Source organism: Bos javanicus, chromosome 7, assembly GCF_032452875.1.
Source record: "Bos javanicus breed banteng chromosome 7, ARS-OSU_banteng_1.0, whole genome shotgun sequence".
NCBI lineage: Eukaryota > Metazoa > Chordata > Mammalia > Artiodactyla > Bovidae > Bos > Bos javanicus.
This window is the reverse complement of record NC_083874.1, coordinates 43,610,594-43,746,860: the sequence shown is the minus strand read 5'-3', so window position 1 is coordinate 43,746,860 and position 136,267 is coordinate 43,610,594. Positions and strand designations below refer to the sequence as shown.

The following is a 136,267-nucleotide window of genomic DNA, read 5'->3' as shown; positions in this document are numbered from 1 at the left end:
TTCTCCCTCAACTGTTTCACTCATCCAGTGTCTGTAACGAGGACAATCTGAGGATGATCTAAACATCCACTAGTTGGGCAAAGCATGAACATCAGTTACACTAAGAAGGTGTGAAAACAAGAGAAAGTTGAAGGTCTGGGGTAGATCCTGAGCCCGCACGTGGAAGAACATGAATCTGGTGTCCAGGCAGGCCAGGGGTGGGGTGGGGGGGAGGCAGGAAATAGAGTTCTTTTGAGAATGTTTTTTCTTAGTGAGTAACAAAACCACACAGTTCAGGAAGCTTAGAAAAACACACAATAGACACCTCTCTCCTGTCAACGCCACTCCCCAGCCCAGAGGGAACTGGCATCCCTCATCTGCTAGTTCACTTCCAGAGAGTTTATAGAAACATGTGTAGGGGATTCCCTGGGATCCAGGGCTTAGGACTCTGTGCTCTCACTGCCAGGACCCAGGTTCAATCCCCTGTTGAGGAACTAAGATTACACAAGTCACACAGCAAAAAAAAGATAAAGTGTGTGTGTGTGTGTGTGTGTGCATGTGCATGTGCACAGGTATACAACCTGCTGGACATGCACACACACACACACACGTGGACAGGCCTCGCCCCTTTGTGAAGCCAGGAGGGACGTCCTCGCGTACAAATGCACACTGCTCTGCACTTTGAGGGAGTGTAAACACAGCTGGGGGTCTGGGAAGATGACAGACCTGGAGATAAGGGGGATGGGACGAGGGTATAAGGTGTTCCCCCAGGGCCACCCAGCCAGGAGCTCAAGGGGCCAGAGCCAGGGAGATGCGGATGCAGCCTGCAAAGGCCAGGGGCAGGTCTGGGAGCTCTGATGAAGGTTCAAGAGTTACCATGTGGCCCAGAAATTCCACAGCCAGGCATCCACCAGAGAGAACTGAGAACACGTGTCCACACGGACAGGTGTACACAATGCACAGAAGAACCACCAGCAACAGCAGAAGGGCAGAGAACCCAAGAGTCCACCCACAACAAATGACACACACACTGCGTCCCACCAACTCAGCCACCAAAAGGGGCAAAACCCTGACACTCGCTACCGTGTGGACGGACCCTGCCAATACACTTGCTCAGTGAGAGGAGCAGACACAGAAGGACACAGAGGGTGTGAGTCCACTGATGGGAAACGTCCAGAACAGGCCGATCCACAGACACAGGGAGTGGGTTCCTGGTTGTTAGGGTATGAGCAAGGGACTGCTCACGGGGATGGGGCTTCACTTTGGGGTGGTGGAATGTTCTGAAACTGGAGAGAGTGATGAACCTACACCCTTGTAAACACACAGAACCACTGAGTCATGCACCTAAGCAGCTGCCTTTCTGGGCTGGGAAGGCACCTCAAGGAAGCCCCAACCGTGGAAAGGACTGGCGGTGGGGGCCCCAGTCACAGAGGGTGCACACTCCACCCCACCTGGAGTCCAATGTGGACCAACCACAAAGGCCAACTGTTAACAAGCCGCAGGGACCCCAAGGGGAAGGCCTGACATGGTAGCGCTGTGGGTGAGGGCACTGTGCCCACCACATCCGGTGGAGGCAAGGGCGTCAGACGGGTGGGGAGGCAGCTCGGGGTGGACACTCTACCCCAGATCCACAAACTGCGAAGAAGCCCCATGTGAACAGGTCACAAGCAGGCGGGACAGACAGGTCTGAGCCTGTGTGGTCACTGTTGCTTCCTAGTGTGAAGCAGCACTGTGGTCTTTTACACATAAGACGTCTCACAGGTTTTAAAAGGCCTTCTGAATGGACTGACAGGGAAGCGTTCACCCAGCGGATGGTGGAAGTCTGGGGCCAGCAGGGAGGGATGAATACCCAGGGCCCAGGACTGGCCAGGTGTCCCTGTAGCTCCACAGCAACCGTGGACCCCCATGCTGTCCACTACCCCCTGAAGGGGACTTTCGGGACTGTGGCCACCTGGACTGGAGCAGGTGGCTCTCTAGAAGGCCAGCCCTGCCAACCTGTGGGTTACATGAATTCGGACCCCTGGGACTTAAGATGAAAAGTTTGTTTCAAATCACTGAACATTTAATAATTCACTATAGCAGCAGCAGACACCTCATGTGTTAACGAGTGCTAAGTCACTTCAGTCGTGTCTGACTCTTTGTGACCCTATGGACTGTAGCCGCCAGGCTCCTCCGTCCATGGGATTCTCCAGGCAAGGATACTGGAGTGGGTTTCCATGCCTTCCTCCAGGGGATCTTCCCAACCCGGGGTTGGAACCCACCTCTTTAATGTCTCCGGCATGGGGCAGACGGGTTCTTTACCACTAGCACCATCTGGGAAGCAATGGAAAATGCCTCTCCCAGATCGTGGGGCATGGCCCTTCCAGCTGCTCTCTGACCCCGGGGACACACAGCTGGACATGCCTGCCAGGTTCTCCTGGGGGCTGGGTGACTGGCACGAGAACCACTGTGAACGGGCTGCCAACCCGGCACCTCCCAGGATAGGGGGTTTACAAGAGCGATGAGCAGACTTCACCCTCGTCCAGCCATTGGCATTTTGGTGTCCTGGCCACAGTGTTCAGCCTGAGCTCACATCTGTCCTGCACATGACACATGTCCCCATGGCTGACCCCACAAGCTTACCACGCGCCCCATCCCGAGAACCCGACGGCCTGGATGATGGTCAAGATGAACTGGGCTCCGAAGATGAAGAAAAACGCCATGAAGTTGAAGGAGCTGTCGGATCTGGAGGGAAGCCAATGGCTTTGTTACCAATGCTGGAGGAGAGGGCGGGGCCGAGGAAGGGCCCAGGCCAACTGGGCAGGATAGCCCTGCCCCACCACACCTCCAGTTCCCACCCCCAGGAGGAGGACAACCCTGACACGCTCCTCACCGGAAGGGGATTTAGGAGGCCCCACTACACCGAAGGACCTGCCGGTACCCTAAGGTCAATCTGATAGGTTCCTGGTGGGTTTGCGATGCCCTGCTGCCCTGGACAAAAGAGGCTGCAAGGGGCTCACATAGGGAGGTCAAGCAAGGGGAGACCTGGGATGGAGGAGGGCCGGGGACCTCGCGGCACAGGGCTGCTCCCGGGTTGCCCCCGAAGCTTTCGGGGGGTCCCCATTCTTACACACAGTTGCTGGAATCAGCTTGGGACCTGAAGCCACAGTGCCCCTTTCGCTTCAGCACAAGTGGACAGGTTTCTGGTTCTTGTCTCCAAAGGGCCCCAGGGGCCCCACCTGACTCCCACTGAGGGTCTGGGATTAGGGGCCACATGGAACAGACATAGCACACGCCTGAGTGCCGAGGGCAGGTTTGCGGTGAAAGCCACAGAGCAAGATTCACAGTAGCCAGAAGGGGGCAGCAACACCAACGCCATCCACAGATGACGGAGAAACACCACTTGGTTCCTGCACACATGGGAGCATCAGATACCCAAAGGGATGAAGCCCAGACACTCGCTACCATGTGGGTAGGGCCTGAGAACATGATGCTCAGTGAGAGAAGCAGACACAGAAGGACACGCAGAGTGATCCCACTGATGGGAAACGTCCAGAACAGGCAGATTCACAGACACAGAGAGTGGGTTCCTGGTTGTCAGAGGCTGAGGGGTTAGGATGGTGCTAATGGGGATGGGGTTTCTTGGTGGTTTGTTCTGGAGCTAGACATGCTGGCTGTCCAGTCTTGTATAAACACTAGAAACATCGAGCTGTTAAGCAGGTGAGCTGAGTGGTATGTACAGTATGTCAACAAAGTCATTAACAAAACAGGGAGAGATGGATGTGGCTTGTGGACCCCAGTACACAGTGTCATCCAAATACGAGAGGCAGGCTCACACCCGGGCCAGGTGGCAGCTGCAGATCAGGGTACACCCCTCTCAGGACTTGGCCTGGAGGGGGGCGTGCACAGTGAGGTCACCTGCTGTTGTTTCTGAGCCAAATGTCAACCCCAGACCCTCCCCAAGGGCCCCTGGAGGGTGGGAGCCACCCCAACTCACCGGAAGGCCTTGTAGGCAGGCCGGAACCAGCACACATAGCCGCAGGGCGAGAAGAGGAGCAGCCAGAGCAGAGCCAGGCCAAAGTTAGCACCTGAGCCACCCGCGATCCACCAGGCCAGGCAGGCAACGAGGTTGACGCCCAGGGTGGCACAGTAGACTAGGGGAAGGAAGGAGAAAGAGGGCGCTGAATGGGACACCCCCTACTGCTGGGGTGTGGCTCCCATGAGCACAGAGACCTTGGGGCCAGAGAAGGGCCTGGGGGGCCCAGCTCTGTGCAGCTGCCCACCTGCTCCATCCACTCCGGACAGGAGCTCATCAGTGTGTGTACTCAGTTATGTCTGACTCTTTGCAACTCTATGGACTATAGTCCACCAGGCTCCTCTGTCCATGGGATTCTCTAGGCAAGAATACTGGAGTGGGTTGACATGCCCTCCTCCAGGGGCTCTTCCCAGCCCAGGACTGAACCCACATCTCCTGTGGCTTCCGCACTGGCAGGCAGGTTCTTTACCACTGAGCCATGAGAGAAGTTTGTCGGTAAGCTTTATTACTAAACCCTCAGGCTCCCACCCACCAAGCTCAAGACAAGTCCTGGGCCGGGCCTGTCCCGGGCCTGGGTCTCTGGGTGGTGCACCCCTCCCCCTGACTCACACAGCCACAGGCGGTAGATCCTCTTCACCAGGACCTGGTGCTCAATAGGGATTTCGTCAGAGAAGTTCTGGTAGAAGCAGGGCTTCAGAGGAATGAACTTGGGCAACGGGGGGAAGTTGTTCTCCTTTCCTGCAGGGACAGGGGTGCGGAAAAACTCACATTGCAGTCAGCTTGTAGTGGCCCTAGGGCTGTGCCCATCTGCTCCTGGGACCTGTGGATACATCACCTCATGGGGCAGAAGGGACTTTGCCAGAGGGATTAAGCTAAGGCCCCTGAGACGGGATGATCCTGGACTCTCTGGGGAACCCAGTGCCATCACAGGGTCCTTATGAAAGGGAAGGGGTTGGGTCAGAGGCAGAGAGACGGGAGATGCTGAGCCATTGGCTGTGAGGATGGAGGGAGGGGCCGCGAGTCAGGGATGCAGCACCTCTAGAAGCTGGAAAAGGGGGGAGCCGGTGCTCCCTGAGAGCCTCCAGAGGGACCAGCCCTTCCCACACCTGGATTTAGCCCTGTGGTACCCATGTGGGACTCCAGACCTCAGGACTGTCAGAGAACAAATTCTATTTACTTACTTATTTATGAACTTAGTTTCTGACCGCGCCACACAGCATGCAGGATCTTAGTTCCTCCACCTGGGATTGAACTCACACCCTCAGCACTGAAAGCAGGTAGTCCTAACCACTGGCCCTCCAGGGAAGTCCCAGGACAAATTTCTTTCAAGTATCTGAGTCTGTGGCAATTTCTTACGACAGTCACAGGGATACGTGAAGATTCAACAGCAGGGTCCACACATATCCACACTGTTGACTTCAGGGCAGGTTGTGGCACTTGGGACGTGGGAACCCCCTGGGGTTGCCATTACAAAGGACCACAGGCTGGGTGGCCTGATTGGACAGAGGTCTGTCCTGGCTCCGTTCTAGAGGCTGGACAATCAGATCCAGTGTCACAGGGCCACATTCCCCCCCGATGCTCTGGGCGCCCCAGGGTTATGAACCCGTCCCTCCAGCTCTGCCCCATCCTCCCTGCTTCCCTGTGTCTGTGCCCCTGTCTCCTCCATCTTAGGATGTCAGTCCCACTGTTATCTCAGGGCCACCCTGCTCCAACATGACTTCATCTCACAGCCACACCTGCCATTAGGTCCTCTTCCTGGAGTCTGGACTCCATGGGGTTTTTGTTTTTGTTTTCTTGGCCTCACTGCGAGGCTTGTAAGATCTTAGTTCTCTGACCAGGGAAGAACCCAGGCCCCCAGCAGTGGAAGCTCAGAGTCTTAACCACTGGACCACCAGGGAAGTCCTGGGACTTCCTGTTTTCCAACATGGAACACTTCCGTCTTACATGTGGGGCCCAGGGGCCGAGCTCATCTCTGTATGGTCCCTTTAGCACCTGTGCCACCTTGGTGGGCAGTGGACAGACTTCATAGCACAGTAACAAAGTGCTGCCCAGAGCTGCCCCTTGGGCTCCATGTCCGGGCAACTACACAGGTGCCCCCTGGGCTCTGCTGGCTGGGCCAGATGCTCACTGTGCGGACTTGTCACCCTGTTGTCCAATCCAGTGGCCAGAGCAGCCCCGACTCCCATCCCAGGAGGAGAGCGAGGCTGTGCCCCTCCTGGGGTCACAGTGTGCTCAGCCGCCCGGGGAACTTTCCAGATGGCCAAAGAAGCCAGGATCCCCCACTGCGGGGCGCGGGTGGGACTCACCTGACATTTCCGCTGCGAAGACAGGGTGGGAGTGGAAGCCTGCAGCCACCTGGAGGGGAGACAGGCACAGTCAGGGGGTCTCTACAGCTGCAGGGCGACCCCAACACCACCTGCGGATCCAGGGGCCACTGCAGTTACTGCCCTAACTACCAGAGCATCCACAGGGGTCTCTGGGCTCTTGGCTCAAGGCCAACCCAGCCCCACATGTGACCCCAGTCACCACCTCGTGTCAGAGCCCTCCACCCCCACCCCGGGCAGCTTGCCACTGATGTGGGGGAGGCATCTGGGTGGAGGGTCCCAGTGACCCACCACTACTGCCCTCCTGCCCGTCCTCCCCCAACTCCCCCACAAAAGTGAACGTGTTAGTCACCCAACCCCCAAACTTTCCCTTTGTCCACGGATGGCTCTGCACACTTCCTATGGCCACAAAGTCTCCGAGTCACCAAAAACTGAGTCCACACTCATTGCAGTGTGACCTCAGGCAAGTTACACAACCTCTCTGGTCCATGGCTTTTGCCCCTATGAGCTTTGCAAGGCCAAGGACCCCACTGCAACCCAATTGAAATGCCTGGGGACAGGCCAGGCACCCAGCGACCCTGCCCAGGAGCCCGTGCAATGGAGCAGCCCCTCCGAGGAGGCACCACAGAGGTGCCAGTTGCACAAGGACCTAGGAGGCAGACATTACCTTCTCCAGGAAGCGGGGCAGGCAACGTGGCCACACCTGGTACCCAACCAGCACAGCTGAGCTTGAACAGCCCCCAGCACTGGGCACTGGAGCAGGTGCAGAGCCCCTTGGAGGGGGTCCAAGGGAAGGATCCAATGACTGAGAGTCTCCGGGTCCACCCCCGGCCCCCAGCTCAGAGAGGGCCTCCCCTGGGACCTGGAGCCTGGCCCAGCCCAGCCCTCCTGTCGCAGGCCCCACCGGCCATCCACCACTCTGGCTCCAGCAGACCCTCTACCTGCCCAGCCCCCATAGGCAAGGAGTAGCCCTGGGATGGGGGCTCAAGGCATGGATGTCTCAGGGGCCTGCAGCACACACATTTGCTGCTTAGAGTCCTGCACACATGGGTTCCAGGGCTAACCACTCCAGGGCAGGCAGACCCCCACCGGCCCCTCCAGGGACCCTCTGGGCACCTGGGAAGGATGGGAGACTGATACACTCAGCAATATCCAGGCTGATGGGCCCTCTCCTTAGGCTCTAGCCATAGCCATCCAGACTCTGGGGCCCCTCCCTGACTATACTCCACTCAGCAGCTCACCTCCCCACGAAAATCCAGGTATCAGAGAAAATGGCCACCCTGACCCAGGGACTCTCGGTCACCAGGGCCTCATGCCTTTGTTAACAGACACCAACCTGGTTTAAGTTGTTTATTTTCACGTCAAAGCTGTTCCCTGACACCTGAGAAAAGGGGACACAACGCTGGTGACCCCAGGGGCCCACCTGGGTCTGAAGGTGCCCAGCTACTCAGTCAGCTGGACCCCCACTCCGCCCAACTTTGAGGAAGACCGTGTCCAGAAAGGGACGCCCCCCATGTGCCAGCAGAAATAGCATGAGTGTCCATGAGTTGAGACCGGGCAAAAGCCCCTGGCGATGTGAGGAATGCTAAGGAGGGTCCAGGCCAGCACCTATGCCTTGGCGTCCAGCCCGTCGGGGTCCAGTTGGCGGCACTGGGCCTCCAGGATGCCGCGGAAGGCCTGGAAGCGGTGGTTGAGGTCAGGCCGGGCATGCAGGCGGAAGCGGGTACCGAGTGCACCGTCAGGCGAGGGCGCCCCATAAAAGACACGCCGCACCCGAGAGTGGACCAGGGCCATGGCGCACATGGCGCAGGGCTCGCGGGTGATGTACAGGTCATAGCCGGTGCACACGTAGGGCAGCCCGTCCTCGTCTTCGTCCAGCTTGCGCACAGAGCCGGCGCGGACAGCCGGCGCGAAGGAGCAGGCAGGGTGGGGCGCCAGGTTGTAGGCACCGCAGCCCTGGCCTCGAGCTACCAGGTCAATGCACACCATGGCAGCGTGCAGCAGGGGGCTGGCGGCGCTGCTGCAGTCGTGGCCCGTGGCCAGCACGCGGCCTGAGGCTGGATCCACCACCACCGCACCCACAGCCCTCAAGCCCTTCGAGGCTGCCTGCTGCGCGGCCCACACGGCCCGCTCCATGTGGGCCTGCATTGCAGCCCGCTCCTGTGCCGAGAAGAGGCATCCAGCCAGGGCTCGGGTCACCTGCCTATCCTCGTGAAAAGTCGTGGGCCAGTGAGTGCGTGCCTCCTCGAACTGGCTCCTGGTCAGGGGCGGCCGCACAGGCACAGGCACCAGGAAGGGCTGCCCCAGGCCACGGGTGTCCACATCCGGCCTCGGGAGGAGCTCGGCCAGCGATCTCGAGTCCCGGGCTGGCCCCGCCAGGCACAGCAGCATTTCCAGCGAGTGTGGGCGGCCGGGGTCAGGGCTGGGCCGCACCCTCTTGAGGTGAGGCTGCGCAGGCAGCGGATGGACTGCTGACACCTCCTTGAGGAGGCGTGAGGTCTGGCTCTTGTCCAGGACGGGTGCAGCATAGGCCAGCACCAGCTCCACAGCCCCAGACTGCTGCTCTGACAGAATCGGGAGGGCTTGCCATGGCGGTTCTTGCTCGGGACTCCCGGCCTTTGCATCTCTGCGCAGCTCCATGACGCTCGGGGCGGGGTCCGTCCTCAGTGGGGCTCTGACTGTGGGAGACAGAGACCGGAGCAGGGCATCATCCTGGGCCGTGGAGGGGCCTGGCGAGCTGGAGGGGTCGTCCCAGGAGTGTGCCACATCTGCAGGCTCGTCCCACCGAGCAAAAGGCACCAGCTGTCGTGCTCTCACTCACATCTTACTAACGCCGTGTTTGCACAGAGTTTAAACCGCCCTTGTCTGGGTGTCTTTTCTGTCCCCCCTTTTTTTTTACCGAGAAATGCCATGAGCAAAAATGCACACTGGATCCCAGAGACTTAATACAAAAGAGAAAACTAACTGTATCGTTAAGTCTCTTTCTGTATTCCACGGACACAGACCAACTCACTACACCACTTTATTCAAAGGCCTTGAGATCCTTGGCTCTTCTTATCCTTGGGGGCCCTGGACCCAGTTCCCCATGGATGCTGAGGGATGGCTGTGTTGACTACATGGCTGAAGTGGGGATACTCTACATGTCTCAGGTTAAATAAACGTATGATTAAGGTTAAGTTCAACCGTTTCTTTGTAGTTTCCCAAAACGTGGCTTCTACACACTTCATGTCATGTACACGTCTCGCATTATATTCCTACTGGTTAGGGCTGCCCTGGATGAGAGCAGAAATGGGCCACAGATGACCTTCACGTGGCTCCAGGGGAGCTCTGTGCCATGGCTGCAGAGCCCGATGCCCTGGCGGTATCTGGGATTGGACCAACCCCTCCCACCTCTTTCCCATGGACGAGGTGTGCTGAGACCGTGTAACAGCCTGCCCCTTACTGCTTCAATGCAGCCTACTCATCACTCCTCAGCCCATGGGCCCTGCAGAGGGCACGGGAGGTCCTCACCAACCACTCCAGCAAACACACAGTGTGGCTGGGGGCCCCTGGGGTACCCAGGACGCCAGGGCCAGGTCAGGCCCTGAGGAGGGTCCTGGGCGTGCTGGCTGTAAATCCACTCCCAGCACACACCGTGCCCAAGGCAAAATGGCCCCCACAGCCTGCTCTAGGCCACAAAAGGCCCCACTGTCTCCTGGGCAAGACAGACACAGTCCTGTTTGTCCCTCCAAGACTGCAACCTCTGTCTGACCGAAACAAAACAAGTGACAGAGACAGGAGGCTGGCCTCGGACTGCTGCTGGTGGGGCTGCCATCCTCCAGGGAGGAAATAAAAACCACCAGGAGGCCACCATCTGGCCCAGTGACCCCACTCCCAGGTGCAGGCCCAGGAGAACTGAAACACATGTCCACACAGCCATCCACACGCACGTGTTCACAGCAGCATGACTCCCAACAGCAAAAGGTGGCTGCAGGCCCATATGTTTACTGAAAGATAAACACATAAACACCAGGTGGTCCCCCCGCACACAGGAGCGTCCCTCAGCCATGGAGAGGAGAGAAGCCCTGACACTCACTGCCTCGTGAACAGACCCGGAGAACATGATGCTCAGTGAGAGAAGCAGACACAGGACACGCAGGGTGTGATCCCACTGGTGGGAAACGTCCAGAACAGGCCGATCCACAGACACAGAGAGTGGGTTCCTGGTTGTCAGGGGCTGGGAGGTGGGGGGACGGGGGGGTCTGCTCCTGGAGACAGGCTTCCTATTGGAAGACAGAATGTTCTCGAACTAGACAGAGGTAATGGTCATATAATACACTAAATACACTAAAAAACACTAAAAAGTATGCTTTATGTGGGTGATCCCCACACTATGTGAACCGTATCCTAGTAAAGCTGCTGTTCTTTCTGGCGGTGGTGGGGAAATCTGGCAGTCACCAGGGCATGCGTGCTTGCTTAATCCATCAGTCATGTTGGACTTTTTGTGATCCCACAGAATGTAGCCCACCAGACTCCTCTGTCCAGGGGATTTCCCAGACAAGAATACTAGAGTGGGTTGCCATGTCCTTCTCCAGGGGATCTTCCCGACCCAGGGATCAAATGGGCATCTCCTGCACTGGCAGGTGGACTGTATACCCACTGAGCCACCAGGGTCACAGCACACCTCTAACACGGCCCAGACCTCGTGACTGCTGCCAGTGCTGAAACCGCTCCCTGTCTTCACTCCTACAAATGGGCTCCCCAACTCCCCTCATGACCAGGACGGAGGCTGCAGGGCTCGTCCCTTTCCAGAGGTCAAGGGACTTGCCCAGGGCCACGTGCCTGGGAGGGCAGAGCTGCGGCCAGGTGGCCAACAGCTCCCAACTCTGCCTTCTGAGCCCCGTGGTGGGGGAGGGGCTTTACAGATGAGACACAGGTTCCTCCAGGGTGACACACCCAGACTGGGAGCTGAAGCCCACCCAGAAATGGCCCCCACGCCCAGTGATTTGCTTAAATGAACCCCGGGGACCTCAGCATGCTGGGAGGCTTATCTGTTCCTCTTTTCCTCCTCAAAACCACATGTCCACCCTGCCTGTGGGCACCCCCTCATCCACCCCAACTCTGGTCACCCCACTGCCCCACCCTGTCCAAGTGCCCTGCATGCGCACCCCCTCACACACACACACACACACTGCCCCACACCCTCCCTGCTGTGCACTTGGCTGCTCCACCCAGCTCAGGCCCTTCCCTGGGTGTGTCTACCTCCCGCTGTCCACAGCTAGGGCACCTCCTAAAGGTTCCTGTGCTCCAATGGGGTGGAGGCCAGCCCCCTCCACAATTGTTTATATTTATGGTTGGAGCTTCTGTGGCTGGCACCCACTGTCAGGGCCATGTAAGGCTCAATGGTGTGGGGAAGGTCCAGGAGGGTCCAGGAGACCAGGGAGCTGGGACCCCCCAACAGCCAGTCCCCTCACTGGGTGCCGGGGCCTGAAGCCCAGAAGGCATCAAGAACATGGGGCTTATTCAGTGAGCTGAGGCAGCCTCTGCAACCAGAGGTAGGGGCCTTATCTCACCCCTGGGTGTGTCCGGGCCCTGCCCACGTTCTCCTGGCTGAGACCAGACCTTAGGCCCAGGACAAGCTTCCCCCTCAGTAAAATGGGATCCACCACCACCCTGGCTGGGACAGAAAGTGAGAAAATCCATGAGGCTGGGCCCACCCCAGGGCACAGCTCTTCTCAGGAGCCAGTGCCCTGCGAAGGGCAGATTCCAGGAGGGTCCTCAGAGGCAGTGACCCACAGCTGGACCTGGAAAGCAGGTGAAGCAGGGTGGGGAGCCCTGAGCAGAAGGAACACCCAGTGTTGGAGTCTTGGACTCTTGAACAGTTGAGGCGGCAATGGCTTCAAATATGGTATCCAGAACTTGGCCCCGTGGAAGGGGGAAGGTGCATTAATGTCCACATCTGACAAGCTCCCCAACAAAGCAGGGTCCCCAGATAACATGCCGCATACCCCGCTAAGCGTGAACCCACACGAGCAGATGATTTCTGATTTATGTTAATAAATGTGTCTCATGGAACCTTTGCAATACTTTTATACTACTAATACATATATATATGTGCATGTATTTGTTGTTTACACAAAATTCTAATTTAATGGGGCAACCTGCCTGGTTATTTGCAAAACCTAGCCACCCTACCAGCAGGCCTTTGTGCACGAAAAATCGAGAACCATGCGCATGTCGGGTGTGGCAGACCCAAGGCCAGAATTTTAAAAAGCCTTGAAAACTCACACTTCCCTTAAGTATCAGCAAAGATTATCAATTTTTAGGGCTTCCCAAGTGGTTCAGTGGTAAACAATCCGCCTGTCAATGCAGGAGATGCGGGTTTGATCCCTGCGTCGGGAAAATCTCTTGGAGAAGGAAATGGCAACCCATTCAAGTATCCTAGCCTGGGAAATCCCAGGGACAGAGGAACCTGAGGGCCACAATCCATGGGGTCGGAGAGTGGGACACAACTGAGAGACTGAGCGCGCGCACAAACAAGACGTACAAAAGACTGGGGGTTTCGCCCTAAGCGGGCGGAAAGCTTGTAAACGGACAGCACGGAGGTACAAGGGTGACCAAGACGACCAAAGGCCTGAACACAGTGGAAGCAGTTAGGGCACGGGGTCTCCAAAACGGACGGCAGGGGCGAGCGCACGCGCAGAAGGACGACGGGCGCCGAAAGAGGGGTCCCCAAAACCTGGCCGCCCCGCGCGCACGCGCACATGCGCCCCTCCCCGCGTTCGCCCGATGCGCGCGCACGAACCTGGTCCAGTTGGCGCCCCCGCCTTGCTCCCCGCGCCGCTGGCGCCCCTCCGCAGGCGCGCCCCCTGCCCTCGCCCTCCTCGCCTTCCGCGGGAGCCTGGGTCGTAAAAGCCCGAGACCCCGGGACTGTGTGCTTACCTGAGGAGACAGGCGGAAGCGCTGCGCTTCACCAAGTCTTAGCAACCAGCCCGCCTGCTCCGCCTCTGCCACCGCCTGGAGCCTCGGGGCACGACGGGAGCGTAGTTCCAGGGGCGGAGTCGGCGCGAGGCGGAGGCGAGGCCGGGACTACAATCCCCACAAGGCCGCGCGCACCACCGACTCATTCCGCCCCTTTCTTGAGCGCGGCTGCTGTGACCCGCAGGAGAGTGAGGCGAGCTCTAAGTTAAGGGTTCGAGACCCAGCAGGGCGGCAGGAAAAGTTGGACCCTGGGAGTCTTTTGGGAAATCAGCTGAGTGAAGATACTGAGGCACAGGGGTTCAGGCCACGTGCTTCAGTCACTCCCAAAGTGCAGTTTGCTGCTGCCACGTGGCTCCAGAGATCCTGACCCCACAGACCTGGTTAAGGTCGGCTTCCAGTTCTGGTTGGGGCCCCAGCCGACCCCGGCCTTATTTTCTCATCTCTGCAGTAGACGAAGAGGATCTGTTGACACTCCTATGCAAAACTTGCTAATTTTATGAGCAAATCCAGTTATTCATTCTAATTAGAGATTAAAACCAGAGCGTCTCAACAAGGGGCAGTTTGTCCCTCCACTCCCAGGGGTGGTTACGTGGTGGCTACGCCGGGGGTGAGGGTGGGGGGTCCTCGCATCAAACCTAGGATGTCGCTGAACAAGTGAAAGTGGCTCAGTCGTCCAACTCTTTGCGACCCCATGGTCTATACAGTCAGTGGAATTCTCCAGGCCAGAATACTGCAGTGCTGCAGTGGGTAGCTTTTCCCTTCTCCAGGGGATTTTCCTGACCCAGGAATGAAATTGGGGTCTCTTGCATTGCTGGCGGATTCTTTACCAGGTGAGCCACAAGGGAAGCCCAAGAACACTGGAGTGGATAGCCTATCCCTTCTCCAGGAGTTTTTCCGGACCCAGGAATCGAACCGGGGTCTCCTGCATTGCAGGCGGATTCTTTACCAACTGAGCTATCAGTGAGGCCTTACAATGCATGCTGCTGCTGCTAAATTGCTTCAGGTCATGTCCGACGCTGTGCAACCCCATAGATGGCAGCCCACCAGGCTCCCCCGTCCCTGGGATTTTCCAGGCAAGAATACTGGAGTGGGTTGCCATTTCCTTCACCAGGATGCCCCCAAATCAGCCTCCCCAATTGTCCACAATGCAGGCTTTAAAGACCTTGGTTTAACCGCACTGCTAAACAAGGAGAAAAATTTGGATTTGATTAAAAGGATCCTGAAGAGGGGAATTTTAATTCTTTCTATTTTTTTCCCCTGCTCCCCTCCTTCAAAAACCAAAGAATCAAAAAACAAACAAGGAATCCTCTGGCAAGATACGTCCAATGTCTGGAAGCTGGTGGCTGGAGGAGAGAACCCTCCTCCTGTAGTCCCCACCGCAGCCCAGCTCCTCAACCCTACAGGGCCCTGAGAGTCCATCCTCTGTGTTTCTCCTCTTAATTTGCAAAGCATTGCCTGGTGTCCCGCTCTATTTCTACGTGAAACCGCATCGGGGGAAGCCATTCTACTTGAAGCTAGTTACTCTCTCTTTTTCTTTTCTCAGTTAAAACTTAGATTGATGTGTGCTTTTAACTTAAAAACAAACAAACAAACAAAGACATCGTTCCATCCCTGGATGGCCCACTCAAGATAGCCAAAAGTTCCTGTCTAGCTTTTTTTTTTTTTTTGCCACAACATGCAGCTTGTGGGATCTTAGTTCCCCAACCAGGGATTGAACCTGGACCTTTGGCAGTAAAAGCAGGAGTCCTAACCAGTGAACCTAGGGAATTCCCTGCTGATTTTTTTAAATTGCTCTTTAATTAGTATTTCGTTAAAAGCAATGCCTAGAGTTTTGCATCTAAAAAGTGGATGTCTTCAACCTATTTTTCTGCTTGTTTTAAATTTCTCAAAATGCAAAAACACACAAATAGGGATGTAAAATGGCACAGCTGCTATGCAAAACATTGTGACAGCTCTTCAAAAAGTTAAACATGGACTTACCCCAAAATATAGCAATTCCATGTCTGAGTATAGACAGGAAAGAGTGGAAAGCAGGGACTTGAATGGGTACTTGCCCAGTCATGTTCGTAGTAGGATTATCCACAATAGACCAAGGATGGAAACAGCTCAAATGTCCATCATCAGATGAATAGAGGAACGAAATGTGGTCCGTCTAATGGAATATTATTCAGCCACGAAAAGGATGGAGATTCTGACACCTGCTACAACGTGGCTGAACCTTGAGGACATGAGGCTCAGAGAAGCAGACACAGAAGGACACACACTGTCTGATTCCACTCATGGGAAGTCCCTGGAGGAGTCAAATGCACAGAGACAGGAAGTAGATGGTGGGGCCAAGGTCTGGGAGAGGGGATGAGAAGTGCCTGCTAATGGGTATGGGGTTTCCTTTTGGGGTGATAAAGATGTTCCACAATTAGAGACTTCCCTGGTGGTCCAGTGGTTAAGACGCTGCACTTGCAGTGCCAAGGCCAGCAGTTTGATTCCTGGTTGGGGAACTGGAATCACAAATGCTGTGTGGTATGACCAAGAAAGTTTTTAAAAATAAAGATGTTCCACAATTAGATAGAATTGACAGTTATACACATTGTGGATGTACCTTCTCTACCACCAAACTGTACCAAATTGGTGAATTTTTTGTTGTGTGAAATTCTCCTAAAAACAAGAACAACATAAAAGAGAGGAAAAGAAACGGTCCTTGACTTCCTACCTCCTCCTGCCTTCTTTTCCTTGCAGGACAAAGACAGGCAAGATTTCTGCAGTCCTCTCTCCACAGCCTGACAGCTGCTGGCTGGCCCCCACCCACCTATCTGCCTGCAGGGTCCCCCTGTCCACAGTGATTGGTTTGGGGAATGATCTTGTGACTCAAGTTGGACCAATGAGAGTCAGCCTGGAGACTGTCAGAAATATTAATATAAGCAGAGTCACTCATGGTTCCTTAGGGTGAAAGCCTGGAGCTGCCAGGAGTTATCTTTTGCCACCCCACAGTTGATCTTGTCTAGGAGGAAGCCACAACAGAAGAGGGCAGATCCTAGAAAGAGAAGTCCATGCCTTAACAACATTGTTTAAGCATCTTGATCCAGCCATACCTAATCAGTACACCCTTGGTCTTTCCTGTGGATTTGATTTGGGTTTGTGTGCGTTTGTGTGTGAGGCACTTTTTTATTTATTTTTATTAATTCTTATTGGAATATAGTTGCTTTACAATGTTGTGCTAATTTCTACTGTACAGCAAAGTGAATCAACTGTACACATACATATATCCCCTCTTTTTTATATTTCCTTCCCTTTCGGAGAAGGCAATGGCACCCTACTCCAGTACTCTTGCCTGGAAAATCCCATGGATGGATGAGCCTGGGAGGCTGCAGTCCATGGGGTCGCTGAGGGTCGGACATGACTGAACGACTTCACTTTCACTTTTCACTTTCATGCATTGGAGAAGGAAATGGCAACCCACTCCAGTGTTCTTGCCTGGAGAATCCCAGGGATGGGGCATCCTGGTAGGCTGCCATCTATGGGGTCGCACAGAAGTGCAACACGACTGAAGTGACTCAGCAGCAGCAGCAGCATACAATAGATTCTCATTAGTTATGTATTTTATACATAGTATCAATAATGTATATATGTCAATCTCAACCTCCCAATTCATCCCACTCCCCACCTTCCCCCTTGGTATCCATACATTTCCTTTCTTTCTTTCTTTTTTGAGTCATACTTCAGGCTTTTGAAAATCAAGAGTTTCAGCTCCTAGTGTTCCTTTGGTTTTGACATGGTCCTTCATCCAGCACATCCGACAGGTAATGTGACCCTCAAAACACAATGGCAGATTAGTGTCCAGCACTGAAAGGTAGTAAAACCATGGAATCGGTTCCCAAACTGTAAGCTTAACAGCAGCAGATTGCACCCTGGAGTTAGTCAGAAGCCTGGTCAGCTGCCAGTCATTAGCCTTTCTCCTCTGCAGGGCAGGCAGTCGACAAATGTGTCCTGGGGGAAGAGAGGCTTCCCTCCAAGCCACCCTATCTCTGTGGGGCTGGGGCCAAAGTCAACATTTCTTGTGCCAAGTTGTGTGGCTTGTGTGTATCTGGCTCTTCATCCTGTTGACTTTCTGAGGTTGCTATGGGCATCTGTATGGGACCCAGGTGCTTCCCGCCTCTGTGGGGATCTTCCTGGAGATGGGTTGAGGGGGCTGCCTTCAGCTCCCCAGGGAAGGCAGATTAAAGCTGCGAGAGCCTGGAGGGAAAGTTGCCAGCCCCTGCTTCCCAGGGGTTACAGGACACTCAGCAAGTGAATCCTTACCTAGTTACCCAGGTTCTAAGAGGGCTCCGTGACTCTATCACACACACACAAGATCAGCCACCTGTCGTTGTTTAATAACTAAGTCATGTCCAGCTCTTTTCGACCCCCAAGGACTGCAGCACATCAGGTTTCCCTGTCCTTCACTATCTCCCAGAGTCTGCTTAAACTCATGTCCATTGAGTCAGTGATGCCCTACAACCATCTCATTCTTTGTCTCCCCTTTCTCCTCCTGCCCTCAATCTTTCCCAGCATCAGGGTCTTTTCCAATGAGTTGGCTCTTCACATCAGGTGGCCAAAGTATTGCAGCTTCAGCAACAGTCCTTCCAAAGAACATTTAGGGTTGATTTCCCTTAGGATTGATTGGTTTGATCTCCTTGCAGTCCAAGGGACTCTCAAGAGGTTTCTCTGGCACCACAACTCAAAAGCATCAGTTCTTCACCACTTTGTCTCCTTTATGGTCCAACTCTCACAGCCGTACATGACTACCGGAAAAATCATAGCTTTGACGCCAGCCATCTGTCATCTGGCAATTTCCCAAGCCCGGAAAACATTAGTTTCCTTTGCAAACTGAAGTATTGCAAAATTCTGAAATGCAACCCCTTTTCTCACAGCCCTTTAACCCTTAGTTTACACACAATGATAACCTACCTTGTTCTCTAAATTGCCAGGTGTCAGATGCTGAAATTAATGATGATAATTAACAGTGATTAATATTTACTAAGTGCTTGTTTGTTACAAGACACCATTCTAAACACTTTACATCATCTCCTTTAGTCTTTTCAACAACTCTGGAAGACAGCACCGCTTGCAACCCATTTTAAAGATGAGCAAGCTGATGCGATCTTCTAACCACCCATCTCTCTTTCACTGCACCTGTGTCCTTCTGATTATTTTATATTTATCCTTAGGTTTCTGTGTGCACTGCCAGCCCCCCATTACCCCCCCACCCCACTCCCCACCTCCCCCCCCCACCCCCGCCACTAACATCCCGAGGTCTGCTTAGTTTAGCCAAAAACAGGCCCTGGCACAGCTAGGAAGACCACAAACCTTTGTTCCTGAGTTGCAGCCATAGAATGACCTCTTCTCTTGTCAGGGGGACTGGAAATGCACCCCACCAGGCACACATTCCAACTGACCCTCCCCAAATCCCTGGCCACCTGGGAGTGAAGTGTCAAAAAGGAACCCCATCTCCAGGTCTTCCTGTTCTTTCCTGGCCCGTTCTTTATTTTATTGTTTTTCCAGCATTTATATTAGCTGGCGATTTCTTTCTCTTTTTCTTTTTCTTTCATTTGTTTGGCTGCACCAGGTCTTAGTTGCAGCACCCATCATCTTTAGTTACCATATATGGGATCTTAGTTTCCCGGTCAGGGATGGAACATAGACCGCCTGCATTGGAAGCATGGAGTCTTAGCCACTGGACAAATCAGGGAATTCCCTAGCTGATGGTATCTTATTATCCAGAATGTCTGCTCCAAGATGGCTGGAAATTTTGTCTACTGCGGTATCCCCATTGCCCAGAGAGCACATGCATGTGAACAGGGGACGTTTGTCTTGTTGTGTAAGCAAGTCCTTCCCTCACGCATCTTACCCCGCCCCTAGCCTGCACCCCTACTCCGGCCCTCCAGGATCAAGCGGGCACTTTCGCCACCTACCGGCCAAAGGCAGCATGACCCGAATTCTGGGCTCCATCTTCAGGATCTGGGAATGCAGTTATTGGGTCATTTCCCCAAAACTCTCCATGCCCACTGCCCCTGGCGCCTCCCAGCCAGAAAGCAGCAGCATCTGACTCAAGGTTGCTCTCACCAAGGCAGGGGCTGCATGACAGAAGTGGATCTCGGGGCGCGGTCCCCATCACCACCACTACGGGAGATCCTTTAGAAATGCAGACACTTGGGACTTCCCTGGTTGTCCAATGGTTAAGGCTCCGAGCTTCCAACTCAAGGGGACCCCAGTACAATCCCAGGTATCGGAACTAAGGCCTGCCATTTCTCAGCAAAAAAAAATAAAAGGAAGAAATAAAGATTCTTGGGCTCATCCTTGGACCTGCAGAATCAGAAACTTGGGGCGAGGCCAGGCCTTCTGTGTTTCAGTGTTTCAGCGAGCCCCCACGGGGGCAACCCTCCAGGCCCTGAGCAGCAATCCTCAACCACCTTTGCTCCCCAGCATTTGCCACAATTGGAGAGTGCACCTGGCCCGGTGCAGTTGGGGACCAGGGATGCTGCTCACTACCCTGCAGTGCCCAGAAGGGCCCCAATTCAGGACTGTTTGGCCCCAGTAGCAGCAGTGCCCAGGTTAAAAAGCCCCTACTATTTGGGAGGAAAAATGGAATCCGATTCAATTGAGGCCATGCTCACACCACACACCAAGGTAAATGCCAAATGGTCAGACAGCATAAATCAGGGTGGCCCCCAGTGTCTGCTTTTCCTCATCTTCCTCCAAGTTTCATGTGTATTTAGATGTATGCAGCATCCCAAAGTCACTGCAGATGGTGACTGGAGCCATGAAAGTAGAAGACACTTGCTCCTTGGAAGGAAAGCATTGACAAACCTAGATCGCGTATTAAAAAGCAGAGACATCACTTTGCCAACAAAGGTCTGTATAGTCAAAGCTATGGCTTATCCAGTAGTCATGTATGGATGTGAGACTTGGACCAAAGAGAAGGCTGAGCGCCAAAGAATTGATTCTTTGGAATTGTGGTACTGGAGAAGACACTTGAGAGTCCTTTGGACTACAAGGAGATCAAAGCAGTCAATCCTAAAGGAAATCAACCCTGATTATTCACTGGAAGGACTGATTCTGAAACTGAAGCTCCAATACTTTGGCCACCTTATGCAAAGAAGTGACTCATTGGAAAAGACCCTGATGCTAGAAAAGATTGAGGGCATGAGGAGAAGCGGGTGACAGAGGATGAGATGGTTAGATGGCATCACTGACTTAATGGAAACGAATTTGAGCAAACTCTGGGAGATAGTGAAGGACAGGGTAGCCTGGTGTGCTGCAGTCCATGGAATTGCAGAGAGTGGGACACAACTGAGTGACTGAACAACAACAAAAACAATTTGCTAATCCCAAACCCCTCATTTATCCTTCCCCCACACCATGTTCCACTTGATAACCATACGTTTGTTCTCTGCATTAATTTTGACTTTTGTAATGTTTTTTGTTGCTCGACTACATTGTTAACCGTGGTACTTTTTTTTTCTGGCCATGCCACTAGGCATGCAGGATCTTAGTTCCCCAACCAAAAATTGAACCTTGGCCCTTGCATTGAAAGCTTGGAGTCTTAACCACTGGACAACCTCAGGAGCCCTTATTTTGATTTTTAAATATATTGAAATAAAATTGTATTTACCTCTACAATGGAGTTTTTCTGACATGACTCAAGTCCACCTCTGCAGAGAAGGATCCAGGCAAGTGAGCCCAGGGGATTTGCTGTGGTTCTTGGGCCTCCACCTGCTGGGGTCATGACTGCCAGATCTGACCTCCTGGGGCGGACAGGGAGGGGCCCTGGCTCCTTTGGCCCTACAGTTAAAAAACTGAAAAATTACTTAGGTACAATGATTAAGTTTTGTAACATGTGTATTGAGATACAATCTCAAGGCCAATACTTCACTCATTTAAATCGTACAGATCAGTGGTTTTCACAAGCTTTCGCAACCAGCACCACAATCTATTTCAGAGATTTTTATCTCCCAGAAAGGAAACGCCCCCCTCTTCATTAGTAGTCACTCTTTCCTGGACCCTGGACACAGAGCATGGAGTGGACCACAGACTAGGTCCCTGCTCCGGGAGTGCTCATGAGCAGTGGAAGGAGACAAGTAATAACCAAGTCAGATAAAATAAAGATGAGGTTGGGACTTACCTGCTGGCCCAGCATTAAGGGGAACCTGGATTTGATCCCTGGTCAGAGAACTAGATCCCACATTCTGCAACTCAGTATCTGTCATGCCACATCAAAGAGGCCAAGTGCCACAATTAACACTCAAGGCAGCTAAATACGTAAATAAGTTTGGTCATTTCCAAGACTCACAGGAAGTGCTCTACAGAAAACAGAAGGTAGGTGCTGCTGCTACCCAAAGCTCAGCCTCTGTACACCGGTGCCCAGTCAAACCCTGGAGACAGAGCTCCGGGTGGAGTAGAAAGCTGCTCCATCAGTGTCTGACTCTGCAATGCCATGGACTGAAGCCCGCCAGCCTCCTCTACCCATGGGATTCTCCAGGCAAGAATACTGGCGGCGGTTGCCATGCCCTCCTCCAAGGGATCTTCTTGACACAGAGATGGAATCCACATCTCCATCGGCAGGTGGGTTCTTTACCAGTAGCTCCACCTGAGTCAGGAGATCCCCTGAAAAAGGAAACGAATGGCATTCCACTCTAGTATGCCTGGGAAATTCCATGAACAGAGGAGACTGGCGGACTACAGTCCATGGCCACAAAATCGGACATGATTTAGTGACTGAGCACTTGGCTCTGCACGTTGAAACCTGGAAGATTCCCTGGGGTTTGAGTTTGGAGAAAATCGGGGCAGGGGGAGGAGATAAGTCAGGGAGCCAGACAGCTCAGCTACTTTGGACAACCATTTGGCAGTGTGGATCAGATCTATACTCATGGGGCTTCCTCAATGGCTCAGTTGGTAAAGAATCCGCCGGCCAGTGTGGAAGACACAGGTTCAATCCCTGGTCTGGGAAGATTCCACATGCCATGGAGCAACTAAACCCGTCCATCACAACTACTGAGACCACATGCTATGACTACTGAAGCCCACTTGCCCTAGAACCTGGGCTCCACAACCAGAGCAGCCACTACAGTGAGATGCCTGCACACCGCAACTAGAGTAGCTCCCGCTCACTGCAACTAGAGAAAGCCCAAACATTGCAGCACAGCACAGCCAAAAATTAGTTAACTAATTAATTTAATTTAATTAAAGAATACAAGTACTTATATCCAGGAAAAGACTCATAGGAACTGTGTTCATAATAGCTCCAAAGTGGAAACAACCCAAGTGTCCATTTTTGAGAGCTGGGTCAAGAAGTGGTGGTATGTGGGACTTCCCTGGTGGTCCAGCACTTAAGGCTCTTCACACGAAATTCAGGGACCTAGGTTCAATCCCTGGTTAGGGAACCATGATCCTGGATGCTCCAACTAAAAAAGATTCTGCATGCCACAGTGAAGACTCTGAGAGCCACAGTTAAAACCTGGTCAGTCAGAAAAAAAAGAAGTGGTATGTAATAAACAAGGTCCTACTGTATATCACAGAGAACTATATTCAATATCCTATGATAAATCACAATGGAAAAGAATATATATATATATATAAATATATAAAAGAGTATAGGGACTTTCAAGGATGTCCAGTGGTTAAGACCATGTGCTTCTACTGCAGGGGGCACAGGTATGATCCCTGTTGGGAAAACTAAGATTCCACATGCCACACAGTGACCAAAAAGAGAAAAAGGAAAAAAATGTATATGTAGGCATAACTGAATCACTTTGCTGTACAGCAGTAATTAATACAACATTGCAAATCAAGTATATTTCAAACAATCACAATTCTCAGGTCATTGTATCAGAAGAACAAGAATGCTTGTGAATTCTTGTAATCTGTATTTTGACTTAGGCTCATACAGTGCATTGAGAAAGACTTCTTTAGATAATTTGTGAACTTAATACACGTAAATTAGTAAAACTGAATGGTTTTTAACATGTTAAAAAAAAAAGAAACAGTGGTTTGTTTACAAAATGGAATATTATGCAGTAAGGAAAAAGGTACCTGCCTGCTGCATGCAACCTGTTCTGCATCCCAGGGACACAGCATGGAATGGATGAATCTGGCTGGGAGAGAACAAACTGTAGGACTTCACTTAGGGAGAGTACAAAATTGGACCAAACTCATCAGTGGTGATGAAAGTCAACCACTGGTGACCTCTGGCAGGGGAGAAATTGGTACAGGGCAAGAGGGAGCTTCTTGGGAGAGGAGGGCCGAGGATGAGGCTGGCAGTGGGTCACAGTGAGCTTGTATATATTTGTGTGCAATTTTTAAGGACTATTTCTTTCTTTCCTTTTTTTTTTTTTTTTTTGGCCATGCAGTGTGCTGGTTAGTTCTCCAACCAGGGATCAAACCTGTGTCCTCTGCAGTGGAATCTTGGAGTCCTAACCACTGGACATCCAGAGAATTCCCAGTATATCTTTTTTAAAAAAAAAAAACATGATTTCTGGGTGTGTCTGTGCAAGCGTTCCTGGATGAGGCAGTGCTTTGAATTGATGGGCTCCCTAAAGCAGATGGCCTTCAGTGGGCATCAACCCACATGTTGTTGACCTGAATGCAAAGCGAAGGAAAGTGGAATCTGTCCTCTCTGCCGGATGGCTGGCAGGATCACCCATCACTTCCTGTCCTTGGTCTTACAGCATCAGCTACCCTGGGTGTCCAGTTTGCAGACAGCAGGTCAGGATGGAGGGAATTCTCAATATCCATTATCCTGATTATACATCTCTTTCTGGGCAGCAGTGTATCTACATTTATATCCTCATCTATCCTATTGGCTCTGTTTCTCTGGAGAACCCTCATCCCAGCTCCCAGGCTGGTTCTCCTGCACCGTTTTGCTCTGAAACCCAACTACTGAGACCGGGCAGCCAAGCAGTGGGTGCTGGGTCTGGCTGTGTCCAAGGAAAGAGTGGGGCTGGGTTCCAGGCAGGGGTCTTCCTCAGAAAAGTCCCATGCGTGCTCCCCACCCCCCCCAACCACAATCAGCTGGGTAAGCAGCGCTATTTTCAGATGCAACCCCCCCCCCCACTTCCTTCCTTGACTCTCAGAAGCCCACTTCCTGACTAGGTCTCATTCTTCCCCACTTGGGGTGGTGCACAAAAAAACGTGTCCATGAGGGTGTTTCTCCACCAACTCCCAGACCCTGACCATGCGTGGGTCCTTTCCCCAAACCACGATGGGCCACACAACATAGAGATCCCAGCACAGAATGAAAGTGCAGATGCCCTTGGTCAAATGTTAAGAATTTCAAGACACAAGCAAATCCCTCCTGAGCTGGGCACACCAGATGACTGCAGGAGTCTCAGGCCAGGATGCTGGCACTGCCCTAACCACCTGCAGACCTCTCCCTACCTCTTGGTTTCATCAAGTTATATTTAATTGTTGTAAAATACACATACCATAAATTTGCCATCTTAACCATATTTTAAGTGCACAGCTCAATGGTGTTAAGTACATTCATATTGTCCTGCAACCATCCCCGTTATCATCTCCAGAACTTTCTCATCTTCCCAAACTGAAGCTCTGCCCACATGAAAGACTCCCCTCCCCCAGCCTCTGGCCCCACCATCTACTTCCTGCCTCTGTGGATCTGACCCCTCTAGGGACCTCCTGTGAGTGGATTCAGACAGTGTGTGTCCTTCCGTGTCTGGCTTCTCTCACTGAGCGTCACATCCTTAAGGTTCAGCCAAGGTGTAGATGTCAGAGTCTCCTACCGCATTCCACTATGTGGATGGACCACATTTTTTCATCCATCAAGCCACTCATGCAGCTCCTATCTTTGGCTGTTAAAAATCACGCTGGTGTGAACACTCTTCTACAGTATCTGAGTTCTGGCTTTCATTTCTTTCAGGTCTGAACTCGAGAAACTCAAGCATGAATTATTTTTTGGCCGCACTGGATGTCATGTAGGATCTTAGTTTCCCGACCAGGGGTTGAATTCATGTTCACTGCATTGGGCATATAGTTTTTATTTCAGCTTCTCACCAATCCTAACAGTGAAACACTCCCTTGACAGAGCAAAACCAACGCAAACTCAGAAGACACATCAAAGCGTGAAGAAGAGAAAAAAAAAAATCTCCCATAACCTCATCTGCCATCATCCTCCCCGTTCCCAGGGTGGCGTGTTTTTCTCCAAGTGGCACCTGGGGTTGTGTTGTTTCTTGGAGGAAGCAGCGTGAATCTTCTCCTTAGAATCCTCTGCTTCCAGGAAACCTCCCCGAAATCCCCACCTACCAGTGGGAAATGCCCAGGTACTGTTTTAGTCCTGCCCATAGAGGACAATCCTAAAGGGTTGATATCCTTCCAACCCTGAAAAGTCATTGGAAGGACTGATGCTGAAGCTGAAGCTCCAGTACTTTGGCCACCTGATGTGAAGTGAGGACTCCTTGGAAAAGGCCCTGATGCTGGGAAAGATTGAAGGCAGGAGGAGAAGGGGGTGACAGAGGATAAGATAGTTGGATGGCATTATCGGCTCAATGGATATGAGTTTGAGCAAACTTTGGGAGATAGTGAAAGACAGGGGAGACTGGCATGCTACAGTCCATAGGGTTTCAGACATGACTTAGCAACTGAATAACAACACAGCGGAAACAACCTACTTGTCCAGCAGGAGGGGACTGAATACACAGCAGGGGGGCCGGCCCTGGGGTTGCATGATAGGATTGCAAGATGGGCCCAGGGGGAAGAAGTGACCATCTGGGCAGTGTTGCTAAAACCTGCTGTGTGTATCAATAATAATAATAGGGAATAATGACTTTAAAAAAAAAAATAGGGACTTCCTTGGTGGTCCAGTGGTTAGGACTCTACGCTTGCACTGCAGGGGAGGGGTGGGTTTGATTTCTGGTTGAGGAACTAAGATCCTGCATGCTGTGGGAAGCAGCCAAAACATAAAAAAATAGAATAATAAATGGGACAGTCTCTTTACACCTGCTCATAGGTGGACACAGATGCCTGGGTTTCTCAACCCTGAATTAGTTGCAGCTTGGAATAGTGGCTGCCTTGAGAGATGGGGTCATGTTTCCCAGAGAATGAGATTGGGGCAGAGATGTTTTCTGCACAACCGTATTGACCCTTTGAATTTTGAACCATATAAATATTATTTCCCATAAAAATATAAGTCGAAGTAAAGCTATTAAAAGAAAAAAAAGAAAAGACCAGCCACTTTGTAATGGTCTGCATATCTCAGTGTGCTCAGTTGTTCCATCATGTCTGACTCTTTGTCACCTCATGGACTGTAGCCCTCCAGGCTCCTTGGTCCATGGGGATTCTCCACGCAGAAATAGTCTTTTTCATCAAGCGTCAACCATAATCATTTTTTTAAGAAAATCTTTTGGCTGAACCACATAGCATGTAGGATCTTAGTTCCCAGACCTGGATTTGAACCTGTGTCCCCTGCATTGGAAGCATAGAGTCTTAACCACTGGATGACCAGGGAAGTCCCCAAACATAATCTTTTTATTTAATTTCCTCTCTTCACTTTGAGGATATTTTTCTGTTTCATCGGATGATTAACTTTGCTTCTTAAAAGAACTCCCTCTTCTCCCTCCCACCTCCCCTCTCTACTGTAAGCATTTATTGAGAACCAATTGAATGCTGAGCCCCAAACTGGGCACCAGAGTTAAACAGGAGACCAAAAGGAAACCAATGCAGATGCTTTTTGTCTTGGAGTTCAGTGGCTAGACTGAAACTTCTAGAACTTTCCAAGTGACAGACTTGTTCTCCACCTGTGCCTTCCACAATGGGAGCCCCCAGCGCTGCATGGCTCTTGAGTACTTGAAAGGACCCCATTGCAACTGAAGAAGTCCAATTTAAATTGTATTTACTTTTCATCCATTTATTTACATGTAAATAGCAGCTCAGAGCTGATGGCCTCCATATTGGAGAGTGTGTGTGCTGTTGCTTCAGTCATGTCTGACTCCTTGTGACCCTAAAGACTATAGACCACCAGGCTCTTTTGTCCATGGGATTCTCCAGACAAGAATACTGGAGTGGGTTGCCATTTCCTTCTGCAGGGAATCTTTCCAACCCAGGGATTGAACCTGTAGTTCTTATGTCTCCTGCATTGGCAGGTGGATTCTTTACCACTATCGCCACCTGGGAAGCCCCTATTGAATAGCACCTGACTGGAGCTCACTGATCCAGGCAGGATTGATCACAGAGACAGACAGCAGTGAGCACTGGCTTGAAGCAAGGTCTTAGTTCCCTGCCCAGGAACTGAATCTGGGAAGCCTGGATGAAAATCAGAAATCCTGGCCACTACTAGTCCACAAGGGGCCTCAGGCTTAAGGCAGAGTTCCTCCTGGCTGTCTATCCCATTGAAAAATGCATTTCTCAAGGAAGCCAAAATCTGTAGAAACACTACAAAGCCTATTATTAGAGATACAACACAATAAGCTGGAGAGCACACAGAGAAACAATTTGTTTAGTTAAAGGACTTCCCTGTAGTTCAGTGGCTGAGCCTCTGGGCTCCCAATGCAAGGGACCTGGGTGCGATCCCTGGTTAGGGAACTAGATCCCACATGCTGCAACTAAGATTCTGGCACAGCCAAATAAATGAATAAATATTTTTAAAGAGCTTCCAAACATTAAAAAAAAAAAAAAAAAGACTGAAGCAAGGTAGAGATCCCCCTACACCTGGAAAAGGGTGTGAGCATCTTCCCTAATAAGGCAGAGTGCAGTGAAGAGATGATTAAATCATTTATATTCAGTAGTTCTTCAGGGTCTTTGTTTACCTTTGACCAATTACCTGGTTTATTTTTCCACACCTCACCCACCCTAGGACCCTCCCCAACATGTGGACACAATTTTTTTCCAAGATGGATTCCAGCCTAGAGGCCAACAGGGAGGCTTGAGATCACCTATTATGGGGGGGCAGCCCTTCCTCTTTGACACCCAAGGAGCTTTTCCGTACATGTGCAGTGTCTCCCTTGTCCCCAGGATGGGAAACATGTAACCTCTTGATCTTTTCCTCAAACAGGATTGCTTTTAAGACCATTGATTCCTGAGACTTCCCTGGTGGTTCAATGGTTAAGATTCTACACTCCCAATGCAGGGGACCTGGGTTCAATCCCTGGTCCAGGAACTAGATCCAACATGCCACAACTAAGAGATCCCACGTGCTGCAACTAAGACCCGGAGTAACCAAGTAAATAAATAAATATCTAAGAAATTAAAAAAGACAACATTGGACAGCCACATCTAAGATAATGAAATAAGGTTACTCTTTAATTCCATACACAAAAATAAGCTCAAAATAGATTGAAGACCTACATGTGAGACCAGACATTACAAAACTCCTAGAGGAAAACAAGCAGAACACTTTCTGACATAAACCACAGCAACATCTTTTCTGACCCATCTCTCAGAACAATGGAAATAAAAACAAAAATAAACAAATGGGACCTACGTAAACTCAAAAGCTTTTGCACAGCCAAGGAAACAATAAACAAAATGAAAAGACAACCCACAGATTGGGAGAAAATATTTGCAAATGATGTGACCAATAAGGAATTAGTCTCCAAAATTTACAAACAGCTTATGACACTTAACAGCATCAAAACAAACAACCCACTCAAAAAATGGGCAGAGGACCTGAATACACATTTCTCCAAAGAGAATATACAGATGGCCAACAGGCACATGAAAAGATGTTCAACACTGCTAATTATTAGAGAAAGCAAATCAAAACTCCAATGAGATATCACCTTACACTGGTCAGAATGGCTAGCATAGAGGGTATGGCTCCCCTCCCTTCCTCCCAGTCCCACGGTTTTCATTTCAGGATCTCAGGGACAACCTTGGAGCCTCTTGTTCTGAATCACTAGGAAATTCACGCAGAGTCTGTAGGGGGTTCATAAATAAGCCCCCCCCCCAAAAAAAAAAAAAAACAGAATGGCTAGCATAAACCTTGCCTGGAAAATCCCATGAATGGAGGAGCCTGGTAGGCTGCAGTCCATGGGGTCGCTAGGAGTCGGACGCGACTGAGCGACTTCACTTTCACTTTTCACTTTCATGCATTGGAGAAGGAAATGGCAACCCACTCCAGTATTCTTGCCTGGAGAATCCCGGGGACAGAGGAGCCTAGGGGGCTGCCGTCTATGGGGTCGCACAGAGTCGGACACGACTGAAGCGACTTAGCAGCAGCAGCATAAACACACACACACACACAAATACTGGAGAGGATGTGGAGAGAAGGGAGCCCTCCTACACTGTTGGTGGGAATGTAATCTGACAGAGCCACTACAGAGAACAGTGCGGATGTTCCTTAAAAAACTAAAAATAGAGCTATCATATGACCCTGAAATCCCACTCCTAGGCCTATATCTGGACAAAAACATGATCTGAAAGGATACATGTACCCCTATGTTCATTGCAACACTGTTTAAAGTAGCCTGGACATAGGAGCAACCTAAATGTCGGTGGACAGAGGAATGGTAAAGATGTGGTACATATATACAATGGAATATTACTCAACCATTAAAAAGAATGAAATAATGTCATCTGCAGCAACAAAGATGGACTTAGAGAGTGTCATACCAGTGAAGTAAGACAGAGAAGGAGAAACATTGTATGACATCCCTTATATTCGGGATCTCAAAAGCAGTGGTACAAATGAACTCACAAAACAGAAAGAGACTCCCACACTTAGAAAAGGAACTTACGGTTACCTGGTGGAGGTGGGTGCATACGTGCTCAGTCGTGTCTGACTCTTTGTGACCCTATGGACTATAGCCTACCAGGCTCCTTTGTGCGTGGGATTCTCCAGGCAAGGATACTGGAATGGGTTGCCATGCCCTTCTCCAGTGGATCTTCCTGACCCAGGGATTGAACCCACATCTCTTAGGTCTCCTGCATTGGCAGATGCAGGAGAATGGATACATAACTGTATGGCTGAGTCTCTTCATTGTTCACCTGAAACTAACATGACATTGTTAACTGACTATACTCCAATACAACATAAAATTTTAAAGTTTGGGGGAAAAAAAGACAAGAGCATTGATTCCTGTGGTCACATTATTTTCCGGACAGACTGAGGTCTGTGCCAGTGGCAACCAAAAGTTTCCAGAGCCTCCCGCCATCCTCCTGAAAGCCTTCCTCTTGGCTGGGAGTTATCCTCCTCCCATGTATCTATCGACTCTTCAGAAAGCATGGGGGACAGCTGGGGACATAGTGGACAAGAGTCTGGCTCCCTGCCCTGGGGGGAGCTTGGAGCTCGTGGAATATGGGGAGGATAGATGACAAACAACTCGGTAAAATGATGGCAAGTTTTCTATTAGAAAAATAAATAGGGTGTGGTAGGGACTTTGGCTGAGGGAGGTCAGTGAGGGCTTCCTAAGGAGGTGATATTTGTGCATGTGCCTGAGGAGGAGGAGGAGCCAGCCATGTGTCTATCTGGAGGCATTCTAGGCAGGAAACATTGCTTGTGAAAGGCCCTGAGGTAGGGACAAATTTGGATCATAGAAAAAGCAAGATAATTCCAGAAAAAATCTAGTTCTGCTTCATTGACTATGCTATAGCTTTTGACTGTGTGGATCAAAAAAACTGTGGAAAATTCTTAAAGAGATGGGAATAGCAGACCACCTTACCTGCCTCCTGAGAAACTTGTATGCCGGTCATGAAGCAACAGTTAGAATTGGACATGGAACAACAGACTTGTTCCAAATTAGGAAAGGAATACATCAAGGCTGTATACTGTCATCCTGCTTATTTAACTTATTATGCAAAGTACATCATTCGTGATGCTGGGCTGGATGAACCACAGCTGGAATCAAGGGACAGCACCCTAGAGCACACAGCTGAGGGAGGGGGCAGCTAGGTCCTGGGCAGGGGATCAGAGAGAACCAGCTAGAACCCACCTCTGGACAGTGTCCAGTCCTGATCCTGAGTCCTCTCCCAGCGGCTGACCCCAGGGAATGGGGCCTTGCGGAAGGACTCTCCTCTTTTACCTTCATTAAGAGGCCCTTTAGTTCCTCTACACTTTCTGCCATAAGAGCGGTGTCATCTGCATATCTGAGGTTATCGATATTTCTCCTGGCAATCTTGATTCCACCTTGTGCTTCATCCAGTTTTAAGAAAAGACTGACTTAAAACTCAACTTTCAAAAAACTGAGATCATGGCATCTGGTCCCATCGTTTCATGGCAAATAGACAGGGGAAATCATGGAAACCGTGACAGATTTTATTTTCTTGGGCTCCAAAATCACTGGACAGTGACTGCAGCTATGAAATTAAAAGACACTTGTTTCTTGGAAGAAAAGCTATGACAAACCTAGACAGCATATTAAAAAGCAGAGACATTACTTTGCCAAAAAAGTTCTGTATAGTGAAAGCTATGGTTTTTCCAGTAGTCATGTATGGATGTGAGAGCTGGCCGTAAAGAAGGCTGAGCACTGAAGAATTGACACTTTCAAACTGCGGTGTTGGAGACGACTCTTCAGTGTCCCTTGGACTGAAAGAAGATCAAACCAGTCAATCCTAAAGGAAATCAATCCTAGATATTCACTGGAAGGACTGATGCCGAAGCTGAAGCTCCAATACTTTGGTCACCTGATGCAAAGAAGTGACTTATTGGAAAAGACCCTGATTCTGGGAAAGATTGAAGGCAGGAGGAGAAGGGGATGACAGAGGACAGGATGGTTGGATGGCATAACTGACTCGATGGACATGAGTTTGAGCAAGCTCCGGGAGATGGTGAAGGACAGGGAAGACTGGAGTGCTGCAGTCCATGGGGTCGCAAACAGTTGGACACAATGTAGTGACTGAACAACCAGGGACAAACTTCTCAAGGGTGGCTTGGCTGGGGCAGAGAGAGCAAGGGCAAAGAGGTGGGGAAAATGGGCCAGTAGGTGCTGGGCAACACCAAGCAGGTGCTTTGGGAAGGGAAGGTGTTGGGACTGACCTTCAGAGACCTTGGGGAATTCACAGCAGTGCCTTCATCTTTTCTGGGTGCCTTCTGGTGGGTGGGGGAACTCCGCAGGGGTGGGGCAGGCCCCATTTGGGTGGGGACTAAGCCTATCCCCTCCTCCTGGCCACCCCCTCACACACACACAGATGTTCCCCTTGGGGCATTTCAGTCCTGGAGAAGCTGGGCTTTCAGGTGTTGCAGCAGCTCTGGCCCTTTCTAGCCCAGGGGAGGAGGGGAAGATAGGGCTGCGGGGTGGGGGAGTGTGGAGGAAGGCTGTGGACAGGCCTCTTCCTGTTCTGGCACAAGGAAATGGAAGGAGCCTGGCTTAGGTGTGACATTTGGACCTCAGGAGGACAGCTGATGCCGGGAGCCTTGAGGGGACAGCTGAGGCAGGGGCGTGTCCAGGCACCCAGGGACAGCCCCCTGGAGCACACAGCTGAGGGAGGTCAGCTAGGGCCTGGGCAGGGGGTCAGAGGGAACCAGCTGGAAACCACCTCTGGAGAGTGTCCAATCCTGAGCCTGAGTCCTCTCCTGGCAGCTGACCCCAGGGAATGGGGCCTTGGGGAAGGACTGGCCAGGGAGGCCTATCTCTGCAAATGAAGCTGAAAGTTAGATTCTCTGGGGGAGGACGGGGAGCCGGGGCTGCCTGTAGCAGGTGGGGCGGATGTTGAGCTGCGATAGGCTGGCCTGGCCAAGGCCGAGGCTGTCCCACTAACTCACTGTCCCGCTTTGACTAGGCACTGTCAGCCTCCAGTTTTTCTGTCTTCCTCCCAATCACTCCTCAGAAAGGCCTGCCCTGACCGCCCGGGTCACCTTTAGCCACACTGCCACTTTGTTTCCAAGCCTCATTCTTGTCCATCTGCTTTGCCTTCAGCTGTGTCACCAGCCGCTGTCTCCCTGCCCGCAGGGTGAGCTGAATGGGAGAGAGTCGGAAACCCTAATATTTTAATGCTCAATGAAAACGCCTAATGTGTGTGTGTGCTCAGTTGTGTCGGACTCTTTGCCACTGCATGGACTGTAGCGCCAGGCTCCTCCGTCCATGGGATTCTCTAGGCCAGAATACTGCAGCGGGTTGCTATTTCCTCCTCTAGGGGAATCTTCCCGACTCAGGGATCAAACCTACATTGCAGGCGGATTCTTTACCACTGAGCCACCAGGGAACTGGTGATGGGGGTGGGGGTGGTTGGTTGAGGGGCGTGGGGAGGGGGAGCCTAAAGTGATGCAAAAGGACCCATGATGAACAACACATAAAGATTTGAAATAAAGGCTGAATCATCCCAGCCAGGGGCCTGCTGTTACTGCTGCTGCTAAGTCACTTCGGTCGTGGCCGACTCTGTAGGATCCCATAGAGGGCGGCCCACCAGGCTCCCCCGTCCCTGGGATTCTCCAGGCAAGATACTGGAGTGGGGTGCCACTGCCTTCTCCAATGCATGAAGGTGAAAAGTGAAAGTGAAGTCGCTCAGTCCCAAAACTTTGTTTTTTTAGTAGTGCATTAAAATAGTTCTTATGTTGACCACTGAGGTTTTTGTTCTGTGCTAAATCGCTTCAGTCGTGTCCGACTCTGTGCGACCCTATGGACTGCAGCACGCCAGACTCCTCCGTCCATGGGTCCTCCAGGTAAGAATACTGGAGTGGGTTGCCATGCCTTCCTCCAGGGGATCTTTCAGACCCCAGGGATGGAACTCTAGTCTCTTACATCTCCTGCACTGGCAGGCAGGTTCTTCACCACTAGCGCCACCTGGGAAGCCCCACTGAGTTTTTTGGCCCCCTGTAAATTTTGATACCAGAAGAGTTCCTCACTAGAGTCCTAGACCTGGAATAAGAGAAGGATTAAGTGAACGGTCATGAGTCTCCACTCACAGAAACCTTGATTGGAACCGGAAGCTCGGCTCCTGCCCACCCAATCGCCCCGCCCACCATGAAAGTTAACCCCGCCCCCGGACGCGCGCCGCGCCTGCTCCCGGTTCTGGCCCCCGGCCCCTCCGGCTCCCCACGCACACCTGCACGTCATTTCCGGGGCGGCCGCGGGAGTGAGGCTCACTTCCGCCCGCGGGGGAGCGGCGGCGGTGGCGGCGCAGGGGACCGGTCCGGGGCGCCGAGGGATTGACGGGCGGGCGGCCGGGAGCCATGGAGCGCGGCCCCGGGGCCGGGTGGCGCGGGCCGCGGCGGTGAGTGTGAAGCAGGGGCTGGCGTTGCGGCTCTGAGTGCCTCCCGCGGTCTCTGCCTCCCGCGGCCGTTTGGAGAGCCGGGCCGGGCCGCGAGGCTGGGGCAGTCCGGCCGGACGTCCCTGAGACCCCGCACTCCCGGGGCGGCTGCGGTCCCGGGTGGAGGACCACTGATCAGGCGCGGGACAGCGTCTCCGACTCTGGCAGAGCAACGTCCACAGTCCATTCAGTCCTCCGACGTGGGATATGCGCTCACCCTCCCGGGGACGCGGCCCCGCCTTCGAGGAGTGCGCTGTCCGAGCCGCGGACTCTGACCCCCGGCCCCGAACAAATGCCCCAGCCTGACACCCTCGCCCGCCACAGCAGCCGGAGCCGAGCCTTGCTTCCTAAACATCTCCAAGACACCTTTGCCCTTTCGCGGGCGTCCTGCGTCCGGCTTGGACACCTGGGCAGGCTTCCCAGCCTCTGCTCCAGTCCCATCTGCAGGCTGCTACCAGGGCACCATGCACAGCGCCAAACCCATGGGCTTAGACCCCAGACCCCCACTCCTTAGGCTCCCCGTTTCCCCCAGGATGAATTTCCCCCAAATTCTGCAGCAGGATTCACGGGCGGGGCCTGACCCAGCTCTCTCCAGGACCCCTCTGCTCACTATTCCTCCCAGTCTGTCTAGTCCAGGACCCCTAGTTCCTGGAACCCGCTCTCACCTCTGGGGTTTAACTATCCTCTCCCCGCTGTCCTGGTCGCTGTCACCAGGCACTCTGCAGGCGCCTTTCAGACTGACTGGGAGAGGTGCGGTCACAGTTGTCCGTATTTAGGTCGTCTTGGAGAATTGTAACTGCCTGGCTCCTTGTTGATCCTCATGATACCAGGAGCCCACACTGGGCCTGGCAGCGGGGTGCCGGATATGTGCTTGTGGACAGAATCACTGGGCTCTGAGTGCTGGGAGTGCCTGCCCAGTGAATGAGGCATCTAGGTGTGCTCTGCAGTTTGAGGGCCGGCACTCTCATTGATATCTGGCACCCTCATTGATATCCGTGTAAGACTGCGGGAGGTCCCAGGTCTGGGAGGCCTGAGAAGAGACTGTCCCCGCTCTCTTGTCAGGCATGGCAGACTGTAGAGCCCCCCCTTTCCCCCCGGTCCTTTGTCTGTTCATTCAGCCAGTGTTGATTGAGTGAGAACCGGTGGTGATACTGCCCTCATGGAGTTTCTCTTTGGTTGGAGGCGTGGGGTGAAGGCTGAATTTATACATACAAGCTGTGGAGTCAGATCTGGAGCCTAGAGAGCCTGTGGGGAAGGGACTAACCTGTTTGGAAGGGCACTGGGAGATGTGAAAGGTGGATGGGACAGGGAGCCCAGGCCGTGCAATTAGGGGAACTGCTGGGGCTGCAACTCTGAGGCAGGAGAGGACAGTGTGGTTCATCTGGGGAAAGTGGGTTAGTGATGAGCAAGGGAGGCTGGAGAGGTTGGCCACAGCAGACGGTGGTGAGGGATTTGATCTCCATCATAAAAATAGTGGGACCCCTGGAACAGCCCAGTGGCTGGTAGATTTGTGTTGTGAAGAGATCTTTTGGCTGCAGAGGGCAGAATGGCATGGAACAGGGTGGCGGTGGTCAACGGTTGGGGGGAACCAGCAAGGAAGAAGACTGTGTGCCCCAGGTGGTGGTGGGAGGGAGAGAGGCAGTCAGCAAGCCCTGTGATGGGCCGGTCTTGAGGGTACAGGGAGGTGTCAAGGATGGCATCCTGGTTTCTGGCTTGGTCAGCGGGCCCTTGTCCATCTTGGGGTGCCTGTTCATCCTCGGGTCTCCAGGGGCCTCCTACCTGCCCACTGGCTCTCAGCCAGGCCTCCCTCTCAAAACCAGCCTCGCCTTGCTGCCCAAACTCCAGACCTGCCACGCCATCAAAGCACCGATGGAATGTCAACCTGTTGGGGCCTGGACATCTCTGAGAATATGTTGGAGCAGCCTCAGTTTGATTGACACTCTGGGGAGTGTGTCCTGGGCATGGTGGGGTGTTGAGCAGCATCCCTGGGTTCCACCCACTCAATGCCAATAGTAACCCCCGCAAGTCATGACAACCATAGCTGTCTTTCCAGTGGTTGGCCCATGTCCCCAGAGCATAAATTTGCCTTGGTCTGAGAACCAATGTGATAGACTCTCCCTTCTGAACATGCTTGCATGTAACACAAGTCTCCCACCTGGGAGTCTGGGGGCTCCTGGAGGCCGTCTGTGTCCCTGCCTCCCTCTCCCACACCCCTCCATGTGCCCCTGATCCAAGTGACTGTGAGATGTAGCTTTCTGCGGCCCCCGGTCTCAGATCACAGGTCTGAAGCAGGCAGGTGTGTTTCTGGGCCTTGGACTGCACCAACCTGCTCTGCACCCGTGTGGCCCTGGCCCAGTGGTTTTCAAATGCTGTGGCCGGGAAACAGAACAGGCTCAGGTGCTCTGCTGCCAACAGTGAGCTGTGAACGTGTGTCCCTCCCTCGCTCTAGGCTGTAAGGACAACGTAGTAAGTGAGTAGGTTTTTCTCAGACCTCTGTATTTTCTTCCAGCCTCTCTGTTGGCAGCTCCATGCATATTGAGTGTAGCTGCTTTAGCAGCTCAGCTGTAGTCTGCTTGAGATAGCGTTCAGGACATTCTGTGCCTGTCCTGAGCCCTGCCTGTCCCACCTCTTTTCCCCTCATCTCATTTACTCTCTTTGTGACCTGTGTGGTGTCTGTACTGATGGAAGTGTAAACTGAGGCCTGGGGAGTCTACGTGACTTCCCCGAGGCCACAGACCCCTAAGTTGGCGGAGCAGGGGAAGGTGCCCCAGGCTCCTGTGGACCCCAACCCCCACTGCGGCCTGGCCCCAAGCACAGGAGAGAGCCATTGTCCCGGCTCCTTGGGCCTTCCCAGCCTGGAGATGTATCCTGCTTTTGTTCCCAGAGCCTTTGTTTGTTGTATTTCCTCTGCCTGGGCTCCTGTCTCCGGACATCGCAGGCCCTGGGAGCATGCTCTCGGGTCCCTGTGGTCAGCAGTCTGTCCTCCCTTGGCTGAGCTGTGTCACCTGGGGGTGGCAGATGGGAGGGGGTGGAGGAGAGTCTGGGCCAGCTGTGTGGACAGAGGTCTGGGGGTACCAGTCTCCCTGGACCTGGGGCAGGGGCAGTATTGGGGAGAGTTGGGTAGCCAGGGTGCTGATCACCCAGCACGGCCTGCAGGCAGAGGCTGGACTGATGAATGGGGTTAAATGGCAAGAGTCACCTGCAGGCTGAGGAAGTGTGGTAGCAGGCAGGGGGCTGGTTGGGTCCCACCAGGGTCGCTTGGAAGGCTGGTTCCCCAGGGAGGGCAGGCCAGGCCGTGGGGCAGTGGGTGGAGCTGTGGAGATTGGGCGGAGGGGAAGGCCCAGGGCTTGGGACCCGTGGGAGCCCCAGGGGAACCCCACATCATGCTGTCCCCCTACAGGCTTTCCCTCTGTGCCACACGGACACGCGAGGCTGCGAGGCTCCTGAGGGCTCAGCTTGGACCGCGATGGGGCTGTGCCACAGCCTCCTAACGGGGCTCTTATCTGGGGAGGTGGCCGGGGGTCGCCCTGTCCCCTGCCCGCGTCTCCGAGCACCCCCAGCCCTCCCCTACCGGGTGAGGCCCGCCCCGGCACCCGGCACCCGCCATGAACGGCCTGTCAGTGACCGAGCTTTGCTGCCTCTTCTGTTGCCCGCCCTGCCCCGGTCGCATTGCCGCTAAGCTCGCCTTCCTGCCTCCGGAGCCCACCTACTCGCTGGTGCCTGAGCCTGAGCCCGGGCCTGGTGGGGCCGGGGCTGCCCCCTCAGGGAACCTGCGGGCCTTAGCTGGCACCCCTGGGCGCTGGAAACTCCATCTGATGGAGCGCGCTGACTTCCAGTACAGCCAGCGTGAGCTGGACACCATCGAGGTCTTCCTGACCAAGAGCAGCCGGGGCAACCGCATCTCCTGCATGTACGTGCGCTGTGTGCCTGGTGCCAGGTGAGCCGCGCAGACATGACCCCTGTGGTGGAGGGGCCAACTGGGCTGGGGGCCCCAGATATGCTCTGTTCTCAGCCTCTCATTGCGGCCCATGGAGACCACCAGAGGGCCAGAGCCAGCAAAAGCCCATTTGGGTGGGCGGGTGTCCCAGAGATGATTCTTGCCAAGGAGCAGCAGGTGAGATCTGCCCACGGCCACCGAGAAACTGTTTGGGGTCCTTCCACATGCAGCCTCTTGGGGGCCCTCTCTGGGAGCCTCCTGCCTCTGGGTATCAGTGTTCATATGCCCTGGGTCAGTTTCCTGGGCCCTGAGTGCCCAGTGAGGCCTCGGCACCCACTTTCAGGTGGTGGCCCTGAGACTAGCTGGCAACTGGGGCCAGGTCTGACTCCCCGAGCCCCAGCGTGGCACAGAGGTGGGGCCTTCCAGCTGCTTCTGCCTGCAGAGGAGGCCAGGTCCAAAGGGCAGGCTTTTACCTCGGCTGGGCTGGGCTAGGGCCCAGTGGTGCTGGAGGAAGAAGATTCTGGGAGCCTGTCAACCAGGATCCAGACTGGTCAGACTGCCTGGCAGGGCCGTGTGGGACCCTGGGCAGAGATAAGGGCTCTGGTCCTTTCCCATGGAGAGGGAAGAGCCGTCCCGCAGTGAACAGGGGTTGGCCTTCCTCCCTGTGGTCGGAGCCCCCGCAGTCTCATCCTCCAGGAAGGTTCAGAGCAGCAGGGAGATGAACCACCATCCTTAGGCTCTCAGAGTCTCTCCATCAGGAATGATTCCAGGGGGAGGCAGCTGCCACCCAGGGCCATCGATGTGAAGGTCACTGTGGCTTCTCGGGCTCACACTGGGTGGTCCCCTGGCTGATGGGGAGCCTGAGGCTTCACTGTCTATCCTGGCCTAAGTCCCAGTGAGTAGAACCAATTCTCTGCTCCTTTTATAAGGGCACCAGCCCCCTCCTTCCATCACCCTCTTACTTGTGCTTCCCCGCCTCACCAGGTACACAGTTCTCTTCTCGCACGGCAACGCAGTGGACCTGGGCCAGATGAGCAGCTTCTACATCGGCCTAGGCACACGCATCAACTGCAACATCTTCTCCTACGACTACTCTGGTTATGGCGTGAGCTCCGGCAAACCCTCCGAGAAGAACCTCTACGCTGACATTGACGCTGCCTGGCAGGCCCTGCGCACCAGGTGAGCCCTGGCTGCAACGGGGGGGCAAGGGTGCGCGTCTCCTCACAGGTGACTGGACCCTGTGGGAAGAAGCCCAGGTAGGGGGCTGCAGGGTGAAGCCTGACCCGAGTTCTGTCTGCTTGGTGTGCAGGGAGGCTGGATGGGGCCCTCCACCCTCCTTGGAGTGATCTCCTCCTGGGATCCCCAGTCTGAGAGGGGTAGGGACAGGGCCTGGGTTTCTCTCCATGGGAACGGAGGCTCTGCCTGGAGGGAGGAGTTAGGCAGAGGACTCAGACCTCTCCTGGGCCTGGTACGTGGTGTGTGAGGGTGGTGTGAAAAGACTCGGAGATCCCCACACCTAAGGGAGCACTTGAGGGGTGGGGAGGGGCCAGACCCCTTGTTGTGGAGCTTGGCTTCATTCTGGGGAGGGTCTCTGGGCCTAGAGGTGTTGTTAGACAGATTAGTTCCCAACACAGCCCCTGTGGGAGGTCAGCTAGCAGAGGCTGGGGCCTCCCCAGGCACAGTACCCGCCACAGTTGCTGGCTTGATTCAGACAGAGTCCCTGTGGTCTTGTCTACGCCTCTGCCCCTGGAGCTCACCACCCTTGTCGTCCAGGTCCTGGCAACCCCCTTCCACTCCATGGTTGCTCACTGAAGCCTGGTGGCTCAGTCTCAGAGTCAGCACACACAGCCTGTGGCCTGGTGCCCCATGCTGCCCTGGAGGGAGCACCTGACCCCCAGCCTCCTGGAGGTGGTGCCCTCTGCCTGCCCAGGGCGGCCTGACCTCGGCCCTGCCTAGCCAACTGGTGCGACCAGCTCCTTCAGAGCCCATAGCCAGCCTGCCCTGGGGAGGCAGGGCCCTGGTTGCTGTAGTGATGCTCCAGGAGTCCTTGATGCAGGCCCTGGGAACAGGGTCCCCTGGCACCTCTGTGGTACTGGGGACTCATGCTGGGTGGCCTGGTGCAGGTGTTCCACACTCAGCTGCCTCAGCCTGTCCCCGCTGGCTGGGGGTTGCTAGCAGAATCATGCCCTGCCGAAGGGTGAGGGTTCTGAGCTCTGTCATCCGTCCATCTGTCCTGCTGCCAGCATTGACCTCCAGCAACCTTGTTCCTCAGCCCCAACAATTGAGAATCATTAGGAGGGCGGGAGGCATGGGCCCAAGCAGTGGTGCAGGGTGGGGAAGGGCTGGAAAAGCTGTGGAATCCAGCACCTGCTGTGTTTGTCCAGGTGGAGACAGCCAGGTGCAGCTGGGAGTCCTGCCTGGAGTTGGGTGACAGGACCGTGCTGGTGCTCAGCACAGCGGTGCTCCTGGCAAACCAGGGAGCAGACTGGGGTGGAGTGGCCAAGGGGGGTTGGCACAAGGTTGGGTGGCATCCGCAAGGCCTGAGGTTGGGGCCAGAGGGCAAGGACAGGTGCTCATGACCCCTGGGTGCCCAGGGGCCCGAGTGCCCTGGCCACTTGGAAGAGGGGCACCCCCTTTGAGATCACAGCTGAGGGTGTGTGGAGGTAAGGCCATGGAGACCTCCTATACCCAGAGGGTGGTGAGTCCTTGAGTGGTCAGGAGAGCTGCGCTGAGGTGGTGCTCTGGGAGTTGTGTGTGGAGTAGGGGGGAAAGGGGCATAGGACCTGACCACTATGTAGGAAAGGTGCCCAAGGAAGGAGGTAGTGACCACTCACTGCCCTCAGGGGCCACTTCCTGCTCACCGACATTTTACTAAGCACCTGAGGGGCTGCATACTGGCTGAGATAATTGGGCAGGAACTGTCTTCATTCCCCAAGGCCAAGGGAGTGGGTGAGGGTGACGGGAAGACACGCCCCCTTGCAGTGGGACCAGGAAGGGCTGTCAAATTTCGAACTGCAGCGGCAGGAAGGCTCCAAGCAGGTTCTGCATGTGGCCCTGGTCTAGTGTGTGTATGGGTCGGGAGGGCCGGGTGACCAGAAGAAGCCCCAGGGACCTGCCTCCAGGAACCACAGCGCTGGTAGGGCCTACACAGGTGTACTGCCCAGGTGTGACCAAGTACATACTATCGAAACTGAGGGTTTGGGCTGCGGGCAATCAGTTCTCCTCACACCTGGGGATCCTGCCTCCCCTGCTGAGCCAACGCCCTCGGTGCTGGCAGGTTGGGGAGGGTCCCAGGACCCTATCATATTTCCTGGAGCCAGCGCAGAGAATGGTGGACAGGCAGTGGGAGGGGTGTGTGAGTTGCTTCGCTGCTGATCCTGCCCCTACCGCCGCCAGGTACGGCATCAGCCCGGACAGCATTGTCCTGTACGGACAGAGCATCGGCACGGTGCCCACCGTGGACCTGGCCTCGCGCTACGAGTGCGCCGCGGTGGTGCTGCATTCGCCGCTCACCTCGGGCATGCGCGTCGCCTTCCCGGACACCAAGAAGACCTACTGCTTTGACGCGTTCCCCAAGTGAGCGCGGGGCGGGGTGGAGCGGGTCGGGGGCGGGGACTAGGGCGGGGCGGGACCTTGGAGGGGCGGGGCGAGGAGGCCTAACGTGCCCCGCCCCGCAGCATCGAGAAGGTGTCGAAGATCACGTCGCCGGTGCTCATCATCCACGGCACGGAGGACGAGGTGATCGACTTCTCTCATGGGCTGGCGCTCTACGAGCGCTGCCCCAAGGCCGTGGAGCCTCTGTGGGTGGAGGGCGCCGGGCACAACGACATCGAGCTCTACAGCCAGTATCTGGAGCGCCTGCGCCGCTTCATCTCCCAGGAGCTCCCCAGCCAGCGCGCCTAGCCTAGTGGCCGGCCCGAGCCGCGCCAGGACCTCAGCAATAAGGCGGCGCCCGGACCCTGCCCCGGCCCCGGGGGCTGCATGTGAACCCCCGGGCGCCCCACGCCCTAGAGGCAGCCGGCCGGCAGGGGTCGGGACCTGCCCCGGCCCCTGGGCCGTGGACAATGTACAGGTGACGGAGCTATGTGCACCTTTCCTTTTGGAAGCAAAACGAAGGAAAAACGTGAAAACAGAAATTAAAGATTTAAAATTTTAAGGTTCCTTTCCCTTTCTTGGCTTGTGCGTGCTCTCCATGGGGCTCAGCGAGCCCAAGACGGGGGCGGGACCAGGCTTTGTCCCCAACCCTCCAGGGGAGTTCACAACTGCAGATGCCAGGTCAGAGTTCCGGTCCTTGAGGCTGTCGGTTGCCTAGGTGGTGATGGAGGGGCGACAGCATTCGAATCCAGGACCCTGCGTGCTCCGAGGGCACGCCTGGGGAGGGTGGTTGGCTCCCTGTCCACAAGACAACCCTGAGGGTGGAAGTGGCCCCCGCGGGTTTAGGCTGGGACTACTCTGGACCCTCAGCGAGACAGACACCCTTCCGTACCCGTGTGGTAGACCTCGCAGGGTTAGGGTTAGCTCCCCCTGCGCGGAAGACCAAGAAGAGTCTTGCACGCTTGCGTCCAGTGGAGGGCAGTGGTAGGTCCGAGGCTCCGTGCGGCCTCCCCGGGAATGGGGTCACGAGGAGCACTCCTGCAGCACACCTCCGGACCTTGGTCTGAGCTCAATACTCCGCGGGGGATGCCCTTAAAGACAGGGACGGCCTAGGTCTTCCGGGATCCTGGCAGAACGCCCGGCTCATCTCCGCCCCCCGGAGTGCCCCCTGCGACCTCTAAGGGCGGCGCCCTAGAGCGCCGAAGGCTTCAGAGACGGGCGACCTGTTGTCCACGCCGAAGTCGGGCGGCAGCTCCGAGTGCCCGACACCAGACAGTGGCGAGGCCGAGAGCCACCGCTGCTTCCGCCTCGTCCCCTCGGGGTCCTAGGCCCCTTTAAAGAAGGGGGCGGTGTCTCGGCCTGGGGGCGGGGGTGACGCCGAAGGGGGCGGCCGAGCGGAAGCGGAAGTGGGGTGGCGTGCGCTTGGCTGCAGTGGCAGGCGTGGAGGCCACGGCCTGGCCGGTAAGTGGCGGCGCCCTGGCGGCCGGCCCTGCCCTTGCCGCCGTCCCGGCCGTGGGGGCGCGCCCAGCGGGCTGGCCGACGCCGGCGGATGTGTGTCAGCGCTTTCTGTGGCTCTCAACTGGGCGTCGGGCCTGGGTGCTGGGAAAGCCAAGAGTGGCCCCGGGCACGCGAGATCGGCCCGGCGGGAGCCCTGGTCTTGAGGTCCCCGACCGAGGACGCTGCCGAGGCTTGTCCCTCCCGAGTCCCCGGGCCCTCCCGCTGGAAATCTAGGTTCCCATTTAATAATCCAGGATGTCTGGGAGCAAAACTTAGCGTGGGTGTGCACTCCCGGGAGCAGAGAGCCTCCTTTGTACTGGCTGGTCCTGGTGACCGAAGTAGCCGGATCTTTACCGATCCCTCCCAGCACGTCCGATTCTTCGGCCGTCAGCTGCAGTATTCCTTCCGCAAGCCCCTACCCTGATCCTCCTGCCTTGTGCTGCCACTGACCGCCGCTGCTGCCCCTGTCACAGAGCCCGCCGGCTTTTCACCCCATCAGAATACAAGTTCCCCGAGGGCTGGGGCTCCGCGGTGCAGCAAGTCCAAAGCGACGGCTTACGATTGAACAGAAATGTTTTCAGGCAGAGTAAAAACTTTAGAGTATGAGTGTTGGGTGGTAACTCACTGCTCTTCCCACCCCTGACCTCCAGTGTTCCCGTCTACCGCGGCACAGACAAGCAGTTTTTTAGGTGTCAACAGAGAAAGTGCACGTGTAGCCAAAGAGTTTATACAGAAATGTGGTCCTGTTATCATCGTGGCTTGGAGAATGTTCAGTTACCCCTACATAGATTGGATTCAGTCCTTCTAATGGCTGCACTATATTTTATTAGCACTGTAATTTATTATTCCTGTTACTTTTTGGTTGAAATTTGTTTTTTTCCCCCAAGTCTGTAACAGGCATTGCTAGATCCAGTATCCTTATACACTTCTCTTCCTAAGTACGGGTATTCCTGAAAACTGAATTCCTTACTGCAGAAGGGCTTTCCATAGATCTGTAAATGGGCATATGATCTCTTAAAATAGTATTTCATTGTAGCTTCATATTTCCTAGAAATATAATCAAACATCTCAGTGCTTCTGTCAGACTTATATTTTTTATGTTGATCATTCCTATCACTAATATGGTCATTTTGAAACTGGAAACTATTTTAAACAGTAGATATTTAAAAGCCATTTGTATTTCACATTCTTTGTCCATTTTTCTATTGGGTTCTTGGCATTACTGTTTTCTAGGAATAGATTTAAGAAAATTATCCCACTGTGAAGAAAAAGTATTTTTTCCAACTTGTCATTGGGTTTGACTTGGATTGTATGTGGATTTTTTTGTGTTTATTTTATTTTTGCCAGGCATTTAAAATCATTATCAGTCATTAATTTATCAATTATGGCTTCTGCATTTCAAATCATGCTGAGATATCTTCCCTACTCCAAGATTATAAAACATTTTGACCTTTTCTTCTGTAAATAATTTGTTTTTTAAAGTATATGTTTAAATTTTGTATCTAATTCTGGAACCGACTCCTGGGAAGGAGTGAGATAGAAATCCAAACTGCTTTTCCCCAAATCGTTTGTCCCCAATTCTATTTCCCCAGAAAGCCATTCTTTGCCAACTAAAGCCCACCTTTTAGCCTTGACCACAGGAGGGGGTCGGTTTCTAGACCCTGTCATCCCAGCTAGCCTGAACCCTGCTGACTTCTCTACTGGGTGTCCAGAGGCCCCGTCTCCCCTCAGGAAAGTCAAGAGAAAACTGTCTAAGAAGTAGTTGATGGCTTGCACGCCTTTTGTGTAATGCTAGTTCTGTTAGAAAGGGTTCTGAAAACTTAAGGCTTTAGGGACTCCTCTGCACCCCAGTGCTGACTTTGCTTGAGGCAGCAGCTTTTGTCAGGAGCCCCACACCCCTGCTTTTACCACCACCCCCCTCCCCTACATGCCTGCCCAGTGAGCAGAAAGGATAAGCTAAGGCCAGGGGCTCCTCAGGCTGGCCTGGCCTGTGGGCTCTGCCCTTCTGCAGTGGGTGCCTCTGAGGGGCTCAGTTTGTGGCCTCTGGGGAACCATAAAGGGGCCTCAATGGGAGGGATGCCAGTGGTACCTTCCGGGATGCTCCCCTCTTCCTTTCAGTTGGTACAGCCCATGGGCCAGGCCGCCTGGGACAGGGGCCAACTTTCGGTTCTCCATTTTGTGGATTTCCCAGGACACATGTGTTCACAAGTGGCAGCGTTCTCCCCCTGGTCAGCAGGCGCCAGGGCTCCCCAGAACCTCAGGTCCTCCCCTCGACACCTGGCCTGCCACACTTCACCTGACACCTGGCTCCTGAGTCCCAGAAGCAGATTTCTGGCTCTCTGTTAGCTCCTGGGTACGCCCTGACACCCAGAGACCCCAGGGGATACAGCCTGCCCAGGGGCTGTGAGGTTCTCGAGGGTGGGATCTGGGTTGTGCACAGGCCCCTCTCCCTGAGGAGTCCCTACTGGACTTCCTGTGGGCCCTGGAGTCCCAGCCCCCAAGGGCCAACCATCCATCTTCCCCTCCCTTCCTCTGGCAACCCTGCTTCACTGACCACCCATCAGACTGAGCTGGTGGGACCCACCCCTCTGGCTCTCCATGTGAACTGAGGGCCTCAGAGGTTCCAGAAGAGTGGCAGGGAGTTAAGTGTCCTCGGCCCCTGGTGGCTGTGGTTGACAAGCAGGGGCCTCGGGGAGGGTGCCACCTCTCAAGGCCCCCTGCACCCCCATCTCAGGCCTGGGTGTTCCCCAAGGCAGGCACTTGTCTGTTTGGTTCATGGTCAGGGTGCAGGGCCAGTCTGTTAACCATGGAATTCCATGAGGTGGGGGTGCCAGCCTAACGTCGGGTTCCCCCTTTCTTAATTTTTGAAGCTCCTGCTGGGGATCTTCACGTCAACAACCCTGGGGTGCTGGGGTTGCTGTCCCCGCTTTGGGGGAGATGGCTCAGGCCAAGCTGCCCAGAGAAGCAGCCCCAGGGCTCAGACCTAGACTCTCTGCTGCTCTGACGGTCTCGGGACACAGGCATGCCCCGCTGCCAGACACCAGGGCCGGGGACACAGGTCAGAGCTACGTCTGTGTCCACAGCACTTGCTGGCGAGGTGAACGGGCCTGGCTTCGGTCATGGTCACAGCTGGGAGAAGCTGGGCTGGGTGCTCTCCAAAGCCTAGCAGAGTGCCACTCGACCTGCTGTGTTACAGAAGAGGGCTTGTCACCTCCATCAGAAGGTCATGGGGAGGCCAGACCCACGGGTGACCCCCATTACAACTGCACATCTGAAAGGTACTCTGGGAGTAGATGCTTTTCAGGGAGGGTCCTGGGCCATCGAGGAGTAGGGGATAAGGAGCCCTGATCCTGCAGGCCAGATCCTATTCCCTCCCGCCTCCTAGAGAAGGGATATGAGGGCCCTGGGTCTCTCCCTGCAGCTGGGAAAGGGGCCTGGCGCCTTCCGTGGGGGAAGACAGCCACATGCCCACTGCCTGCCTAGGCCTGGCCAGGGGCCCACTGCACCTCCTCTTTTGTGTGACGACCCCTTGGACTGCAGTGAATAATCTGACACGTTAGAAATAAACACGGATGGATTACAGACAAGGCAAAACGGGCGTGAATCTTAAAAACACTCATCAAAGTACAGCAACCTCATCTTCAGGAGGGATGGGAGCTTTGGTCCTTTGAGAGCCACAAGAAGGACCCACACGGAGAGGCTGAAGGTCACACCCACATACACCTGGTGCCAGGCAGGTGGCAGAAATGGGTGCATCTGCCTGTCCAGTGTGCCGCTCTGAGAAGATGGACCCCACCCCTACTCCCCGCCATGTCCCCTTGTGTTTCTTGTTTCTCCTGGCCCCTGCAGAGGTGACCACTGTGGACATGCTGGCAGAGGCCACTGTGCACCAACAGGCTGCCAAGACAGGTGGAAACACGAAGAGTTCACAGCGTGAGGGGGCACGTGACTTCCAGTGAGCTGGAGCTCGTGGCTGACCCTGTCCGTATCCTGGGCCCCCATGGCCACGTGCTCCCTGATGCAGTGACAGACACTCAAGTTCATCTGTCCATTTTCCTTTTCTCCCATTACAACAGTGCAGCCATACACAGATATACTTGTTTCCTTAAGAATATTTCTGGGGGGACTTTCCTGCTGGTCCAGTGATTAGGCATGGGTTTGATACCTGGTTGATGAACTAAGATCCCACATGCTGTGGGGTACAGCCAAAAATCAAAACAAAAACAAAATGGAAGTGATACACGTGGATTATAAAAAAGTTGAACTATAGAGAAAGTACTATTAAAAAGTAAAGGCCAGGGTGGGAGACAGACCCAAGAGGGAGGGGATATGTGTATACATATGGCTGATTCACTTCCTTGTACAGCAGAAACTAACACAACATTGTAAAGCAACTGTACCCTAACTTAAAAAATAGTAAAGACTTCACTGTTTAAAAAAAAACAACTGTGGCCCTTCCAGCATGTCATACAGATACACACAGATACACATCTGTACCGCAGCCTTGATTCTGACCTGGACCTGTCAGGGAGCCCCTGTATGTTGCCTTCTCCTCCGCTTCTGTAACTTCCTGTGTCTGCCACCTGTGCAGCATGGTTCTGTGGGGCCCGCGGTCTGGTGAGAGACCCCTGTGAACCCCTTGGTCCCAGAAGGGAAGCCTGGAGATGGACCCCCGTTTATAGATCAGTAAACTGAGGTCTGGAGAAAGAGAGGACTGAGCACTCTGTGTCTGCCCAGACAGGACAGACGCTCCGCTGCCTCTTAGCTCTGCGTGTGGGCAGCCGCTCCAGGCCACTTCTGGATCCTCTCCCAGCCTTGACTTCTTCATCTATGAAATGGGGCTGACAACTCTTGAAGGGTAGTAGTGAGGACGGAGTGACAGAACTTAAGGTGGAAGTGAGCACACGGTCATCAGGCTCCACGGGTCACTCACATTCTCACATTCCCCTGGGCCCAGGGTGTGAATACAAACACTGCGGGTTGAGAGTGGGCCCCGCTGGGGCTTCCTGCCCGCAGAGTGGCTGGTAGATGAAAACCACAGCTCCAAGACCCTGATTCTCCCTGGGAGTGGATGCACATTTGAGGCTTGTCCAGTGCTGACCACTGCTCTGACATGGTCCACCCCCCGCATTGCCCATGGGGAGAAGGCCCCCCTCCGTTACTGCCCCACTTTCCTCTGGGTGCCCCCTTGAACAGCAGGCTCCAGTGGAGCCAGCTCTGGGATACTCCCCCAGCCCCTCCACGCATCAGGTTTGAGTCCCAGTTGCCTTGCCCTAGACTCTGGGCCCCTGGAGGGCAAGGCCACAGGGGGTGATGTTGCTCTGGGCCTGGTAAACATCACTGGAAGGAACTGACAAAGGGTCCCTGCCTCCTTCTTGCCCTGCTTCTTCCCCGCGTGCTGGAGTGACCCGGGGCCCATGGGGCAGCCTGCAGAGCACTTCCTGCCTTACCTGGACCTGGGAGAGGCTGGGCTCAGGGCCTGGGGACCACCTGTGGGCTGGGGTGCTGAGGCCCTGGAGGGCTGTGGAGATAGGGGAGGGTGAATGCCTGCCCAGGTGGTCCACCTGTTTGAATTTCAAAGGCATGGGAGGCGCAGGCCAGCAGGAATGCTGACCGCCAGTGCCCAGCGGGTGCTTACCTGGACAGTGGTTGTCCTGAGTGGGCTTCTCTGCTAGAGGAAGGGGCTGAGTGTCTCTGCAGCCTTTAGTCAAAGCTCCAGCAGGCCTCTCCCTGCCAGAGAGGGAGGTGCCACCAAGGATGGTCAGGCTTAAACCAGATGGACCCGAGGGACAGCGACAGGCCTGGGGACAAGGGTCTGAGCCAGGCTATATAAGCCACGGTGCGAGGGGGAGGGGGTACTGCAGATGGAGAGGGTGTGAGAATACTGCCCTGGGATGGGGGTCGGGCCCGAGTCCCGGGCTGCTGTCCAAACCCAGACCTGGGTGGGTCACTGAGAAGACTGGAACCCGTGACGGAAGGCCCCCTGGAGGTCGCTTCGGGCACTGCATCGTCCCGTGGCCAGCCTAGGAAGGGGCGGGGGCGTGGCTGCAATGGAGGGGACCACCCCATCGCCCCACTTCCGCCGCCCGCTGCTTTAGACCTGCGGGTTAGGCGGACCCCGGGCGTCTGCTTTCCCGCGTTACCGACGAAGTTAAACAATTTGGCCTGGACGTTCTCGGGGGCGAGGCCCCACTTTCCCTGTTCGCGCCCGAAAGCCAGCGCCAGGGAGCGAAGTTCCCGACCCCCGTATTCTGACAAGGCTGGGCCACTCTTTCTCCCCAAAGCACCCCGAACCCTGCCCGCCCTTTGTGACCCTGGTCGTCCTAACTCCCAAATGGGGCGCAAAAAGAGAAACGAGCGCAAGCTCGCTCGACACAGCCAGGAGAGGAGTTCCTCCCTTCCCAGTCTAGCTGCGGGTCTACGAGAAAGGCGATGGGGTCCCCCATAAGAAAAGGCGAGGAAACGCAAGGGCGCGCGGTCCAGCAGGGCCACAAGTTGGGGAAGAGGAGAGGGGGAAGGGTCGCGCACGTGGCCGGGGGGCGGGGCTGGCCGCTTCCGCACCCCCACCGGGCCACGTGGGGAGCGGACCCCTCCCCCATCCCGACCTGGGGCGCGCCCTGGACCGGGTGGAAGCGTCCGGGGAAGGGGCGGGCCCCCGCCGGCCGCGCGCCTTAGCGCGCGGTGGGCGAGCCCGCGAGGAGGCGGGGCGCGCGCCGAGCAGGGAAGGACTCGCCCTAGGGGGCGGGCCCACCCAAGGAAGGAGGGGCGTGCCGGGATGGGGCGGGACTCGCTCCGGAGGCGGGACCCTACCAGGGACGGGCGGAGTTTCCTGGCGTGAGGAGGGGGTTCTCTGGGGGCGGACCGGAGGGAGCTACTGAGGGAAAGGCGCGCCAGAGGGAGCTGGCTCCTCAGCCTGCTGCCCGGCGTGGGGAAGGCGCGCTCGGGGAGGGAGGAGGGCGTACTGCGGGGCCAGAGTGGGCGCGACAGGGGGCGGTTCCTTCGGCCCGGGCTCCGCCCCCGGAGGCCTCGCGCGGAGGGCAGGGTGGTAGAGGGCGCGCCGGGCGGGGGGCGTGGCAGCGCGCCCCGAGGGGGCGTCCTCCAGGCGGGGCGGGCCGCGGCCGCCCCCGCGGGCTCCGGTGCGTCAGGGCGCGTCAGGCGGGGCGGGGCGGGCAGAGCGCGGGCGGCGGCGGCGGCGGCGCGCGCCGGCCTCCTCCTCCTCCTCCCGCACTCGAGCAGCCGCCACCGGCCGGACGGGCGCCGCTCCTGCCTCCGCTCCGCCCGCTCGGCCGCGCCGCTCGCCCCTGCTTGGCATGTCGGCAGCCGTGGCGTGCGTGGATTACTTCGCCGCCGACGTGCTCATGGCCATCTCCTCGGGTGCCGTGGTGCACCGCGGGCGGCCGGGCCCCGAGGGCGCGGGCCCAGCCACCGGCCTGGATGTGCGCGCGCCGCGCCGCGAGGCCGCCCCGCCTGGACCCCCTGGGCCGCCGCCGCCGGCCCCCGCTGTCCTAGGCCCAGGCCCCGGCGCCGCCGCCGCCGCACCCCACCTGCTGGCCGCCAGCATCCTGGCCGACCTGCGCGGTGGGCCCAGCGCCGCTCCGGGGGGCGCCTCGCCCGCCTCCTCTTCTTCGGCCGCCTCGTCCCCGTCCTCTGGCCGCGCCCCCGGCGCCGCGCCCGCCGCCGCCAAGAGCCACCGCTGCCCCTTCCCGGGCTGCGCTAAGGCGTACTACAAGTCCTCCCACCTCAAGTCGCACCTGCGGACGCACACAGGTGAGCCCGATCGCGAGCCGGACCCGCGCGGGGGCGGTCTCCCGCGCCCCCTCCCCCGCCGGGACCCCGAAACTGCGTGGCGCGTCGGGGGCGGGGAGGGGGGCGCGCCCGGGCAGCCGCCGCGCCGGCCGGGAGGGCGGGGCCTCGGTGGGTGGGGCGCGCGCGGGGGGCGTGGCGGCCACGCGGTCGGGTGGCGAGCGGATGGCGGGCGCGGAGGCCGCCGCAGGAGCTCGCCGGGTGCCGGTTGCTGCGGGATCCGCGGGCGGGATCGGGGCTCCTGGGTAGTCCCCTTCGCCTTCGGCCTGGTTTCTCTTTTGTTTTCCGTTGGTTTCGGATCGGGGCGGTGGGCAACGTGGTCGAAGCCCTCAGTTCTGAGGTTCTCGTCTCCTCCCCTGCCTTGGTTTCCTTATCTGTAGAAAGGCAGCAGGCACCGTGGCGCTGTCTCCGAGGTGGTCGCGAGGATTCACCCCGGAGAGCGGCCGAGCGCCTGGTGCTCGGCGAGGTTGGGGGATGCCCGGCACGTTTTTTCTGTCCTTTGCTGTGTTTTAGTAAGGCGGAAGGCGGGGCTGGGAGTGCGGGTTAGGGTTTGAGCCTCGGGAGGAGGGGGATCCCTGAGGGCGTCATGTTATCCCCCTGTTTCCCAGCGTACTGGATTCCTCCCACCTGCTCCGGGATCCGAGAAGGCTTGGTGGCGGGGGAGGGCTCCGCGATACTGTCACGTCTCACAGCCCAGCCCGGCGGCAGGGGGCTCTGGCCACCCTTTCACTCGGGCACCCCCTCTTTTTCCTCTTGCGGTTCCTTCCAGTTCTCCCTATGAAGTCCCACCTTCAACCCTGAGAATTTTTTCTTGAGCTGGGGGCCAGGGGATGGTGGTCACCAGCCTGAGTTTGACCATTGGAGGTGATCCTTCGGTTGGGAAGGGCAGGGAAGCTGGGTGGGCGTGGGCTTGGACTCGGTGGTTCTGCCACTTTCTAGCACAAGACCTCCTCTTCTGGGTGGGTTTTTTGTCTGTATAAAGGGCTCTCTGACGCCTTCTCCTGAGGGTTCTTACGTGGGTCACGTCAGGGCACATGGACATGGTTCAGTGGACATGCTCCCCTTGTAGGGACACGTGGAGGGCCGAGGTGGGGCTGGCCCTGGAATTGTGGCAGAGACAGGGATGGTGTGACCCCTGAAAACGGCTCAGACCCCCGGTGCCTTGGTTTTTTTCCCGCACTCTGTCCTGCTCTCTAGGTCTGGTGAAGGGTGGGGGGGGCAGGCCACCTCCCATTGTGGCTCCCCAGGGACACTTCCCCAGGGTTTGCTGGGGTTTTAAGGACCTCCGTGAGTCCCTAGGCAGTGTTGACTGCCCCCTACGCCCGTGGAGGAGAAAGGACTCATTGTCCAGTGCCTGTGTGTATGTCAGTGTTGCCATTCCTGGCTTTAAAGAGAAACTGAGACCCAGGAGACCGAGTCGGGGTGTTCCAGTGATGGGTGGGGGAGGGCAGGGAGCCATTCCTCCATTCCTTGCTCCCTTGATAATAACTGTGCTGGGCACTGGGGGGCACCTGGGTACTGAGAGTCAAAGTCCTGCACCCAGGCTCCCTTGGTTCCAGCTTTGGATGCTTTGGGGTACCTTCGTGCTTAATGATGGCTAATGCAGCATCTTTCTGGCACTCAGGACCACCAGACTCTACCTTACCAAAACCCTCTGTATCAAGGCCTTTTGGCTTTTCCAGCCCCCAGGGGTGGGGAAGTCATACCTGTCTTAGGTCTGTATGATAGAGTGGTGTTGCCCACTGCCAGGGGCAAGCCTGGGGACAGATCTGATGAACAGACTTAATTAGATGCTGGCTGTCTGCTGCAGGAGCCATTGTGCCCCAAGGGTCTTTGGGAGGGGGTCCTGTCCCACCCATCACTGCCTGACAGCAGCTCTTTTCTCTGTAGAGAGAACTCCCTTCCTGGTCTGGCCCCATTTTACAGATGAGCAAGCAGGCCCAGCAGGAGCCATCATCGTCTCTGCTCCATTTGGCACAGAGGGTTGGGGTGGGGAGATGTGGAGGGGTGATGGGGTCTTCCTTGGGGCCACACAGCTGCAGGGGAGCAGCTGGGAGCGGGGATGGCTGGCCTCTAGTCCCCTGGGTCTGCCCTGCAGTCACTGGCCTACAATGAGCTCCCCTGCTTCCGCGTGGGGCAGGGAAAGACTTGGAAGCTGCAGGAGATGTTGACGCGGTTGCCATGGATACCGAGATGGAGAGGGAGGGAGGTGGGGCGGGGGCGGAGGCGAGCTGGCAGTCTACTCCTTGCTCTCCCCACCTCCCTCATCTACCACTGTTTTCCTGCCTCAGAGCCCCCAATGCCCAGCACCTCCTGGGGGGCTCAGGCCCCTCCCCACAAGGAGCTCAGATCTGGAGTGGGGGAGACTGTTAGTCTTTGGCACTGCTCACTCTTAGACCGGGTCATTCTCTGTCCGGCATCCTGGCCACTGTAGGGTGTTGAGCAGCCTCCCTGGCCCCCACCTGGGGCACCTTCAGTTGTGACAATAACAGATGTCCTCAGACAGCACACACTGTCCCCTGGGGCTTGCGGGATCTCTCCTGTAGAGACCCCTGTCTGGTTACGCCTGAGAAAGAGTAGCTGAATGTTGATTGTGTGTGAGAGGGGCACTGCGGGGATGACCCGATCCCTGTCCCCCGGGACCCCTGGAACGTTGTAGGGGGCGGTGACAGCAGTGGTGATGGAGAAGCCTTCCTGGAGGAAGCAGCTTCTCTGGCGGATGCTGTGGGTTGATTGCAGCCTGGAAAGGCGTGTCTCAGGAGAAGGGCAGCACCGTGGCTGCAGGGGGTGGAGGCAGGGGCCCTGGGGGGTGGGCTGGGAGGCTAGGCTCTGGTGGAAGGTGGGGAGGGGGCCGAGCAGGTGAGCAGTCTGGTTAATCCCCAGGGCAGGGTGGGGGTGGGTGGGGAAGCAGGCCGGCTTTGCAGAGGAAAATCCGTTTATGAGGACGGGATTAGGGTCCAGGAGAGGGGTTGAGGAGGGGGGCTGTGGTGTGGGAGGCCAAGAGAAGCCCCGTGACACTGGGGACAAGAAGTGGCTAGGGGAACCCCTGTGTGCTGACCCGGGGGCGGGGGTGGGGGTGCACGTGGGGGTATTTTTTGCTGAACAGGCCCCCAGGAGGGGAGGCAGATGGGGAAACTGAGGCAGCAGCGGGCATGGGGGCTATGTATGGAGGCAGATCCCACCTCTACTCCTTGCAGAGCCATGAGTGCCCCTAGGGCCAGGTGGGGCTCAGAAGACTACTGGTTATCTGGGGGGCCAGAGTGTGGCAATGCCGAGGTGGGGTGGGGGGTGTGAGTGCCCAGGACTGCCTCCCCATCTAGCCCCCTTCTCTTGCAGTAGTGCAGTGAGCAGCTGGGGGCTGGGGAAGGGTGCCCCAACATTTTTTGGGGGTGGAGAGGGTGCCCCAACATTGTGGGGGCGATAACCACCCCCCACCCAGGCTCCCTGATAAAGGTGGCCCAGATGGCCCGGGAGTGGGCATATGATACCAGCCTGAGGAGCCGGCCTCCCAGAGAGGGAGGGAGCCACCCTCGCCCAGTCCTATTTCCAGAACAGCAGGGCTTCGGAACACACATGCTCTGGGGCCTGAGAGGGCCGTGACCCCTCAGCCCTAGGCACTGAGAGGGCCACCAGCCCCCACGCTGAAGACGCCAGTCTGGGTGGGGGATGTGGTAAAGCCGGGGCTGCCTGGGTTCCCAGGGAGGGAGGCAGGGTGTGAGGCAGCAGGGGGTCCACCTTTTAACTAAACAGGGCTGGGGTGGGGGGTGGAGTGGCTCCTACCTGGGGGTTGGGGGGTAAACCAGATGATGCACCAGCACACTTGGCAGCTGGTTAGCTGCTGCTGGAGCCAGCCACTCCAGCGTCATTCTGTCTACTCAGGCCCTGTAGACTCTGCACATGTGTATGATGCACCCTCAGGGGGCCAGGCTTGCGCCCTCAGCTTTAGGGTTGGCTGGGGGCAGAGATCACATCCAGGAGAGACTGAGCTCCAGCATAGGAAAGCTGAGAACGGAGACAGTGGAGGGGATACGCTAGGAGAGTGTGCTCTGAAGGGTAGAGCAGACATGCGATGGAGGAAGGGACAGAGGTTCCAGCAGGAATCAGGGGTGTGAGAAGCATCCAGGCTCCAGTAAAGACTTCAGCCTGGACCCTGAGCCCAAGAGCAGAGCACTGAGTGGGCGGCTCCGACACGGGCCGCACCAGTCCAAGCCAGCTAGGGCCTGGAGACAAGGAGGTTTGGAGATATTTTGTTTGAAGGGGGCTCTGATGGGATTTGTTGCCAGGTACCACCTGGGAAGGTGAGAACCTGGGATATCTCTGCCTAATAAGCTTTTGGTGCAACAGGCAGAGCAATTGAAATGGAAAACCTGTAGGAGGAGTGGGGACTGGGAGGGAGGGAGGTGGGCAGTCTTGGGTTGGGGGAAGGGGGCTAACATCTGGCAGGTATTTAAGATCACAGAGTGGATCCTCATGCCTGCTGGTCCTTGTAAAGCCTTCAGGATGGCCAGCACACAGGGGCCCTGGGCCCGGGTCTCCAGACTTCACCATCAATTTTCCATTCTTTTGGCTGCATCTCTGTACTGCCCTTTGGGTTCTTTGTGGCCTGTTCAGCCCCATCTCCTTCGGGAAGCTTCCCTGCTTCCGGCCCCCCACCCTGCCACCTGCTGCAGCCCCAGCTTTCTCCAGCTGTCCTGGGATGCTGCCTTACCTGAGCCCTGCCCCCGGTGCAGTCCACCTGGCAGGTGGGCATTTGTGCAAGGGTTGGCTGTGGGCTGCACCTTCCCCTCCTTAGATTAGAGATGACCTCCGGAGGTCACGGAGAAGGCTAGCTGTCGGACCCTTGGCCTCCAGCCTGGGGAGGTGGGGCACTGGCTTCCCGGCCCCACCCCACGCCCTCTTCAAAGGCGGAGCAGGCTGAGCCAGGCCTGGCGCACGGTCGCCCGGACCTCCTGGCCTTCATTTTCTGGCTGTCCTGAGTTCACCCCAAAGCCCAGCCCAAGTCAGAGGGTCAAGTCCACCGCAGCCCCACCCACCGCATCCTTCTCCAGCGCCCAGGTAGACTCTGGAGACAGGCGGCAGGCCAGGTGCAGCCAGGCTCTGAGCCTCCGAATATTACAACACGCCCACCCCCCACCTCCCTTTCCACCCCCGCCAGTGGACTGAGAGGGTGACAGGACATGGCATCCTGCAGGCATTCGCCTAACGTTGTGGGGGCGGGAAGCCTGCGCTCCGGGACGGCCACCCACGTGTGCACGTGCTCCGCACTCCCGGGCCACCCGGCGTGGGGCGGGGCTGGCAGCCGTCCAGCCGGCGGGGCGACCCCAGGCCCCGGCGGGAGCGGCACCACGTGAGCAGGGCCGGCTGGGCCTGCGGCTGTCCTTGCGGCCGCCGAGATACGTGCGGCAGCTGTGTTCCCGGCGGCTGCGTGCGTTCAGCCCCTACGGGCCCCGGCACCGCTCTTGCAACCTGCGGGTGGTGGTGAAGGAGAGCTGCGGGGCGGAGGGAGGGAGAGAAGGGTGGGAGGCGGGACCAGCCCCGTTGCCCTAAATGGGGAAGTGAGCCAACCCGAGCGGGAGGGCCCTTTCCCCCGCCACCGGCACCACCTGCCCCTCCAGCCCCTCCGCTCCTCCCCGCCTGCGCCTTGCAAGATGGCGACAGGGCCGCATGCCCCACGGAGGGGCGTCCCGCCTCCGCCCCCGCCACTGTCTGTCTGGAAGCCAGCAGCCCCGCCCCTATCGCCCCCTCCCCCAGACTTCGGCGCTCGGAACCTGTCGGTTCCAAGTAGGGTGGGGGGTCCTTTCCCGCGCTGTTTTGAGCCCCGTGATTCCGTTGAGGAGGTCCCCGCCCGGACCCCTTCCCCAGCTGCTGTGGACTTTGCCTTCTGGATTGTTCCAGGGGAGGCGAATGGTGGTGAGGGACAGCCTCGGGGATTTGGGGCCACCTGTGGTCTTGGGGACAGTTGCTCTCCCTCCAGCAGCACGGTTGTGGCCCGTAACTCTCCTCCCCCAGGGAGGTGGCACCAGCACTTCTGGGTTCGCAGCCTCCTGGGGCCTGCCCTCCCCCAGCTGCAAGCATAACCGACAGGTATCCCACAAGAAATCTTCTGGGGGGAGTTTCTACTAGGACCCTTTCGTGCCGTGCTGGGGGTGTCCCGAGTCTGGCCAGGAGGAACGATGTGGGAGGGGAGGTTTTACTGGGCCTCCAGGGCCGCGGGTGATAGTAGGAGCCTCTCTGAAGTCTACTGGTGCCCCTCTGCGGTTCCTCCCTCCTAGCCTTTCTCCCTAGGCAGGCCTTGCTTCCAGAGCGGAGATGTCACTGGGTCACCCTGAGATTCCAGCCCTCCCCCACTCCCTCACGGCTGCGGCTCTGTCCCATGGCCCCTGCCGCTGGTTCCTGGTCATCTCTGCCAGGGATCAGAGAAGAGCCCCTTCAGGTCTCTTCTCTGATCCCTGGCAGAGGACACCCTTCAAGTCTGTCTCCCTCGCCACCTCCTCCCAGTGGGCGTGTGCAGGGTCAGCCTGGGTCACCAAAGTCCCCAGGGCCTGGTGTGGGCCTCCCAGTGTGTAACCTACCCTAACCCCACTGTGGCTTCCCCTCTTTTGTCCCCCAGCTGGCGTCCCCCCTTCCTCTTCTGGGTTCCATTCTATGCCGCGAGGGGAGACCCTGCCCACATATCCGCATCTGTTCTCCCCAACATACCCCGCAAAACCCCACCGCATTGGGCACACAACGTCTGGGGGGTTCCAGGGTCCCAGGTACCCCGCGCTGGGTCCCGGAGCGTGCAAACTCTGGGAAGCTCACCGCCCCTAGGACGGGCGTGGCGGGGGTCCCCCCGAGTCGGCTGGGGACACGCTGACGATACGCGGTTGAGAGGGGATCGGGCGGCACTGTCGTAGGGCGGAGACCCCCATGGGATGGGCGGGTGGGGACAGGCGGGCGGGGATGGCGGCGGCCGCCGGGGCAGGATGGGCGAGGCCGGCCTGGCGGTGGGAGGGGTCTGCGAAGGAAGTTGCCGGTGGCGGCCCGCCCCTCCCCTAGCCTTCTGCTCTGCGGGGGCGGGACAAGTCCTGGGCTGCCTCGGGCTCCGCCCCTTCCCGCGCCCGAACCCAGGGGCAATCCCCGCCGCGCCTTCTGACCCTTTCCACCCTGCTAGCGCGGCGGGGGGTTGGGGGTGTCCTTTCACATGTTTCTCTGCTCGTAGAGGGCCACAAGGGTCAGTGGTGGCGTCAGGCACGGGAAACCGCCCAGGTGATGCCCGGCACCTGCGCCCCTGGTGGTCATTTCCCAGAGGAAGGGGCTTAGCTGGGATCGCCAGCACCTGGGAGCCCTCGGAATGCCCCACAGGAAAGGTAGAAGGGAGTTTCGCGGGGGCGGGGACAGCAGGAACTGTTGCCTTAAGATCGGAGCGGTCACGTGTGTGGCAAGTACATTGGGAGACACATGTCACCGAGGTGACGCCGTCTTAGGGGTAGGGGTAGGCGGACAGGCCTGGGAGAACCAGGTCTCTGTAGGTTTTCCTTTCAACTCGTGGCAGCTGCTCCCAGTCTGTAATTACCATTGTGCTCAGACTCTTTGCGAACCCATGGACTGTAGCCCACCAGGCTCCTCTGTCTATGGGATTCTTCAGGCAGGAATACTGGAGTGGGTTGCCGTGTCCTCCAAGGGGAATCTTCCTGACCCAGGGATCGAACTATCTTCTGCATTGGCAGGCAGATTCTTTCACTGGCGCCACCTGGAAAAGCTAGTAATTACCATTAGACGTAAGAAATAGACTAGGGGATATTCACAGTGTTCGGGAAATGAGTTGGGGTCATTTTCTTCATACATTTACACGTTTTAAATTCACACCCAGAATTCAGCCTCTTGAACGAGTTTTGCGGGGGAAGTGGGGATGAGACAAATGACCAGCACCCTTTGAGATCTGATGGAACGGCCTTTTCTCTCCCCACACACTGACCACTGTCTGTTTTCCACGCAGGTGAGCGCCCCTTCGCTTGCGACTGGCCGGGATGCGACAAGAAGTTCGCACGCTCTGACGAGCTGGCCCGCCACCACCGGACGCACACCGGCGAGAAGCGCTTCCCCTGCCCGCTCTGCTCCAAGCGCTTCACCCGCAGCGACCACCTGACCAAGCACGCGCGTCGCCACCCCGGCTTCCGCCCGGAACTTCTCCGGCGCCAGGGCACCCGCAGCACCTCGCCCAGCGACTCGCTGCCCTGCAGCCTGGCGGGCAGCCCTGCGCCCAGCCCAGTGCCCAGCCCGGCCCCAGTCGGCCTGTAGAGCCCTGTTCCAGCCGCCCTGAGTGCACCCCCGCTGGGCCTGGGCATGGAGCACCAGCAACCCGCCTGCTGTCCTGGGCCCTGGTGGGGCTCGGATTGACTGCCAGACCAGCCCCTTCCAGTGTCCCCCTGAGGGCCCCCCCGAGTTGCCCCTGCCCCCTCGAGAAAACCAGGAGGGGGCCTGAGACTGGACCGGGGTCATCTGGGCCTTGGAGGTTTCTCTCCGGGAGGAGCATGGCCCCGTGTCTGTACATAGCCATGATGTTAACTCTCTTCCCAGCTGTTGAACAGGGACCCTAGGTGGGGGGCCAGAAGGCATCCCTTCTCCCTCACCACCTCCCTGCTTTGGGTGGCATGTGGGCCTTGGGGGGAGGTGCCCCAGGAAAGGCACCCCCTAACCAGCGTTCAGACCTGGCCCCCAGGCCCCTCTCTCCAGGTTGGGATGAAGTGTGCAGAGCCATAGGTGAACTAGGGGTTACCGCGTGGGCTGCCTCTTGTCCCCCCATACCCCGCCCCGGGAGCCCTTCACCCCATCGAAAGCCATTGGAGATGTTCAGGGAAACAGGGTGCGGCCTGGCCGCCCCATTCGGGTACTCAATCTCAGGTGTCCACACTGGCCCACTGCCGAGGGAGGGGCCCCTCAGCTCCCCAGCCGCCGGGGCGGGGTGGGGGTGGGGGAAGTGGTAGGGTCTCTACAAGGGGTCCTGATTTGCTTCTGAGACTTGGGATAGGGAGGGAGAGAAATGGGGGTTCTTCCAAAGAGCAATTAGACTCACTTGGGGGGTGGATATCACGGGATATGAGTAAATGCAGGCTTATTTATTGTTCTCTGTCTGCTGGAGTTGGGGCTGCACTGCCCCTCGCTGGGTGGGTGTGCGATTGTGTGAGTGAGACTGGGAGAAGCTGGTGCCATCGCCGGCCTCCCTCCTGCAGGGGAAGAGTCCCCGACACTGGCCTTGAGCAGTATCATGTGACAATCAGTCCCTCCTATTTGGACCAGAACAGCCTTTGGGCCAAATGGACCCCTTCCCAGCACTGCGGATGGGGGCGAAGAGGCCCTGGGCCCTGGCTCCATCCTGCCCTCCTGGTGGTGGCAGCAGGGTGGCCCCTGGACCCGCGGTTGAGGCCCCACCCACGGGGGCGGGAAGTATAGCTCGATTTTTTTTGGACCGGGTAGAATATTTTTTCAGGCTCCAATCCCTTCCTTGATCTGGGCCCCTGTGGGTGGTCTGTTGTCCTCAGGGGTTGTGGGTGTGGGGGGAGGATCTTCGTGGTCTGAATTTAGGGTAGGGGAGGGATAAATGCCACATCCCCTCCTGGGGTTCTCCCACTGTGGCTGAGGTTGGATTTCATTTTGGAGAGAGACTGAAGACCCCGGCCTTGGAATGGGAAGGGACCCAGGCTCCCTGTCCCTTACCGTGAAAAGGCCTATTGCATAGCCTTTGGCTGCAGATCTGTGGCACCCTCCCAACCTGTTCCAGAAACTTCCTGTCTCCCAGTAGGGGGCTGGGGCGTTTGGACGGCACTAGTGTGGACCCAAACCGGCCCTGGCAGGATCCAGGGGCAGCGCCTAGGGTCCCGGGGAGGGGGCTGCGCCATGGTGAGATGCCTTAGCCCTAGCCCGGGGTGGGGAGGGAAGTGGGGAGGGGTGGGGCGGGCCTAACCTTGTTTCCCTTTGTGTCCATCTGGATGCCCCTCCCCATATTGTCCCAGCGCTGGCCGGTGCTTGTCCACAGGAGGTGGACTGTGGTCTGAGGACCCAGGGAGCTGAGAACTTGCCCCTCCGCCCCTCCCCAGTGTCCGGGGGCCTGAAGGGACCGGTGTTCACCTGGACCTGGTTCCAGCCATTTAACTGTGGCCTCTAGAGGTGGGTGGAGGGGGAGGGCCCCAAGGGACTTTGCTTTCGGGTGACTCCCTCCCCCCTGTCCTGCCTGGCCTCATCCTGGTATTTAATTAAACAAGTCTTTTTTAAACCCGATTCCGGAGACTGTGTGGTTTTTCTCTTCGCCGGTTCAAGGTGGTGGGCCTCCTGGGACTCTGTCCCGCTTGCCAATGTGGGTCCTCAGCCTCCTCTTGCGGGAACTGAGCCAGTGGGCTGGTGAATCCGCGGACCTGCAGGCGGTCTTGGCAACGTCCCTTAGCCCTAAAGCCGGAGGAGGGGGCTGCCCTCTTCAGCTCGCGCTGCAGACCGGAGACACCCACACCTCGGGCATCTGAGCCCCCGGCCCGCCTTCCAGCTTCGTTACCCGGCAACTGAGGCACGGTGACATGGCGTCCGGGGGCGTCTGCTGCCCGCCCCTCTCCGGCGCCGCGGGCGCGGGGATCCCGCACTTCTCTACACTGCTCTACAGGGTTCCTCCCGAGTGTACCCCGCAGCACTCCTGTGTCCAGTCGTCTGGCCGCTCCTGTATTGTATGCCTGCTGTATGCCGGCTCCCAAATGGAAGGGAGAGGAAGGAGCGTTGGGAAATTGGTGAGAGTTCTGATCCCCTTAGGAAAAGTGCACCCCAGATTACAGCCATCTCTAGAGCCCGGAAGGACAGTGGGGCTGTGGTGACACGCAGCGCAGACACTTCCCAAGGGTTTTGCTACTTCCCGCCCTCGAGAAGGTGGCAGCCCCGCCATCTGGTGGTCGCCCACGGCATTGCAATACCGACACCGTTAATTCCCCTCCCCAGGGTCCTGCCCTTGGGGCCGCCAAGGTCGCTCCAATCTAGACACGTGGCCCTCGTCTTACCCTCTGGAACCCCCTCCCTCCTTGCTCTCTTTCTTAATGGAATATGGCCCGAAAGCTCGCAGATGTCCCTCCCCGGACCCCTGTCCCACTCCAGCTCTGGCAGACTTCTCTGCTCCTTTGCGGCAGGGTTCCTGGAATGCTAGGTCCGCAAGCTCAGAGCCCCCTTAAATCTCTCTTGCATGCACTCTCCGTGTCCCGGAATCACCAGGAAGATTTCTGCCTCCTAGACGCTCCATTGGCAGGTGATCTCGGGGACCCCTAGCCCCCCTCCCCAGGTTCAGGTCCCCCTGTGCAAAGACAACCCCTGGTTCATGCCAGCCTCACCCTCAACTTCGGGCCCAGTATGTTCTTACCCCTCCCCCACTGCATATTCATCTTTCCAAGCATGCAAAATCTTTGGGGTCGTCCTTGACTCCCAGCTTTGGCTGACCATCCACATCTAGTACCTCCAGAAATCTCCCTGGAGCTCTACCTTCAAACATATCCAGAGTCCCCCCATTTCTCCCCTCTCTTTTGCCTCCACCTTCCCACATCAATGGCTCACCTGAACCAGTCCAGCCTCCCCCTGCTTGGTGCACCCACAGCCGCCCACAATAGCCACCAGGGGGGCGCCCGTGAGCACCTGAGTCAGGTTTCCTTTCTCTGCGCACAGCCCCCAGGGCTCCCACCTCCCTTGGGTAAAAGTCCAAGTCTTCCCCTAGGCTCTCAAGGCCCTGTATGACCTGCCCGGTTCCCCTCCCTGCTCTCCCCTCCTCCCTCACTCTTTCTGCTCCAACACCGGCCTCCTCACCACGGTCGCTCTGATAAGCTTGATGCAGTCCCCCTGGGCCTTTGCCCATACAATGCCCTCTGCCTGGAATGCCTTTCCACCAGATGTCTGCTCAGTGATCCCATTTCCTTCTTCAGAACTGCTCAAAGCCCACCTTTCCCATAGGACCACATGGACCACTCCCTTTTCCCACCCCCCTACTGTAAAGGAAATCAGTCCTGAATATTCACTGGAAGGACTGATGCTGAAGCTGAAACTCCAATACTTTGGCCACCTGATTCGAAGAACTGACTCATTGGAAAAGACCCTGATGCTGGGAAAGATTGAAGGCAGGAGGAGAAGGGGACGACAGAGGATGAGATGGTTGAATGGCATCATCAACCAGACGGAAATGAGTTTGAGCAAGCTTCGAGAGTTGGTGATGGACAGGGAAGCCTGGCGTGCTGCAGTCCATGGGGTCACAAAGAGCCGAACACAACTGAGAGACTGAACTTCCTACTCCGTTCTACTCCCCCCACCCCATAGCACTTTTCACCTTGTACTTGTGATATCTCACTTACTGATTTCCTGTTGTCTGTCCACATGTAGACACTACCTCCACCAGGGTGAGGATATTTGCTTTGTTCAGGAGCCCACCCCACTGTTGGCAGTGGAGGAGAGACAACGAGAGATCCCGGGGGGTGAGGGGGTCTCAAGCCTCTGTGTCTGCAGGGCCAGGTGCTGAGGTAGGGACAAAAGTGGGCTATAAGTGGGAGGAGACCTAAAAAGACTATCCCCTGCTCAGGGGGATCCTTGGTAATTGCCAGATGGTGGATAGCCTGGAAATTGTAGTTTTTCTTGCAACATTTCCCCCAATTTTTTTTTTCCTGGCTGCACCGTGCAGCCATTTGGGATCTTAGTTCCCTGACCAGGGATCAAACTCATGCCTCTGCATTGAGAGCACAGTCTTAACCACTAGACCGCCAGCGAAGTCCTCTCACAACTTTTTAAACGGGCAACAAACACATTTACACCATTTGAAAAACTAGTACTGAAACAAAACTGGTGCTCACATACCTATATATGCATGTTCACAGTAGCACAATTCACCAAAGGCAAAAACCAGAAACCACTGAAATTTCCATCATCTGGTAACTGGATAAAATACTTTGGGGCATGGCCTTGGTATACAGTAGGTGCTCAAATATTAGGTAGATCGATGAATGAATCGGAAGAGGTCTCCTCTGGTGTACCTGGATATTTAACTGCCGCAAGTGTTCAGGTGGGAGAAATGAAGCACTTACCGCGAGTCAACCCGGGCGGAGTTGAGTTTCACAGCCTGAACTGGGTGGGTAACTCAGGTGCCGTTGAGATGCATATGCAGAACTCCAATAGACCACCAGAGGGCGCCTTAGGAAGACAAGCTAAAAAAACGCAAATTGAATGCAAATAAGCCGTAGAGGGGCAGTGAGGAGCTTTTTTTTTTTTTTGGATCAGGCGCGCCTTGGACAGCCCTGGCGCCGCAGGGGCCTGGGGCTCAAGATGGCGCTGCTGCTGGTAGAGGACCCGGCGGAGGCGCCAGCGAGGCGCTCTGAGGCCTCAGACAGGGCAGCCTGTGTCCTCTATCCCTCCCTTGGGGGCCATCTGTCTCAGACCAGGGACCTGCGATCCGTCTCGGTCCCGCGGGAGCAGGCATTTCTGATCAGGCGCACTTCGGGCAGCCGCTCCCGGGGTCCCTTGCGGCAGCATCCCGGGGGCCTCCGGGGACCTCGGAGCAAGATGGCGGCGGCGGCGGGGTCCGTGAGGCGCGGGCGGCGGCGACCGCGGCGTCAGTGAGGGGGCCCGGGGGCCCGGCGGCTCCGGGCCGGGGCGCCGCCGCGGGACGGACCATGCTACGCTCCACCGGCTTCTTCCGGGCCATCGACTGCCCCTATTGGGCTGGGGCGCCCGGGGGACCCTGCCGGCGGCCCTACTGCCACTTCCGGCACCGCGGGGCCCGGGGCCCGGGCGCGCCCGGCGAAGGTGGAGCGGTGTCCCCCGCAGCAGGTAATGTCTGCCTGCCCGCTCCGAGTTCGGTTCCCCGTCGAGGGTTGGACCCCAACGCCCAGGCTTCCTCGGTTTCCCGTTCCCCGCTCAGCTCTCTCCCTATACACTCGCGAACGACGTCCCTCCAAGCCGGGGTCACCCACCCCAGAGCCCAGTGCCGGTCTCGGGTCCTCTATGCCTGCGTTTTCGCGAGTGTAAAACTTAAACGAGAGGACCTGCCCTCCTAGTGGTGTCGCGAGCGTGAAGCGAGTGGGGGTCGGGAAAAGAGCGCGGCCAGCACTGGTCAACAGGCTCGGGACTCCTGCTGGGGGAACCGTTCCCGCCCCCTCCCCGGCCCGGGGTGTTGGTTGCAGCCGTTGTTTACTTCCGCGCTCGTTCCTCCGCCGCACCTCTGCTCGTGGCCGCCCCTGTTGACAACAGCGGAGTCGAGAGGGTCTTGTTTAGGAGCTCACCGACTGGGTGTCGAGCCCTGTGTGTCATACTAGGGTCAGGGAGGGAGTCAAACCTGATTGATTGCGTGTGTGTGTGTGTTGGGATGGGGGCAGACTTCCGAGAGGACGTTCAGAGGCTGCGCGTCTCTCTGCGTGGTGATTGTCAATGTCACAGAGTTCAGGTGAGAGCTGCCAGGAGGCAGGCACTGTTTCTCTTAGGAGCTGTAGGCTTTGAGCAGAGACATGAAGAACGGGGGTAAAAAGAGGGGCATCACAAGGAAAGGTCCACAGGGAGGATGTGTGTCGTTCCTTTCAGGGGAATTCAGGCTCCGGTTGTAGCCCCTGTTCTCGGGGACTGGCTCCCTCTTTCCATCAGACCCAGATTGCCTTGTTCAGTTATTCTCTCTGCTTAAGACACAGATCTTCATCTCAGAGCTTTTTTACTTGAGAAGCACCCTTGCTAGTATGAAGGCCTGTTTCCCCCACCCCCTAAAAGGAGAAGAAAAGAATTGTCTCAAATTTCCACCCTAAATTTTTCTTGGTCCATTGGCCTTGCATCAGCCGCCCACATGCCATCGTTCAAGGTCAGGCTGCACACCTGGGTGGGACACCGGCCTGGCTCTTGGAAACTTTCCCTCAAGGAAGGAAGATAGCTGTGCCCACAGGTGCCTGAGCTTTAGGCCTGAGTGTGGGACGCTCCTTGGGGGCCACCCTGCCACGGTGCACTTTCTCGCTCCATCTTTTGACGTGCTGGTGCGGTCTGCATGATGTTCTGTAAAGAGCCCCTGATGTCTAGGGGCAGGCCGGCTCCCTCAGACCCTGGGCAGTGATCGTCTGCAGGCCCACAGGTTGACTTCCAGCCGTCTGAGAGCGCTGATTTATCTCTTGTGTGTTCTTCCAAGTTCATTGGTCTCTTGATGTCTTCCTGCATCACAAATGGCCAGTTTCCCAAAGTGTCATTTTTGAGAACCCGTTGGTGATGTGGTCCTGTCTGCTTCGCTTTCCCGCAGGAAAAAGTGCAGCTGCCTACCCCTGACCCCAGTGTGTCTACATTTTCCTTTTGCAGGTGAGAACAAGCAGTCCTCTTCTCCTCTCCTCTCGTGGGGCGGGTGGGGCTCTTCCTGCAGCTCAGCCTCCGTCTTGCTGTGGGACCTCTTTGATGCTGTTTCCTCCTCTTTGACGGGCTCAGGTGTGACTCCCCCCCCCTCCCCCCCCCGCACCTTTCAGCTCCCCCTTGCTCTGGACTTTGACAGGCACACTTCCTGTGGGGCTTGGAGAGGCTGCAGCCACAGGCCAGATTTTGTCTGGGTCCCCCTGTGAGCAGACTGACATGGCCCAAGAGCAGATGCTTGGCCAGGGTGGGCTGGGCAGGGATGCAGATGGTACTGACTGCCTACAGGCAGGATGTAGGGGTTCCAGCACCTCCGGCCTTGGTCTGCCGGCCCCCTGAGGCCCATGTAGGGCCCATCCCATTCTTTCTGGCCCTTAGATCCGCCCTCCTGTGCTCCAGGGTCCCCACCCCCATGCTCTGCTGGGGTTGCCCAGTTACTCCCGTGCACCCTCAGGCATGCTCTTTATTCATAACTCTTAACTGGTGGGAGGGACAATTGTCCCAATTTTACAGACAAGGAGATGGGTCCAGAGAGGGGAAGCTACGCACCTGTGTACGCATGGTTGGTAAGTGCGCCTCTTGGGGTCGGATCAGGGCGGTCAGGCCCTTGCCCCCTCACTTCCTGTTGCTGGGCACCTGGGTGCCCATCACGTGTGGGCTCAGTGCTGTGTCCCAAGGCTTAGAGGCAGCAGTGAGACCTGGGGAAGGGCCTCACCCATTCTGCAGGGCCTGAGCACTGAAATCTCCCAAAGACCGGCCGAAGGAAGCCCTGACTTGTGCTGGAAGGCAGGGTGGCCCCAGCTCGCCTGGGTCTCACATTGGGCCCCTGGGGGACCCTTGTGGTCTGGTGTCCTGAGAGCAAGCCTTGCTTCTTAAGGGATGCTAAGGGCCAGGAGTCAGGTGGGAAGGGAGAGTGTAGCCAGAGAAGTGTGTGCTTCCGAAGGGGCAGTAGCCCTTCACTGCCTTCCCCATGGGCTGGGGGCCAGCGGGATTCACGAGGGCATGACTCCCCACTGCCCTGATGGCCATGCTCAGAGACAGAAGGGAAGTGTTCTTCTGTTTGGTGCTTTCTCTTCCTGAATGAGCAATACACACTTTCCTACCCTTTCTGGGAGAGAAAGCCCAGCAAAGAGCAGTGTCACCTGTGTATCTGAAGGTCTGGCCGGGTACTTGACTACCTCCAGGGCCTCCCTAGCTTACCGCCAGGTGTGGTCTTGGGTCAGGCCTGTCAAGGACCTCTGACTTTGTCGGGAGACGGTGGAGCCATGAATAATGCCAGAAACTGATGGGGGGCTGTAGGGGGGGATATCCTGGGCTCTGTGCAGGATGGAGCAGCCTCCTTGGCCCTACCTCTTTGATGCCAGGAGTCCCCCAGTCTTAATAAGCACAGGTGTCCCCAGACTTCACCCAGTGTTCCCTGGGGGCAGGAGCACCCTGGAGAAGACCCGGGTCATCAGTCTCACCTTCCCACCCATCCTGGGGAGCTGTGTGCACAGGTGCAGCTCAGCCAAGGGAGCTGGGCCACCAGGCTCGGGACCCAGGCTTGCCACCTCCCAGGGGAGGAGCCTGCACTGCCATCCGGTGGGTGGTTCCATTGTTCCATTGTTCTTGACTTCTCTTTGAAGAGGGAGTGGAGGAGAGGTACTGTGGCTTTTCAGAGCAGCACGAATCCCTTTCTTACTGCAGGATGAGGGCAGTCTAAGTTCAGTGGGTGGTGCAGCCCCTGTCTTCAGAGGCAGTGTCCCATCCCAGCTAAGTCATCTCTGTTTAGAGTGCCTCTTTTTGGTCTCGGAGTAATGTTCATTTTAAACATACAGGAGAACACTGGAAAGTCAAAGGAGATGCGTCTTGTATATGGTGATGTCCCCACTCCCGCATCAGCGGGCTTTCTGTGCCTCCTCCCAGCCTGGGACATGGTCTGTCCTTCCTGTACTTGTAACCCTGCCCTTTTGGGGAGCTGGGTCCTTCTGTCAAGGTTGCAGAAACCCCAGCGAGGTGTGAGGCCTGCCCTGTGCCTCTGGTTCCCACACCTGGTGGCCCCTCTTGAAGCACCTGGGGAGCTTTCTAGACTGGCCTTCTTGCCCAGATTCAGGCTTGGGCCATTTGAATAAGGATACAGCTGCCCCCAGAGCTGGGGTTTTTTTTTGGCATTTTTAGGGTTCTCTGCTTAGTGTCAGCAAAGCAGTGTCTTGCCTGGGGTTCACACTGACCTTCCTGGGGACACATCTGTGGTTGTCAGGATGGAGGGGGCTCCTGGCAAAGGGGTGTCCAGGGATGCCGCTCAGCACTTCACAGTGCCCGGGGCAGTTCCCTTTCCCTGCACACATGTGGCCTTGTCCAGCTCCAAGTGTCAGTGCTGCCAAACGAGATGGAGGAGCCTGAACAGTGTCCCAGCCCTGGCCTGTTTCTGTATCTGAGGATGGGCTGAGAGAGCCGGCTTTGGCCTGCTGAGAGAGCACCACCCCGAGAATTGCCACACCAACCCCCCCCACCCCTCCCGCCCCAGCTCCTCCGGGACCCAAGGTGAGAGGCAGAGCAGCCCAAGCGCCAGGGTTGGATCAGTGAGGACAGCACAGCAGCCCGGCGAGCTCAGGGGCTATGCAAGATGCTTGAGTGCACCCCATCCCCAGAGTGTACGGCAGAGGGGAGGCACAAGCCCCATGGCAGGCTTGCAGCCCTGCAGGCGGAGTGGAGCCTCAGGTGAAGGCGTTGGGGCAGTGTCCTCCATGGTGCGAGGAGCCTAGCCTCCCACTGCTCAGTGTCACCGCCTCAGCCTTGGCCACCCCTTCTGCCAGGTGGGGTCTTGAGGTAGGCCTCTCAATAAGCAGTGCGCCTCTCCTGTCTCACCCAGCTGTCCTGCGCAGTATCTTTGCCTTGCCATCCTCCTCTGCCCCGGCTCCTCCCTCAGAATCCCCATGACCAGAACACTGGACTTGAACAGTGGTTGTGCAGGAACTTGGTTTGTTGGTGTCGAAGCCGTGCCCGTGTGGAAGGTTGACTTCTGTCAGTGTGATCTAACTCACAGCAAAAACTGTGCCAGTCGTTTTAGGGTGATGGGTCCATGGCTGAGGCTTTCTGTGAAGGCTGACCCTGCCCCAAGCGATCTGCACAGGTGGCAGGCAGGGTTGGAAGCACAGAAAAGTGTAGGGAGCAGGACGGGTGGCTGACGGACCTGAGCACTCGTGGAGGGTGGTGGTGGGGGGGTGGTGGGGGTGGGGGGGGGGGTGGGGGTGGTGGGGGTGGGGGGGTGGCGGGGGGTGGGGGGGTGGCGGGGAGGGCGGCTTGGCCATCTTAGCTGTGAGCTTGGCACAGATACACAGGCATGGTCCACCCAGCCTCTGAGTCAGCTGTGAAATCTGGAGCTGGCTCTGGCATCCTCTAGGGCTCTTCGGGTCTGTCTGAATTCAGTACTCATCTGTAGATCATCTGGGAGCCTCTGGGAGGGAAGGAGTGTCCAGCAGGACATATCTGGGCCAGAATCCAGGAGAGCGAGCCATTGGCACCTGTGGTTGCAACATGTCGGGCAAGTATCCGCAGCCAAGTGGTTGCTGAGCTGGCTTTTGAGGGATGAATAGGAGTTTGCCTGGTGTCTGGAAGCTGATAGTCCTCTCTCTGCCTTCGAGGCTTCTGCCGCCTGGGCAGCTTCCTGCCGAAGGAGTGGGCCTCATTGCTCTCCTTTGACTGGTTCTTTTGTCCTACTCATCTCTCATGTAGCAGGGATGGTGCCTGTCCCTTCCTGACCCCCTGGCCTGCCCCCTTGGGTTGTGACCATCCCCTGAGGCGAAAGAGTCCCCACTGTTGTCTAACCAGGGCACAAAGTAGGGGGTGGCACTGCCATGTGCATATCGTCTGTTGATGGGGGGCAGAGGCGTAAGGGGAAGGTGGGGTGGTGGAGAGTCCTTTGGACCATAGAGAATCAGGTGGCACTGGGTCTTCTGGTCTGGGGAGGGAAGCCAGGGTTTTGGGGTATGGCACTGCCCCAGTCCCAGCCTCCTCTGTGAGGGAGGCCAAAGCAGGCAGGATGGGCGTGAGGATTAAAGGGGAAGGCCTCAGAGTTAGAGTCGATTGGGTTGGGGCCCGTGCCTCCCAGTGAGGCCTTCCTGCCCACTTGTCTGCTCATTAACTGCACTTGCAGCTGGAGCTGCGGGCCAGTTGTCTTCAGAGTGTTTCCTCAATTGAGGGTGGTAGGGGGGAGCAGAGGACAGGGCTCAGAGGTATTGGGGCAGCTGCCACCCCACACTGTCCTTCCACCCAAAGTGAGCTCTGGGTGATCTGTTCCCTGAGCACTGTGGCCGTGTGTGTTCCTGGCTGGAGATGGGACAGCTGGCCTGGGCTTTGCCATGCTGGATGCCTGGCCACCTGGAGCTGGTGACCAGGGCATGTTGGGACCAGGTCACGGGGAGAGCGGCCTCGGGTGCCAGACCAGGAGGGGGCTGGCACACAAAGACCGGGCACGGGGACAGCCCAGGAGCTGCCAGGGGCCTCCCTAGGGTGTCTCTTCCGTGGTGGCCCTGCTTGCCAGCCCATTTCTTGCCCTGGGTCTGGGGCAGGAACTTCTCCTGAGAGTGTAACCCCGGCAGCCAGGCCTTCCAGGAGGTTTCCCAGTCAGCTTGAGAGTCGACCCCTTGCTGAAAAACAGCCAATTAGTCTTGTTTACCAAAGGCATTCTTCCCTGGTACAAACCCCGAAGGAGCGCCCGTTGGCTTCCAGCCAGATTAACTCCCTGTTAACGGGAAGGTGCTTCTGCGGCGCCGCGGCCCCTCTCCACCTCTTGAGGGTCACCTGTCGCTTGGTTTCTCCAGTTCCTCCTGGTACCCTGAGGGCTGGTCCCTTGAGGCAGGGTGGGGTGGGGGCTAGGTAGCATCACAAATGCCTTCTCCATCTACCTGCCTCCCCCTAGAGGCCTCCAGAAGCTTCAGCAGGAGCATGGGGGTCAAACTCTGGGCCCCACACACTTCTGAGCTGCAGGGGCTGCGGCCGAGCCCCAGCAGCTGTGTGGTTGATGTGCCTAGACCTGCAGCCTTGTGTCACCTCAGGGACGCTGAGGCTTAGAGGGGAGGGTCTTGACCTAGACCCTCTGCTTTCTTCTGGGGATGTTTCTTTTCTTTTTTTCAATTTAGCATGGTGGGGTGTGGAGAGGGAGCCTCCCTGGTACTGAAACATCCCACCTCGGCAGGGCTCTGGGATGCCCAGATCTCGGGGGCTGGGCCTGGCCAGGGGTTTACTCTCTTCAGAGTCTGAGTGTTGGGCCGTGGAGGCTGCAGGAAGTGGAGGGAGTACTGCCCTCAGAAAGCCCTCTGACGCTAGAGCAGGCCTTCATCAGAGAGCAGGAGCTCCTCTCCCCATCAGGGTGCCCAGCGGGCCCCCTGGGGCCTTGGCAGCCTGCCACCCTCTTCCTTACTTGTGGCCTGGCCCTTTGGGCACCTCCTTCCTCTCCTTGCTTCCCAAGTGCAGGCCTGCTTGTGATGGGATTCCTGTCACACCGTGAAGTGCAGAGGTCTGAACTCTGGCATGAGAAGGGCATGAGGCACTCCGGGGGGTTTCTGTGTTGCTGGGGCACATTGCCGCATGTTCCAGAGCTGGTCAGAGTGGGGAGGACCTCCATCCATTAGAACCCCACTCCCTCCGGGGTGAGGGGCATTTCCCCCAGATGAGCCCTGCTACTGGGAGCCATCTCAGCCTCAGGAGGAGGGAGGTCAGGGAGTGAGGGGGGTTGGGGCTGGAGGTCCCCCAAGACTTGCAGGACCCAGTCCACCGCTTGCTGACATGCCCTGTCAGTGCCCCCAAGGTTGTGTTCTAGGCCCTCCACTCTGCTGGGCAACCAAGACTTCGAGGAGAGGAGAGAGCACTGGCTTTTCTGTTCGCATGGGCCGCAAGTGGCTGGGGTGGGTCTGTGGTAGTGCCTGTGGGCCCGCTGTGGGTTAGGGTCAGCTGTGGGGAGGGTCCTGGATCCTGCCCTTGGGGGTTTCTGGACCTCTGGATGGTCGCTTCCTCCTGAACCTCTTCTGGGGCAGAGGGGCAAGTGCCTGTGTGTTCTGACCAGTCACCAGCACCCAGTCCCGCTGTGGCCTGTGCGACTTGGTTTTGCCACCCTGTCTATAACCTGCAGGCTGGGTGTGTCTGGGGTGGTCTGAAGCACAGACACACACGTCCTCTCAAGTGTCACTTGAGAAATAGGTTCCAGGGTAAAAGCTGGACAGTAGGTCTGTGATGGAACCTGCACCCCTGGCCCCCTGGTCGTCTAGCAGCCCAGCTACCCACCCTTGTCCTGCAGCAGCGCCAGTTCTCCTATGCGTCCCCTCTCAAGGGTGTTTGCGCTTCCTGGGGTTTCTACAGTAAGAGCCCTCCTCACCAGGTACCTTAGAAGAGCACAGGGTTTCCTCTGGCGGTTCTGGAGGTCAGAGGCCCAGAGTGGGGGCACAGTTGGTTCCATCCTGAGGCTCCTGAAGCATGGCCAAGCACAGGGCATCAGAACAAGTCACTTTTTCTTCAGAGTTTCACAGACTCGTGTCCGGGAGACGTTCTAACCAGAAACCATTTTAAATTCTGAAACAATTGAATCTAGTTACTCACTTCTGGGAGCATTGGGCTTTACCTGCTCACACCTTACGGAGAAGCTTTGCACCTTTGTCCATAAGGGAGTCTTCTGTGAGGTCCCTGCCAGCTTGTGTGGTGCTCGGCTGTTCCTGTGTAATGTACCCTGGAGGCGGGTCAGTAACAGCAGCCACTTGCCCACCAGCTGCCCCGCCACCCCTGTTCCGATGCAGACATGAGTGTGTCCCATGCCCGCCCTGTCGTCCACCCCACTGTGCTTCCCCAATGTCACGCGTTGTCTGAACATCTTAAACTTGGGCATCGTTCTGGGGACAGTATGCCTTGCTTCCCCTGTGAAGTTTGCCATGTTCTGCGTACACCCAGCTGCCACCTCCTCACAGTCTATACTTCAGGACTTTCCATGTCCTCACTGGTATATGCGCCACCGGTGGATTTTTCTGTGGGCGAGAAAGCTTGTGGGAGGACAGAGCCTTAAAGGCACAGTCACCAGGCAGGGCTGTGCATGTCTGCCCGCTGCTCTGGGTGGGCTGTGTCGGGCCCACCTTCTGCTCCCTGCCCCCAAGTCAGACGGCTCTGTGCCCTGTGCTTTTGGCCCTGGCTGGCTGGCTATCCGGCCTTCTGCCAGTGTCCTCCTGCCCCCCTGGCTTCAGGGAGCTGTGTGGTATGGCTTAAGTGTGGGCTGAGCCATGTGGAAAGCCCACCCTTGCCCAGTTCCCCAGACCTCACCATCCATGTTCCAGGTCAGGAAGACCCCAGGCTCTGTGCCCCACACCCCACTTGGTGGCAGGACCTGCACAGAGGAACCCTCCAGGACCCTTGATTTGCTTCCAGAGCTTCTGTGCAGTCAGCTGTAGACCTGGCCCTGGCAGGTTCTGAAAGGCTGGTTCTCTGCTCTTCCCTGCTGGCCCCAAGGGTCAAGGCCTGGGATTAGGCAGTGGCTGGTCACCGGCTCAGGTGGCTGCTGCTGCACCAGCCTGCTCATGGCTGTTTCTCCTCTCCGTTTCAGGGCTTGGTTATGACCCGTACAACCCTGAGCTGCCCAAGCCCCCTGCACAGAGGGAGAATGGCGCCCTGGGCAGAGGCATTGATTCCCGCTCAGACATCCTGGAGCTGGAGCTGGTCAACCAGGCCATCGAGGCCGTGCGCTCTGAGGTGGAGCTGGAGCAGAGGCGCTACCAGGAGCTCCTGGAGACGGCCCGGGAGTGCGGTTCAGCCGAGGCCCCCGTCCTGGCACCTCATGGCCCTGCTGCCTGCCCCGCCACCAGCCTGGACGGGGACGCCTTCCCACTGTCCTTCGATTACAACCCCAGCGGCCATGGCCTTTTGAGCCCTGATGCCAGCTATCAGCCCACCCCACTGGCTGCCACCGCTGAGCCTGGCTGCAAGTATTCACTGGCCTCGCCAGACCGGGCTCAGGGCCATGGTGGAGGGGGTGGCGGCGCCCTGGAGTATGTCCCCAAGGCCGTGGGCCAGCCCCGGCGGTACAGCCGCCCTGTCTCCAGCAGCAAGTACGTGGTGGACAACTCTAAGCCGTCTACAGACCTGGAGTATGACCCCCTGTCCAACTTCTCTGCCCGCCTGCTCAGCAGGGCCAGCACCAAGGACGAAAGGGCCCCCAAGCGGCCCCGGAGCTCCCGTGGCAGCGAGCCCTACACACCTGCACCCAAGAAGCCCTGTGACCCCTTTGGCAGCTGCGACGCCAGGTTCTCGGACTCGGACGATGACGCTGTTGTCGCTCCAGGTGACAAATCTGTCACCACCAGCCCCCCAAGAGCTCAAGGGGGTGCTGAGAGCAAGGCCCCGGGGAAGCCGGGCTCCAGGGAGGTCCCTGAACTGGAGGAGGGCAGCCTTCGGGAGACCAAGGAGATGGCGGTGCAGTGTGACGTAGAGGATCTTGGGCCACCCCCTCGGAGCCCGGGCAGGCCACCCCTGGCTAAGCCCAGCTCACCAGCCAGGGCTGCGCCAGAGCGCAGCAGCCCCAAGGAGGGGAGACCTAAGAAGAAAAGTGGGGTGTCACCCACCGCCAGCCACAAGGACAGTGTCCGGAAGACAGATAAGGGTAAGGATGGTGCACGAGGGAGGCCGGCTGAGAAGCCCGCTGCAGACAGGAGGGGCCCGCAGGCCGGCAGCCCCAGGCACAAAGCAGAGCGGCCCCAAGGGACCAAGAAAAAGCCATCTTCAGCCACTCCGGTGGCCAGCTCAGGGAAAGGCCGACCAGAATGGCCAGGACCGCTGCTGAGCCCCGCACAGGGGGCAGCCCGCCAACCATCAGATAGGATAGCTGGGAAGACCCTGTCAGGGAAGCTGGCAGAGAGGAAGGCCCTCTCGCTGGACGAGGGCGCCCCCCGGGACGCCCCCAAGCTGCCCAGGCGGACCCTGAGCCATGCTGAGCTCTTCGGGGATGAGAGTGAGGACGAGGACCCGCGGCCCCAGACGCCGGCCACCCGGCCTCTCGCTCCCCCCAGCCTCAGCTCCAGCTCGGACTCGGACTCAGACTCGGACTCCAGCCTGGGCCTGTCGGCTGCGCGGGGGCCGCCCAAGCGCCTCAAGGCCTCCCCGCCCCCCTCCTCCTCGTCCTCTTCGGGGGCGGGCTCTGACGTGGACTACTCAGCCCTGGAGAAGGAGGTTGACTTTGACTCTGACCCCATGGAGGAGTGCCTGCGCATCTTCAACGAGTCAACGGCTGTCAAGACTGAGGACAAGGGCCGCCTGGCCCGGCAGGTGAGGGCAGGCAAGCCAGGCACCTCCCTGACTCCCCTGTGACCAGAGTCCCGGCACCCAGTGGAGATGGCTTTCTCAGCACCAGCCTCGCAACTCATTCATAATTCAGACCCCTGGATGGCTACCACTTGCCCGCTCCTGATCCTGCTTATTCCCTACCTCTCTCACCGCTTCCCTATTCCTTGCAGCCCCCATTCCCCTCCTTTCCCCTCTCCTCCCTGTCAGACCCCCAAACTCAGCCAGCCTCCACCTTTCTGGTTTCCTGCTGCAGTGTCCCCACCTCACCACCAGAGGGACCTTTGCTCTGAACAAAGCTGGCACAGCCAGTCCCACAGGCAACCTGCAGCTGCAGGGGGATCCCTAGTGGGACCCTTGCCCCACCCCCTGCTCCCCCTTCCTTAGTGCCCATCCCTGTTCCTGGCCCTCTGCTTTTCTCATTTCTTTCTTCATTCCCACAATTGTGAACCTGCACCGGTCCCTGTGCTGGGTGGGCGGAAGTGTGGGCTGGGTGGTCTGCAGAACTCACCCTCTGGGGACCTTGAGAGGTGGGCCCAAGGTGCCAAGTCTGTGTCCTCACCTGGAGGCAGGGCCTGTGCACGTTCTGGGGGGAGGTGAGAACCCTGAAACCCCTTCTCCAGCCGGGCAGCCAGTTAGTGTCTTCCCATCTGCTTCTGTCTCAGGCCTGGGTGTACCCCAGGCCAGGACGAGTGGAAGAGCTGTGGCTGATGTGGGGTGGGCTCGCTGAGGGACAGATCTGTGTCTCAGCCCTCTAAGGAGGAGAAGACTGAGGACAAGGGGCATTCAGGCCTGACCACACTGTTTCCTGGGCAGAAGAGGAGGATTTCTCACCTCTCCAAGCAAGGCAAGGAGGTAAGTGTCTGCCTCTGGGTCCTGAAGGAATGGGCACCCATCTACAGAGGCAGGGCCTCCTCACGCTCCCTTGCTGCTGGGGCCTCTGGCTCTGCTCGTGTCCTGCAGAGCAGTTCTTAGGATCCATATCCGGTCATCAAGGTGTGCTTAGTGCTGGGGGGCAAAGCCCCGAGCGTGGTGAGCCAGGTGAGGGCAGCCCTCCAGCAGGGTCACACTGCCCAGCCCCAGTTCGGAGGTGGTCTGTGATCCTGGGCAAGTGCTGCCACATCTCTGAGCCTAGGGTTCTTCCCTTGTAGTGTACAGACAGGATCAGTTGTCAGTCACCGTGGGGCTAGTCAGTGAGCCAGCACTCGGAAGGCTGGGGCAGAAGAGAGAAATGGAGGTGATCCACTCATCAGTCCCTCTGCACCCTGCTGGGCATTTTGAAAGTACCGTTCAGAGAAGATTGGATCGAGCAGGATATAATCTAACGGGTGGGTGGGAACACACAGCCTGTGCCTACAGAAGGGCTGAGGGGACTGGGCACACAGAAGCCAGCAGGGCAGGGCCGGATGGGGCTGGGGAGAGTGGAGCGTCATGGTGAATTTGAGTGCTGAAGTGCCCAGCTGGTTCCTGCCTGGGTATGAGCACACTTGGGAGGAAACCCAGCTGGTTCTGTCCAGGCGGTCAGCAGACTCAGATGAAGGCCAGCTGCTTCCCTCCAGGGCACCTGCCCGCCCAGGAGAAGGTCCCTGGGCTGGCCTGCCCCATCCTGCAGTGCTACCTCTGTCCTGATGCCCTGGAAGGCCTGTTCTGGCCTCTGATCCAGAGCGTCCTGGACTTGGAATTCTTCACCTAGGTGGAGCCCACTAGGAGAGGCCCTGCACCCCCTGCCCGGCCCCCGACCGCCCAGGAGGTGTGCTACCGACGGGCTCAGCAGGCACAGAGGGAGTCAGCCGGCTGGCTCCAGGCCGCCCAGCAGCTGGGTGAGAAGCCAAGCTCTGTCCACATCTCGGCCCCAGGAGAGAAGCGGAGGATCGCCCATGTCCCCAACCCCCTCCTGGCTGCAGGTGGGTCCCAGAGGCTGGGGAATGCTGCCACCAGCAGGGAGAGCCCCGGCCTGGCTCCTGCTCTGCCGGGGGCTGTGGCCTTGAGCGGTGCTGGCTGGATGTCTATGCTTACCTGTGAAGCAGCCCCGATGCTAGTGGGAGGTGCCTGGCGGGGCTATCCTGGGGAGTCCGAGGGTGGCTTCCTCTCTTCCCTGTCTGTCCCCAGACTGAGAGTGACTCTCCATGCCTCCCCTGCCGGCTGGGTCTAGGAGGCTCCCACCCAGGTGTGGTACCTTACAAGGTGTTAATGAGGGGGTGGCTCTGGAGGCCCTCAACCCTCCAGTCAAACCAGTGGATCTGGGGTAGGGGTTGGGCCTGAGTTTCCTCCCCTCCTACCCTGAGGCCACTGTCCTCTAACTTGGGCTTGTCTTAAAGTTGTTACACCTCAATGGTGCTATAAGCATGGGGCTTAGGCGTGCAAAGGGAGCAGGGCTGTGCAGCCCCTGAAGGCTCATCCAGATGCAGAGAACTGGGCTTCCCTGGGTGGGAGACCCTGCTGTCTGACTAACTCCCTGGGTGTCCTTGCTGCTGCTTCCAAACCCCTCGAGGAGACAGCTCCAGGTTTCTGAAGGCTCTTTAGGTTTCCTGGTGCTAGAGCCTCCCATAGGAGAAGCCCTCGGCGTTCCTGGCCCTCCCCTCAGGGTGCCTGAGGTGCAGCTCCCAGCGACCATGCAGTCCATCTCCAGCAGGGCACGAGGGGACAGGAAGGGAGAGAGCATTGAACCGTGGCCCTGAGGCGCACATTCAGAAGCCTAACCTTACTCTTGGCTGTCTGGTCATCTCCATTGACTTAGGACAGTTCTGTGGTGGTGTCACTGCCTGCACTGTGGCGGCAGGGCGGTTTCCCCAAGCCTCAGGAGTACTTTCCTGCCGATGCCTCCTACTTTACATAACCCTGAAAGCGCTCCTGTCACTGAGAAGTGTGCATCCTTAGAAACGAGGCTGGTGGCCAGCTCACCTCCCTCATGGCTGAGCCTGTTGTGGGCAGGCTTGGGTCACCGCTCTGTCCACTCCTTGGTGATCTCACTCTGTCCCCATGCCCCTTCCCCAGCCTCACTGCCAGCTGCTGCTCCGCCTGGGGCCCTTGGAGACAGCCCTGCTGGTGGCCCCCTCCTCTGTCTGGTTTGTGACCTCATCAAGGGGAGCGGCAGAACACTGGGGTGGCTGCAGGCAGCCGGCTGGTCACAATGAGCGGGCCGGGGGCAACCCGCATGCTCTGGTGCTCAACCCGGGAGCCAGGGCCTTTCGTCCCTCACACTTCCATGCCTTGGAGTCGGGGGCCGGAACATGTGGCAGAGGCTCCCTGCACCCCCCTCCACTCGCCGCACCACCCTGGCGGTGACCTTGCCTGAGCTGGCCTCTGAAGCCCCATTTTCGCCCCCACCCCCTCGATGGACTTACCTGAAAGCCAATAGAGCCTGATGTCATTTCACAGCCCTCGGGCCCGACCCCGGACCCTCCCTCTGTGCTCCCAGATGCATGTCCTGCTGGCGCTCCAGGGCCGCGGCCGCCTGGTGCTTTGCAGCTCGGTGATGGGCGTGCTCTCCTCCTGCTCTCATGGCCCCTGTCCCCCCACAGCCCCCACAGGCGCCAAGAGGACCCTCTCGGCCAGCAGCAGCCAGCCCCCCAGCGGCCCCGAGCCAGGCAGCCAGCCCTTGAAGACGCGCACATTGTCGGGCATGGCGTCCAAGACCACCACCACCATGGCCCCGAAGCGTGTGGCACACAGCCCGTCCTTACAGGTGAGCACTCGGTACTGCCTGCTGTCTCCCTTTAACTGAGTCGACCCTGAGCTGGGCCAGGCCAGGGCCAGGTGGGAGCAAGCCTGCCACCCTCTGCTGGTCTCTTTCTCTAGAGTTTAAAGAAGCCCATTATCCCAAAAGAGTTCGGGGGCAAAGTCCCTACTGTCATCCGCCAGCGGTATCTCAACCTGTTTATTGAAGAGTGCCTCAAGTTTTGCTCTTCTAACCAGGAAGCCATAGAGAAGGTGCGTGGTGAGGGTGGGAGAGTTGGGGGATGATGGGAGGCGGGGCCGAGTGGGGCTGAGTCCATGTCCTCCCACAGGCGCTCAACGAGGAGAAGGTAGCCTACGACCGCAGCCCCAGCAAGAACATCTACCTGAACGTGGCTGTGAACACCCTCAAGAAGCTGCGCGGCCTGGGACCGGGTGCCGGAGCTGGTCTCAACAGTAAGTCATGTCCAAAAGACCCAGGCCTCGGCCTTTAGCAGACCCCCTCCTGTCAGGAGGCTGTCAGACAGAGGCTCTGCCGTGCCCGGTTGTCTGGCCCCTGTGGAGGATAACGTTGGCCCTGCACCCTCAAAAGAGCCTCCTCTCACTGTTAACTGTCCTTCTCAGTGAGCTGTGGGGCCGCTGCTAATGGCGGTGGGCAGGGGCGGGGGGGGTGGGGGGGGCTCTTCAAAAGCTTGAGGCAGGAGGGTACTTCTAAGCTTCTTAAGGGATGCATTAGCGCCTTCTGCACTTTGTCTGCCGCAGGCCAGCCCCCTCCTCCTCCCATGTAGAGGTCTTGCCCTTCCCTTCTGAGCGGGGAAGACCCCGGGGAGGGGAAGAGGCTTCCAGGCAGCCTACTGGTCCCCAAAGAGTTAAGGTCACAGGAGGTCAGGCTGTTCCCTTCTTTGGGGAGCGGAGCACTTGGAAGGACTCAGGCTGAACTGTGTTCACTACCCTCTTCCAGAAACCAGCGGCCGGAGGGTGGTGTCCCATGAAGTGGTGCTGGGGGGCAAGTTGGCTGCCAGGACCAGCTTTTCGCTCAGCCGCCCTAGCAGCCCCCGTGTGGAGGATCTGAAAGGTGAGCCTGACTCCTGCAGGGCTTCCCCGGCAGCTCTCAGCTCTCTTTCCCAGGGCCCTAGTGTGGCCCCAGTGTGGCCGTGGGCTGACCACCTTTCTCGTGTCCCCAGGGGCCGCCCTGTACAGCCGCCTCAAGGAGTACCTGCTCACAGAGGGCCAGCTCAAGGAGAATGGCTACCCCTTCCCGCACCCCGAGAAGCCTGGTGGCGCCGTCATCTTCACAGCCGAGGAGAAGAAACCCAAGGACTGTGAGTACTTCTTGCACCATCGCCCTGGGGTCGGGGGGCTGGGGAGGGGGCCGTCTGGGGACAGGGAGTGTTCCAGCCAATGGGTATGGACACAGAGTTTAGGGCCAGGCAGGCTGGCCTGATGCACCCCACCCCCACCCCCCCACCCGGTAGCCTCCTGCAGGATCTGCTGCCGCTGCGGCGCTGAGTACCTCGTGTCCTCCTCTGGCCGCTGCGTGCGTGAGGAGGAGTGTTACTACCACTGGGGGCGGCTCCGCCGGAACCGAGGTGAGACCCCTGCCGGGCTGGGCTGGGCTGGCCACCTGCTCTGATTGTTTATAACTTTTTTTCCACTGTGGGTTTTTATGGAAAAAATAATACAAAGGGCTTCCCGTGACAGCATTCATAAAAGGAAGGTTTCCGGCCCCACCCACCGGGTGCCCTTTCCACCCCTGTTGCCTTTGAAGAACAGGGGCAGTTTAGCCCAAGGGAACCAAGGCTTCATCCTGTCTTGTGGCTGCTTGCTTCCTTTTGTCGTCAGTGTGGCCATTTCCCACTCACGGGCACATACAGGGCTCCTTAAGTTCTGCCCGCTGGCTGCCCAAGACCCTCTCTGGGTGGGCAAGCCTCCCTGGGGCCACACCAAGCTCGTCCTCACTGCCTAGTGAGGAGAACTAGTGCTGGGTGAGGGTGGGATGGGGTCTGCCAGGTGTCTCTGCCCCTCACGCCCTGGTTGGGCCTGGCGCTCCCCTAGGGAAGGGGCCTGGGAAGCCCCTGCCCACCAGGCAGACCGAGTGTTCTAGACTGGGCCGGAGCATTGGGTGGACCTGCTTGACCGCATCTGTTTATAGTGGCCGGTGGCTGGGAGACTCAGTATACATGCTGCTCAGCTGCCATAGGCTCTACCGGCTGTCAGGTCGCCAAGGTAAGTGTCCTGGGTCATTCCTTGTCCTGGGGAGCACTGGCCCCAAGCCTCCCTTTTCCTGTCCTTGATTTTCCCGCCTGGTGTGGGGACCTTGGGTAAAGGACAGTCCGTGACTGCTGCCAGCACAGCCCAGCCCCTGAGCCCAGCCTTGCCCTTCCGAGTCCACAACCTGATCTTCCCTTCCTTCCACCCCAAGCAACATGTGCAGGATGGCCGGAAGGAAAACTTGGAAGGGTTTGTGAAGACTTTTGAGAAAGAGCTTTCAGGAGATGCGCATCCAGGAGTCTACGCCCTCGACTGTGAGATGGTGAGTGGGCCCGGCTACCCTGAACTTCCTCAGCCGTCAGGGAGCTTGCTGCCTGGGAGGGGCTTCCCAGTCCCTCTTGCAGAACCTCAGGCTGTGCTGGCGTCAGAAGAAGAGGGTGTCTGGCAGTGAGTCCACCTCTCCCCCGAGCTCATGTCACAGCCTGGCCAGCACCTGAGCCTGAGGGCCTGGTGCACAACACAGCCCCTGGCTCAGCTTTGGCGCGGGGAGGGCACCCATGTTCTTATCTTCCTCTGACCCCCCAGAGAAGCCCCTGGAAGGCCTCTGGCATGGGTTCTGTATCTAAAAGTAGGGCCTGAGTTGCCACGTATGGGGCTCAGGGACCCTGGGCTGTGGAGCGGGAAGGGCTGTCGGGACCCTCCGTCTGAGGCGTGTCCCTTGGCCCCACAGTCCTACACCACGTATGGCCTGGAGCTGACGCGCGTCACAGTGGTGGACACGGACCTCCAGGTTGTGTATGACACCTTTGTCAGGCCAGACAACGAGATTGTCGACTATAACACTAGGTGCGCGTCCTCTGCCCATTCCCCACCACGGCCCGACCCCCTGCCTGCAGCCGAGTCCCCGCCCGGCCCCAGGTTGGGGCCTCCCAGCTCCATAATGCCTCCTTCCTCCCACCCAGGTTTTCAGGAGTGACTGAGGCTGACCTTGCAGACACGAGCATCTCGCTCCGGGATGTCCAGGCCGTGTTGCTTAGCATGTTCAGCTCAGACACCGTCCTCATCGGTCACAGTCTGGAGAGCGACCTGCTGGCCTTGAAGGTACCCTGTCCCCTCCATCCTGGTTCCCAGAAGGCGGCTGGGGCCCATTGTTCTCAATCTAGGGAGGGAGCTGTGGAATCTGAGGCCAGGCCCCGGCGTGCCCTCTGGGACCCTCCCTGACCGCCCGCCCACCTGCCTGCAGGTCATCCACAGCACCGTGGTGGACACGTCTGTGTTATTCCCACATCGCCTGGGCCTCCCCTACAAGCGCTCCCTGCGGAATCTCATGGCCGACTACCTCAGACAGATCATCCAGGACAATGGTGAGTGCTGGGGCACAGGCACGTGGGAGCCTTGGGGGATATGGGGGCTGCAGGTTCCCGGCTCTGACACCCATTTGCCTGCAGTGGACGGGCACAGCTCCAGCGAGGATGCCAGTGCCTGCATGCACCTGGTGATCTGGAAGATCCGAGAAGACGCCAAGACCAAGCGGTGACCGCCGCCTGCCTGCCCGCTCGCCTCTCCCACAGCCCCGGCCCGTCCTCTACCCCAGGCCTCTTCCAAAACAGTGCAATAAATCTCGAGAGCTAACCCTGTCCACGTCGCCGAGACACAGAAAACCGAGAGAACCAGATGAGCTGGCGGCAGAGAGCCCAGCGCCGAGACCGACCCTGGAGCCCTGAGCCCCTCCGCGCCCCTGCCCGTCCCCGCCTCTGCCCCTGACCTCTGTCCTCAGACTGCTGCTGACTCAACGGGCGGGGCCGGCCTGCCACCCCCACAGGCCCTGCTGGTGCCCCTTCTTGTGGGTGGAGGGTGCGGGGGTGGCAGGCTTGTCAAGGGTTTGTTTGTGACAGGGGTTTGTCTTTTTATTTTGTATTGTTATTTTTATTATTTTGAATTTAAACCTGATGACTTGACAGTTGTCTTCCCCACCCGGAGGTGCAAGACCCCGGTGCTGCCTTCCCTCCTGGGGGGTGGGGGTGGAGCTGGGAGTGCAGCTGGCGCCCCAAAGGCCACCAGGACCTGGGAGTTCCACCTAGCCTGGGCCTGGACAGTGGGATCTGGCCTCCCCAACCTACCTGGACCCTGGGGCTTCTGGTAACCAATCCAGCGCCTCCATCAGCCCCCCAGACCTCGCCTTCTGGAAACCCTAGGGCCTACTGGCCTCTGGACACTGTCCTCCCGCCAGAGCGCCGCCCTCCCCTGGGGGCTCTCTGTAAAGCCCCACAGCACCCCCTTCCAAGATCCCCTCCCCACCCCCAGGCAGGGGCAGAATAAATGTTTGTATGGATTTTAGAGCTTGTGACATGTCGTGTTCTTGGTGCCAGGTGTGGCTCTCCATGCACAGTGGAGGTCACTCACCCCTAGTTGGGGGCGGGTGTCAGGACCTTGCTCTCCCTCGTGGACCCAGGGCCCCATGTTTCCAGACCCTTCCCAGTGCTGGTGATTACAGCCAGCAGCCAAGAGTCAGGCCCCTGCCACCAGCCACTGGCCATCCTGACCCTCTGGGACCCATTATGACCCATGTTCTAGTGACCTATTGACTTTCCCCCCCTTTTTTTGAACAAGGAGTGGTTTTCTAAATACAGGATGCAAGCATGTCTCCGAAGGACATTGCTGTGTGGGTTCCATCCCTCTCCCCCTCCCCAGAGCACGAGTACCCCAGGGAAGCCTTGGGCAGCTGGGGGAGGGGCTTTCGGATGCAGGGGAGGGGGTCAAGTTGGGGGTGGGACGAAAGCTTTCAGCTTGCCAAAACTGCTGGTTCACAGAGGCAGAAGAGCTTTTGCAAACCAGATCTGCCTGCTTGGGAAACTCCCTTTTGTCACCATGTGGGAAGGGGGGTGCTGAATACCAAATGCCCTCTGCATAGGTGCCCGCCTGGTGGTGGTGTCTCGGAGGCTGTTGGAGCAATTTGTCCAAGCCCCTCCCCAGGGTGTTTCTCAGTAAGCCCTGGATGGGGCTGGAAGAGCAGGATGCTGCTCAATGTGCAGGGCTTCCCAAGAAATGGGGGTGGAGGCTGCTGCTCTGATGGGGCGGTCAGCTTCTGGGTTCTGTCTCCACTCCATCATTCATTCACCCAACATCAGTTTGGAAGGCAGGACAGGCAGGTACATTTGGCCTGTTCAGTCACAGCTGGCCAGAGGGAGCGACTGACTCCAAAGCTGGGAAGTACCTTCCTAATTTCTGTTCTTCAGAAGGTTCTTTAAAAGAATATGAAAAACAGCTTAATCACCTCCCCTGAACCCTCAAACTTGCCCCTCCTAAGAGGACCCTACCTTTAGTAGTGCCCCGCACACACTGCCCCACCCTGATCCAAGTACCCCACCTCTGGCCTGAATGCTGCCCAAACCTCATCGCTGCCTCACACCCCTGCCCCCTCCAGGAAGGCCCCCGGAGCCCTACCTGAGTGCTGGGTAGGCAAACTCCAGGCTGCAACCCTCCGTGCTGCTTCCTGGTAGGATGGTCTCAGTGGTTCTAACAGCCTTCCCCAGCCAGACGCCCAACACTCTACCTATGCATAGGAGATGCTCATTGAATTGAAATGGGATGAATGAAAGAGAACCCAGGCCCATGGCTCAGACTCAATTCCTGATTATCTAACACCCCAGCATCCTTCCTCTACCTCTAGCCTCTCCCCAACCCTGTGGGCCCACCCAGCTTCAACCAGGTCCAACCCACCTCACCGAGTGCAAGCTTTACAAGATTCCACCACTAAAGGACTTGCCCCCGTGTCCTTTGCGACCACAGTTTGTTGTAAATGACAAACCTAGACAGAATGTAAAACAGAAACATCACTTTGCTGACAGAGGTCCATATAGTCAAAGCTATGGTTTTTCCAGTAGTCATGCATGGATGTGAGAGTTCAACCATAAAGGCTAAGTCCTGAAGAATTGATGCATTTGAAAAGCGGTACTGGAGAAGACTTTGACTTCTGACCCATCTGACTCTTTGTGACCACATGGACTGCAGCACACCAAGCTTCCCTGTCCTTTACCATCTCTTGGAGCTTGCTCAAACTCATATCCATTAAGTCAGTGATGCCATCCAACCATCTCGTCCTCTATCATCCCCTTCTCCTCCTGCCTCCAATATTTCCTAGCATCAGGGTCTTTTCCAATGAGTCAGTTTTTCACATCAAGTGGCCAAAGTATTGGAACTTCAGCTCCATCATGCTGCTAAGTCGCTTCAGTCGTGTCCAACTCTGTGCGACCTCATAGACAGCAGCCCACCAGGCTCCGCCATCCCTGGGATTCTCCAGGCAAGAACACTGGTGTGGGTTGCCATTTCCTTCTCCCAGCTTCAGCCTAAGTCCTTCCAATGAATATTCAGAGTTGACTTCCCTTAGGATTGACTGGTTTGATCTCCTTGCAGTCCAAGGGATTCTCAAAAGTCTTCTCCATCACCACTTTTCAAATTCATCAATTCTTCAGGGCTTAGCCTTTATGGTTCGGCTCTCACATCCATACATGATTACTGGAAAAACCATAGCTTTGACTATATGGACCTCTGTAGGCAAAGTGATGTTTCTGTTTTGTTTTTTTTTTTACATTCTGTCTAGGTTTGTCATTCACAACAGACTGGAAAATTCTTAAAGAGATGGGAATACCAGACCACCTGACCTGCCTCTTGAGAAATCTGTATGCAGGTCTAGAAACAACAGTCAGAACTGGACTTAGAACAACAGACTGGTTCCAAATTGGGAAAGGAGTACCTCAAGTCTGCATATTGTCATCCTGGTTATTTAACTTATATGCAGAGTACATCATGAGAAATGCTGGACTGGATGAAGCACAAGCTGGAATCAAAATAGCCAGGAGAAATATCAATAACCTCAGATATGCAGATGACACCACCCTTATAGCAGAAAGCGAAGAAAAACTAAAGAGCCTCTTGATGAAAGTGAAAGAGGAGAGTGAAAAAGTTGGCTTAAAACTCAACATTCAGAAAACTGAAATCATGGCATCTGGTCCCATCACTTCATGGCAAATAGATGGGGAACAATGGAAACAGTGACAGAATTTATTTTGGGGGGCTCCAAAATCACTGCAGATGGTGAGTGCAGCCATGAAATTAAAAGATGCTTACTCCTTAAAAGAAAAGTTATGACCAACCTAGACAGCATATTCAAAAGCAGAGACATTACTTTGCCAACAAAGGTCCATCTAGTCAAAGCTTTGGTTTTTCCAGTAATCATGTATGGATGTGAGAGTTGGACAATAAAGGCTGAGCACCAAGTAATTGATGCTTTTGAACTGTGGTGTTGGAGAAGACTCTTGAGAGTCCTTGGACTGCAAGGAGATCCAACCAGTCCATCCTAAAGGAAATCAGTTCTGAATATTCATTGGAAGGACTGATGCTGAAGCTGAAACTCCAATACTTTGGCCACCTGATGCAAAAAACTGACTCATTTGAAAAGACCCTGATGCTGGGAAAGATTAAAGGCTGGAGGAGAAGGGGACGACAGAGGATGAGATGGTTGGATGGTATCACCGACTCAAAGGACATGAGTTTGAGTAAGCTCTGGCAGTTGGTGATGGACAGGGAAGCGTGGCGTACTGCAGTCCATGGGGTTGCAAAGAGTCGGACACGACTGAGCGACTGAAATGAACTAACAGGTTTGTCATAGCCCCTTAATACAAAAGCCCAGATTAAGACTCTTCCATCAAGCCCCACTGGCAAGGCCTCACTCGGCCCCGCCTTCGGCCCCTCCCCCTTGGTCCCGCCTCCTCTAGCTCTGTTGCGCGAAGTCACACTAGGCTCCTCCGCCTGGAGCCGTGTTCGGCGTGGATGACTCTCGGCCCCGCCTTCCCCCCCGCCTCGCCTTCGGTATTGGCCCTGCCTCTGGGTAACGCCCTTCTTCCTTGGTTCTCATCTTCCGCTCAGACCACGCCCTCGACGCCCGCACCGTCCTTAGCCCCGCCCGCTCTTTCCCCGTTCCTCGAGGTCACTGGGCCCTGCCTTCGGCTCCGCCTCTTTTGACTCTGTTCAGTTTGGCCTCGCTCGACCCCGCCTTCGGCCCCGCCCCTACTTTGGTATTGGCCCCGCCTCCGGCCCTAGACCCCGCCCTCCCGCCCAGCTCCGCTCCGCCCCGCCCCCGCGCCGCCCGTTTCAGGCCCGTTGGCACCCGGCTAACAGCTTCCACCACGTCCGTCGCTTTGAACTCCAGCGGACTGCCCCAGGCAGCCCGGCCCCGCCCGCCCCGGCCCGCGCAGGTGAGCGGCGGCGCTTCCACAGCTGTGTGTCTCTGTGGGCCCGCGCACCCTCTCTGAACTCCGCCGGGCCTGAAGGCGGGAGTCCGTGGCGGAGGAGGCGCCCCCTAGAGGTCCGCGCGGGCCAGGGTCCGGACGGGCGCTGGAGCTCACGGTGTGTAGTGGACCGAGATCTCCCGGTGCATTTTCCGGGGCTGGGCATCGAATCCTGCGTCGCTTCGCTGTGGGAATGCTCGGGATTTCCCCAGGGTTAGTGGACGTTCTGGTGAGCCGAGAGTGGGGTGAGGAAGAAGCAAGCCCTTGTCGGGGGAGGCGTGTTGCCGTCCCCAAAAACACTCTGCGTGAATTCTGACCAGCAGCAGCCCTCTAACCCCATCTGGCCCGGGCCGGGATTCCTAGTGGCTCTGGTCCCACAGGCTGAGCCTCACTCACCCCGAGCCTCGTGTTTTCTCTTCTGGCGAATGGGCACTGGCCTTCATCAGGCTCCCGGGAGCATCAGCGCCGGCCCCGAGCCAGGCCATCCCACCCCGGGGCCCTGGGGACACCAATGACTCAGACGCCAGCAGTCCCTGCTCTGGGAGGTTCCAGTTTCAGCAGGCAACCCAGATGGGGGAAGACGCAGAGAAAGGGTGATCAGAGCTGGAATGGGGGACCCTGCAGGCAGAAGGGAGGCCCAGAGGAGGCGCCAGAACAAGAACAAGCCTGGGCCATCGGAGAAATATGAGCTGAGAGCAGATGGGTGAGGAGCCTCCGGCCAGCCTGTCAAAAGGGAACGGTCCTGCTGGCAGAGGGAACAGTGGGACCAGGGGTGTGGAGTGCTGGGGCTGGGGGTCATTTGGGGAGCTGCCAGGGGCACTGAAGGACTAGGAGGGACCAGGCTTCTGGCTCTATGGAAATCTGGTGGTTGCTACCCCAGGGCCACACTCAGACCTCTCAGCCCCTTGGCCACATACACTCCCTTTCGAGATATGACAGAGAACCCTGGGGGCCCATTTAGTCTGTCAACAAAGAAATCGATCGAACACCTGACCAGGCTGGATGTCCTGTGCTGTGTGGAAGGACATGTGTGCAGCCTTTCCAGGAGCGGCAATGCGGGGCTTGGACTACGGAGGGCCGTGCGGGGCTGTGGGGTGGGGAACAGTGGCCAGGTGACCACAGCAGTGAGCAAGGACTCACAGCTGGTGACTGGACCTTCAGATTCTGGGGAGGAGACTTTATCAGGTGGGCATAGGAAATGACTTTTCCAAGAAGGTTGGAGTGGTGGGCACTATACAGCCGCCAGTGTGACCTCAGGCCACTCTGCCCGACAGCCCCACCAGCATGGGCAGTCTCGCGTACCGAGAAGACCTTGACGAGGAGAAGAACTCAGGTGCATGTCTGGGCGAAGCGTGGGCATAGGGTGGGGGGAAAGGTGTGGGCACAAGGTGGGCTCCACCAAGGGGCATTAGAAAGCACAGTGGCTGAAGTGGGGAGACAGGAGGCCCAGTGCAGGGTTCTCATGGGGTTACAGGTAGTTCAAAATCCTGGGACTGAAGGGTGCACTCAGGACTTGGAAACCTGGGACCCAGAGCACCTGGGCTGGGCATGGAGCCTCCGACACCTTGGAGCTCATCCCCGGGGCCTTGTAGTTTACCCCTCTGTAGAAGGAGTGGGTGTGAATAGGTCTCCCATGGCCTAGGGGTTGCCTTGGGGTGGCTGGATCCTCAGATCTACCTGGGCTCCCCGAGCAAGTGCCTACCGTGTACAGAGGCCGAGGGCCCTCCTGTCTGTTTACCAGCTGGATCCCCCAGGGGCCCATTAGCCCTCCTCCATGGTGTCATTAGCCTGTGTTTATCCTCCAGAGTTCACCTGGGAGGTGCAGGCCAACAACCGGGCCTACAACAGCCAGTTCAAGGAGAAGGTCTTTCTGTGTTGGCAGAGAAGGAAGTATAAGGTGGGCAGGCCTCCCCCATCCCCGCTCCCACGGGCTTTGGGGACCTGCCAGTGAGGGAGAGTGGTCACCGGGGCTCTGCCTGCTGGGTTCTCCCACTTGGTCCTGAGGACTGTAGTGCTGGCCTCACAGAGTCACTGGTCCGGCACGGATGCCCCACGTGGCTCCTCTGCCCTAAATATGTTCCTAGGCAGCTTTCGCAGTACAGTATGTCTGTCAGGCTCTACCTTCCTGCAGGGAATCCTGGGGTCACTGACCTAGCTCACCAAGCCTGCACCCAGTAGGGGCTCTGTTCATGCTCTTCGTGGCTGGAGGGCAGGTGGGTGGAGGCCAGGTGGGGCTGGGCAGGCAGACCCCCACACCAGCTCTCCTTCCAGAAGAACATCATCCACACGGCCAAGTACAATGTCTTCTCCTTCCTGCCCTTGAACCTGTATGAGCAGTTCCACCGCTTTTCCAACCTCTACTTCCTTCTCATCATCCTCCTCCAGGTGAGGTGAGGGTAGTCCCAGGAGTCAGTGCCCATGGTCACTCCACTCCTTCTACCTGCTTGAGCTGTCTCCTCCAGGAAGCCCCCATCCCCACCCCCGCACTTCCCACCTTCCCACATGGCTCTGTAGACCCAGGGTGGTTCCCACATGGCTCTGTAGACCCATGTGTTTGTGTGGTTAGTGGGTCAGTGTCCACTCCCCACAGACTGGGAGTTCCGTTATGGCTGGGTCCTCACTGCCCAGTCCAGGGCCTGGAACACAGGACGTGCTCAATATATATTGAAGGACGTGAGTGCATGGATGGCTCCTCCAGGTTTGAGGAGGCCTCCTGACCCCTTTGGTCTCAGCAGGTCCCAGAGGGCAAGGAGGAAGGATCAGATTCTAGGGACTCGCTGGGTTACTTCCTGGCATCAGGCTGGTCATGGGTGGAGATGGATGAGCAGTGGTGGGTAGAGATGGGGCCCCGTGTGGTGAGGGAAGTTTCCAAAACACTCCAACTCGTACCCAGTGTCTCATTCTGATCTGAGTAAAGTGAGACGCTGCTTTTATCCATCAAGCCAATAAACACTTCTTGAGCACCTACTGTATGCAGGTACTGTTCTGAGCACTGTGGACCCAGTAGTGGCCCTGACACCTGTCTTAAGGTGGCTCAGGACTGGGGGAAATGACTGTCACTAAACCACATGGTAGGAACAAGTGATGGGGTGGGCCCCCCACCCAAACTGTGCTGAGGGCAGATCTGAGGTTGCACAGAGGGGATCTCATGAGAGCCAAGGCCTTGAGGAGGGACCAAGCATGGGGTTAGGAGGGCTTCCTGGAGGAGAGGACCTGGGGGGGCGGTGCATGGAAGGAAGAGGAGGCATTGCTGGGCAGGAGGTCCAGGCAGGGAGAGGGCCCAGAGGGGAGTTGCCTGCAGGTGGGAACAGCAGGATGCGAGGTTGTGGTGCTGGATGTGTGGGTGGGAGGGGGCAGGATTGAAGGGAGGGGAGGCGGTCAGGGTGCCCAAGACGGTTGGCTGGCATGACCCATCCTCTGTGTCAGGGCATCCCCGAGATCTCCACGCTGCCCTGGTTCACACTGTTCGCCCCACTCGTCTGCCTCCTCACCATCCGGGCCATCCGAGACCTGGTGGATGATATTGTAAGGAGGGACAGGGTGAGGGCAGGGCGAAGGCAGGTGGGTCCTCCTGACTCCTGGGTGCAGTGGGAGGAAGGTCCACACTGGTGGGCAGAAGGCAGCCCCGGTGGGCTGTGTTGTCCATTGTGCCCTGTGGCCACTGGGGCAGGTGCCAGTGTCCCTTCAGCAGGTCATCCAAGTGTCCACATGGGCAGCCTGCAGGAAACCGCCCTCTTTCTGCTGCCAACACCCTCCCCAGGGCAGGGTCACTGGACAGGCACCGCAGGGTTTGGGCTCTCTAGCCGGGCACCTGTGTCTGTCCTGTTGCCTGAGCGGCATGAGGGGAATCGTCGCTGCTCTGACCTACCCCGCATCGGCCCAGGGGAGACACAGGAGTGACAAGATCGTCAACAATCGGCCATGCCAGATCCTAATGGGGAAGAGGTGAGGCCGCAGCGGCTGGGTGTGGGATCTGTCCAAGGGAGGCAACTCCAGCATGGAAGAGGGATGCACACTCACGGGGGGTGTGCCTGGAAGATCATCCAGCATCTTCTGAGCTCTTGGACATCCTGTGGGGCCAGGGGAAACCCAGACCAGCACTTATTAGATGCCTGCTGTCTACCAGGCTTGGGGTGGGCCTGTGCAGGGGCAGGGGCTGAAGATCCAATTGTTCACCCTCATGGAGCAGAGTTCAGCCAAAGGGGAGGGTAGGAAGGTCTGAAGGGCCTTGGAATCTGGGAGGAGGGGGCAATCAGGACAGGGATAAGGGGTGGGAGGACCCCCCCACCCCACCCCACCCCTGCCACCCCTACCCACGCAGCTTTCTGTGGAGAAAATGGAAGAATCTACATGTGGGAGACCTGGTCTGTCTGCATAAAGACAGCATTGTCCCGGTGAGCTGCAGGGGGTGCTCCGGAGACAGGGTATTTCCCCCCCTCCTCCCCGTCCCTCACCCTGCTGGTCTCCCACACTCTGCCCCTATGCAAGGCCATCATCTCCTCCTCATTGAGCTGGGTTGGGGGGGTGGTTTGGAGGCAGGGCTGTCCCCCTCCCCCCACCACTGGTCTCCCCCTTCTCTGCCCCCATGCAAGGCTGTCATCTCCCACCCTGCTCCTCACCCCAGGCTGACTTGGTTTTGCTGGCCAGCACAGAGCCCAGCAGCTTGTGCTATGTGGAGACGGCTGACATCGACGGGTGAGACCAGGTCATCACTAGGGCTTTTGGGGACTTGAGAGCTGCACACCCGGCCCACTTGGATGTTGTGGTCCTTTGCCCTGGGAGCATGCAGACACTTGAATGTCAGCTGGGGCAATAAAAATGCACCACCATTTCTGGAAGCCCATCTCCCCCACCCACCATGAGCCAGGTGCCAAAGCAAGAAGGCCCAGGGTCTGGCCTCAGCCCTTTGGCAAACACACTGTGTGACCTTGGGCAAGGCCCTCTCCCTCTCTGGGCCTCAGCCTCCTGCTTGGCAGCTGGTGCACAGTAGGTGCTTAGGGAAAATGCCAGAGTGGCTCTGCTGGGCATGCCCTGACCAGGCACTGTCTGTCCCACCTTTTTTGTCTTGCTCCCCTTCTTGTCACCAGGGAGACCAACTTGAAGTTCAGGCAGGCCCCAATGATCACGCACCACGAGCTGACCAGTATAAGGAAGATAGCCTCCTTCCAAGGTGGGAGCTGGCAAACCCATCCAGCCTCTCTGGGCCCTGTCTCCCCCCACTGCAGTGGGAGCACAGGTTCCCCACCTGCTGGGTGGAGGGTGTTGTGCAGCTTCTGACATCCAGATGGGCACATTACCCTCTGTTGTCCTGTCTTATTTATTCCCAGACCATTTGTTTGTTTATTCAAAAAGGCAGCCTATGGGAATTCCTTGGAGGTCCATTGGTTAGGACTCAGCACTTTCACTGCCAGGGCCTGAGTTCAATCCCTGGTCAGGGAACTAAGATCCCACAAGCCAAGTGGCGCAACCAGAAAGAAGAAACAAAACAAAACAAAGAAACCAAGGCAGCCCATGTACACTGGCTAGCAATTCACCTACATGTTTGGGAGAGGCCCACAGGGACATCTCCAGGTTTATTATTTTCTGCCAGATAAGTATGACATTTCATACCTATTGGTTCAGTTACTGTTTGCTGAGCCCCAGCAATGGGATAATTTTTTTTAATTGTTACTATTTGCTATCATTATTTTCCTGTCAAATTGCAAAGGCAAGTTACTCTAATTGGCTCTGGAGCATGCCAGAAGCTTTCTCTCCAAGCACAGCCCCTCTGCTCCCGACCTCCAGACACTGGTTTTGTGTCTGCTCATGGATCTGGAGAAAGGCCCTGCCACCCTGACAGCTCTCTCTGGGTCCTGACCCACCCCAAATGGCCCAGAATCCTTGCCCATTTTGCAGAGGGGGAGACTGCGGTTCAGAGGGGTAGTGAGAGGTGTGGGCTGGCCCCATGGCTCCTCCGTCCTTCTCCCGCCCCTCCCTAGACAGCTCTCATGTCTACTTTCAGGAAACAGGGTCCGGCCCCTGAGAAGGAAGGGTGAGGGTCACTTAAGAGCCCCATGGCCCCCCAGCCCACTACCTGCCAGATGCTGCCTTGGGCCAGCCTTTGCATGCTGGGTGGGTTTTGTCAAACAGAAGTGAGACCAGTGGCTGTACTCTCTCAGGGTGATGGTGGACAGGCCCTCCCCTACTGCCTGCTGGGGAACTCTGTGCCCTGTGTTTGGTCCCTGTAGTTTAGGGTGCTGGATGGGGGCACCACTTCCTTCCCTCCCTCCTCATATGTGTTCAGCACTTACTGTGTGTCAGGTGCTGGACTGGGCCCTGGTGTCCCCAGCTCAACTGAGATAAGGCCGGTGCCTGCACTGGTGGACCTTACAAACATTTAAAAATATTTATTGATTTATTTGGCTGTGCTGGTATGTGGGACCTTTTTAGTTGTGGCATGGAAACTCTTAGTTGTGGTGTGCAGGATCTAGTTGTCTGACCAGGGATGGAACCTAGGCCCTCTGCATTGGGAGCAGGGAGTCTTAGCCACTGGACCACCAAGGAAGTCCCTCACAGACATTACTGATATGGCTGCAGGAATAAACGTCTGGTGACATCAGACACTGGCAGGGAGGAAGGGGCTCAATGCGGGGAGGGCCATATCTGGCTGGAGGATCAAGGGGGGCTTCCCTGAGGAGGTGTGTGTACCACCACAGGAGACAGCACACGCAAAGGCCCTGAGGCCAGGAACGCCCAGCTTGGAGCATCCAGGAGGAGGCTGTGTTGTATAGTGGGGGTGGAGGTGCCATTGGGGCTGGTTTGGGGTAGTGTGGGGCCCATGCAGGTGCCCCTGGCTGGAGAGTGATAGGAACATTCCCTGAGTCCCCCACCCCCAACCAGTATTGAAGAGGGGTGGCTGAGTTGCACCATGCTTGTAGCTCCCTGAACACTGGGTTGCCCACAGGGAAGGTGGTGTGTGAGGAACCCAACAGCCGAATGCACCACTTCGTCGGGTGCCTGGAGTGGAAGGGCAAGAAATACCCCCTGGATAGTGGCAACATCCTCTTGCGAGGCTGCAAGGTCCGGAACACAGACACCTGCTATGGACTGGTCGTCTATGCCGGTACAGCTGCTCTCCGGGGCCCCGGGGCCCATCCTGCCCAGGTCAGGGGTAGGGCTGGGTGGCGGAGAACCCTGACGTCACTGGCAGGAAGTCACAAGGCCAGGCCTGGCCGCCGCATGTCTGCTGCTATGGGATGAAGGGCTCCTGGTGTGATTTCTCTGGACTCTCATTTCTGAAACTGCAGGAATGGACATGTTGAGCCAGCACCTTTGTTTTGACTGGAGAAATGGGGGTATTTATAATAGATGGAATGATGGGTGGTGGAGTAGGTGGATAGATGGGTAGGGGGTGACAGAGAGATGGAGGGTGGGTGGATGGATGAGTAGATGGGAGAGTGGATGGATAAATGGATGGATGGATGGTTGGACAGATGGTAAATGGATGGATGGATGAAGGAATGGTTGGTGGACAGTGGATGGATTAGTGGATGGATGAATGAAGGGATGGGTGGATGGATGAATGAATGGTGGATAGATGAATAGATAGATGAATGGATGGATGATGAATGGGTGGTAGATAGACAGATGGATGAGTGGATGGAAATCTTGCAGGTTTTGACACAAAAATCATGAAGAACTGTGGCAAGATCCATCTGAAGAGAACCAAGATAGACCATCTGATGAACAGACTGGTGGTCCTGGTGAGCTTCTTAGACCCCCTGCCCTGGGTGGGGGGCCATGGAGGAGGGGAGCGAAAGGGCCCCACCGCACAGAAGCCCCATGGCTGTCATCTTCCAGGCTTCAGTTTCCCTCCTCTGAAGAATATGCAGCTTGATCGCCTGGTCAGGCCAGAGAATTTTTTCTTCAAATGGCGATTTGGGGCGGGGGGCGGGGGGGGGGAGGGGGGGGCGGTGGAGGAAGGTTTTATAAAACAATATTTGATTGCAACGTCTCCAAAACCCGCAGGAGATAATAAGATGCCCACCTATCCTCCACCGATCTTTAAAAATCCTTAATTTTTTGCCTAAATCAACTTTTACCTTTTTAAAAATTATCGAAATAATAATTTCGCAGCCGCGAAGCTCGGCAGAAAACCTGCACATTGCCCTCCCCCTGGACTGCCAGCCCCTCCCCACCCTGACCGCCGTCCCATCCTGAAGCAATGCTGGGGGACACCCGCTCCCCGCCCCGTGCTTGTCCGTTCACACTAAGGGTGCGCGCGTCCCCGAGGTGCCTCGCTGCCGCCCGGGCCCCCTCACGCTGCGCCCCTCCTCCCCTCCGAGCGCAGATCTTTGTGTCCATGGTGGTGGTTTCCGCAGTCCTGACCTTTGGCTTCTGGCACAAGGTGAAGGAGTTCAAGGCCAATCACCACTACGTGTCTGCCGTGCACATGCGCAGTGTGGCTATGGAGGCCTTCTTCATCTTCTGGGGCTTTCTCATCCTGCTCAGCGTCCTGGTGCCCATGGCCATGTTCATTATGTGAGCCCCGGGGCCTCCGGGCCCCGCCCCATGCTGAGCCGGAAGGGAAGGTGGGGGAGGGACAGCAGGCCCAAGGGCTGGGTGACCCAACGTGCGAGTGCGTTTGCGTGCATCAGCAGGGCAGAATTCATCTACCTGGGGAACAGCGTCTTCATCAACTGGGATGAGCACATGTACTATGAGCCCCAGGACCTGCCCGCCAAAGCGCGAAGCACCAGCCTCAATGACCTGCTGGGCCAGGTGGAGTACATCTTCTCCGACAAGACGGGCACGCTCACCCAGAACATCATGACCTTCAAGAAGTGCTGCATCAACGGAGTTGTCTACGGTGGGACCCCGCCCGCGCCCCGCTCCCCGTGTCCAGGGTCTCACAGCAGTGGCCCGGCATCCAGCATCCCACATCGATTGGTGCCCTACCACTAGTGCCAAGGGGCTTCCTCTCACTTGGGGGTTGGTTAGCTACTCCTATAAAGGACCCACGGGTCAATATGTTTGGCCACTAAGGCCGCTGGGTCTCTGGCCCCAGAAAGCAGCTGCTGCTCTCACCCGGACTCCGAATTTTTAATTTCATAGCATTTCCACGTGTCACACAAGATAATATTCTTTTCAGGTTTCTCCCAACTCTCTAGAAATGTGAAAAACATTTATAGCCTTGCAGGTCACACAGAAACTAGTCCTGAGGTGGAGGCATGGTTCACCAGTCTCTGGTCTAGTTGATAAGCAGCGGCCACAGTTTAGACCAGGAGCCGACAGAGGGCCCCACTGGGCGATATTGGGCCTCATGCGCAGTCGCATGACAGACCTGGGCCCCTGCCCTTGGGTTGATGCCACCTGACCGTCAGGTAGGGCACCAGGCCCATGCTGAGTGGCACCAATCCCAGCCGGTCTCTGATGTTTCTAGAAGTGCTACGGACCCAGGTTTTTGTGAAATCACCCTATTTTTCAAAGTAGGTGGCCAAGTCCAAATTTTAAAAGGACACCAGGAGGAGGTCAAACCAAACATATTCTACAGGGCTGAACCCCATTCCCATACGCCCTCCAGCCCACCGCCCTGGAGGGGGTCCCTGGGACACATGGCTGCATCCTATTCTCCAGGCAGAAGCTGAGGCTGGGGTCTTTGGTGGCTTGAGGCGCTGGGTCCAGGGTGCAGGCCTGGCTGGTCTAGCTGCAGCCGGCAGCCCCAGGAAGCCTGGCCCAGGGAGGGGGTGCTGTGGGACCCCATGCGGGGACTGGGAGCTGAGGCCTAAAGCTGAGTCTTTCCCCAGGCCCAGAGGAGACCCCAGGCAAGGTGAGCCCTGGCCGCCCCGGAGCCCTGGGTGGTGGGGGGAAGGGCAGTGACCCACCCAGGGCTGGCCTGTGCCCCACCCCCTGCAGGAGAACCCCTTCCTCTGGAACGAATTTGCTGATGGGAAGCTGCTATTCTGCAACGCGCAACTCCTGCAGGCTGTGCGGGCCAACCAGGACTGGCGGGTGCGCGAGTTCTGGCGCGTGCTGGCCGTTTGCCACACGGTGATGGTGCAGGAGAAGAACAGTGAGTGCCCCCAACCCTGGGCATGGCTGGGCCTGGGCTCCCCAGATGCTCTCCCGCCAGCTCCCAGGGCCCTCTCATCCCAATTAGAGAGCTCCCAGGCCCCCCGGCCCGAACCCCACCTAGCCTCTGCCACTGAGGGTGTCCTGGCCTGTCATCGTACAGGAAGGAGGAGGACTTATGGACTGGGATGCAATCGCTCCTTTCTTTTATTGTACTTAGAGGTTATGCCGGCCCAAGAAACTGTCGTCCCGCAAATACATATTGGGCACTTCCTGTATCTGTTTCCTCCCTGTGCTAAGCAGGTGGAGACAGGTGGGTGGTGGGTCTCCAACAAGGTCAAGCTCTCAGACCCCTCCCCGCCCTGCCCCGCCCTGGCCAGACCAGCTAGTGTACCAGGCAGCTTCCCCGGACGAGGAGGCACTAGTCACAGCGGCCCGAAATTTTGGCTACGTGTTCCTGGCACGCACGCAGGACAGCATCACCCTGATGGAGCTGGGGGAGGAGTGTGTGTACCAGGTCCTGGCCATGATGGACTTCAACAGCATCCGCAAGCGGATGTCAGTGCTGGGTGAGGGCCCGCAGTCCTGGGTGGGGTTGGGGGGAGGTGAGGAGGGTAGTGTATGTGGGCAGCCAGGCCTCTTCCTCCACAGTCCGCAAGCCCGAGGGCTCCATCTACCTCTACACCAAAGGGGCTGACACAGTCATCTATGAGCGCCTGCAAAAGAAAGGCGAGACAGAATGGGCCACAGAGGAGGCCTTGGCCGTGAGTCCCTGTGGGAAGGGAGGGTGGAGGGGCAGAGTCGAAGACACAGGGGCAGGGGAAAAGAATGTGCAGAGAAATGGCCTCAGGGAAGCCATGGACAGTTGGTCAGGTTGCACACTGTTCTGCCCAACACACAAACACACACTCAAGGGCTGAAGATGAAGCCCAGCTCCAAGCTGCACTGCCCAGAGGGGACATCTTCTTTTGAGTCAGGCAAGGACATCCTGTGGGTGGGTTTTGCCCTGGATTCCTCCCTCTCTTCCAGCCAGGCCTAGGTTCCGGGACACACTCAGCCCACTCTGCCCCAAACCTTTCATCTCCAGGTGAGGGCCCATTAGCCTTGGCCCCTTGCCAAGCTTCATCCTTCTGTTTTCTGCTGTCTGTCATCTCTGCCCTGGTCTCCCTGTTCTCGAGGGGTTTCCCAGAACCCATTTCCGGTGTTGCCCCAGGGCCCTTGCACATGCTATTCCCTGTTCTCCCTCCACTCAGGCGCTCAGCATCCTTCTGTCCTCGAGGTTCAGCCCTCAGTCCCCACCTCCAGGGAGCTCTTCCTGCCCTGACTCTGACATGGGCTGTCCTGCCATGTGGGCCCATTCCTAAACCCATGGGTCCCCGGCCTCACCCAGCACAGGACCCAGCAGGGCTGTTTGTGGAAAGAATGTCCTCTGTCCCTCCCCTCAGGGGTCTCCCAGCGTGCTCCACTCTGCTAGGAGGGAGTGGTGGGGAGCAGATGTCTGGGTCCTGACCCAAAACCGAAGAAGTACAGTCACAGCAGTGACCCAGAGCCCAGGAGCTCGGCAGGATGACTGGGCTCAACTGCCCACGGTATGGATAGGGAAACTGAGGCATGAGAGGAGGCGCACAGGCCTGTCTGGGGCACTCGACATGTTCACATGCAGCCATCCAAGCTCATGTCAGTCAGGAGCAGAAGCCAGTCGAGGGGCTGCCTGTTGGGGCAAAAGACCCAGAGCAGGGTTGGAGCTTATGAAGGAAGAGCTGCAATGGGGTGAGAGAGTGCTGGGTCCTCCCCTGGGCCTGGAGACAGAGTCCCACAGGATCCTTTCCCGTGCCCCACCCCCTACCTCAGTTCCTTGAGAACTGAGGCAGAGAGAGGGCTCCCGGGAGGACAGAGTCCTGATTGGGAAGGGGTCTAGCAGGGCTTCACTGAGGGTCTTGCCTAAGGGTTAGAATTTGCAGCACAAATCATAGGGTGGATGTTCCTGGCTAGGGAAATAGGCAGGCTGAGATCTGGAGGCTAAACAGAGCGAGTGGGGTGTCTGCGGGGGGTGGGCTGAGACAGAGCGGGTGTGGAGCAGGGTGGCATGTGGTCCCAGCCTCCCCCCGCCACCGGAGGACAGACTGTGTGGGTAGGGGCAGGTTGGGGGCCCAGGCAGAGGGAGAAGGGCTGCAGGGGTTCCCCGGAGTGGCAGGGGTGCCAGCGTCATCTGCCTGCCGGCCCCAGTCCTTTGCCAAGGAGACCCTTCGGACATTGTGCCTGGCCTGCAAAGAGGTGGATGAGGAGGTGTATGAGGAGTGGCGGCAGCGGCACCAGGAGGCCAGCATCCTGCTGCAGAACCGTGCCCAGGCCCTGCACCAGGTGTACGAGGAGATGGAGCAGAGCCTTCAGGTGGGTGGAGCCAGGGGCAGGGCGCCACACCCCAGCCCCACCAGGGAGCTGGGTCCCTGCTCAGTCTGTCCTCGCCCACTCCCTCCTCCCCACCCCAGCTCCTGGGAGCCACAGCCATCGAGGACAGGCTCCAGGACGGTGTCCTCGAAACCATCAAGTGTCTCAAGCAGGGGAACATCAAAGTGTGGGTCCTCACAGGGGACAAGCAAGGTGGGTCCTAGGGTGGCAACCCCCAGCGCAGGGAGAAGGGAGGCACGGGAAGGGCTCACCTCATCCCAGAGTCACCGTCAGGCCCTCCCTGTTGTCTTGAGCTCACTGTAGCCCACCACTGTGTGTCCCTGGGAAGGGAGAACCGAGACCCTGGGTGCCTCTCTCTGGTGGGCTGATGCCATGCTGAGCGCCTCCTGGGGATTTGGCCCCCTTGGCAGCGCTGTTTGGTGGGGCCCTGGTTACCTCCTGGGGCTCAGAGAGCACTGGCCACCTGCCCAAGGCTGCCTGGCCACCTGCCCAAGGCTCCCCAGCCACCTAGGGGCCAAGTTGGTCCTGTGGCTGTGGAGCCCTGGTTCTCCCACCCCCTGAGGCTTCTGGGGGGGGCCTCCACTGGGCATTGGTGCCTACAGGGCTCCATTAGGACTTGTGTGGGCAGGAGGCACATACACTCCAAATATTTAGAATGACATGTAACAGCTCTGCTGGTATAAAGACCAATCTCCAAGGTGGATTTTTTTTTTTTTTTGGCCGCATTGCCGGTCATGTGGGATCTTAGTTCCCCAACCAAGGATGGAACCTGGGCCCACTGCATTGGCAACATGGAGTCTTAACCACTGGACTGCCAGGGAAGTCCCATAGGTTGGATTTCTGTATTCATTTTTTTCCTAAGAAGTTAAGTCACGTTTTTCTCCACCCCCCCCCTCCCCGCCCCAGACATTAAATCATTTTGTGGGGATCCTAGGCACTGAAATGTCTACAGGTGCTTTAACCTTGGCCCCAGACTCACCTCCCTGCAGCCACCCAGCCCCAGCCAGGAGTGGAGTCCTCTGTAAGCTCAGAGCTGAAGTCTCAGGGCTGACTCTCATTGGCTGCCATGGTCACATGGCCTCCTCTGAACCAATCGCTGTGGCCAGTGGGAGGGGCATGCTGCTGTGATGGGCAAGATGGGTGGGGTTGGCCTCCAGGCAGTGGGGCCTCTCCACAAGGGCTGAACTGGGCTGGTTTGCAGAGACAGCGGTGAACATTGGTTTTGCCTGCGAGCTGCTCTCAGAGAACATGATCATTCTGGAGGAGAAGGAGATCGTGTAAGAAGTGGGGATGGGGTGGATGATCCTGAAGGGGAAGGGGGGTCAGGGTGGGGACGGGACGCCGAGGACACAGCCATGGCCCTGGGGTCTGCCTGGACTGGCTTCTTGTAGCTGGGGTGTAGATGCAAGGAAGCCTGTGTGGCTGACGTGGCTGAGGCCTGGTTGGGCCCCCACCCCCACCCCCGTGCAGGCGGATCCTCGAGGTCTACTGGGAGAACAACAACAACCTGCAAGGTGGAGAAAAGAAAGAGCTTCCCCTGCAGTTCAAGATGGCCTTGGTCATTAACGGGGAGTTCCTGGTCAGTGTTAGGTCAGGGTGGACGGTGGAGCCCTGGTACCCGGGGGAGGGGCCTGGGAGGAGCTGCAGGCTGAGGCTGGGGCTGCTTCCACTGAAAGGCCCTCAGATGCACCATTGGACCAGCCAAGGTGACGGCCACCCCGAGAGAGAGTTCTCAGCTGGGCCGGAGCAAGGGAGGGTGCAGTCAGGTCCGGCTGGGAGAAGGGCACAGTCGGGGGGTGGGGCGGGGAGAGGGAGGGGTGCAGCAGAGTGACCCACCCCTGTCACCTGTGAGCCAGGACCAGCTACTGCTGTCCCTGCGCAAGGAACCCCGAGCCCCGGTCCAGAACGTGAACGTGGACCCGTTGGAGTCCTGGCAGGAGCCGGGAGAGGAGAGGGTGGACTTCCTGCAGGCCAGGCGCCTGTCCCTCATGTGGCGGACACTGGGGATCCAGCTGCGGAGCTCGGGGCTGGCGCCCCAGCACGAAGACTCCAAGACCCTCCGGAGTGCTGAGGAGCGGCGGGAGCGGGCCTTCGTGGAGCTGGCCTCCCGATGCCAGGCGGTCATCTGCTGCCGCGTGACGCCCAAGCAGAAGGCCCTGATCGTGGCGCTGGTCAAGAAATACCAGAATGTGGTGACCCTGGCCATCGGGGATGGCGCCAACGATGTCAACATGATCAAGAGTGGGTGGTGGGCAGCGGGGCTAGGGGAGGCTGGCAGCAGGTGGGAGCAGCAGGCTGGGGTCCCTGGGCTGACAGGCTTGCGTGTGCCTCTGCAGCTGCAGACATCGGCGTAGGGGTGGCAGGTCAGGAGGGCATGCAGGCGGTGCAGAACAGCGACTACGTGCTGGCCCAGTTCTGCTTCCTGCGGCGGCTGTTGCTGGTGCACGGACGCTGGTCCTACATGCGCGTCTGCAAGTTCCTGCGCTACTTCCTGTACAAGACGCTGGCCGGCATGATGGTCCAGATCTGGTTCGCCTTCTACAGCGGCTTCACTGCCCAGGTGCGCCAGAGGGAACTCCCTCCCCTCTGAGGGATGCTGTGTCCTTCCCGCAGCCTCCAGGAAGGCAGCAGGCATGCTCCCACTCGGAGGTCCTCAGGGGGCAGAGCATGCCTGAAGCCACAGAGCAAAACAGCCTTCAATCAATATCTGGCTGCATTAACAGAGGTATAGAATCTACATAAAGTGGGGGATGGTTCCGTGCCCAGCTCTGTGCTGAGCATTTTCAGGGATATTTGGCAAATTTGAGCTTTGAAGCAAGGGCAGGACAGGTGCTCCAAATGTACATTCTTCAAGGGGAAAAAACAAGAACCTGAACTTCAGAGAAGGTAAGATTGTAAGGGCTGGGTCCCTGACTTCAAGATTCTTGACAGTATTGTGGTGAATACTAGATGTGCTCTCCAGAGTGTAAGAGGAGTCATACATAGGGCAGTAATGTCCCCTGTGGTCTGAAAATAGACTTTCATGAGACAGAATGGCCTCCCTGTCACCAATACCCAGACAGCCGAGAGAGAGCTTTACAAGAGCATTCTTCATAAATATATTTTTTGTTTTGCCTTTTATTGCTAGGTATTTTATTATTTTAGATGCTACTATAAATGGAATTGTTTCCTTAATTCCCTTTTGATATTGCTTATTGCTGCTGTATAGGAAGTGGTACCATGCGGTGGTTCAGATGGTAAAGAATCCGCCTGCTAATGCAGGAGACACGGGTTTGATCCCTGGGTCAGGAAGATGCTCTGGAGAAGAAAATGGCAGCCCACTCCAGTATTCTTACCTGGAACATCCCATGGACTGAGGAGCCTAGTGGGCTATAGTCTGTGGGGTTGCAAAGAGTCAGACAAGACTTAGCAACTAAACAGCAACACCACCACCGGTGTATAGAAACACATTTTTTTGTGTGTGTGGATCTGTGCCCTGAAACTTTGTTGAGTTTGTTTTATTGGCTCTAGTAGTTTTCCTGTGAGTCTTTTGGGATTTTCTGCATGTAGATCACGTCCTCTGCAAAGAGAGACAGCTCTACCACTTGCTTTCCAATTTGGATGCTTTCTATTTCTTTTTCTTGCCTAATTGCTTTGGTGAGGACTTTTCCAGTGCAGTATTGAATAGCCATGGTGAAAGCAGGCATCCTTGTCTTGTTCCTGATGTCAGAGGGGACGGTATTTAGTCTTTCTATGTTTGTTAACTGGAATTAATCTTCCTTCTCCCCCCATATATTTATTTGAATATTTACTCCTATCAGTATGGACTCACATATGTTCATTTTATTCTGTGCCTGTTGCTCATTTTGTCTCCGATTTGTCCCTTTGCCCTGTGCCTGCTCTTCTCTGAGCATGTCCTCACTTTCTGGTGCTTCAAGAGCTTCCTGGCTCGTTTTGTCCTTTCCTGGTCCCAAGCCTGGAATGAACCATTCCCTCAAGGAATGCCAGTTGTCTTCACCAGAGAATGGTAGTTAGACACCAAGGTCTAAGCCCTTGGTGTGCTCATCGCACGTGGGATGCCAGTGTCCTCTTTGTAGACAGAGGCAGGAGATACACATACTAACCTGTGCTTAGGCACACATCTACACCTGTACTGTATTGATCTATCTATGTGTATATGAGTTCACACTGATACTTCTGATTCCAGTCACCCCACAGAACAAGGCTCAGCTTAGCCTTTTCCACATGCTCATTTGTGACTCATCTCCAATGGTGAGAAACTTGATTCTGGTAAAAAAAAATTTTTGTTGTTACTTATTTGCTCAACCCCAGAATGCACGTAAAGCCGTTCTGGGAACCGAAACTGATGGTTTTTTCACTAGTCTGGATTTGTGCATTCAGGAAGGGACTTGGTCTCTTTGTGAGATCTCTTCCAGCTCTGTTACCCATCACTGACTTCCTAAGTCAAAAATGATCTAGGGACTTCTTTGGCAGTGCAGTGGCTAAGTTTCCATACTTCCACTGCAAGGGACACAGGTTCTATCCCTGGTTGAACTAATATCCTGTATGATGTGCAGCATGGCAAAAAGAAAAATTTAAAACATGCTCTCTAGCCATTTTTCCTCCTGTAAACTTTGTATTAAAGTCATCACTTGAAACAGACTCCAAGGTGCTACTTTAAAAGCATTGAAGTAAGAGTGAAAGTCACTCCGTTGCATCTGACTCTTTGCCACCCCACAGACTGTACAGTCCATGGATACTGGAGTGGGTAGCCTTTCCTTTCTCCATACCTTTTCTCTTCCAGTCTTTATCACTTCGTGCAGCCCTGATCTTAGCCCCAACCTTGATTGTCACTTGACTTTCCAAGTCACCTGGCATCCTCTCCAAGTGACAAACAAGCTTGGATGGATCTCCTTAGGTAGAGATTCATTTCTGTCTCTAGCCATTTGGCTCTGAAGGCTCAGTGCATTCTCCCTCCCCTCCCCTCTCTGCACCCTCCACCTTCCCACCACAGCCTCTGTACGAAGGTTGGTTCCTGGCGCTCTTCAACCTGCTGTACAGCACCCTCCCGGTCCTCTATATCGGGCTCTTTGAGCAGGTGAGCAGCTCCAGGTCTTGCCTCTTCCTTCTCTGTACATATTTCTTCTCCTGGGGCCTGGGATGGGGTAGGGGCCATCCCCTTCTGGTCCCAAGAGCCAGCTTCCCCATCGTGAACTCACCAGGATGTGAGCGCAGAGCGGAGCCTTGAGTTGCCGGAGCTGTACATCGCAGGCCAGAAGGAGGAGCTCTTCAACTACTGGGTCATCCTGCAAGCCATAGCCCACGGCACAGCCACCTCTCTGGTTAACTTCTTCATGACGCTCTGGGTCAGCCAGAACTCAGCTGGGCCTGTCAGCTTAAGTGACTACCAGTCCTTTGCAGTGGTCGTGGCCCTGTCCAGCCTGCTGTCCATCACTATGGAGGTAGGGGTGGCCATCTGCCTGCCCCTCCCCTGGTGGGGTGGGCCTCGGCAAGCGCTAAGGTCTTTCCTGGCAGTGACCTGCTGCTTCACAGACCCCGGGAGCTGGGCCTCCATCCTCCCCGTGGAGCCCCACCCCACGGTTCCCTTCCCATCCCCCTTGCCTTAACGCCCCTTCCCTGTGTAGGTCATCCTAATCACCAGGTACTGGACCGTCCTGTCTGTGCTGGCCATTTTCCTCAGCCTCTGCTTCTACGTGGTCATGACCAGCCTCACCCAGAGCATGTGGCTTTTCAAACACTCCCCCAAGAACTTCCCATTTCTATGTGAGCCCTCAGCAGGGATGGGGCAGTGGTGGGGGGGGTGCCCGTCGGAGAACCCTCTCTGCCCCTCTGAACCTCAGGCTCCTTGGCCATGCAGGTGAGGTAGGGGTGTGTGTGTGTGTGTGTGTGTGCAGGAAGTGTCAGTGTCTCCTTAGAATTTTCACCTCCTTTCCCTGGGGTGAAGGGAAGAGAAAGAGATAGGGTGTTGGAGGGGAGAGGCACCAAGCAGGTGCTGGTGAGGCCATAGCCACGGCCTGCTGTGATCCCGCCCTGTTGCCAGACGCTGACCTCAACGTGCTGACCCAGCCCCCCATCATGCTGGTGATCCTGCTGAATGTGTCACTGAACACCCTGCCTATGCTGGCCTTCCGTGTCATTTACCAAGCCCTCAAGAAGCCACAGCGCAAGGTGAGGGGTAGGGGTCTACACCACACATGGAGGACCTCAACAGCCAGAGCCTGTGCTGGGAACTGGGACTTGAAGGAGAGGCAGAGATGAGGCAGAAGCAGAGCTAGACACATACCCAGTGTCCCCACGAGGGACGAAATGACGGGCAGAAGGGCCCCAAAGTGGATGCTGTGGTTCCTGGGGTGGATGCAGTGGGAGCATAGCCAGACTTCCACCTGGAAGTGACTGGGGCTTGGGGGCCGAGGTGACAGAAGTGATTTGGAGATGGGATAGGCAGAAGAGGGACTCGGGGTAACCCAGTGTTCATTGGATGATGGATAAACAAAATGTGATATATACGTACAGTGGAATATTAGCCTTTAAAACTAAGGCGAGTCAGACACCTGCTACAACATGGATGAATCATGAGGACGTGATGCTCAGGGATGGAAACCAGACACAGAAGGACAAATACTGTCTGATCCCACTCCCAGGAGGTCCCTAGAGGAGTCAGATCCATAGAGACAGGAAGCAGATGGTTGGGCCAGGGGCTGGGGAGGGAAGGGAGTGTCAGTATTTCATGGGGAGAGAGTTTCCATTTGGGAAGTTGAGAAAGTTGTAGAGATGGGTGATGGGGATGGCTGCACGACTGAATGTGCCACTGAGCTGTGCACCTAAAAATGGATGAGACGGTACGTCTTATGTTACATGTATTTTACCACAATGAAAAACGGTGGGAGCTGGGACTCACTAGCCCATAGTATCAGAATCTAGACGGATGAGTTGAAGCTGGGATGGGCCCCAGAGTTGACTTGGAATGGTAGACTAGGACATGGCCACAAACTGCCACCTTCAGCCACACAGGCTGGACATGGGGCTGCCCCAGGGTAAGTTCTGACTTTACCACCAAGGGGCACGCAAGGCGAGTATGGCTGGCCCAGAGTTAAGTCCCAGCCAAAGGACTCTGATTGGCTGGTCCAAAGTCAGGTCCCATGGAGGACTCTAGTTGGATCAACTTGCCTAGGAAAGAGCCTGGACAATTGATAGTGGCCAAGGACTCTGGCCCTCACTGGAGGGGCAGGTGATCTGAACATCAACATGGCTTGGGAGCCTGATGACGTCCACTCTCTCTTTTGCTCTGTAGGAAGAGGTAGAGAAAGTCACAAGTGAGGAGATCATCGCTGTGGAGCCTGTGCCCTGTATCCGTAGGGAGTCACCGGCCCGGCGCTCCAGCTATGCCTTCTCCCATCGGGAGGGCTATGCTGACCTCATCACGCAGGGCACGATTCTTCGGAGGTCACCGGGGGTCAACAGTGACATGCTGGTTGATCACACAATGCCACCTGATGAACCATCTGGGAGCATGAAGGAGTCCTCGTGGTACCCAAGGAAGATGTCATTTCTGGGGAGGAAGAGGCACTCACACCATGGGAAGGTGTCCTCTGAGGACATGCAGCCTCCCTCTGAGGTGAGCTCCTTGACCATGGATAGGCGGTCTGCTCCTCATCCCCAGCCTCTCAACAAAACCTGGCCATCTGGATCTTTACAGGAGAAGTTGACATATTCTCCTGAGAGTCTCCCGCCAACCGAGATGCCACTGTCAGCTCTAGAGAGCCAAATGACCTCTGTTGAGAGCCAGACGCTGCCTTCAAGCCAGCTGTCCCTGCAGAGCCAGCCAGCATACCTGCCACAGGAGAAGACATCCCTCTGGAATATCCGGAAACTGTCCTGGAAGAACTGGCCATACGTCTGGCAAAAGGAGCCTGAGCCCCGCAGGGAGGGGATATTGCCAGTTTCCAGCTCAAACCTTAGTGCTGTGATGGAAACTGTACCACCAAGTGCAAAAGGATCATCCATCAGCGAGCAGCCAATGGAGGTGGAGCCCTCACCTGTGGAGAGGGAGCCGTCTCCTATGGAGTGGCTGCCAGAGCCCAGTGGGGACCAAGCTGCACCTAATCTGGCAGAGCAGCTTCCCTGGCCCCTGGGGCATCAGTGACTGCTCAGGCATAGGAAGTGTCATCCAGCAAGCATGAGGCCATCCCTTGAAGACAGGGCTCCACCAGCTCTTCTTTCCCTAATAAATCACAGTCTGTCTGACCCTAGGACTCCTTGAGGCTCCCTCTTCCTGTACTTCTTTTTGTGATGCCCCATGGAAGTCTTTTATGGTTTAAGGAAAAAAAGAAAAAGAAAATCAAAACACTGTCCTCTATTGGTGTAATGGGGAATTGCAGGGAAAGCTGGGCTTTGGTTTTGTTTTGTTTTCACCCTGGGACAGATTATGTGGATAAAAGCTTTATTGCTCTCAGAAGGGAGGAAGGTGCAGAGCAGACTGCTTACCAGCGCTGACTTCCTGCCTGCTGCCTGTTGTCCTGTCTCAGCACAGTTTATAAGGTCCTGGCACCACCTAGCCTCTCCCTCCACCAGGGTGCCTTCTCCTTAAGTCACTTTACACTTGGTGCTCAGAAGGTAGTGAACAGTGACACCTCAGAAGCAGAGCCCACAGGATCCTGAGACTCGGGTGGCCCAAAGGCTCCATGGAGGGTGGAGCCCTGTGGGGGTGGGACAGGGAGGGCTGTGTTCAGAGTGGAGAGGCCCACTTACTCTCCCTCATCCCCTTCTCCCTTCACAGAGGGTGGGCCCCATGCCTCCCCTTCCTGCACCAGCCCCCCCCCCACCCCCCGCATTCAACCAATGCACAAGCCCAGGTGAGTGACTAGAAAATAATTTATTGGAGAAAAACAAAACAACAAATCCAGCACAGCAATGGTTCACAACGATGAGGATTTTTTTTCTTTTTTTTAACTTTTAAGTCTGTCACCTGAGGGTGAGGTGGAGGGGTCTTTATTTGGATGACCCAAATTGTGTGTCCCCCGAAAGCTGCCCTAGTGTCCAGTCGTGATTACACACTCAGGGCCACGTGGCCTCTTGACCCTCCCTCACCCTTGGCAGAGAGAATCCCCCCACCAAAGACCAGCCATTTGGGGGAGGGTTCTGCTGGGGCCTCAGGAGGAGCCCAGGAACTGATAGGTTGGTGTGACTGTAACTGCTTTGGGCAAAAAACATGAGTGGCCCCAATTCCAGCCTGTGCAGGGGCCCTAGAACACACTCCACCCACCCCCATCCTCATTTCAGGTGGGTTGAATCTGCACCCTCAGGCCCAGCCCTCCAAACTCAGATCTTCTGACTTTCAGGGTGTGAGGGACCCCCTTTGGCTACCCCACCCACCTTATCTGGGGCCTGTCCTAGAAACTAGGCTCTCCCCTGGTGGGAGCATGGGGCCTGGAGTCAGAAGTGGAGTCCCAGGCCAGGAGACTGCCCCAGAGCCCCTTTCCGTGATTTCTGGGGGTACCGTCTGTTTTCTAGGGTCCTATTGTGGGCTGGAAGGGGAGCTCCACAGGAGTGCACCACCCACCTCCCATGCCAGACAGAAAGGTGAAGTCATGCCCGGACAGGCCCTAGGAGGCTGGGGTGTCTGGGTGGAGTCCGTGCAGGGCAGGTGCCTGCCTGGGGGGTGGGGGTTGCTTCAGGAGGGTCCTTTGGCTCTGGGGAAGTTGGGGCACACCACCGCCCCCCAACCACCCTGGGCGACATGACTCAAATTGGCTGATTGTCTGACTCCTCTGAACAAGACACTTGGGAATTCATGCTAATGTGAAACCTTACCGGCCCCAGGGGCAGGGAAGTGGGGGACCCAAGGTGGCAGTGATGCCCACTGGCGCCCCAGGACCAGAATCCGGAGGGACTCGGCGCCAGGAGGTGGAGACGTGGGCGTGCAGGTTGAGTGCCTGTCGCCTGCCTTCTCCACCTGAGGCACGTCCATGCGCCGCCGGCTGGACACAGATCCTTGGAAAGGGAGAAAGTAACATAGAGCAGCGCCATGGAGCACCGAACAGCGAGCGCCCCTTGGGGCATGAAACACAAGATGCGACGCGGAATCCTGGGGCTCCGCCCCCGCGTGGCCCCGCCCACCCCCCCACCCTTCCGCCCAGTACATCATCTTCAAGAAAAAGTACATTAGTCATGCATCAAATCAAATTCCATTGCGTCTTTTTTTCACTTTTCTTCCTTAAATTACATTTGAACACAGAACACATAGAATAATAAATAGTCTAATAAGACATGACTCCAAAAAACAAGAAACAGAACACGCCAGAGAACAGAAAGGTACCCCGCTCTCTCTCTCTCTCTTTCCTAAAGGACTCATTGAAATAAGAAATCTGTAAACGCCGCCGGTCCTTCCTCGCGCTCTCCTGGACTCTCTCGCTCACGCTCCCTCGGCCCTTCGCCTCTGACCGCCCCTGACATTCACCGCGTCTCCCACGGAACTCACCAAAGAAACGACATACCATCGTCTGCAAAATTATAATTTAACGGTATAAAGCTTCAAGTCACGTATTCCAAAAACTAGCTAAGGATTTTTTTTTTAATCACATAAACTATACATTAAATATCTTGAGGTATTTCAGAGAAAATTGTCAAAAGGCTCGAAGGAGCTGTGCTGGAAGTGTCATTCCCTGGGTGGAGAATGGTCTTTGGTGTGTGACAACCGGCTGGGTAATTGGGTCGAGCGGAGGGGGGACTGGGGGAGGGGGCCTGGCCAGGTTGGGGGGCGGGGGTTCAGGAGGGAAATGATGTGTGTGCCAAAGCGCAAGTGTGCACATGTCATAAGGTGTTTGAGAGGGACGTATCTGTGACCAGCGTCAGTGAAGCTTAAGGGATTGATCCCCAGAAGGGTCCCAGGTCAATTCCTAAGTGTCCAGCAGGGGACAGACCCAGGCCCTGGCCTCTCTGACCTTTGGGCCTTGAATGCAGGACCAGCAAGTGAGTTAACCTGCAGAGAAGCGGTGAACCCTGCTAGCAGCTGCTCTGGCCAGTGGGGTCCAGGTACCCCTAGTGGGTGGAGGGAGGAGCCGAGCCCACTCAGACCCCAGCGCCCAGCTCAGTGAGTGGCGTGTGCACAAGAGTGTGTATGTGTGTGTCTGAAGGGAGGAGTTAGTTGCCGAGCGGGAAACGGGGACTCTCAGGACTCTGCCCCAACACCCAAAGGTTCTAGAAGCATCACTCAGATCCGGTTGCTTGCTTGAAAAGCGGGGAGAACAGCGAGTCGATAAGGACGAGAGAACATCACACACGTCTTTGGTTCAAGAAAAAGGCACTCATCGACCTCGCCACCCTCTCCCTCTCCCTCTCTCCCTCCCTCTCTCTCTCTCATTCTCTTCTCTCTCTCTCTTTGTCTCTCTATCTCTCTCTGCTCTCTCTGGTGGGGGACGGGGGTGTGGGGGGCGCACCTGGAGAGCGGGGTCCCGAAGCAGACCCTCGCTCACACCTGCTACCTGGGTGAGGGAATCTTAGCATCCAGCACAAGTCCTCGGGGGGTGGGGGGGTGGGGGGAATCTTTGGTATCAGGCGTGATTTTTCCAATCACAGACATGAGCATTTGAGTGAGGTAGCATTTACCTGGGGAGGGGGAGGGGCATTTCACTAGAAGTGTCTCTTGCATTCTCAAAGGTGGGAGGGGGTGGCCACCTCCCTGGGAGGCGGCGGGGTCAGCCGGGTTTGGGTGCGGGAAGAGGCTCCTTCTAGCCTCCAGCTCTTGAACCCCCGGCTGGCGGGGAGCAGGCTCTTGGGATCCAGCTGCCGGCCAATCCTGGAGGTCACCTGGAGGAGGGGGGAGTGGGGAGGGGGCGTGCTTATCTTCATTTCTGACCCTTCCTTCCCCTTTGTCTTTTTTTTTTTTTTTTCTTTTGGCAAAAATCAGAGCAAGCAGATTCCACCTTGTTCATCCTCTTCTTTCTCTCTTTGGAGAAAAGGCAGGAGCACAGGTGCGCCCATGCAGGCTCAGCGCCGCAGCCCGAAGCGCTGGCAGGTGGGGCAAGTCCAGAGGATTCCGAGCCGAGGGTGGCGCCGCGACCCCAGCGCTCAGGAGCTCAGGTGCTCCCCTGCCTTCCCGGGGCCCGCTTCTCTGTGGAATCTGGGTGTTTTCTTCCGCTGTCTGGGGTTTGTCTCTCCCCGCATCATTCATCAAGGTGCGTAGCGGTAAAGTGCATCCCGGACAGAGGGATGCTGGGACAGAGGCCTCTGGAATTACCCGCTTGTTTGAGCTGCCGTCCCTTCCGGTCCGGGACTGGGTGGGGATGGGAGCTCACCGGTAGCCGCTGCAGGCAGGCCCCTCCCCAGACGTTAAGGCAGGCAATTCTTGGCACAAGGAGCCCTGGCCGTCGGGAGGGGCGGCTGGGTTCTTGGCTGTGGGGGCAGTTCTGCCAGCGGATCGGGGGTGGTCTTGGTGGGGGGAGGGGGCGGCGTGAGCATCCAGCTCCACGTGGGCTTTGGCGACTTCGGAAGAGCTGAGTTCTGGGGGAGGGTCCGTGGGGCACCGCTGGAGACGAAGCCTTCCTGCCTCCCTCCTGCGGGCGGGAGCTGGCGAAGGAGTGGCTATTCTTTAAATTCCTTTTTGAAATTACCCGGTTTCTGTTTCTAGTATGTGCTTCTTGACCCGCTTTCGGGACGACACGTGAGCCCTGGTTTTCCTCGAGGCCCCCTGGGCTTCCTGAATTGAAAGGGAGCCGGGGCGCTCCTTTCTGTCACCCCTTTCCCTCTCGGGGGGTGGAGGGCTTCCTTTGGCCTGAAGGGGATGGGGACGGAGGGAGGGGGGACCCTTTTTGTGCACTTGGGCTGGGGGTGTGCTGCGTCCCTTCCCTGGGTGTGGGGGCCCGGTCGGCAGCCCCTCCAGGTGCGCCCTGGGGCAGGTCTCCGGGCCGGCAGGGTGGGAGTCGGGGGTGGGGCGGAATGTGGGTTCGGGGGGCAGCGCCCGGCCATGGAGGCTGGGAGGGCGCGCAGTCGGGGCGCCTCAGGCCTTGGAGAAGGTGGCGGCAGCGCCGGCGGGGCCCCCGGGGGCAGCTCCGGGCTCCTCGGCCCAGCGGTTCATGCAGCGGCGCCGCGCGTTCATGAAGAAATTGCTGACAGTGTTGAGCTCCAGGCCGAGCTGCTGCGAGATGGTGACCTGCATCTCCTTAGACGGCCGCTTGTTCTCCTTGAAGATGGCGATGAGCGTGCGCCGCTGCAGGTCGGTGAACACCAGGCGCTGCTTTTTGGGCTGCAGCGCGCGCTCTTTCTGCTGCTCCTGCTCCTTGCGCTTGCAGGCTGCGGGCGAGCGCGGGCGGGCCGGCGGGCGAGAGGGACGCGGCGCCACCGCGCGGCCGGACGGGAGAAGACAGGCCACGTGTCCCGGAGCATCGAGACATCAGGAAACAGAAATGCGGGAAACGCGAGAGATGGAGAGACGACACGGGGACAGGGCCAAAAAGACAAGGAGACACAAAGAGCAGGAGGCAGCGAGAAGGCGGTAGGTCGATAGAGACCACCAGTAATGGAAGGAGAGGGGGGCAGACAGTCGTGGGCGGGGAACAGAGACAAAGGAGGCAGATGGGGGCGGGTAGGGGAGACAAAGAAGGGGACATAGTGTGAGCACACTTCCACAGGCACGGGTCGTCACGCCCTCCCACACCCTTTCTGCATTCTGAGCCCCTCCTAGCCTCATGTCCCCAAACTACCCCTCACCCCCCAAGAATCCTGACCTCAAGAGTACAACTAATGTTGGTGGCTTTCTGCCCTCCCTCCTGCAGCCCACACCTCGGGGATGTTGGGGGAAATGACCCGGAAACCCTACATGTGAGTTATTTGGCTCAGTGTAGACCTGAGTGAAAGAATTGGTTAATTAATACCTCTTTGTGGGGGGGTGGGCTCACAAACCCCAGGAACATCCCCCTGGAATGATGGGGCAACTAGGTTCTCGGAAGACAGGTGACAATCCATGTCTCCTTCCCTGTTGACCTGAGGCCTGATCAGCTTAGGGATCCAGAATCCAGCTAACATGGTCATCCACTTGGTCTGATTCTGATCTCTGAGCCCCTACTCTGGCCTCCCTCCACCAGCAGGCTGAGACCAAGGCTTGGCACCCCTCAGGTTCCCCAGGGAACTTCTGGAGGTGGGGAATTGCAAGACCAACCCTCCCTCTGCCAGAACCACCTGGCCCAGATGACACGGAAGGCATAGGAGGCCGCCCTATGGTCAGTGCTTGTGTGCTAAGTCACTTCAGTCATGTCCAACTCTTCTCAACACTATGGACTGTAGCCCTCCAGGTTCCTCTGTCCATGGGATTCTCCAGACAAGAATACTGGAGTGGGTTCCCATTTCCTTCTCCAGGGGAATCTTCCCAACCCAGGGATCGAACTCATGTTTGCCTGTATCTCCTGCATTGCAGGCAGATTCTTTACCACTGAGCCACTTGGGAAGCCCCCTGTGGTGGGTGGAAGCTTGCAAAGGAGAAGGGGCAGCATCTCAGAGTGGTGGAGCTAGGGTGGAGCCTATGGTCGTGCTCCCCCCTGCACCAGCTCCAAAGCGGGCCCCTCCCCTCAATGCTGTGGGGCCAGTGGATGGACAACATGATCTTCACCAGCCAAAGCTGGCTACCTCCACCTGGGGACTGGCGACATCAGCGAAAACTCCATCAGGGTTTCAATTCCTTGTCCACACACCAGTCAGGGACAGTGGGTGGTGGACACCCGCCCCATCCTGCCTTCCCACAAACCACTTGCCCCAGCGACTCTGTCACCCCCAGAGTGGCTGGTGGCACAGGCTGTACTAGCAGATCTCCACTGCCAGCCCTGGTAGCCTGCTGGGACCACATACCAAGCTGGTTTTTTTTGGTTCCGGAACAGTCTGAACCAGATGACATGCCAGATCAATGTCCACACACGTCCGTAAAAAATAAATGAATGTCCCCTGTGCTGTGGCTCATTTCTCAGTGATGACAGCTCCCCCTCTCGCCCCCAAGTCCCCCCCTCCATTTGAACTGATGCACCACTTCCTTTTCTGGCTTCTTCTGACCTGGAACACACAGTGCTTCTAATTGGCTGTTTCAGGTTTCATAATTAAATAAGACTGGCAGGCAGAGGTTACTAGACTTTTCAGAAAAAAGCCTCTAATGAAGGAGAGAGAGAGAAAGTGAGAAAAATGGGAGGAGGACTGGGGGCTGATGCTCTCAGAAGAAACAGATAAGATAGGTGCAATTAGAAGTCAGATTCTGGGAGGGGTAAGAGAAGAATACTGTATCCATGAAACAAGAACCGGATGCTGTTCAATAGAAAGGACCATGAAAGGGGCAGACAATGCTCTTAGAATTTAAGTATATTATAGCAGGAATAAAGTCAATGTAAGAATTGGGACATAGGAACTTTCCTGGCAGTCCAGTGGTTAGGACTCTGCTTTCACCACCAAGGGCCTGGGGTTCATTCCCTGGTTGGGGAACTAAGATTCCACAAGCCATGTGGCATGGCCAAAAAGTTAAAAAAAAAAAAAAAAAGAAGAAGAATTGGAACATAAAGCAAATATCCCTGGAAATACAAGTGGATGCAGAGATGAAAAATGAGGGAAAGATGATAACAAAGTTTGAGGATGAATGTGCAGGTTTGTCATCTGAGCAAGAGGCCATCCAAAACTAGAGGAAGGGAAGCCCAAACAAATTATATCAATATGATTAGAATAATATGTGTGTGTGTGTGTGTGTGTGTGTGTGCTCAGTCATGTCCAACTCGTTATGACCCCATGGACTGTAGGCCACCAGGCTCCTCTGTCCATGGGATTCTCCACATCTCTTGTGTCTCCTGCATTGGCAGGCAGATTCTTTACCACTGCACCACCTGAGAAGCAGTTGGAGGACATGAGAATTCAGTTTAAAACAGCTTATGAAATGCTCAGCTCAATAAATTAAAAAAGACTCCCTGAGGCTCACCCTTGTGAAATGTCAGGGACCCAGGGTGAAAAGAAGATAAATGCTCCCAGAGAGGAAAGCCACATGCCATTTGGAGAACCAAGAATCAGAGTGGCTTTAGGCTTCTCAAAAGCTATGAGCCAGTGGAACAATGCCTTCAAAATTCTGAGCAAAATCTATATTCAGCTAGAATTGTGTGCCCAGCCAAACTCAAGCATGAAGGCAGACTAAAGATATAGCCAGACATTCAAGGTCTCCAAAAGTTGACTTTTGTGCACCCTTTTCTCAGAAAGCTATTAGAGGGCATGTTTCATCAACATGAGGAAGTAAATCAAAAAAGGAAGATGTGGGATTCAGGAAATGTGATTCAATCTAGAAGAAAAGAGGTATCCCATATGAAGAAGGGAGACCCTGAAAGACAGCAGGACAAAGGCACCAGGGACAAGAGGTCAGCCCAAGATCAGAGCCGGTGCACCAACAGAAGTAGAAAGGGGAGATGTCCTAACAGGTGTTAGTTTTGCGTTTTGTTGGAGGATGTGGGAGAGTTTGTGATAGGCAACCATAAATTCCTGGAAGAACAAACAGCTGTACAAGAAAGGAGACAGAAATCCTAGTACTGTATGAGGTAAAACCTAGGAGATGAACCATGTACCAGACAGCATTTTGTATACAAAGTGGGGAGAGGGAACATTTATTCATGTTTTATCTGCATAAAGAAACTTTGATGGGAGAGAGAGGTTCAGGAGGGAGGGGACATATGCATACCTATGGCTGATTCGTGTTGCTGTATGGCAGAAACCAATGCAACATTGTAAAGCAATTAAAAATAAGTATTAATTTTAAAAGAAAGAAACGTGGAAAGGAAGCACCAGGAACCACCTTGACCTCTCATCTCCTTGGAACTGGCCAGCTTGTGAAGCTCACAAGAGGAGGCCACATCCCCATTCTTTTAAGGAAAAGCTGGATCTCGGGCAGCAACATCAGGGAAGAGTCAAAACTCAGCCCAGGCCTTTACATTCTTGCCACCTGTTGTGACCTCCAATTCATTCATTCACTCATGCTTTCATTCACTCACTTAGAATTGTTCTCACAAACTCAACATGCATTTATAGGAAGGGCAGAGATACAAACATTTCAGAAAGCCTGCAAGAGCTTTACACGTCCAGGGCCTTCCATGTGCTGTTTTTTTTTCATCCTTGAGATAATTCCATAAGGCAAGGAGATTCTTTCCTACTCAGAGAAGGTAGGCCACTTGCCCAAAGTCACCCAGCAAGTCCTGGCAGGGACAGGACAGGAGCCAGGGTTGACTGGCAGATGGAAGGGAGGTAAGATGTGGGTCGCCTCTTCCTCACCCACCTCCTTCTTGTCCAATCCAGAGCCGTGTGGGGGCTTCAGAGGCGGAGGCTGGGGGAGGGGCCAGCCACAGCAGAGTCGTGAAAAAACTTCGCGTTTTGTCGATCACAGCAAAAAGAGGCTCCGCTCTCCCCCCGCTTCCCGGGCGTTCAATCTAATTACAGCTCCTCACAGCCCGGATCGATCTGGGCTCCAGTCGGAGCTGTTTACCGCGAGCAGCTTTTGTCACCGCTTCATCCCCCACAGCCCCCAGCGGCGCCGGCCTGGAGGCCCCTGGCCCCGCGGGGGTGTCAGTGCGGTAGGGGAGGCGGCCCAGAGCGGCTTCCTCCGCCCACCAGTATCCCTTCCAGCCCTCAGGATCACCCTAGTCCAGCCCCCAAATCGCTGCTGTCCCTGGAGGCAGCCCCAGGAGGAGGAGAGGACAGGGAATGGGCCCCTTTCACAGAAGTGAAAACAGAGGCTGTGAGAGGACTGACCAGGAAGTAGCCTGGGGAAGAGGGGCCGCTGGGAGCAGCCTGGGGTCTCCCCACCCACGGCCCCCAGACACTGCCCTGCCAGTTCTAGGCCCACCTCTCCCGCAATGATCTCCCCTGGGGACCACCACTGTGGTGTGCCTAGGAAGCCTCCTCCAGCATCCCCTCCACCGTCCCCTGCTCCCCCTGCGGCTCGTCCACCTCCATTTCTTCCTCCCCCATCAGGGTCGCTTATCTGCCCTCCATCACCTCTGCTTCTGTCACCTCCACCATCACCATCTCCTCCACCTGCATCGCTTCCACCTCCGCTGCCTCTTCTGCCCTCCTCTCCACCACCATGGTGTCCACCTACCAGCATCGCCTCCATTACTTCCACCTTCACCACCTCTACCAGCATCACCTCCTCCTCCACCATCACCACCACCTATGCCAGCACCACCTCCATCCACAGTCTACCTCATCACCCCATCAACACCACCTCTGCTCTCATCATTTCCTTCACCTGCACTCTTAACACCATCCATTTTATCCCCTCCAAAACTGTCTCCTCCAATACCCTCACTTGTACCATCAAACCCCATCATAGGGCTCACCTTGTATGTGACTAGTACAGGGAGTACATAGCCCAGTCCCCTTACCAGGGCTTCCCAGCTTGTGGTGGGGGGACAGGGAGGGGCCCACACCACTAACCATGGTTGCCATGACAGCACAGGAGGAGCCAGCTGGGCTGGCTTGTGGGATTTTGGGGGGGTTGTCTCTCAGGGACCCTGGGAGTCAGTTCCTTTACAAGGCCTGCTTCAGTCTCAACTGCAAAACTGGGACCCTCTGCCTCCTTCAAACATTTTTCAGTGTGCCGTCAGCTATCCACCCCCTCCTCATCTCATTCAGCCCCTTACCCCCACTGTCTCTCTGTTCTTATGTCCTCCTGCTGCCCCGACTCAGCTCACAGCTTCGCAGCCACACTGGTTTCACCCCGGGCACAGACCAAACTCAGGCCTTTGCAAATAGCTGCCACCTCTGCCTGCATCGCTCTTCCCCACGTTTCTTCATAGCTCCCTCGTCTCCTTCTAGTCTTCACTCAAAGCTCTGATCTCATCTGTGAGGTCCATCCTGAACCCCCTCTCCAATTTAATTCTTCAAACTCTCTCCCTGCTCAGCTTTTTTCTTCCTTTTCCCCTGACAGTATTTACCATTCTCTCAGGGAATGAAGGTTCTGGCTCCAACTTTCTCTCCTGTCCGCCCTCCATGACCTCAGGGACGGAGAATCTGATACTCGGAGCCAGATTCCATGATCTTAGAGCATCCAGGGTCTCCATCTAATTGCTGTCAGTCATTTTGGAATTAGGGATGAGGAGGGTCTGGGGCTGGCTCCTGGGAGTCCCGGAGGAGATCCAAGGGGATACAAAAGAGGCCCCTTTCCAAATTAGCCTGCTCCTATGGGGTCGCAAAGAGTCGGACACGACTGAGCGACTGATCTGATTTGATGTGAGGGCACCCCTCAAGGGCTGCTGCTGCTGCTAAGTCACTTCAGTAGTGTCCGATTCTGTGCGACCCCATAGATGGCAACCCACGAGGCTCCCCCGTCCCTGGGATTCTCCAGGCAAGAACACTGGAGTGGGTTGCCATTTCCTTCTCCAACCCTCAAGGGCTAAGGGTGGGCTTTTCTATCAGTCCGGCCCGAGTTTCCCGTTGTGACCGGCAGGAGGCAGTGGTCTCCTGCCCCAGCACAGGGCGGGGCTCCGGGAAGCAGGGTCAGCCAGGCTGGGCCGCATCCCTGCGGCAATGGCAAAGGGAGGTGAGTGGGGGTCACCCTCAAGTTCCCTTTCATTTCAGACCCTCTGAGGCTTACTCCCACAGCACCTCTGTCCCTCCTGCCTCCTGCCGTTCTAGGAAGTTGCTCACCTCCAGGAGCCAAGGGGGCAGTCAGACCAGCCACCACGTGGGTTACTGCCTGGTGCCTGCCTCTGAGCCTGTTTCCTCACATGGAAAATGGTCTTAGTCATGAGCCCTGCCTTGCCAGGCTCTGCGAACGGGTTTAGCCAGAAAAGTCCTGAATAGGGTGATGGCACTGAGCTGAGGCTCTCAGCGCCCATCTGGGGCTGCAGGGCAGGGGCTAGGTTCCAGCCCCCACTTGCAGTGCAGCTGTGAAGTGCCTCCCCGCCTCAGGACATGCCTCAAGCCTCAGCACCTTCCCAGGAATCTTCCTGGAGAGGGAAGGGATGGAGAGGCCAAGGTTCGGAGCAGGGCGGCCTCAGCCAAAGAACTCCTACACATCCCTCAAGGCCCAGACTCAGTGGCCCTTGCCCCAGGAAAGTCTTCTCCTTACCCTCAGCAGAGCCCCACTTCCCTCCCCTGGGAGCCCTCTGATGTCCAGCACAGAGTGGATCCACAGGAGGCTGTGGGCCGACTGTGTCTGTCCGCTGACTGACGCCCCTCCCCACTGTGGGTGGTGGGGGAATAGCCCATACTGGAAGACCCTGCACAGGGAGACCTGGTGGCCACTGCCCTGGAGGGCCAGGTAAGGCAGTGGGACCCCAGGAGCACCCTGTCTGCAGTCTGCCAGGGAGAAGCTGGGGCCCTGGATTCAGTCACCCCCTCAGTGGATGGGGAGAACCAGGCCCCCACTGGGTGGAGCTGGGGTTGCACCTGTTAGCTTCCGTCTGACCCACCGCTGCTGCCTTCCCCCTCCTTCTCCCCAGACAACCCCTCTCCTTCTCTCCTCCCTTCCTTCCCCTTCTCCCGCCAGTCTCCCCCTCCCCTTCAGGTTCCTCAGCATCTTCATCCCTCATCCTCTCCCTCCTCCTTCTATTTCCTCCTCCTGAGGCCTGCTGTGGTCCACCAGGGTGACCTGGAGAATGAGTGGCCCCGCTATGCCTGTCCAGGGCCATCCCTAGCCCAGCCAGCTGACCACATGGGCTGTCTGTCCCTGTCTGTTGGATGTGCCTGTGTGAGGACACACAGGGCCCGGCCAGGTGGACAGAGGTGTGAGAGGGAGGTGGTGTGTGCAGTGCACTTTGCTGCACTGGGAGGGTGTCCATGCAGAGCAGACCACAAGTGTGAGTGACAGCAAGTGACCTATGATGGTAGGCAGAGCCGTGAGTGTGACAGGTGGATGGGAGGGACAGTGCGGGAAGGCTCAGAGGATGAGGCTGGTCAGTGGGCAGTACAGGAACACCCAGCCAGACCTCAGCGTGACCTTGGCTTGCAGCTGGCCTGGAGGGTGTAGTGGACACAGCATGGACATCAGATGGAGGGTGCTGTGTGAAGAGTCAAGGGCATAATGTGACTTCTGGGTGTGACAGCCAGTATGGGTGGCCCTGAGCCCATGGGGTCTGAGTGTACAGAATGCAGGATGGGCCACCCAGACCTAGGGCAGTTCTTGTCTGCTCTTGTCCTGGGACTGCTAGCTGCCCCCACCCCCCACCACCACCCTGTCCTTCCTGGTCAGCAGGCTCCAGGGGCCAAGTGGCCCTTCGCATACACTCTGTGGTTTACAACCCTGGTCCTGATGTCCCCATCCGTCCATGGAAGTGGGGGTCCCACCGTACAGCAGTCCAAATGCAGGCCAGGGTGGGCCTGCAGCCATCACTCCTCCCTTCACTAGCTCTTTCTCCACACACTTATCAAGCGCCTACTGTGTGTGCTGTTTGGATAGTTTTGCTGGGGAAAGCAGTGAGTAAGATGGATGCAGCCCCTGCCTGACGCGATCTGATGTGATGGCACGCTAGCCAAACAATCAGAGATACAGGGAGACCCATGGCTGCCCCGATGTGCAGCGGGGGTGAAGGCGGGTGTGGGTGGGCTATTTGTAGGGGAAGACCTGAGGCTGCCTGGGTCGGAACAGATCTGGGCATGGAGGGTAAAATAGGAGGCCGAGCTTGACATCTGGGGACAACGGGGGAGAGGCATAGTGAAGCCCAGGGAGACGAGGCAGGAGCCAGGGTCGCACTAGAAGGGTGACACCCCCCAAGAAAGGCTGGGTTTGACAGGAGACAACAACAGCCAGACGGTGGCCCCCAAAATCAGCGACCTAGGAGTGTTGTCTCAGTCCTTCTGTGTGGCACTCTGTGCTGTGTTCAAGGTCCCCAAAGAGTTGCTCTTGTCGGCCCCCTGCCCCCCTGACCTCATAAGCCTGTACCCCACAGTGTCCATCCACCTGGGTACAGGTTTGGGTATGGGAGCAGAAGCTGGATTCGCTGTCCCCTCCTTCCAGCCACCTTCTGAGCTCAGCTCAGCTTCTTGGAGCAGACAATTCAATACGGAGCCAGGTCCCCGGCTGGGATGATGACTGGTTTCCTTGGCGACACATCTCACCCCGGCCACCAGCTGCCCAGCCCCAGATGTGGGGCACATTGATACACCCACCTGATGGCTTGTCCCCACTGGGCTGTCTGCCTTGAGCATTCCCCGCTGGCCTCCTCTGGCCAGAGACAGTGAGTGACTTGCCCAAGGTCACACAGTGAGCCACTAGGAGGGGAGCTGAGCACATTCATACCTCCATCCTCTTTATCCATACCCTGCATCCCTGCGGGCCCCAGTAAGAGGTTCTCATGGATGCGGGGGGCGGAGTCATCTCCAGGGAAACGGAGGACCCTCTGGAAGCCTCAGGAGCCCCCTCTGCCTCTGCTGCCTCCCTGATCTCCACACCCGCTCCTTGCGTCCTCTCCTCCCCTGCCCGCCAGGTCTACACCTCCCATCTCCCAGCATCTGAACCACCTTGGCTGTCGCCCAGCCTCCCTCCATCCCTCCCTCGATCCCTCCCCCTTCTCCTTCCCCTGATGGGATTTTAATGGCCGCATTTTCAAATTAGTTCTGAGCCTTTCAAAGACTTATCAGAGAAATGAGCATTTCCACTGGACTCTGGGCTACCCCTGGTGTGTGTGGGGGAGGGGGGCTCCATCTGGTGGTTTCAGTGTCTGTGATGGGGGACGCTGGGGGTGTCCAGGGGCAACTCTCATGCCTCGAACCCCCTCCCCATTCAGGCACTGTGGAGGGGAGGGGTTGGCGGGGGGGGGGGGGGGCGGCAAACCGCATCAGTGCGCACACAGAGCTTTTATTTAAAAAAAAAACAAAAAAAAACTGTTAACAGTCACAGCGGCCAGCAGTTGGAAATGGATTTGAAAAAGATGACAGGAAAGGAACCGGTGATAAGAAAAAGCGTAGAGAGGCCAGCGCACAAAAGGGAGGGGTGGGGGGAAGCGCAGAAAAGGGAGGGGTAGGGGAAGCCAGCATCTCAGTGATTGGCAAACTCAGCCACAAGTAAAGTCACAAGCGAAATGGTGGCGGTGCACGTGCGCGCTGCTGCCTGGGGCTGACCGCAAACCATCTGAAACCGCCCAGGTGTCCACCGGGCGGGGAGGTGGTTGAAGAAAGGAGGGAACGGCCAAAGAGAATATTACGCAGCTGGCAAAAGGGCCTCCGAGGCGCTGTCTTTCCTGATGTGGATGTTCCGTGTCAGGAAGCAAAAGCACAGGAGAACTGCGGGGGGCGTGGGGGTGGGTGGTCTTTTGGTGGCATTTTTTTAAAAGAGGAAAAGAAAAGAACGTGCATTAGGGGTGCTGGATTAAGTGTCACCTCTCTTTAGAAGGAGAAATAGAAACTGGGATTTATAGAAAGGAGGACTTGGCGAATGTGTCCGCTGTTTGAAAAAAAAAAAAATACAATGTTTTTTAAAAGAACAGGCTGGGGAAGCAGAAGGCAGGCAGAGGGAGCGAGCAGGGTCTTTGTCGAGGTTCCCCAACGCACTGGAGCTTTTTTCTTTATCCGCTTTGTGCTCCAGCCGGCTGCGGATTCTAGTCTCCATTTGGGGAAACGGAAGTGCTCAGGGGACACGCCTTGTCCACGGTCACGGACCCGAGCTGCCGCCGGCCCGTGCCTCCCTCTCTGGGAGCGCCCCGTGTCCCCCGGCGCTGAACCGTTTGCATTCCAGGCGCAGCGACCCGACGTTCCGAGCGAGCGCACAGCCGAGCGCGCCAAGTCCGACGCCGCTCTGCGGCCGGGAGGGAGGGGAACCCAGACACGGCTACCCCTGGGTGAGATGTGATTTCCCCCCGAGTGGTGGGATGCGAGCGCCGCCGGTGACCCTGCTGGGACGCCGCGGGTGTGAAGTGCCAGTGTTCCAGTCTCCTTACACTGGGCCGCGCGCGTCCACCTCCCGCCGAGCTGTGGAAGGCAGGTGCACGCTAGATCCTTTCAGGTTTGGGAGATGCCACGTCCGCCGCGGACAGAACGGCGGAACGCGGAGGCCGGGGTTTTGCCCGCGGCGGCTTGGCCGGCACTGCGGGGCGGCGGCGGCCTGGGGCAGTGGGAACCAAGGCACTGACTTCCTCCCCAGGGCACGCTCGGTTTCGTAGAGAAGCATGAACCCTGCTGTATCCGTACCAGGCCCCCAATTGCCCACCCCGCCACCGCTCGCCGGCGCGACCTTCTCCCAACCCCCCAGCACTAGGGAGTAGGGTCGGACAGCAACTGCCTGGAAGCGGGTGTGCAGAAGTGGTCAAGCGGCCCAGCTGGGTGCCATGAATAATTCCTGGCCGCTCGCAGCGGTTTCGGGAGAGAGAAGGGGGTTCTTCCCCACACCCCCAGCGCCCGGTGCTGCCTCCGATCGCCAGACCCGACTTGAGCCGGAGACTGCGCTCTCTTGTCCTAGTGTGGGCGCCTACTTGTGTCCCGTGAGGACCTACCCTCACATCCCCGTTCCTTTGCATCTCTGCTTAAGTTCCCCATGCGCCTCTACACTGCGTCCCGGGCACGTCTACACTTCCGTCCTTTCTCTCCGGCGGCCCACGCCAGTCATGGACGCCCTACTGGTCCGTTTCCTTCTGCCAATCTGTGGCTTGGTGCGTGTGACTCTTTAGGTCTAAGCCCCTCGCCCACTCCCACATCAGTCCATAAAGCAAGACAGGAGGCAGGAGGGACCCTGCCCCAACCTCATCTTGACCCCACCCACATCCTGGCCCCATCCGCATACCGGCCCCACTCATATCTACACCTATTTGGCCGAGGGGAAACTGAGGCCGCAGGTGCCCCAGGACACCCCAAGGTCAGATGGGTCTCCCAGGCTGGTCCTGGCTCCAGACCAGCTTTTCTCCTCCCCTAGGAGCACAGCCTTCCTTATTGATCAAGGGCCATATTTAATTAAAAACTTGATTCAAACCAGCCTAAGCTGCCCTGGTTAAGCCGAGCTCGCTGCTACACACAAAGACTCCAGCCATAGGGGCCGGCCTCCATCCTTACAGCAGTTTTGGTTTCCCGCCTCCCAGCCTTTTGTCCTTGGTGTTTCCACCCGCACTGAGGCAGAATAGAAAGTTGCCTCCACTTCTGGGATCTGGAGAGCGACCAGGCATGGTATTAAGAAGAGGAATGGTGAGCCCCCTCCAGCTGCGGAGAGGACTCCAGGGAAGGGGGTGGAGCCTGGAGACCAGCGTGGAGAAGGAGGCGGCCAGAGGTGGGTTGCTCCGACTAGAGTGGTGATGATTGATAGGGGGCGTCGGGGTGTCGGAGGAGGCTAGGGAAAATGGCCCTGTCTTGGTGAGCCCGAAGGCAATGGCACCCCACTCCAGTACTCTTGCCTGGAAAATCCCATGGACGGAGGAGCCTGGTAGGCTGCAGTCCATGGGGTCGCTAAGAGTCGGACACGACTGAACGACTTCACTTTCACTTTTCTCTTTCATACATTGGAAAGGGAAATGGCGGCCCACTCCAGTATTCTTGCCTGGAGAATCCCAGCGACGGCGGAGCCTGGTGGGCTGCCTTCTATGGGGTCGCACAGAGTCGGGCACGACTGAAGCAACTTAGCATAGCATAGCATAGGATTTTCAGCTAAGGAGACTCGGAATAAAGAAGCCAAAGCCCAGCTCCAGGACCTCTGTGTGCTTCTCTGTGACGTGGGGGTGACCATCCAGTCTCTCAGGCAGGAAGTTCTCCGACCTGGGGTCCAGGGAGGCTGGACATTCAGTGACCCAAATTCCCCCTGAGGGCTGGCAGCCAGGAGAAGCAGAAGCAGGTGGCTCTGTGTTCAGCAGGAGGACACTGGGACTCGACCTCCACTCCCCCTCTACCCCCCCCCCACCCCCTCGAGGGTCTCTGGTGGTCCCTGGCGGGGCTCCCATGGGCACAGGAGTCTGTCCAACTCTGTGTCAGGAGGAAAGTGCAGGCCTTCCCTCCTGGCCCAAGCGTCACCCAAGTGTTTGTAAGCTGGACCTGGATGTAACCTGGAGAGGCTTCCTCTTAGTCCTGGCCTCAGTCCACTGAGCTCTCCTCCCAGCCTTTGTCTCTGCTGGGCCCTGAGTGGGATAGGAGCCTGAGCCACTCAAGCCCCACTTACTGCCAGCTCCACATCTCCCCGCTTGTGCAGCTTCGGCAAGAGCGTCCCTTTCAGCCCTGGCTTGGTGGTCTGTAAAGTGGGCTCATTATCTGAACTGGCTTAACAGTCCCTCATTCCTAGGGGAGGGGGAGGGCTCTGAGCACCCCAGACAGCCCCCTCCACATCTGACAGCCAGAATCACGGAACCTGGGCAGGGAGCTGGCACCACCCCACTTGGGGCTTGTGTTCTATAAGGGGGCTTGTGTTCTGTGGGGGCCCCTGGCATTGTACCCAGACCCACAAGGCTCTGGTACCCACAGCCCCAGACAGTCTCCCCCTACTCCCTGTTTCTCGGGGCGGGGTCTGCAGTGTCCCCTCTGGGTCCCAGACCCCCTTCCAGCTCCCCTGCCCACTCTCTGTGGGTTCCACGAAGCACAGACTGCCGGTGGTGACCCGGGTCTTCCCTACAGACTAGGAGGTGTGGTGTGAGCAGGTGAGAGTGAGTAAGCAATGTGGCCTCAGGGTGCAGGTTCTGTGAATGTGTCCTTAGGGGTTCTGGTGGGGAATGAGTTGATAAGAAAAACCTCAACAAACACCTCGGAGGTGGCACTTGATTCTGTCCATTTCTCTGATGAAGAAACTGAGACTCAGACCCTTGCCCAGGATGAGTTAGTGATAGAACCCAGGTGAGGCCAGTTATCCAAGTTCTCAGCTAGGATGTCTTTCCTAAAGGATCTGTAAGAGGTATGGGCCCTTGTGGTTGGTTCAAGGTTAAGTTTTACAGAAGGTACATTGGCCTTTGGGGGGTGGGGTGGGCAGATCATTTATGGGGTTTGGGTAGTAGTCCTACCAGAGTAGACCTCTCAGTTGAGTCTCTTCAGCCTAGGAAAGCCCCCACCCCACCTGCCCGCCAGCTTTTCAACACCTGATGTTGGATACAGAATGGGTGGGGGACAGGCCTGTCCTAGTCTGGGGGGAGGGGCAGTTGATGTGTCTTTTCCCCTTCCACCACCGTCCCCCCCGGACTCCCAGCCGCTGGTCACTGCCCTCACTGTGCCCACCAGCTTCAGCTCCAGAAATGGCTCCCTCCCTGCCTCAGTTTCCCCCACCAGCGGTCTCCCTCATCCTTCAGGGATTCTAGGTTCAGGGCTCACTAGTGAGCCAGGAGGAGAGGACCCTTCCTTCAATCGCCACCATCTGATATTTTATATATATTCTCTGATCAGTTACAAAAAATACTTTTCCTCCGGAGTTGCAATTTAAACAATATTTGAAGACGGGCGAAGTTATCGACCAGGCGGCGGTGATGAATTAGAGCCGGTAATTCGAATTCATCGACCACCCCGCCCCCGCAGAGAAGTCCATCAGCCCCTCCCCCAGCCCCTCTTCCGTAATTACCGTTTGAGACGGGGTCTTCCAAGGGAGGGCTTCGAAGAGGTGGCGGCTGGGAAGCTGCGGGGCTCTAAGGACCCTGAGGGTGGAGCAGGGTGAGACCCCACCAGGACAGTGGGGTTGGGGCCTTGCAGGATGGGCCGTCCCCAGAATCTCAGAATTCAGACCCAGAGCCTGTCTACCCCAGTGCACACATTTTACAGATGGATAAACTGAGTCGCAAAGAACAGACAGGTCTGGGAGCAACGGAGTGGGGAACCCTGAGGTCTACCTGGCCAGATTTCTTGGGTGCTTCAAAAGAAAGAAATCCCCCTTAAGTCCTCAACCCCAGAGGACTGCCGGCTCCACGTCCCCCTGCTTGTGCAGCTTCCGCAAGTGCGTCCCTTTCAGCCCTGGCTCGGTGGTCTGTAAAGTGGGTTCATTATCTGAACTGGCTTAAACAGTCCCTCATTCCTGAGGAAGGAGAGAGGTGGAGGAGCTGGGAGCCGTCAGGTTCCAGACGAGTGACCCCAGCTGAGGAGCTGCCGTTGGGAGCCGTCACCTCCCGTTTCCAGTCTCCTTTTCTGCCTCTTTGTCTCTTTTTGTCTTTCTCACTTTGTTTTTGCCACTGTCTCTCCCTACCTATCTCTGTGTCTTTCTGCCTGTCTCTGCGTGTGTCTTTCTTCGTCCTTACCGCCTCCTGGTCCAGGGCGGTGGGGAGGCCACCCCAACGGGACGCCCACAGCAGCTGGGCCAAGAAGCGAGGCCGGAGACAGAGGCCCGCAAGCGCGCGGAGGCGGGACCGGGGCGCGGAGCTGCCGGCCGGTCCGGGGATGGCGGGCGGCTTTCGCTGGGCTCAGGATGGGGACTGGGGAGGAGGAAGGGCGGTGAGTGCGGCCTGCCGGGGTCGGACTGTGCGGGTCGGCGGCCTGGAGGCGCCTCAGGCTGCGCGTGCGGGGCGGCGCGTGGGGGAGAGATGAGCCAGGCCACCTCCCCCTAACCGCTGCGATTTGCCGCCACTTAACCGCTTTTCATTTGCGCAGCGACCGGAACTAAAGGCCTCTCAGCCGGTCGGCTCCTAATTACCCCACGGCCCAGCCACCTCTAACATTCTAAGCCCAGCCCCGCTCTCTGGACGCGGTCCTGAGCGCGCCCAAGGTGCAGCAGGTGCCCAGGGCCCGGTGCGCGGACCAGGCGGGCGGCAAGATCACAGAGTGGGCAGGGGCCTGGGGAAGCAACGGAAACAGGCCAGGTGTCGCGGTTTAGTGTCCCCTGGACCTGAGCATATGCCAGGCCCTGCCCTCAGGCCCTGCATTTCCCCTAGGGGCCCCCAGACGGTCGCTATTCTGAGTCCCAGTCCAAATGGGGAAACCGAGGCTCAAAGAGGCGAGGAGGCTCTCTACCGCCACAGAAGTCAGGGAGGCCCGGCCGGGATGCAAGCGCGGGCCGCCCGCCCTCCCCTGCCGGTTGGCGCTGCTCTCCCACAGCAGCACCCCCACGGGGATTTCTCCCCTGAAGTCTGCTATTCTAAGACGCCCTCATCAACCTCTTGGATGGCCCCGAAATGTGCCATTCGAATGCCACAAATGGGTTCTGTTTCTTACATGATGTGACAGTGGAATTAAAAAAAAAAAAAGGAAACTGGTGTGTGTCCTTTGGGTACACATGTGTCAGACACAATGTCCCCGAAATACATGCCCTGGGGAGGAGGCCAAAGGTGGCCAGAATGGCGGTAAGTCAGACCTCACCAGTGACCCCATTCGACAAGGGCCTCTTAGTATCTGTGGTGTCAGAACTCTGCCTTTGGCCTGCTCCCTAATGTCACCTGCATCACGCACACACAGCAGGCCATGACTGTGCATTGGTGTGCTTGAGTGTCTCCTGTGAACACACCTGTGCCACTGCATGTGTCACGAGGGGCGTGGGGCAGGACAGAGTGGATCCTGTCCTCAAACAAGACCGTCCAGGTTCCTGATGCCATTTCTAACATTTCATGGCAACCTTCCCACGCACTTGGTCACCTGCCACATGAAAGGAGGATTTATTCCCCAATGTGGAGGATGAAGGAAGCCTATCGGAGGCTCAATCACCCTGTTCTGCAGAGGGGAAACTGAGGCACACGTGTAGGTGCAGGGGCCCCAGGTTGTCCAGGTGGCCTGGGGGAGGGGAGCAAATAACACGGACCCCTCTCCATCCCCCACTGGCAACCCAGTCTTCACAGCAGAAGGCTGCAGACACAGCCAAATCCCTCCCATCCTCCCCGCTCCAGGGGCGGCTGGTTGAGCCCTAGCCCGCTCCATCCAGCCCCTCTCGCCCCTGTGCTCAGAAGCGATCGATCAGGTGCCTGGGGCTGCTATTGTCCCCATGGCTGGGGTGGCTGCAGCCCCTCCCCAGAATGGCCAGGAAAAGACCCTCCCCACCCAAGCCAGGCCACCACTGCGAGAATGGGGGCTCTCCTGCACTCCCCCTACTCAGCAGAAGGGGTCCTGGGCGGCGGCTGGCTGGGGGCAGGTGTGGACCCTGCTGTTGTCAGCTGGGAGGGAGAAGAGGGTCAATGAGCATCAGTGGGAGTAAGATGAGGAAGCAGAGAGAGGTAGAGAGGGAGCAGGACAGAGAGGACGAGGAAGAATAAGACAGGGAGGAAAATGTGGATCAAGCAAAGAAATAGATACCAGTTTGCCCCGACAGAGAGAGTAGAAATGAGAGAAACACAAAATGGAAAAGAGAGGCGGGTTCGGTGCGCGCACTCGAGCCAGGAGCAACCGCGCGGGGAGGGCGGCCGGCCGGCTGGGGTGTGAAGGCCTCCGGGCCGCGGGTCCCCCGGGCCGCCCCTCCCCCGCCCGTTCTCGAGTGACCTTTGCCAGCGGCCGGAGGGGGGAGGGGGCTATCGATGGGCTGCGGAGGCGCCCCGGCTCCCTACACTCTGCCCCCGGAGCGGGAGGAGCAGTGAGGGGCCGTTCGGGGGGAGGGGGGTGGCACTCCGAGCTGAGAGCGGCGGCACGTCTGGATCACACCCCCCAACCCCGCCACACACACACACACACACACACACACATCACACACAATGAGCGACCCTGCTGGCAACTTGCGGATCCTCCAGCAGTCTGAAGGGACCCAGGGATCCTACTCCCAGTTCCTGGAGGGACTGAGCGCGAGTGTAGACTCCCGTAGGGGAGGGAAGGCGGCACAGTCCTTTCCCTCCTTTTGGTGACGGTACAGACGGGCAGGGGCGAAGATCGCGCTCTCACCTCCTGCAAGGGGGTCCCTAGCGGGCGGCGGAGTGCCAGGCCAAATGGGGAGGGGGCCGGGACTCTCCGCCGACGCACTGCCTGGTGCTAGGGAGCCCCCCGGAGCAGGACCCCTAGGGTCGGGCGGTGCGCGCTGAGCTCCTACCTGCCAGGCGCAGCGCCGACATGCGCTGGAACTCGGGCTCCTGCAGCCACTTCCACATCCTGCGGAAGGTCTCACGGCCCGATTTGAGCTTGCTCCAGGGCTTGGGGTTGCGCAGCAGGTCGGAGAGCGTGCCCTGCGAGCGGCACAGGATGCGCTGCGCGAAGATGGCCTGCGGGATGCTGTAGCGCTTCAGCTCCGCCGTGATGCGCTGCGCCACCTCCTTGGTGTTGATCTCCTCCGCCGCCGCGCCCGCCCCGGGGCCACCGCCGCCCGCGGCCGGGCCGCCGCCGCCCGCGTGAGACCCGTGCGCTCCAGCCGCCGCCAGCCCGCCCAGCGGCGCCAGCAGCCCCGCGGTGCTCCCGCCACCCGCGCCGCCGCCGCTGCCGCCGCCTCCGGACAGCCCGCGGGCCAGCGCGTCCTCCGCGCGACCCAGCAGCGCGGCGTGCGGCTCGAAGGCGGCGGGCGGCAGCAGCTTGTCCCCGGCCAGGTGGCCCGGTGCGCCGTAGGCGGCCAGCGGCGGGGGTGGCGGCGGCGGCGGGGGCTGCGGGGCGCCGTGCAGCGCGGGCGGCAGCGCATTGGGCAGCGGCGACAGCGGCGACCCCATGGCGGGCAGCTCCTTGCCGTAGGGCCCGTAGAGGTGGCCCACGGAGGCGAGCGCCGCGCGCTCGTCGCGCATGAGGGTGAAGCTGCCGCTCACGCTGGCCGCCAGGCGCTGCGGCGGGGGCGGCGGGGGCGGCGCGGGGGCCGGGTGCGGGTGCGAATGAGGGTGGCCGCCGTGTGCCCCGGCTACGGCCGCGGCCGCCGCATGCTGGTGGAACTTGTCCGCCACGGCTGCGAGCGGGGGCAGGTGCTGCAGCGGCGTGAGCGTCGTGTAGGTGCCGCCCAGGCCCGGCGCCTCGCAGGCCATGCCCATGGCCGGGTGCAGGGGGCCGGCCAGCTCCCCGCGGAAGTCAGCGCCGCCACCCGCGCCGCTCGAGCCGCTCGCGCCCCCGGCGCCCCCGCCGCCGCCGCCGCCGCCGCCGTCCAGCAGGCTCGCCATGCCGGCCACTAGGCCGGGGCGCCCGGGCGCCACCAGGCCGCGGTGCTGCGCCGCTGCCGAGCGCGCGTGGCTCGGGCTTAGCAGCTCGCCCGCCTGCGCGTGGGCCACGCCGTGCAGGCCCCCCAGGCTCTCCAGGCTCAGCTCCATTCTCGGCCGCCGCGCGCGGACTCCTCGCCGGCTCGGCCGCCCGCCCGCCGCGCGCGCTCTTCGGCGCCGGCCCGGCGCGCTCAAGGCCGCCGCATGGCCCCCGCCCGCTCCCCGGTGGCTGCGCGCGAGGCTGCCCGGCTGCGCGGCGTACGGCCCGGCCCGGCTGCGAGCGCGGCCACCAGGATGTGGCGGGGGAGCGGCCGCTGGCGCCCGGGCCCGGGTCTGACGTCAGCGCCCCCGCCCACCGGCTCCCCTAGCCGCCGCCTCCCGCCGACTAGCTCTCCGCCCGCCCTGGCCCCCTGGAGCGCCACGCTGGCCGGAGTGGGCTAGACTCCGGGCTTCTGCCAGACACCCTGCCACTGCCTCCACCATGCCCCCTGGGGATCAGTGGTACTCGGGGACAATGGACGGAGGTCGAGGACAGACTTCACCGAGGCGGGGCTGGTGACTTAGTCTCTGGGGCTCAGATTCTCTGTCTCTTCCAAGGGTCGTGAAGGTTACTTTCCTCCCTGGCACCTGTGAGTCCATCTTTAGGGAGTGCACCGGAGTGTGACTCAGTGGGGGCCTGTGATCCAGGTGTTGCCCCCTTCTCACGCAGATCCCTAGGAGGTGGGCTCTCTGCTCCCAAACCTCCCTCTCTCCTAGCATAGGTCGGGAGTCACATCGTGCCCCCAAAGTTCTCTCTGGGAGGAGGGTGCTGAACGGAAGGTCCTCAGGCTGATTCCCAGCCTATGTCTCCAAGTGTCTGGATCTGCTCCCATGTGTAGGCACTGGGCCCTCAGTTTCCCCAGCTGTACAATGGAGCACCCGGCCTCAGGGATGCTAAAAGCTCCTCCTATTTCCAAGTCCTTCTAATTGCCTCCATCTCCAGCGTGAGAGCAGCTTAGGGGTGACTCTGAAAGAACCTCTGTCCCCCTCCAGATCAGGCAGGCCTGATACACATCCTCTTTGCTTCCCAGGAAGCCCCTGGTCAGACTCCACCCTCTCCCTGGGGTTTCTCTTTGCGGTGAGAGGAGGGAAGGTGCTCCTTTTCCTCCCCACCTGGAGACGGGTGAGGCCCAGGGACCCCTGGAACTGGGATAAATGAGGGAGCCTTCCACACTCAGAGACCCCCTCCCCCACTGTGATCCCTTTGTGGGAATGAGATACAAGTCAGGAAGGGGAGTCCAGAGTGGCCAAGTCAGACCCCAAAATGTGCCCCCAACTGAAGAGCAGGGTGTGGGGTGAGGAGGGATTCCCAAAACCAGCCCTACCCCTTATTCCTGCCCAGAGGATAACCATTGCCTTTTCCCAAAGCCGGAGGAGGAGGGTAGGGCTAGTAAGGTCTGTGATGGAGTCCCCCAGGACCCCCCACCTCAGCAGGGAGGGTCAGGGCTCTAAACCATGGGTGGAGGGCTGCGAAGGCCCTGTCAGGGAGCTCCCCCTCCATGCAAACCATTGGGCATGTCGCTGTCTCACCACCTTCAGCAGGATTGGAGGTTTGATTCTGGGAACTGCCACTGGACTTGGTGTCTGTGCGGTGGCTCCTGTGTCTCAGTTTCCCTTTCCCTGACTGGGGTGGGGGGAGGGGAGGGGAGGGTGCCTTCCTACCTGCCCCCACTGAGAGCCTGGGCACATCTTTGCTGTCCACCATAGTGGGGAGGGGGTAGGCTGTCTCCCAGTGCAGCAGTGCAAGGAGGTTGAAGGACCAAGATGATCTGACCCCCAGCTTGCACAGCGGGGTGTGGGGATCAGACAGTAGAATGGCCTGAGCTATGTCCTGGGGTGGAACAGGGCACTAAAAAAAACACTGCCTCCCAGTGCCTTGTGCTTAGGACTTAGCATTTAGTAGCCACTTACTGTTTACCAGGCACATACTCTTGCTTCATCGAGCCCCGAGGGGAAGTTGTGCCTCTGTTCAGCATCCACAGCAGGTCCAAGGTAGAGAGTGGTGGCTGTGGCTGTTCGGGGTTTTGTCCAAGTGCCAACACTGCCCCCAGGTCCTGGTCCACTGAATTTTCAATTCAGGATTTACATAAAATTTCAGGGACACCCATCTTCCAGGTAGGAAAACAGAGGCGGCAGAGAGGGACAGGTCCGAGCAACTGACTAACCCCTCCCCACGCAGATTCCAAGTCTGGGAGGTGGGTTCTGGCTCTGCCCTGCTCCAGCCACCCCACCCCCACTGTCTCACTTGCCAACAATCACAGATAATTAAAAATAATCGTAGGATCTAAAAATCAATCAGCCTTCATAAAATGATTGCATCCCAGGCCCAGCAAGCTCAAATCAGGCCGGGGTGGGGGGACCCACTGTGGGGGTGGGGTCTTTATGGGTGGGAAAGCAGAGATGGAGGAATTACCCCCAAAGTCAACTAAGGGGTGCTCCGTGGGGATCGGGAGCATGCAGCCTTTTACCTCCATCTTCGTATATTTCCTCCAGCTTGATTATCATTTTCAATTTCATAACAAGCTTGTGTGGCTGTTCTAACAGGGAAAGTATCCATTTTGAAAGAGGTAGACCAGCTGCTTTAAGATGAAGGGACCCCCTCCCCTCCACTGCCTCCAGACACCCTAAATGTCTCCTCTGGGCCGGGGCTTCCTGATGGGGGGACCAGCCTCGTCCCCCAGGTACATGGAGCCCCCCAGTCAGCCTGGACACTCCGACACCCCCAGAGGTGGGGATTCCGCACCTGCAGAGACTATGTTCCCCCTGGGAGACTGAGCAAAAATTTGCCACCCTCCAGAGAGAGAGAGTGGGGAGCCCCCTGGAACCCCAGAATGGGCTTCCCCCACCAGCAGCCTTTTAGTAATTAGTAAAATAGAATTGAACTGGCCGCAGACCGGCCGGTGGCTGGGGCCCTGATCGATCTTCAGTCATTAGGCAAATTGCGGGTTGGGGGAGGGTGGGCCAGATGGGGGCAGGGCGACCCCTGATCCTAGACCCTGCCCAGACCTTGGCCAAGTGGCAGAGGGTTCTCTGGCCTCAGTATCCCCTCCAAGAAAATTGGAGTTTGACCCCTGGAACCCAGGTCTGCACCTGGAGGTGTCCCAACCCATGCTGGGCTGCCTTGATCAATGTCCACCTTCTCTGTTCACAGCCCGGGAGAAGCTGAGAAGCAAACCTCACATCTGGCTGACCTGAGGGCTTGTGGGGTCCATCCAGTGGCTGGGAGGGTTAGCTGAGGCTCAGATCTCCTCCCCACTCCGGGGGAACCCAGCCTTCTTCCGGGGTTCCAACGCCAGGGTTCCTGCCCATCTCTACCACAGCTGGAATCAGAACCGTCCATCTCCTGTCTTCTTGCACAGGCTGAATTCCTTGTCGATTTAGCTCCTGATGGCAGCTAAAAATATGTGGGTGGGTGGGTGGGTATTATATGCAAAAGTTTTCCCTTTCTGAGCTTCCCCTAGGCCCCTCCACTGTTGGTGGCTGATTCTGTGATTGGATTTGTCCCCCATGGAAATGAAACTCACCAACCGCTGTGCATTCTTCCATTTTATTAGAGCGAGGTTTAAATAAATAGTGGCGATCCACATCTCTCTCCAGTCCCTCCTAAGCCTGAGACCCTTGTCAGCCCCCGGTACGGACCCCCAAACCCGCAGACGCCCCCCAAATTCTGGCTGTGCACACCTGACTGGGCCCGCGTGCTCCTCCCGACTCTGCGTCTTCGTTCGGGCCGGGTCGGAGGATTTTATTTAGATTGGGGGGTGCGGGAAGGGTGCAAGACTGTTCCCCTCCGGCCGGGG

General features: G+C 57.3%; 7 protein-coding genes and 2 long non-coding RNA genes across 23 annotated transcripts in view; 4 read left to right on the top strand and 5 right to left on the bottom strand.

Annotated features, from left to right (window-relative positions):
* The window catches only part of SCAMP4 (secretory carrier membrane protein 4), a 16,870-nt gene extending 3,595 nt beyond the window's left edge, over positions 1 to 13,275 (bottom strand). Inside the window, exons 1-5 of the mRNA XM_061423467.1 lie at positions 13,240 to 13,275; positions 6,301 to 6,349; positions 4,604 to 4,732; positions 3,956 to 4,112; positions 2,602 to 2,703 (exon numbers count right to left, since the gene is read on the bottom strand). Coding sequence (XP_061279451.1) covers positions 2,602 to 2,703; positions 3,956 to 4,112; positions 4,604 to 4,732; positions 6,301 to 6,307 — 395 coding nt within the window. The 5' untranslated portion in view covers positions 6,308 to 6,349; positions 13,240 to 13,275. The remainder of the gene's footprint in view (positions 1 to 2,601; positions 2,704 to 3,955; positions 4,113 to 4,603; positions 4,733 to 6,300; positions 6,350 to 13,239) is intronic.
* On the bottom strand, positions 6,295 to 13,095 carry ADAT3 (adenosine deaminase tRNA specific 3). Its single transcript, XM_061423466.1, is given in 3 exon segments — positions 6,295 to 6,349; positions 7,655 to 8,991; positions 8,994 to 13,095. Coding segments are annotated over 2 exon segments (1,158 nt in total). The 5' UTR covers positions 9,087 to 13,095; the 3' UTR covers positions 6,295 to 6,349; positions 7,655 to 7,926.
* A 20,998-nt stretch (positions 13,276 to 34,273) lies between the features above and the next one.
* ABHD17A (abhydrolase domain containing 17A, depalmitoylase) lies at positions 34,274 to 42,533 on the top strand. Its single transcript, XM_061423460.1, has 5 exons — positions 34,274 to 34,404; positions 37,841 to 38,377; positions 39,362 to 39,556; positions 41,774 to 41,953; positions 42,055 to 42,533. Exons 2-5 carry the CDS (start codon positions 38,046 to 38,048, stop codon positions 42,278 to 42,280), a joined length of 933 nt encoding a protein of 310 aa, XP_061279444.1. The 5' UTR covers positions 34,274 to 34,404; positions 37,841 to 38,045; the 3' UTR covers positions 42,281 to 42,533.
* An 8,144-nt stretch (positions 42,534 to 50,677) lies between these two features.
* KLF16 (KLF transcription factor 16) lies at positions 50,678 to 61,528 on the top strand. The gene is made up of 2 exons (XM_061423459.1): positions 50,678 to 51,235; positions 59,250 to 61,528. Exons 1-2 carry the CDS (start codon positions 50,779 to 50,781, stop codon positions 59,549 to 59,551), a joined length of 759 nt encoding a protein of 252 aa, XP_061279443.1. The 5' UTR covers positions 50,678 to 50,778; the 3' UTR covers positions 59,552 to 61,528.
* Positions 61,529 to 64,582: 3,054 nt separating this feature from the next.
* REXO1 (RNA exonuclease 1 homolog) lies at positions 64,583 to 84,136 on the top strand. Of its 2 annotated transcripts, XM_061423457.1 has the most exons (16): positions 64,596 to 65,080; positions 74,184 to 75,898; positions 76,664 to 76,768; positions 77,607 to 77,817; positions 79,435 to 79,598; positions 79,712 to 79,843; positions 79,921 to 80,044; positions 80,550 to 80,663; positions 80,773 to 80,910; positions 81,064 to 81,177; positions 81,741 to 81,814; positions 82,011 to 82,121; positions 82,530 to 82,645; positions 82,762 to 82,900; positions 83,043 to 83,163; positions 83,248 to 84,136. In XM_061423457.1, exons 1-16 carry the CDS (start codon positions 64,924 to 64,926, stop codon positions 83,334 to 83,336), a joined length of 3,624 nt encoding a protein of 1,207 aa, XP_061279441.1. In that variant the 5' UTR covers positions 64,596 to 64,923; the 3' UTR covers positions 83,337 to 84,136. The 2 variants fall into 2 exon arrangements, with proteins under 2 accessions (XP_061279442.1, XP_061279441.1); XM_061423458.1 differs by lacking the exons at positions 82,530 to 82,645; positions 83,043 to 83,163; positions 83,248 to 84,136 and having other exon boundaries at positions 64,583 to 65,080; positions 82,762 to 82,877.
* On the bottom strand, positions 69,871 to 79,304 carry LOC133251241 (uncharacterized). Of its 2 annotated transcripts, XR_009737543.1 has the most exons (4): positions 77,930 to 79,304; positions 73,248 to 73,614; positions 72,982 to 73,168; positions 69,871 to 71,250 (listed from the first exon to the last, which is right to left on the bottom strand). It is a non-coding gene; the product is annotated as an uncharacterized LOC133251241 (long non-coding RNA). The 2 variants fall into 2 exon arrangements; XR_009737542.1 differs by having other exon boundaries at positions 72,982 to 73,614.
* Positions 83,081 to 87,831, bottom strand: LOC133251242 (uncharacterized). The gene is made up of 3 exons (XR_009737544.1): positions 85,520 to 87,831; positions 85,244 to 85,352; positions 83,081 to 85,041 (listed from the first exon to the last, which is right to left on the bottom strand). It is a non-coding gene; the product is annotated as an uncharacterized LOC133251242 (long non-coding RNA).
* A 115-nt stretch (positions 87,832 to 87,946) lies between these two features.
* On the top strand, positions 87,947 to 108,889 carry ATP8B3 (ATPase phospholipid transporting 8B3). Of its 13 annotated transcripts, XM_061423448.1 has the most exons (29): positions 88,502 to 88,789; positions 89,361 to 89,419; positions 89,892 to 89,983; positions 90,358 to 90,471; positions 91,513 to 91,611; positions 91,970 to 92,031; positions 92,408 to 92,480; positions 92,711 to 92,781; positions 93,174 to 93,256; positions 95,030 to 95,188; positions 95,740 to 95,828; positions 96,416 to 96,606; positions 96,723 to 96,934; positions 97,872 to 97,894; positions 97,981 to 98,137; positions 98,517 to 98,705; positions 98,788 to 98,900; positions 100,363 to 100,527; positions 100,626 to 100,737; positions 101,747 to 101,822; positions 102,016 to 102,124; positions 102,402 to 102,786; positions 102,882 to 103,105; positions 105,539 to 105,622; positions 105,747 to 105,986; positions 106,170 to 106,308; positions 106,586 to 106,713; positions 107,837 to 108,160; positions 108,242 to 108,889. In XM_061423448.1, the coding sequence occupies exons 1-29, from the start codon at positions 88,695 to 88,697 to the stop codon at positions 108,686 to 108,688; spliced, it is 4,314 nt and encodes a 1,437-aa protein (XP_061279432.1). In that variant the 5' UTR covers positions 88,502 to 88,694; the 3' UTR covers positions 108,689 to 108,889. The 13 variants fall into 13 exon arrangements, with proteins under 13 accessions (XP_061279439.1, XP_061279438.1, XP_061279435.1 ...); XM_061423451.1 differs by lacking the exon at positions 88,502 to 88,789 and adding an exon at positions 87,958 to 88,053 and having other exon boundaries at positions 107,837 to 108,889; XM_061423447.1 differs by lacking the exon at positions 88,502 to 88,789 and adding an exon at positions 88,214 to 88,299 and having other exon boundaries at positions 107,837 to 108,889.
* Positions 108,890 to 113,456: 4,567 nt separating this feature from the next.
* ONECUT3 (one cut homeobox 3) lies at positions 113,457 to 132,542 on the bottom strand. Its single transcript, XM_061423442.1, has 2 exons — positions 131,357 to 132,542; positions 113,457 to 113,832 (listed from the first exon to the last, which is right to left on the bottom strand). Exons 1-2 carry the CDS (start codon positions 132,540 to 132,542, stop codon positions 113,540 to 113,542), a joined length of 1,479 nt encoding a protein of 492 aa, XP_061279426.1. The 3' UTR covers positions 113,457 to 113,539.
* Positions 132,543 to 136,267: the final 3,725 nt, after the last annotated feature.

Bases quoted from the DNA above. Each gene is read 5' to 3' on its own strand.
- ATP8B3 (XM_061423443.1), top strand. From the start codon at position 88,695: ATGGGGGACCCTGCAGGCAGAAGGGAGGCCCAGAGGAGGCGCCAGAAC. The intron at 91,612-91,969 runs GTAAGGAGGGAC...GCATCGGCCCAG, and splicing joins GAGACCTGGTGGATGATATT to GGGAGACACAGGAGTGACAA. The intron at 106,714-107,836 runs GTGAGGGGTAGG...TTTGCTCTGTAG, and splicing joins TCAAGAAGCCACAGCGCAAG to GAAGAGGTAGAGAAAGTCAC.
- ONECUT3 (XM_061423442.1), bottom strand. From the start codon at position 132,542: ATGGAGCTGAGCCTGGAGAGCCTGGGGGGCCTGCACGGCGTGGCCCAC. The intron at 113,833-131,356 runs GTAGGAGCTCAG...GCTCGCCCGCAG, and splicing joins GTCGGCGCTGCGCCTGGCAG to CCTGCAAGCGCAAGGAGCAG.
- ABHD17A (XM_061423460.1), top strand. From the start codon at position 38,046: ATGAACGGCCTGTCAGTGACCGAGCTTTGCTGCCTCTTCTGTTGCCCG. The intron at 38,378-39,361 runs GTGAGCCGCGCA...CCGCCTCACCAG, and splicing joins CGCTGTGTGCCTGGTGCCAG to GTACACAGTTCTCTTCTCGC. The intron at 39,557-41,773 runs GTGAGCCCTGGC...TACCGCCGCCAG, and splicing joins TGGCAGGCCCTGCGCACCAG to GTACGGCATCAGCCCGGACA.
- REXO1 (XM_061423457.1), top strand. From the start codon at position 64,924: ATGCTACGCTCCACCGGCTTCTTCCGGGCCATCGACTGCCCCTATTGG. The intron at 79,599-79,711 runs GTGAGCACTCGG...CTCTTTCTCTAG, and splicing joins CACACAGCCCGTCCTTACAG to AGTTTAAAGAAGCCCATTAT. The intron at 82,646-82,761 runs GTGCGCGTCCTC...CCTCCCACCCAG, and splicing joins ATTGTCGACTATAACACTAG to GTTTTCAGGAGTGACTGAGG.
- KLF16 (XM_061423459.1), top strand. From the start codon at position 50,779: ATGTCGGCAGCCGTGGCGTGCGTGGATTACTTCGCCGCCGACGTGCTC. The intron at 51,236-59,249 runs GTGAGCCCGATC...TTTTCCACGCAG, and splicing joins GCACCTGCGGACGCACACAG to GTGAGCGCCCCTTCGCTTGC.